We start from the raw sequence: 121,896 nt of genomic DNA, 5'->3' as shown, positions 1-121,896 counted from the left end.
CTTAGGATGACATCTGTCTACTTCTCCTAGCTGATCTACTTTATTCTCCTGCACACTGGATGCTTCAGCCACACTAAGTACCTCAGTTTACTCTAAGCACCTCAGTTTACTCTAAGCATAACTTTCTAGCTTTGTGCCATTTCTTCTGCTTGGAAATAGGATTCATTCCATTTTCCACATGGAAATTTCTGTTCACCCTTCAAAATCCAAGTCTGTAAATCCCTTCCTACCCACTCTACCAAGAATGTGTTACTCTTTTCTCTGTTTTCCTGAAGTATTTTGTTCCTACCTCTAATCTCTGGCCTATTGCAATGGACTTCAGTAACTTACTTACTTGCCTGCCTTATTGTTATGAATAGATTGACCTCTGTTGGGACTGAAGATATTTAGCCCATTTATTCCACATGCCCAGAACCTAGAGTCGCATTCCCAAAGAATCCTGCATACATGAGTAGTGCAAGGGGGAGAGGCCTGAAGATGGGGGGCAGAATTCTGGGTTCAAAGGCCAGCACAGCTACTGAGTGTCAGGCCTCAGCCACATCACTTGTGAAGCTGCTTCTTCATCTGTAAATAATTCAACATCCCAGAGTGGGATTGAGAACCAAATGAGACAATTGATATGAAAGTGCTCTTGCCTAAAAGCACTTTCATATCAATAGTTGTGAGGGTTTTTTCTTTTCTGGAAAATGACCTATTTTATTAGTCTCTATGTGGGGCTTCCCAGGTGGTTCAAGTGGTAAAGAATCTACCTGTCAATACAGGAGATGCAGGTTTGGTCCCTGGGTCGGGAAGATCCCCTGGAGGAGAAAATGTTAACCCACTCCAGTATTCTTGCTGGGATTAATCCCATGGACAGAGAAGCCTGGTGGCTTACAGTCTGTGAGGTCAAAGAGAGACGACTGAAGCCATTGAGTATGTGTGTGTTAGTCCTTGTGTACTGCCCATCCCAGATAAATGTGAAGTTCTACAGGATATTCCCAGTTTTGTGAATTATTTCTTTAAGAATAGATCACAAATAGTGGGGGTGGTGGGGTAACTTTAACATAAATGATTTATATGACGCTGTCACAAATTATGTGACATGTATGATGTAAATGGTGGAAATTCAGGGATGCAGTTTAGGCAGCAGAAGAAAGCACTTGCTTATCATTGCTGTCATCTGACGATGGTCGCTCTGTTTTTGGGGGAGTGGGGGGGTAGTCAGTTTCTCTTTATTGGGGGTGTGCAAGCAGATGCTAATGGCATCCCCAACTTGATGGACATGAGTTTGAGCAAGCTCCGGGATTTGCTGCTGGACAGGAAAGCCTGGCGTGCTGCAGTCCATGGGGTCGCAAAGAGTCAGACACAACTGAGCGGCTGAACTGACTGAAAGAACCAGATGCTGGCTAAACTTGCCTGTCAGGGAGGCTGTCTTGAGATTCACTGACCTTGACTGAAGAGGCTGGGAGGGCTAAGCTAGCTGACTCCTGAGGTTCCTTCCCATTCTGGACGTATATTATTCTAAATTTTACGTATGAACTATATTGAGAGATGGACCCAGGCTTTTGCATTCTATTCAGGGGAAGATATAATGGTGCTTTTCCTTTCCTCTTTAAGTGAAAGTTGTAAAATTTATATAAGATCACAGTAAAAAGTCTGATATTTCTACTTTGTGAGTCCTGGTGAAAGCTGAGATTTGATCTTGAAATATGAAAGTAAACTGTAATTACCTAAGTTTAAGCCTCTAGGATTTATATTTATCTGATAGACTTTAAAGTTCTCCCAACTTATCACCCTGGAGAAAAGGAGAAATTACAATCATCTTACTTAGGGCTGGAAGTCTAGAGAGACGCTCGCTCTAGGTTAATGGAAAACTGACACTGCTTTGCCTGGGCTTCTGGCAGTTCCCACCCAGGGACATAGTTAAGAGTTTCACATATTGAGTGCTTTTGGGATCTGAACTATATTGCAAATCACTCAAAGAATAGCTTCTTCGTGGTAATTTTTAGAACACCTACTTGTTTTTAAACATCTTCCTTTCACCACCCAAAGCTGCTTCTTAATGTTATTATTGCTCATGGCAATCACATTCCAGTTCTCTGAAAACTACTTGTCGGTTTTTCTCTTTGTGCTGTTTCTATTCAAGTGAAGGTACGTGACTTGCTTTCCCAGGATGCTCTCCACTACCGCTCACCCCTCCGCTCCCCGCCCCCGCCCTCCCCACCCCAGGAGACCACTGTGAAATCAAATTAGAAGCATACAGTGTCAGCATTAGAAGGCTCCCAAGATTTCATCTCAATGAATTCAAACCCTTGCATCTCCCTTATTAAAGATGAAAAAGCTGAGGTATGGAGCATCCCAAAGCAAGTAGCAAAATTAAGCCAGGGTGTGAGGACCTTCAAGTCCCTAAGACTCTCTTAGTTTGACCTCCTCAGAAAAAGAACAAAGCCAAGTGCAAGCAGTTCATTTAGGAGGTGATTCCGGGAAACAGAGCAGGCATGGTGGAATAAGACGGGAAAGGAAGGCAGCTCTTCAGGATGCTGTAATGAGCACCTTAACTCTGTGGGCAACCTGGGTTCAATCCCCCGAGAGCCTCAGGAGATGGTTTAGAACAAGCCTCTGAGCTGTCCCGCTGGAGGGGGTCGAGGAACCCGTGGTTCCACAGTGACCCACCAGCTCTTGTTGCTCATTGGCTGAAGGGTGGTTAACTCCCCAGCACTTCCAGCCTGTTCTATGGAGGGGGGCGAGTATTTTTCTGCAGCTGGAGGAAGTCCTCAGCAGAGTTTCAGTCTTTCAGTGCGAGTCACCCAGCAATCATGCGTAGGGGATTTGGGTGGGGCAGTGACATCCCCTGCTGCAGTGGCCAATAATCCCCTCCTGCCCTGGCCAATAAACTTTAACTGCCTTAGAGGTAAGAGGCTGAAACAAAACACATGACTTATAAGGGGAAATTAAATGTACAGGGTTGGTATTTGCAAATGAATAAGCATTATCCTTATTTTACAGAACCCACCATGCACTTTTCCACATTAGCAACTTTGCGCATACTATCCCTCTATCTTGTATGAACTGCTAGAAAACTCCTATTCATCCTACAAAGTCCAGTTCCAATAAGAACTGTCTATTATGTCCTTTGCTGATTCCTCAGGCAGAATTAACTGCTCTCTTGCTTTGCTCTAACAGCATGTCCTGCCTTCGTCGCACTTGCTACTAATGGTAGTGATAATAGCTACTGTTTACAGACTAATTTTGCTCCAGGCCCTGTTTTAAGTAATTTATGTGAATTAACTCATTTAAAACTTTCAAAAACTCAATGAAATAGCTGCAATTACCATCTGCATTTTGTAGACTGGAAATGAAGACAGAGATTAGCGACTATCCCAATATCTTACAGTTGGCAAGTGGCATAGCTAGGATTTGGTTCAGAAGGTCAGGCTTCCAAGTGCCTACTCTCTTTGGCTGGGGTAGAGAAAGGGGCCCAAGCACTGAACTCCGGGACTATTTCTGGCAGTTTTGGCAAGGCCTCATGCTAGGCTAGGAAACCCTGTCTGCAAAGAATCTTAAGCAGGTGAATGACTCAAGATTTGCATTTTACAAAGGTCACTCTCATCATCATGCACAGGGTGAATCGGAGGAGGAGAGACTGAGAAGAGATAACAGCATTCTGACTGGTGCAATAATCCAGGTATGATGAAGTCCCAAGTTCAGCAGAGCTCCTCCTCCCTGGACTAACCCCGCTTACCTCCCCAGCCACTCCCCAACATTGTGGGGCTACTACTCCTAGATGTGTGGGGGTCCTGCACAAATGCACCAGGCCAAGGGCCATGTGGGGGCAGAGATGATGCAGCTCGGGCTCTGGCCACACCTGTGAGCCCTGGTGAGGCGTCTCAGATACAGGAAGGAAAGGTGCCTTTTGCTTGCTTGAGCAGAGAAGCCACGTGGAGTAGCGGCGGTCCTGCCCAGTTTTCCCTCCAATCCAGACATTTTAAACTACTTTCCCTTCCTAACTCTGTCATGATGTTCCCCACCTCTATTTTGAATATTTGATTTCCTCTGGTAAGGATGCTCTTTCACTCATTCATTCATTCTTTTACTTAGATTTTTTTAGCACCCAACATGGACCAAGGAACTTCCTAGGTGATGGAGACTTGACAATCTAGGGGACGAGATACGTGTAAATGTAGTAATTATGCAAATATGTTACTCTGACACTTTCTTTAAAGGTAGAGTTGGAACCATGAGACTACATGCTGGATACTGGGGACTCACCTGCTCCGGGATGCGGGTGGCCAAGTTGAGATGGTGACTGGGATGACATAACTTCCCTTTGGAGGGACATGACTTTCATGTTGAGATGTGAGCAATGAGTAGGAATTAACCAGGCACAGAGGGTAGAGAAGGAAAATGAATCACCCTTCCTGCTGTCTGACCATGGGTAACGGTGTGCTCATCAATCTATGGGTTAAAGCACATAGATCTGGAGTTCAGATGAGACTCAGTATACCAAAGGCAGGGGGAGCTGTGGAAGAGGTCCTCAAAAGAGAAAAGAGGAGAGAGATATGTGAGAGAAGCTGCTGGGAGAGGGAGCTGGGGACCACAGCGAGTAGCAGGAGGCTGCACTTGGCGAGACCCATGGGAAGTTCTCAGAGCAGGCTGAAGAGCTCTGAGAAACAGAGATATTCAATATTTAATTTTAAATTGTGCTTCTGCAGCTTACAGCTCTTCCCCTCCCCAAACCTTCAGTATAATCGGTTGCACATAAGTGCCTTATGTAGATGGTTTGAGGGAAATTGGGGGAAACAGCTGAGTGCCAGAAAGGGTCCTGATGAACAGTAAGGATAGCATAGACATGGGAGGTGACACAGAGCGGGAAAAGGCTGATGGGCACAGAAATGGAGAGGCAGCCGCTACAAGAGGTATTCATATGCACAGATGTATTGAAGCCCTCAAAACAAGAATTGTATTTGTATTCAACTATGATGAGTGATTAACATAAAGTGATGATCGAAGTCAGCATTAAAATGGATCCCATGAGAGTCGGGACAGCCTAGACAGAAGACAAAAGAAGGAAGGGACATTCTCGTGGGTGTCTCTGGCAATGGAACAGGCCCGTGGTTTCATGCTAGACATCTGAGACTCAGTGTAAACTCCAACTGAAGTAGATTCTTCCCCACCCCCAGCTCCCCAGCTCCCCACCCAGCCAGGACTTTGTAGAATTACCACCCAACATTTACTGTTACTAATGGAACACCTGTTACTTTCTGGGTGCAAAGTCACTTGGTTCCCGCCCCTTGGAGTGCTGTCTGTTCTGCGAGGCAAATCTCACAGTACTGATCAGCACTGTCACAGAAGCAGGTCCAGAGGGTGTGGGAGCAGGAATGGAACTTTGATCCAGTTGTGGGCATCCGGCAGCTTCCTGGAGGAGGGACACCCAGGCAAGGTCGTGGTGTTTTCCAGGCTAGATGGATGCCTGGCGGGCAGAGGGAGAGGGCAGAGGCACAGCTGCAGGGGCTCCTGGGTGGTCTTCGCTGCCCCTCTGCCAGGCTTACTCATAGCACCAAGCAGCCGGTCTTCATCTCTCTTGTCTCCAACAAGCCCTGTTTCTCCAGCTGGCCTCCAGGTCCCTCAAGGTCTGGAGACTTGGTGCATGTTTGGCTGTGAGAGTAGGAAGCCGGGAGATCTGAGTGTACTAAGAAGAGCTCCCTGCCCCAATGCCAGCTGCTACCTTGCTTACCCTCCACCTGGTCCCTCACTCCTTCCAGTCTGACAGCCACCATGGCAGAGCTGCCAATGAGAATATGAGGCCCTCCTGGGGAGGTTCCGGCTGGAAATAGACGAGCGGGGATTGGGAGCCAGAGAGTAAAGCGGGGAGACAGTACACAAGGAAAGGATAAGGGTGAGCAAAGACACCGAGGATTTTTGCAACTTTCTTGCCACTCTTTATCTTCCACTTTTTTGACCTCATGACACATGTAGAGTAAAAGCTCCTGAACAGACTCACCAGAGGAGGGAAAACTGTTTTTGAGGTAGGAGTGAAAGGTTCTGTAGTGGAGAGAGCTGGAGCCCGAGACCCAGTGCAAGTCCTGCTGTGTGTCCTGAGCAGACCAAGTGCCCTCTCTGGGCCTCCTGGCTCCTCTCAGTGCGCAGCCTGGCCAGGTACTCGTCACAGCCTCCTGCAGTCTCAACCTCTGAGGGTTCCGTGTGGACAGCGAGGCAGGAGGAAAAGCCTGTCTGCAGCCGGCCAGGCCTGGCGGTGCTGAACCTCCCAAGGCTGAAGCCAGGCCTGCGGAGTCAGGCGAAGTAGCCCCAGAGGAAGACATTGACGGCCAGCAGCAGCACAGCGTTAATGTTGCAGACGCTCCTCCAGAGCGGCTCCTCCGCGATGCTGGTCAGTTTCTGCTCCAGGGCGGCCTTCTCGGCGGGGCTCAGCGCTTGCTCCGGGGCTCCTGAGATCCCGCAGAGCCAGCGCCAGAGCCACTGTCCCCAGGACCTGCGTGGGGCTGAGGAACAGGAGTCAGAGGGGAGGGAGGCAGGGGAGCGGCAGAGCACAGGTGGGAGAAAGGGGATGATGAGAGAGCAGGGCCGGGAGAGAGACGGTGAGAAACCCAGGAAAGGAGCGAGGTGCACAGAAGGGGCAGAGGCAGGTCAGCTTAGCCCTGGCGCAAGCCGCAGGCGGGGTGCTGAGCTAGGGCGTCACGCTGAAACCCCAAACTGTTGTAGAGCGGATTCATCTCCAGGGGCGGGGGTGTTGGGGGTGAGGGTAATGAAGCTCATCCCAGTTCAGAGCGCCCGAGGACCCAGTGGCTCAGCGTTAGGAAGTGCACTGCCCTGCGGTATAAACCAAATCCTACAGCTGCACTTTCTCAGTAATGAGGGCAATATTTTGGCTCCCATTTGCCTTACTCGTTTAATATCAGTAGTCATCTGGGAAGAGGAAGGGTGATATTTTGAGGATTCCCTTAGAGACCCTGTTCCCAGTGAATTCCCAAATGGGGTCTTTGGGGACCCATGACTTGGTGTCTGTCTCCATCACTCCCCTCCTCCCCGTACGCCCTCAGTCTACCTCCAGGCTGCTCCCGGCTGGGGTCTTCTGCTCCTCCGGGCCCTGTGGGGCCCTCCCCAGAGGCCATCTGCGCTGTTCCCGCTGTGCTCTCAGGGGGCTCCTTCTCCAGCTCAGAGCAGGGGCAGTGCCGCGTCCACCAGGTCAGGCGAGCCAGCTGGAGGGAAAGCAAACAGTCTCAGCTCAGGTGCCTTTGGAGGGCACTCAGGCTGTAAGAAGAGAGGACCCTGTTCCTGGGAGGCCGGCAGAGCCTCATGGAGAACAAGGAAGGAGCTCGCGGCTGGAGGCGGCCGGGCTCTGAGTACCGACTCACCCATCCTTTGAAAACCTGAACTCCTTGCACCTGCTCCACGCAAGCCTCCTGCCAGGGGCCAAAATCTCAGCAGATCGGGCTGGGCCCCTGACCTCCCAGAGCTCACAGACAGGGAGAAGCAAGACTGGGGACAGGCAGACAGGTGCCCTGTAGTGTAAGGGAGTTAGAGAAGACGAGGTTCGGAAATAGACTGGCGCTTTACAGGAACAGATAACCTTTAATGAGGCGAGAAGGGGCAGCAGTCAGATTAGTGAGCTGCTACACTAACCCAAGAAAAGAGTAAGTATATATAGGCATATACCTGGAAATCTACTGTCTTAAGGGGGCCTGTTCTTCTCCAAGGCTGTTCAGAGTAGTTCTCTCTTAAATGGCTGGGTCAAGGAATTCTGGAGATCCACCAGCGGCTGGACCAGCTGGGAGCTGGGCGTAAGCAACCTTAATGTCCTTTTATTTTTTTTTTTTTTCCTTCAGGTGAGAGAGTTCTTTGCTTTGCATAGAATGGTGGGGAGGACCCTGAGGGAGGTTTTAACTCCAGGCTGTTTTGAGCCTTGTAACTTTCCTTCATGCCCCACATAGCGACTTCTGTGGTCAGGTGGAGGAGCTGACCCTAAATGAAACTGGCCGGCAGTGGAGAGTCACAGAAGACAGAGGCAAAGGAAAGAGGTTGAGCTCTAGGCTTTAGAAAGATCTCCTGGAGTGAACTGATGGGATCCAGCCTAGCGCCGGGTGTGCAAGTGAAACAAGAAAAAAGGAGCAGCCCGAGGTCACGGGAGGGGGCAGTGTCAAGGTTAAGGAGTGAGCTCTGCAGGCTGTGACAACTGAACAAGCAGGCGGGGGAGAGAGGAAATGACAGCTCACACAAGGAACAACGGTATTTAAGGAGCAGGAAGAAAGCCCCATGACAATGGCAGAGGGGCAGTCAGCTGGCAGGAAAAAAATACAATGAGCAGAAAAGAGGTCTCCGGGATGCAGCATGTGGGCAGTGACATCTGGTTCTTCTCAGAATCCACTTAAGGTGAGGATGGGGAAGTGGCCATTGATTTTTAGTTACAAGGTTGTTGGGCATCTTAGCGTGAGTGACGCCAGAGGGCAGTGGGGCACCAGCCAGATGGCAGTGGGATGGGAAGTAGATGAGAGGGAAGCAGAGGCTGGGGATGGAGACCATTCTTCACAAAGTTTGCTGCTGAGGCTCAGAGAGCGAGACAACTGTATCTGGAGGAGACCAGGAGCCAGGGAGGAGGTTTTTCATTGGGAAGGATTTTGGTGCGGAATGAGACAGCAGACAGTGGGGAAGCTGCAGGATCAAGGAGTGGGCGGAGACCATTTCTGGAGTGAGTCCCCTGGGGAAGTTAGCCTCTTGGCTAATCTGTGAAGACGCTGCTTGTTTGTAGGCTTTCATTACGCCAAAGGTATACATTGTTTTGCCAACTCTAAAGGTAAGGAGTGTTATTTTACTTCCACCCAGTGTGTCAGGGACCAACTTTTGGCATGGGCTGTGTTACGGGCAGAATACTGTTCCCCCCATATTCACATGCTGAAGTCTTAATCACCCCGTTCTTCACAGTGTAACTGTATTTGGAGAGACGTTCTTTAAGGAGGTGTGTGTCAAGTCCTTTCAATTGTGTCTGACTCTTTGTGACCCCATGGACTGTAGTCCACCAGGCTCCTCTGTCCATGGGGTTCTCCAGGCAAGAATACTGGAGTGGGGTGCCATGGCCTCCTTTCGGGGAGTTTTCTGACCCAGGGGTTGAACCCACATCTCTTAGGTCTCTTGCACTGGCAGGTGGGTTCTTTATCACTAACACCGCCTGGGAAACTCCTCTTTAAAGAAGTGATTAAGGTTAAATGAGGTCTGATGAGTGAACTCCAATCCAATGTGACTGTTGTCCTTAGAAAGGAGATTAGGACGCAGGCAGACATAGGAAAAAGCCCACATGAAGACAGAGGGAAGATGGCCGTCTATGAGCCAAGGAGAGAGGCCTCGGAGGAAATAAGCCTGCTGACACCTTGACTTCTGGCCTGCAGACCTGCGTGAAAATAATTTCTATCCTTGAAGCCGCTCAGTATGTTGTACTTTGTTACAGCAGCCTGAGCGAACTAATGCCCTTTTACTCTAAAGAAAACAAAGTTTCAAAAGACAGAACATCCTCTGTCTCAGTTCAGTTCAGTGGCTCAGTGGTGTCTGACTCTTTGCAATCCCATGAGTCCCAGCACGCCAGGCCTCCCTGTCGTGTCTGGGGACTGGTAAATCCGTGAGCATGGGAGCTGTGAGGGTTTCAAGCTGAGCTCTTACTTTGCTAGATTGTTTATTTTTTCATAGACCAGTTTCTTCAAGGTCCAACTCAAAGTGGCCTTGTAGGACCGCCCTTCCCCTCCCCCAGGGGCGCCTGCCTCTCCTGCTCTCTTTGAGCGTGGTCCTTCTGTGCTTTCTCTTGGTAGAGTAACTGTTGGCGGTGTTGCGGTCTTCCTTTCCTCCTCCCCCTGCCCCCCACTTCCCATGGACAGTGGCTGGCAGGGACCGTTCATCTTTGTAAGCCCAGGACAGGCCTGGCCCAGAGTAGGTGCCCACTGAATAATTTTCCAATTGAATGAATTACTTTTCACTTGGGAATGAACAGCACTAGGAGCTCACCATCCCTGAGACATCTGTGACCACAGCGCAGTAGAGTGAAGGTCAGGGGTGGAATTCCAGGCACTGGGGAAGGGGAGCATGGGGGCCTCACTCCCAGCACTCCACTTGCCTTTTCCTCGGGGATGGGAGCTGTGCAGAGGCTGACAGTGATGATGACGATGGCCGTGAGCCCGCAGAGGAGGAGTGCGAAGTAGAGGTAGTGGAAATCCTTGAGCACGGCCGGCCTGCGGTCCTCCTCCCCGCAGGCTGGGGCTGGGTAGCAGAACTCCAGGATCATGCGTAGAAGCCCCACCACCAGGCCAAACAGGAGGCCCCAGAAGGCTCCCTGCGGAAAGAGGGCATACCAGCGGTGGGATCCAGGCGGGAGATCCCCAGAGGCTAAAAGCCACAGGTTGTCACAGTGTGTGCAAGCCTGCCTGAGTGAGTTCCCCGTGAATGCTGAGGTGCTGTCTTATCCTAAAGGCAAGCAGAGTGATATACTGGAGAGGACATGGGCTCCAGAACCAGACAGACCAGGCTCCACGGAAGAACAATGATCAAAGCAGTGACTCGACCTCACTCACGAGCAGCGATAAGCAGGTTACTAAGTACTAAGGATAGATGTTTAATGTTTAACTAGAATGGAATCTTTGTAATCCATGGGGAAAACCAGGATCTTCCTCCCCAGATTCCTGTCATAATAAATCAGAATTAGAGCACTTCCTTTTTTAAAGAAAAGCTCAATTTTCATATCTTCTCTGTAGCACTGTTAGGCCCTAACCTACACCTGTTTCCCAGGTATAAGGGTTAGAAGGCTTTTATTTTCAAAATATGAGATGCTGGCCCAGTTTCAAAATTCTGGAATGAATAGAAACCTCCAGAACTGAACAGATCCCAATGTGCATTCTGGTTATCAGCAGGGGGCCTTGAGCTCGGCAAACAGTAGACCCAGCAGAGGCCTGGCTTAGCTACCCCACTGAGGGGCGGGGGCGGGGGGCTCCATGGTCTCCTTCATGATGGCGCTGGGCTCTCACATGGTCCCTGTGCAGTCATGTCTGCAACGTTTCTTACCTCCCCCGAGGTGCAGCCAATCGATCTGGGGCTCTCTTTTCCAGGCTATCCCAGGGAGTGACCAAGGTTACCCTCCTGGTGCCTCCCAGGATCTGTTAGATTGCAGTGCAGCTTCATGAATGGTACATGTGCACCCCTGTAAGCTCACACTTTTTTCATCATCCTCTTTGCTGTAAATTTGCTGACATGTAGAACCTTACAGTTTTAGAGATCTTCCTGTCCCCACGGGCTTTTACACACACTGACCCTTCTGTCTGGAATACTCTTTCCTCTCCCATTAATCCTTCAGATCTCAGCTCAGATGTCACTTTGTGACCCCCCCTCCCAGGCATCCCATAGGTTAGGTGCTCCTGCTTTTTGCTCCCATAGGAGCCATTCTATTTGTGTATATTTTTTTATTGCTCACTTGTGTCCAACTCTTTGTGGCCCCATGGACTTTAGCCCGCAAGGCTCCTCTGTTCATGGAATTGTCCTGGCAAGAATACTGGATCAGGTTGCCATTTCCTACTTCAGAGAATCTTCCTGACCCAGGGACTGAATCCGCGTCTCTTTCATCTCCTGCACTGGCAGGCAGATTCCTTACTGCTCGCACCACCTGGGAAGCTATCCTACTTTGCTGATACCACATGTTGAATCATCTCTCCTCCCTCTGGCCCAGTGGTGGCAGATGTGAACTCTGCAAACCATTGCATCCCCAGAGCCTCCATAACGGGATTGATGTTTGTTGAGGGAATGAATAAATCTCAACCCGTTGATGTGGATGGGGAGCTGGAAGCCTGGAGAGGGCAGTCAGGTTCTGGACCGAGCAGCTATCCTGACCCTCTGACGTTCTGGGAGAGACAGGTGTGCTCTGTACTCACAGGCTCTGTGACCCTCTTGCAGAAGATGGCCAGCAGGAAGAGGGCAGTGATGGGTGGGGCCAGGTAGCTGGTGACAGACTGGATGTAGTCAAAGAGCTGCCCGCTGTTGGAGCTTTGGATGATGGGGATCCAGAGGATGCTGACGACGACCAGGACCACCACAAACACTCTGCAAGAGAGCACAGGGCGCTGTGAGGAGCGCTCAGGGCAGCACAGCAAGGGGTGAGTGGGAACCAGGAAGGGAGAAAGGAGAGGAACGCGTGGTCGCTGAATCAGAGACTGATAGAAGGCCAGGATCACAGATGCAAAGATTACAGAAATTTTTATTTGTAAGATCCCAGAACATTAGAATTATAGAATCCAAATAAAACCCTGGAATTTAAAAATTAGATCCCTTGAAGGGGGTGTGTGGACCACCTGCTTTCAGGAAGAAATCCATACCTTTCCCCTTTACCATACACCTCAGTAAACAGCCTCTGGTTGAAAAACTGTGTTTTGGGTGCAATAGTGAATATTGCCAGGAGATGGCGCCCAATCCCCACTGATTGCTGTAAAACTTGACAGGTGGGCAGAGATAAAGGGATTCTGTCCTCTCCTCACCTTTCTCTCCCATTCTCTCTCTTTCTGGCCCCAGTAGAGCAGTAGCTACCTAACGGCCTCCCTGCCATTCATTTCCCTCTCATCCTCCACCCATTTGTACAATCTGTCCTGCACTCAGATCCTTCAATGGTCAGTCCCTGGGCGTAGAGCTGGGGGTGCACAGATGAATGGGCATTAGGGGTCCCTTAGGCAGAAGGCATCGTGATGGAAGAAGGCATCGTGATGGAAGAAACAGGGCAAAGGTAAGGAGATGGACAAGAGTAAGTTATCTAAACTCAAGTACCATCTACCAGAAGGGAGAATGAACATCCAGAAACTTGAGTTATAGAACCTTAAATTATGAAGTAAAGATTTCAGAAAGGTCCTCTTAACTTTATGTAAGCTATAAATCCCCAACCTAGGGAGAAAAAGTAAAAATAGCCACCAAGTTATGTCTTGAAAAGCATAAAATGAATACCTATGAGATAAGGTTCAAAATTTTCAGCTGAGTGTTTAAAGCTCTGCATCCTTTGGAGACAAACTTTCTATGAACATCTCCATCCACCCACGTCCCTCACAGCATTACCTGTGTTTCTGCCTTTCTCTTAAACTGTGTGCGCCCTCGGGGCAGGACCGTATAAATCACCCCTGCGTCCCCAGCACAAAAGTATGATGCAAGATGCCTGCTGAGAGTGAGTCTGGTGGAGTGAATGAGTAGTCTTTCTGGTATCCTGGGGTGACAGCCAGGGCTGGTCTGGAAGACACTGGGGGTGAGCTGCTGGCTAACTCCTTCCCATCAATACAGTTCATCTTTCATTGGTTAAATGCTTTGTCAGCTTCTCTCATTTACCCTCTTGATCAGTTCCAAGATAAAGTTGAACAGGCAGGCAGGGAAGAGACTTTTTTTCTCCTTATCTGGAGGGAGGTAAATGGTCCAGGGTTGGGGCAGAACTTACCTGATGTCAGAGAGAAAGGTGGTACTAGGATCCAGGTGCTGTGGCTGCCGGGCAGCATCTAGACCCAGCCACATCTCCTTGGGGTAACCCAGGGCACAGAGCAGGGGGGAAAGATGTCTGCCTACAGGAAAAGGACCCAGGAAGGATGGGCCTGCGCACCTGCCCACCACCATCAGCTCCTGCTCTGTTGCGTTCCTGCGGAAGCGCTGCCACACGTCAATGGCGAACAGGGTGCTGCTGCTGTTGAAGATGGAGGTGAGTGAGCTCATGAGGGCGGCCATGATCACCGCAATCATCAGGCCCCGCAGACCTGGGGAGAGACGAGGTGACTGTGGACCGCCGGCCCGTGAAAGCTGATCTGCCGGGAGCTACAGAGGCTACCAGCGTCCAGCAGAGCCAGGAGCTCAGAGGAGGGGGAGGGATGGCAGAGGTGTTGAACGAGGTGCCCATCCAGGAACCCAGGAAACCCATAGAACTAGAGGCTGGTCCCAGCCACCCTCTGCCTCTGCCTTCATCTGCGGCCATGGCCTAGTCATCTCCCCTCCCTGAGCCTCAGTTTCCTCATCTGCACATTAAAGGATGTGGGACCAGGTGACCTTTAAGGTTCTCTTCAGCTTGGCCATCTCAATCTGGGTGTTAAACCTGTAGACACTTGGTTAGTGGGCCCTGGTTGGGAGAAGGGTGATGATTAATTATTGAGTTTTTTCAGTGTTTTGTACCTTTATCATGGACACTATGGTGCCAAACTAAAGCCCCAGCCTGGGCAGCAGAAAGCTCTGAGCTTTTGAAAAATTTTCATTTTATTTATTTTAATTTCTAATGCAGACTTTAAAGATTAGTTCCCATTTACAGTTACTAAAAAATATTGGTCATGTTCCCTGTGTTGTACACTGCATCTTTGCGCCTATCTTATACCCAGTAATTTGCATCTTTCAGTTCCCCACCCCAGGGTCCCCCGTCCTCAGGAACCACTAGTTCCTTATCTGTCTCTATGGATCTGCTTCTTTTTTGTTATGTTCACTAGTTTATTTTAGATTCCATATACAAGTGATAATATGCCATATTTGTCTTTCTCTCTCTGATTTATTTCACTGAGTATATGCCCTCCGAGGTCATCCATGGTGTTATAAATAGCAAAACTTTGTTCTTTTTATGGCTGAGTAGTATTCCATTTGTGTGTGCCTGTGTGTGTGCACACCATCTTTATCCATTCATTTGTTGATGGACATTTAGTTTACTTCCTTATCCTGGCAATTATAACTAGTGCCACTGTGAGCAATGGAGTGCCTGTATCTTTAAGAATTAGTAGTTTGGGTTTTTGGCGTATATACCCAGGAGTGGAACTGTGGGATCTTACAGTCATTCTACTTTTAGTTTTTTGAGAAACCTCCTTACTATTTGCCATGGTCAGAAGCCATGGGTTTGTTTCCTGATTTTGTGAGTAACTAGCTGTGTGATCTTTGGACCAGGCCTGATCCTTTCTGGGCCTGTTTTACACCTGTAACAAGGGAGGGTGGGGCCTGCTGATATCTGGTCTATATGATTCTGATGAGGAAGCATCTAGAAACATGACTATCTGGCCAGATCCACCTTAGTCCTCCTTCCCCTCAGTCCAAATATTTAACCACCCCCTGCATGCCTCCCTAGAAGGCTCAAGGTGGCCCAGATCTAGGATAGCATCTCCTCTGGGGCCCCTGCTTCTTCTGTTGGTTAATGATAAATTCTGGTCTCTAACCAAGTTATCCCAGACCTCTTCCTCTACCTCCTTCCCACCTCTCTCATCCAGTCCCTCTGCGTCTGCTCCATCATAGCTGGGCCTCCACCCCACCTCCACTATTTGTTTGCTTCATTTCACCTCCACTATTTCTACTGGAGGGAGGGAATAACTCAACTTTCCTCCATAAACCTGCCTTTTCTTCTATGTCTCCAGTCTCAATATCACTATATACTCAAGACCTGTGAGCCCTCTTTGGATCTCTCTGTCTTTCTTGTCTGTGAAATGCGATCAGTCGAGTCTTGCCAATCACATCAAGTCACCATCACAACCTGGACCACTGGAAATCCCTTAGTAATCATCTCCCTGCCTCCCCCTAAGCTGAACCCTCCATGTAGAGTGATCCTTCTAAAGCACACATCTGATCATATGTGTGTGTGCTAGTCACTCAGTCGTGTCCGACTCTCTGTGACCCCATGGACTGTAGCCCACCAGGCTTCTCTGTCCATGGGATTCTCCAGGCAAGAATACTGGAGTGGGTTGCCATTTCCTTCTCCAGGGGATCTTCCCAACCCAGGATCGAACCCGGGTCTCCCACATTGCAGACAGGAGCTTTACCATCTGAGCTACTAGGGAAGCCCCTAGTCGTGTATGCTGGCCTGAAACCCCCGTGACCCTCCACTGCCCCCAGAGTCAAGGCCATGCCACACAGTGGGGCATGGCTACCATGTCCTCCCCGCAAAGCTCATCTCATTCCTGCTGCATCTGCATCTGTTCAGACTCCTCTCCCTCTCAACCCTGGGCCTTCGCACAGGCAGCACCCCCCCGCCCCCAGAATGACATTTCCCACGCCCCTCCCCCTTTGTCTGCCTAAGATGTCCCCCGGTACTAAGCTCTATTTCCTCTCCTCTGGAAAACCTTCCTTCACATTCCCCAAAGTGGGTCAGGTGCTTCATATGGGTCCCTCATCCCCACTGGGTCATGCTGGTCACATTGCATTGTGCCTCTGCCCTGGAGACTGCAGAGTCCTGCCTCTTATCCCTGCCTCTCCAGAGCCAGGGCACAGAGCAGCGCCTCACAGATGCTGTGAAAACGCGTGTGTGTGTGTGTTAGGAAGTGGGGTGCGGAGGTAGATGTTCCCATTTTCTCTACCCATCCATGTGCATCCTTGATGCGATCGATCTGTCCTGGATAGTGGGTTCTGGATGTTGCTGGAAAGCTGGTGGGAAGCACGCTGCGAGGGAGACGGACTTACCCACGGGCATGAGAGCCATGACCAGCTTGGGGTAGGCAATGTTAGAACACCCCACGCGGGCCCCGCAGATCGCTTGGCAGACGTCGGGGTCCACACAGCCCACCTCATCTGCAGAAGTGGTGGCAGTTAGACCCAAATTATCCCATGCCTTCTCAGGTTGCCTCAATACGTGCTTTCTGACCCTATAGAAAAATGCTCACTGGTGACTCTGGCAGGGACCAGCATCTAGAGGGTCCAAGAACAGGCTGATATTGGGTCTTATTGGGTTTATTAGTATCTCATAAATTTCTCAACCACATACCACCCTGCAAAGCCTGACAGACTCCTTTAGATTTTCGGCCTTTTATTTTAACAAATAGTAAATATCATTACAAGGCACCATGAGAGCCTCAGTTTGTCTTTCCCTTATAAAGAGAAAGCTGGACTTTAAAATGACATTCAGATACAAGTTTCTTCTACTGAAATACATGCTGTATGTCAGACCTACGAAGCCTAACATATTTACTATGTGTTCTTAATAGAAACAGTGTGTGTGGCCCCTGCTCTGGTCCAGTATTGCTGGAGGTGGACTGGTTCTTACCTGGGTACAGGGTCCGGCTGATCATGCCGGGCATGACGATGAAGAACATGGGCAGGATCTTCAGGTAGCCCCCCAGCACGGAGCCCCCCTTGGCATGGGACAGACTTTTGGCGGAGAGAGACCTCTGCACAATGACCTGGAAAGGCGGCAGGGCAGGCGTGCCACCTGGGCTGGCTCGGGCTCCGCTCAGCCCTGGTGAGCCCTGGCATGGCCGCTGACTGTGCCCCACACCCACCCCCCTGAGCCAGTCCCAGCCGTCTGTGCGCCGGCGCATGCGGTCTGCCCACAGGAGCCCTCCCAGTTGGTGGCGAGCTGGCCAAGCTTGGCAAGGGCGTCACCTGGTCAGTGCACCAGCACCAGGTGGCCAGCACTGTGAGCCCGAAGATGAGGCCTGGCCAGGGCAGGTCCCCACGCACAGGGTCCCGGAGCATGTGGAAGGCGTCGGGCCGGGGGAGGTGACAGCTGGTGTTGGGGACTGTGACGTTAGGGAGGGCCTGGCTGTACCGCTCCTCCAGGCCCGGGTACCAGCCCACCTCCTGAAAGCCTGCAGGGAGAGACCTCAGTGAATGAAACAGCCCTGGGCTTGTCACCTACTCCCACCCCCAAATCCCAGTCCTGTGTGGGATCCCTGAGCTTGGAACCCACATGGGACTTGGGGATGAGAGAGGGAAGCGGGGCTCAGGCTCAAGAGCCCCGGTTTGGTGTAGAGAGAATCCTGTTCTTTGGGGGCCCCGCCTGGAGTGGGGAATGGCTCTGTGCTCTGCAGACCGTGGAGGTGACATCCAGAGCCGGATCAGAGAGGAATTTGGAGGGGCAGGGATGTACTCGGGCCTCTTCCTTACCCAGAAACATGAGGACCAGGGCTCCCCCGACCATGATCACCGTCTGCAGAGTGTCTGTGTAGATCACGGCCGTGAGGCCCCCTGGGGACCCAAGGAGAGGGCTCGTCAGCACCCGCAGGGCCTTCCTCTCGGGGTGCCCGCCCTGTGCTCGGCCACACTGGAGAGACCAGAGAACACGCGGAGCCCTCAGCCAGTGGACTCTGGCCTCTGACTTCCCCGCCCCTCGTGTTCTCCAGTCCGCCCAGCAGGTGAGGCTGGTCATGGTCCCAGGCCCTCAGGTCCTGCTCTTTCTGTCCTCCGGCTGTGCTTTTGTGATATACCAAGTCCCGTCCTTGGCTGCACTATCAGCTCCTCCAGGAAGCCTCCCTCCTTCCTCCCCACCCTAGCACCTCCCTCCTTCCTCCCCCACACCTTAGCCAGCAGGAAGTCTGCCTGAGCCCACGTCTTGGGCATTCAGGCCTGCGTGAGGGGCTCTGGAGGAGACAGGAGAAGGCAGGCTTGTGGCTGTTGTCTGGAGCAGCCTGTGGTGACTCTGGCCCGGGTGACAGTCCCCCATTCATCACCCAGGTCCCTGCTGTCCATCTTTCTCTGTGTCTCCTAGTGTCTCTCCTTCCCTGGCTCTCTCTGGCTGGCTCTGCTTCCTCCTGTTTCTTCCCTTTCTGACTCCCCTTTGCTCTGATGCCCTGTCTTTCCATCAGATGCACTGTGTCTTTCCATCTTTTCCTCTGATTCTGCATCTTTGCCTGCCTCTCTCTTTCCCCCTTCTGCTTCTCTTTCTCACTCTCCCGGTCAGATTTCACTGTGTCCCTCCCAGGACCTCTGTGCCCCTGCTGTCCGGAGCTTCCCACCCCACCTCTCCCTGTCTCTGTTCCCAGCCCCTGCACCTGACGTGACCTCCCCTTGGCCCTACCTGTGATGGTGTAGACGGCCGTCACCACCAGCAGGGTCACTGTGGAGAGGTAAAGGTTCCAGCCCAAGGCCATCTGGATGAACAGGGCTCCAGAGAAGATGTCAGTCTGCAGGGACAGGGACCCAGGAGTCCAGGTCACCCGAGGCCCTCTGTGTGGCCACTGGGGAATGTCTCCTTCCTGCTCAGTGATGCCAGGTGCTGTTGGCCCTCAGAGCACAATGAGGGTGAGCCTTAAGTGACGTGCTCGGGAGGATGGGCTTGGCCTGTGGACACTGAGGAGCTGTGGGGATTGCAGCGCAGAGAAGCACACAGTTCTGAGCCTGAGAGCCCTGTGATCTGGCTGCGCTCCCAGGGGCGTGTGCTGGTGGTGAGAGGACGGAGCCGCACACTGAGGAAATGAAGCAGGAGGGGGTCAGGAGGAAGAGGCCACTGGGGGAGAGGGTGGGAACCCAGAGGGCCTCCAACTGCTCCCTGAAAGAGCACCAGCCCACTCGGACCTGATGGGGGCCCCAGATGACCTGATAGAGCAGGAGCCCCAGTGCAGATGACGCAGATCCTGGATACCCACGCGCTGGGCTTTATTGGAAGACTTGGGGTCACAGCCTTGGCCTGCGCTGATTTAGGGTTGCTTACAAGCATTGGTGGAAAAGAGGCTGTAGTTTTTCCAGCCCTGAACTCAGGGCATGCTTGCTGGTCCCTTTCCCTGAGTGTTTTGTGATCCATGACAGGGGTTACAACGTGGCAGAGCCGCAGGAGGCCTGGAATGGGCCACAGGGCCCCAACATCAGTTCCAGCCCCAGAGCTAGTGCTCTGTGTGGACCTTTGCAAGTCGTTTGACCTGAGTTTGTCTTCCAAGTTTGCATCAATAGAGGAGGAATATGTCCTTTTTAATGGTAACATTCTCAGTGCTGAATGAAGACTAATTTAATGGGAAGATAAATGAATGAATAAACTTGAAATTGTGAGTTCTTTGGATAGAGGGACGGTTATTCACTCAACAAACATTTATCATCCATCTCTAATTACCCTGTTGTTGAGGTTGGGGGGCGCAGAGCATGTGATGAAGGGGTGTGAATTCATCCTCCATTTCTATTGTCCTTCCTCTAGCCATCTAGCCATCCATCCGTCCACCTATTCACTTATCCATCCATCCATTCACTTATCCATCCATCCATCTATCCAGCTATCAATTTATCCATCCATACATGCGAATGGCAACAACGTGCTGTGCCCTCTACTAAGCATTTTCAGAGCGACATGATATGGCCACATGGGAAGGTACTCACTGAAATCTTGGTGAAGATGTAGAGGATGAGAGAAAGGACAGACATGTACACCTGGATCCTCTGGCCCCCGAATCGCTTCTTCAGGTACTGCGGCATTGTGACCACGCCGGCTGCAATGTACACGGGGACGAAGATCCAGCCAAGGGCCAGAAGCAGCCAGGTTGCCTGGGAGAATGGGGAGAAAGAGGGATCCATGTTCTTAATGCAGATGGAGGAGGGGCGGTCCATGCAGAGAAGAGCCCTGGGCGGGGAAGTAAGAGACCGGAGGCCTGATTTCAGTCCTGTGTGACCTCTGATGAGGTCCATCAGGACTTGGTTTCCTTATCTATAAAATGGGTTCTCCATTTACTGTGCAGCCTCCCCAAGCACCTTTGAGGTTTCTCTCAGCACTAAGGTCAGGGACAAGGTAGGGTAGAGTGGGTTAAGACCCCCTCTATCCCCGAGAATCTTCCAGGCCAGCTTCCTTACATTCCACTCAAAGCCACCCACAGCAAGACCTCCAGCAGCCCCCGTCCCAGCCAGGCCGATGAACAAGCCGCTGCCCACATTGCTGGACATCAGAGATGCTCCGATCTGCAAAGCACAAGTGGGGTCAAGGGTCAGTTTTCATCTGAATCAATTTGGAGTCAGGATTATGAGCTTCAGGATCTGGGATGGAGGCAGAGAGAGCAGAACCTGAACTCATAAATGTGAGATCAGAGGGAGGAGAGGAAATTGGGGAGCAATGAGGAGGCTGAACAGAACAGGCATTAGGCACTTACTGTTTGTTGGGCACTGTGCTGGGCATTTTATATGCACTAATACACTTAATCTTCAAAATTATTTGGAGGCATGGATACTAATCTTTCCACTTTACAGAGGAAGGAGTTAATGTTAGGAGAAATGAAGTCACTGCCTCCAGGACCCCCAGGGATTTGAGAGGCAAAGTGGGAAAGAAGAAAAGACTTGGAAAGCAAGGTCCATTAAGGAGCATGAAGCTCTGTTCTGGGGCCATGGGTCTAAGGGCCTCTGGAGAGAAGGCTAAAGGGAGAAGGGGAGTCCCCCTTGAGAGGATGGGGGAGGCCTTCTGCCACCCCTTTCCTGCAGACTCCAGGGGAGGAGCCACGGGGGCTAAGCACAGGGCGGGCCAGCCTCTGAGTTAATTTTTCTCCTGGAGGCAGCCGACTACTCCGAGGCAATGCTGTTAGGCAGATAATGATGACAGTTACAGCGGTCTGCACAGAAGCAGCATTGCCAAGTGCCAGGTTCTGTTCTAAATACAGCAACTCACTGACTCCTCATGACAACCTCAGCAGGGAGGTTCTGTTATCATCCCCATTGTTCTTAGGGAGACTGCGGCACAGGTAAATAACTTGCTCAAGTTCCCGAACTAATCAGCGACAGAATGAGGATTTCGACCCTGGCTATCTGCTCCAGTAACCACTGCTTGACGGGTGCTAGGTAGTTAGTAAGCATTCGTTAGTGTTATCTTTTATTATTAGACAGGATCATTATTGGTAAGAGGAGGGGCTGAGGGCTGGAGGGGCAGAGCCAGTCTTGGACCCTGGGTCACCTTAATAAAATTGTGGCGCTGGGCAGCAGAAAGTGAGAAGGGAAAGCACTGAGCCATTCGGAGAAGAGGCAGGCGTGCAAAGGCACAGAGATAATGAGCCGTCTGACCGAGCTGAGGACTCTGAGCCACCCTGCTGCCCGCGCATACTCCCTCCCTGTCTGGTGGTCCTGGGATGCTGCAGCTGGGCTGGACCCCTGGCCAGAGCACAGAGCACTTGGCCTTCCAGTTTGGAGGAAGAGGCTCCCCAGGCTGTTCTCGGGGCAGCGAGGTGCCTTCACCTCCACCCTGCCCAGGGCTCCTAACTCGTCACTCAAGGAGCCACCCACAAAGTCATCAGGGGACCCGCATGGCTCCTCTGAGACAAGGATGCTGCTGCTCCCTCTGCTCTTGAGTCCCAGCCACACTGCTCTCAGGACACGGGGAGGGGAACCAGGCACTTCTCGGGACTGGCTGAGTAGGGAAGCAGGGAGCTGTTGGACAATCATCACCAGAAGCACACATTCCAGTGGGGCAGAGGGACGGAGAGTCCTCATCCGTGGCTGGTTCCGCCCCAGCTCAGACTGAAGCTGCTCTCACTGCAGGTGGCTCAGCTCCAGCCCTGTCCCCCAAGGAGGGCACCCCACATCCTCTTTCCCACAGGGTGCACATTCCCAGGCCTGGCTCCACCTCCATCTCTGGGAAACCCCGTCCTGCTCCAAAGCCCTGACTTGCCTCACACCCCAGAGCTCTGTCCCCTGCAGGACTGCGCATCCAGGCCAGCCCCTGCTCACCCTCCTGGACGGACCAGAGAAGCCGTGCCAGTCCTCTTCTGTCCTTCTCACAGACTCACTTCCAGGGCTGCAGTTTAGGGCTGGGGTGGGGCACAAGCTGAGCAGAACAGCCTCCAAGGGGTTCTCATTATTCTGGTGAGGGGGTGCTGGCAGCACCGGTGACCCTGCCCCTGTCCCTGTGAGCTGCCAGGCCCACAGCCCCCACATCCCTGGGGATTCTGTCATACTCCTGCCTGCACCTCTCCTTGTCTCAGACACCGAACCTTCCAGAGAGCCCTGTGGGCCTTCTGGGCTCCTCCACTCTTTGGGTGGGGAGGCTGGTGAGAATCAAGACAGGGGTGTGAGTGTGTGTGTGAGTGTGTGTGCGTGCACACACGTGCCATGCGTCAGGCATGCCCGGGCACATGCCCAGCCTCAGTGGCCCCTGGGGCAGACTTCTGCACTGTTAGTTTTGAGGCAGGGCTCACCTCCCTCCTTATTTCAGGAAGAGGAAGCTAGCCTGGATGACCAAGAGGAGCAAGTGGGGAGGCCTGCTGGGAGGGCCTGGGCTTCACAAAGGCCTCAGGGTGGTGGAATTTTACCCCTAGGATTTCCTTCCCTGAACTGCAGTATTTATGTGTCACTTTCCCAAGAATATCTTTCCTAAGCCCACTTCCACTGTCCAGAGGATAGAGGCCTCCTCCATGCACTCACAGGCCCCTATGCTCCCCTCCGGCTGAGCAACCATCAAGTTTTTTACAAGTCTGTCTTCCAGGTTCAGCTCTGAGCCCCTCTAGAATGGGAACACTCTGGGTGGGCTCTGTAGGTCCAGCGTCCTGCCCGGGACCCACACGTAGGAGGTGCCCAGTTGACGCGGGTCCACCTGTGTGTTTGCAACATCTCTCAGGTTGCCAGGTGTCTCTGGACCTGAGGGAAGGAGTCCAGAGCCAGGAAACCCCTCAGAGGCTGTAGCCTTGGTCCAGGTTGGAGAAGATGAGGTGGGACTGGGAGGTGGGGAAGGAGAAGGAGGAAGGTGAACTCACCGGCCACCAGCTCATGGACCTCCCCGCCAGGAAGTAGCCACCGATGGTCCCTCGGCTCGCACGAATGGATGACTGGAAAGGAAACGGCAAGAGTGAGGAAGTCCCGAGTCTCCCCAGGCTCTGCCCTCGGCCCCAGATTCCCTGCCCTTTGGTTGCTGGCACTGTGGGGACATGGGGTGGGAACCGAGGCTGGAGTTTTCACCATCTTTAAGCTATGGGGCTTTGGTGGGGTCAGCTGCTCTCTCTGGGCCCCCCTGCTCATCACCTCGCCCACCAGGACAGGTGCGAAGAACAAAGGAGCTAATGGGGGAGGGGGCGCTGGGTTGGAGGTGGGGTGGGGTGTGTGAAATGCCCTACTGAATGCATGGCACTGTGCATGTGCCCAGATTATTGGCATGTCCTTTTGTGCCCTATCCTGCCCTCCACCCCATCCAAATATTCCTTCAGGAAGTGAGTTGGGATCTCATCCTCAGGCTACCATGGTGAGGAGACCACCCTGCTCCCTCCACCCAGCCAGACTCCCATCCTGGGGGCTGGGAGGACACAAAGCATTTGGTCCCCAGACAGAGGCAGGGCTCTGCCAGGGGTGGGAATGGGGGGCGGTCTCCTGCCCCTGCCTCAAGTCAGATTACATCACTGAGGCCCACCCAGGGCCCTGGAGCAAACCCTGTCCTGCACTGGGAGGGGGTCAGTGGCTGCCTTTTTGAAGAATTACTCTGAGGGCTGAAAGGGAGTGAGGAATGAAAGAACTTTCTCTCAGAATGCAGAAAGTGAGACAGGGTAGAGGGTAGGGGGGATAAATTTAAAGCCTTTGTTAAGATGCGAGAGTTGGACTGTAAAGAAGGCTAAGTGCCAAAGAGTTGATACTTTTGAACTGTGGTGTTGGAGAAGACTCTTGAGAGTCCCTTGGATTACAAGGAGATCAAACCAGTCAATCCTAAAGGAAATCAACCCTGAATATTCATTGGCAGAACTGATGCTGAAACTCCAATACTTTGGCCACCTGATGGGAAGAGCCGACTCATTAGAAAAGACCCTGATGCCGGGAAGGATTGAAGGCAGGAGGAGAAGGGGATGACAGAGGATGAGATGATTAGATAGCATCACTGACTCAACGGACATGAGTTCGAGCAAACTCCAGGAGATAGTTAAGGACAGGGAAGACCGGCATACTGAAGTCCATGGGGTCACAAAGAGTCAGACATGACTTAGTGACTAAACAAATTTAGATGCTGAAGACAGTAAGTGTCTGGTTGGGTCTACAGACATCAGAAATGCCTGAAGGACTGAAAGAAAGAAGGGGAATTGAAAGAAGCATCTCTTCCCCTAAGAGAAAGGCATATATTACTCAGTAGGGCAGGACTGCTGTACAGGGCCTGAGGCTTGTCAAGCCTTTGCTTGGACTTTCTGTGTCAACCCTGGTCCTCGGGAAGATAGATGAACAGGAAGAATTTACATTACAGATGAGGAAACTGGGGTCCCCGAATGGGAAGCAATTTGTCCAAAGTCATGAAGGAAAGAAGCTGGTGCGTCTCATGACCATGGTCTCCTGGGAGCCAGTGAGCCTGTTTTCTTACTCACACACCTTGGGAAGCAAGGACTGCTTGTCCCACTTTACAGATGAGGAGACTGAGGCCCAGAGAGGGTTCTTGGCCTTGCCACAGCCTTGTAAGTGACCAGCTGGGACTCAGATCCCTCTCTGCCTCACAGCAGAGTCTAAAGGTGCTGGCATTTCCGTCCTTTGCTGCGGAGACAATAGGGGTCATTTATTGCTGCAGGCTGTGTGTTGGGCATTGTACCAGATCCTTAAATGTGTCATGTTTCTAAAGCAAGTATTCCTCTTCATTCTCATTGGGTGAGAAAACTAAGGCTCTGTAGTATATTCCCAGGACCACACTGCCCTAACTGATAGATTTGGCATCTGAACTCAGGGCTCCATGGCCTCCAAGCCTGGCCCCCATACATGGCACCGAGGCTCCGGTGAACGCTGGAGACCAGAACCCATTGGGAGCCACCCGGCTCTCTTCCCATGAGCACACTTGCCCCAGCTCTTTTAGAAAGCTCAGCTCCATGCCAAGATGCTGCCCACTGGAGGGTGTGGTAGGGTCAGGAGTCAAGCACTCACAGAGTTGGGGATCCTGGCATGAAGAAGATGGCAGGAATGGGACTCAGGGGCCAAGGGTGCATGGGGTCAAAGGCATCAGATGCACGGAGACAGGGAGTCCAGAGACTGGGGTTCAGGCCTGGCCTGCCTCGGGCTCACTGTGTGAGCTCAGACAAGTCACAGCCTTCTCTGGGCCTCAGTTGCCCATCTCTAAATGGAAGGGTTGAGAGGGTGATCCCCCCTTAAAGTCCTTATACAGTGGTCCCTGTTCTTCCCAGACATACTTACCTTCTGCCCACCCCTGCCCCCAGCTCTATGATCGGCTGCAGAAGAGAGCCTGTCTCTGCCTCCCCTGCCAACCTCCAACCTCCAGGCTACTCACCCAGACCCCTACTCCAATGACGAAGACAAAGTAGACGACTAGGACGGCAATATCGTAGGCGTGCAGGCTGACTCCGGGACCCGGCGCTGAGCGTGGAACTGTCGTAGTGCTGACCCCGTTTCCCGAAGCTCCAGGCCCCATTGCTGCCAGCTCCGCGCTCATCTGCCAGTCAGTCACAACCAAACTGGACTTTGAGGTGCTCCTGGCTTCATTCCTTTCCTGTAATGATTAAACAGGCCTGAGCCCCATTGGCCGCTGAGCCATCCCTGAGCCCCACTGGCACATAAAGTCCTGATACTCCCGCCCCTTTCCCCTAACTGCCAGCCCCAAGCCTCTCCCTTTTCCTGCAAACACACACACACACACACACACACACACGCACACACGCACACACACACACGTACACACTCCCACCCCGGAGAGGAGCAGGAGTAGGAGTAGGAGGAAAAGCGCAGGGTCCTGGCGACCTGGCCTGGGCAGGGGGTGGGAGGGAGACTTCAGAATCAAGATGCTTAAGGTCATGCTTATGTGGAGAGGGAACTGAGGCCCAGGAAGGGAAAGGGGCCCCGGAAGTAAAGGTGAAGCTGGGCCTGGAGTGGAGGCGTCTCAGTGGTCGGATCCATGCACAGGGAGAAGGGGGGTCCGCTGTGGTCCTTGCAAGGGGTCCACCACGTCACGTGCTCCTGCCTCCAGCGCACCCAGGTGTCATTTTCCTTTTTTCCTTTTTTCAAGAAACAGGCCTGGGCAGAGACATGGTTTCCTCCAAGCTACAGAGCAAGGCTACAGTTCACAGGCTGCTCGCTTCCGTTGCTTGAGACAGTTGCTTTTCGATTCTCACTCCCTGCATCCTGTTTATCCCATGTGTTGTTTAGTCGCTAAGTCATGTCCGACTCTTCTGCAGCCCCATGAACTGTAGCCCACTAGGCTTATCTGTCTGTGGGATTTTCCAGGCAAGAATCCTGGAACAGGCTGCCCGTTCCTTCTCCAGGGGATCTTCCTGGCCCAGGGATCAAACCTGCGTCTCCTGCACTGGCAGGTGGATTCTTTGCCATTGAGTCACCAGGGAAGCCTCATGTGTAGTTCACAGTAAATGGAAGATCAGTCCCCTTACTGCTGGCACCTGCAGCCTGGGTCTCCCTTAGCCTTCAGGATGTGCCCTCATGGAAGATTCTGGAGCCCAAAGTTCCGCTCGAACTCCAGGCCAGCTATTCCTACTAGCCTCATGAACTTGTTCTCTGAGGTCACTACCCAAAATTTCAATCCAGTGGGACAGCTCACCTCTCCTGTCTCCCTATCCCCACGTGCTTGGATTTGCCCGGCTCCTTCCCAACCTTCTGCTCCTCTGCTCGCCTCCAGCGTCCACAGGGCCCATGGTGAGCAAACACATTTCTATCCTCAAGCTTGTCACCGCTAACCTGCCATCCTCTGTCACAGTGACCAGTTTGTCCCCCGGCACCTTCATCCTTGGTCACCTGCTCATGCGGAAGCTCTTCCTTCTCCCGAGCCCCTGGAGCTGGGGTCAGAACTCAGCGTGCGCTTCCTCATTCCTGCACTGCACGCGTGCCACTCCCAGCAGGGCCGTGCCGACCAGGTCTCCGTCTGTTCTGTGACCTCCATCATCACCGTTTCTTGGAAGTCCTCTCTGACTCCCAGTCTGGGGAACGTCCACAGTCCCAGCCTGCAGCCCTGTTTCTCTCCCTGAAGGTACTTGTCAGTTTAGAGCGTGTCTCTCTTAGATGTGGACCCTGTGTATCTCATTCACATGTGTGTCCCCAGTGATGGGCAGGATCAATGCACTGAGAGTGGAAACTGTCTAACACACAGTGTTGGGGCGAGGAGGTGGGCCAGGGGCAGGGGCAGGGGGAGGAGTGAACAGCAGTGATGCTTTCAGGGGAGGGCTTGCAGTGTGCCTGGCGCAGGGTCTGCAGGGAGACTGGGGGATGCCAGAGGAGACATGGTGTTGAGACTGGCAGTTTAGAGAACCCCCTGGGGCCAGCATAGGGGTGGATGGGGCTGAGGAAGCTGGCACAGAGGTTTAGGCAGAGAAGGGCACCTAGTTGAAAGGATGGAGAGCGCAGGGTTTGGGCTGTTCTTACTGAGCCGGAAGCATGCAGACCTTTGTGGCTTCCTCTCCCCTGGGGTCCCTGCCCCACCTGTGATGCCAAGGTCCAGAATCCTCCATGTCAGGGCCCCCAGCCCTTGGCAGACGTTCCACTCAGCTCCCAGCACCTGCAAATACTTATCCCTGCAATGGAGCTCTGGGTAAGAAGCAGCCCTCGGTTTGTTCAAATCCTAAAAGGACTGACTAACCAATGACACCTTTGACTGAGGGAGTGAAGCTCTAAAGGTGAGATCCTGAGCTTGGGAATGAAAAGCTGATGCAAAGGGAGCTCTCAGAGCCCAGAGCCCAGTCCACACTGTGGAAGCTGTTTCCCATGTGGAAGGAAACCCCCTTTCATAATGCTGCCTGGACATTCCCATCTCCTTGGGGTGCTCCCAGGCCCAGGAAGAAACCAGGGCACATGGTGTTATTCTTCCAGCTGGCGCCACCCTGGTTGCTTGCAAGATCTTCCTGAAAAACCACTCTCAGCAGCCAACCTTTCTGCTGAGAACTTCCTCTTCCAGAACAACAGGAGGTAAGGACTAATATCTACCAGCATGTGGCAGAAGATTTGTGTAGCTCACAACCCCAGTACAATCACAATTTTGTATTAACTGAATGAGCTGGTTTTCTCATCACTGTTTTACAGGTGAGAGGCTGAGTTTCATTGGTGACGTCCTGTAACTGTGGCTTGTTTGGATTCTGAATTCAGGCCTGACTGACTCCAAAAGCTGGGCTGCATCACACGACCGTTTTTGTCCTAGTCCTGTGTCTACAGGGAGAGAGATGGAGGTTTATCCCTTCTCAGGGTGGGTAGGAAACTGCTTCATTGTTTCCCTTCCTGTAGGGTCTCTGAGAGGAGACAGGAGCCCCCCTGGGTCTGGGTCCTGATTCCAGAGACCTGTCAGGCCCCTTCCTGCCACTCTAGCCCTCAGCCACCCTTCTTTCCCTGGCCACCTCTGCCCCCTTCCTGCCACTGTCCTAGCCCTCAGCCCACGTGGTCTGGTGAGGCTGTTGTTTTTTCACATGCTCCTCTAAATTCAAATTCAATCGCAGTTCCGTTTAGCTGGTCCCAGTCACTCACTGAGCACACTCTGGGCCAGGCCCTCTGTCAGGGCTGTCCCATCACACACCTCCAGGGGGCACCATTCCCAAGGATGCAATGTCAGTGGTACCTGGGGCAGAGGCCATGCTTTGCACTGGGCAGCGAGAGGAGAGCAGGCCTGATCCTGGAGGAGGGGCTGTGATGCAGGAGAAAACTACGCCATCTGTGCAGGCCAGGGGAGGCACTAACCTCTTCACGGGGCCTCCCGCTCCAGCCACCAAAGGGCCAAGTCATTTGGACTGCGCCCAGGTCCAGATCACACCTACTCCCAGGCCCCAGGTAGGATGAGGGCTCATGTGGACAGACCAGAGACTTAATTCCAAGAAGAAAGAATTGCCATCTATATGGGGGGTGGGAGGTAAGATTGAGAAAGATGATGACAGAGACCCAGGGATGGAGAAAGGAGAGGAAAGAAAAAGAAGGAAATGAAAACACTCATCACTAAATGATCCCCGTCAGACACCTACCTGCACAGCGTGGCCTGGAACCTCCAGAGCTCAGTGTCTCGGCCTCGGCTCTGGGCAGAAGCTCCCAAAACCTAATGTGACTCTGACCTGGCTTCTGGCAACTCAAGTCCAGGGCGTAGACCAGCCTGGCTCCTCCCCGTGGTGATGAAATCTCACTCCCGCCCACTGGGCCCAGGGTTCTGAGGGACAGTGCCTGTCCTTACTTCCTGATGTTGAACTTGAGAAAGAGATCTTGTCCTGGACTTGGGGCTCTCCCTGCACCCAGGGTCAGATTTGAAGCTTACAGCTCAGAGTTAGCTGCTGCGGCTGCCATTGTCCCCCCGTGCCTGGTAAACAGGTTTCTGAAGAGGAGGGGTGGGGCCGACACTTGGCAACTGGGGCTCTGCCTGGAGCGTGGAAGAAGGTCTTGGCGTGGGGCCACAGCCCACGCACAGGTGTGACGGGCACACGCTTGTGCTGCTCCCTGAGCCCCGGGGGGGTCCCGCATCCCTGAAGTAGCGGAGCCAAGACTTGGAGTCAGAGTATGAGTCCCGGGTCTGCTGCTCACCAGCTTACCTGTGACGGGAGAATCATTTAACCCACCAAGGCCAAGACTTCGCATCTGCAAAGTGAGGCAATAATATGTACCTCTTAAAGAGCTGGGATTATTACGTGAGACAATGTGTATGCAATGAGATGTTGAAATGGGATTGTTTCTGTCTCAGTTTTGGCCGAGGTCCAATGAATGAGGACAGTATAATAGGGGCCGAGTATCCTCCCTGGAATTCCAAAAGTGAGTCAGGACACCCGGGGGGTCATGCCATGGAGAGCATGGCAACAGCTAAGCTCAGAGCACCTGCTGCCCCAGCGCCAGCCACTCCCTTGGCCCTGACACTCACCCTGAGGTCTCACTTGCCCTGGCGCTCTTGGCCCGTGACTGAGCCCAGATGACTGGCCCTTTCCTGCAGGAGGTGTGGCTCAGGTAACGGCATTTTTGGCTGGAGGACACTCCATGGGCCAGCTGAAATTTTGTTCAAACTGAGCTAGAATCCCATGGCAATTGCTTTGCAAAAAGTTGTTGGAGTGACCTGGTGACCCTTCCCGCTTCCCCTTTGGCAGGGGGTGGAGGGGGTCTCTTTCACCATCTAGTGAAAATGAGAGAAGAGTTTCGGAGGGTCTGTGCAGAACTGTATGTGTGTCCAAGATGGTCTCGACTCAGGGCATCGAGAAAGGAGAGACACCAGCAGGATAGGCCAGGGTCTGGAGCGCTAAAGCTGGACAGCTCCCACTGTCAGGAGACTGCAGAGGATTCCTGCTTGGGCACACGGGACTAGGGTGGGTGTTTAAGGCCTTGGCTGCACAGCCCTTGCCCTTCCTGCTCCTCCAGGGGGTCTGCTGACTGACAGATCATCCCCTTCCTCCCCTCCTCTCCTCAGGCTGCTCTTTGCTGCCTTTCTAGTGGCCAGGTTGGGAGGCCATGTACTCCGCATCAGAGCACTGCCCACTCTGGGCTTTTCCTGGCTATGTCCCCAGCTAGGGTGACAACAGCTCTGATGGGCCGCCGTGAGCTAGGACCCTGAACAGCCTGGGGGCTCCCCAAGGACTCGGTGAAAGGACCACAAGCAAGTTAGAGTCCTTGCTCAGAGAATTCCAGTCGCTGTCCAAGGTCAGGAGGCAAGCAAGTGGTGGAGCAAGGCTTGAGCACAGTATCCTGACGTCTAAGCTGGACTTGCTCCTGCACTGGACTCTGAGAGACTCTCCAGCCCATTCCCACTGCTCCAGTCCCCATCTAGGCCCCACGCCTGCCAGACTGGACCAGGCCCCTCACCTGGATTTTATTCCGCAGCTAGAAGCCTGATCACCTGTGAGGAGCTGTCAGAGTTCCGTGCCAGTAACTGGAAAGAAGGAGTCTCACCAAGGGAGAGATTCGCCCCTTGTAAGGCATCACCAGCTCAATGGACGTGAATCTGAGCAAACGTCAGGAGACAGTTAAATGACGGGGAAGCCTGTCATGCTGTAGTCCATGGGGTTGCGAGGAGTCGGATACAACTTAGCGACGGAACAACAACAAGAAGGCGTGTGATGCTTGCTCTGTTAGACTCCATAGTGTGAAGCTTAGACTCTGACACTCTGGTTGGTCTGCAGCATTTTCCCCTCCTCTCTTTTCCCTGCGGAACTTTTCTCTGGAAGTTTACCCTCTTCGGTAGGGCTCCTGGCTCCCCTGTGCTGATGCTGGCAAATGTGATGCAGGAAAAAAGTTGCCTTTGATTCCTGCAGCAAATGGAGGTGTACCATATCTCAGTGGTCTCACCAAGCCTGTTAGGTTTCAGGAAAGCCATCTATCCTGGGAGGGATATCTAAGCAGTCACTGATCCCAATCAGGCATTGATCAATAAGCGATCAGTCAGTCATCAATTAGTTTTAAATTATCATCATTCACCAAGTTTCTACTGTGTATCCATCCCTGTGCTTGGCCTGTGATTGGCAGAAATAAAGCAGATCTTAGATGCCTTCCTTTAAGGAAATTCAGCTGAAGAGCTCGGAGGTGGGGACAGAGAATAAGGATAAGGGATTTGAAGTAAGACAGGGGTAGGTCTTAATGACAGCACTTCAGCTTATTAACTCTGTGACTGTGGACAAGTGAATTCACTTCTTTTAGGCTCAGTGTTCAGGATCCCTGGCTTGCTTGTGAATACTAAAGAGAGAATAGAAAACACTTTGCCCAGTTCTGCATCCGTGGGAAATGCTCTGTTGGTGGTGTCGAATGCGGGATGAATGCGCACAACTATAACTATTTAAATTGAGATGGGGATTTAGAGAAGGGAGATAGTCATGTGTGAATTATAAGATCGAGGCTTTTAAAGCGGGTGATTCAGACTGGGATGAGTCTGGGCCTAGGCCCCTGAAACATACTTTTCAGAATGTGAATTTCAACAGATGACCACAAGGAGGAGACATAGGACAAATTTTAGCATCTTCCATTCCACCCTCCTGGGCAGAAAAACCCAGGATGTTGAACTGAACTGTTGTTCAGTTGCTCAGCTCAGCCATGTCTGACTCTTTGCCACCACATGGGCTGCAGCACATAAGGCCTCCCCATCCTTCACCATCTCCTAGAACCTTCTCAAATTCATGTCCATTGAGTCAGTGATGCCATTGAACCATCTCATCCTCTGTCGTCCCCTTCTCCTTCAATCTTGCCCAGCATCAAGGTCTTTTTCAGTGACTCAGCTGTTCGCATCTAGTGGCCAAAACATTGGACTTTCAGCTTCAGCACCAGTCCTTCCAAAGAATATTCAGAGTTGATTTCCTTTAGAATTGACTGGTTTGATCTCCTTGCAGTCCAAGGGAGTCTCAAGAGTCTTCTCCAGTACAAAAGCATCGATTCTTTGGCATTCAGCTTTCTTTATGGTCCAATTCTCGCATCCATACCTGACTACTGGACAAACCATAGCTTTGACTAGACAGACCTTTATTGGCAAAGTAACGTCTCTGCTTTTCAATATGCTGTCTAGGTTGGTCATAGCTTTTCCTCCAAGGAGCAAGCATCTTTTAATTTCATGGCTGTAGTCAGTCACTATCTGCAGTGATTTTGGAGCCCAAGAAAATAAAGTCTGTCACTGTTTTCATTGTTTTCCCATTTGGCATGAAGTGATGGGACCAGATACTATGATCTTAGTTTTTTGAATGTTGAGTTTTAAGCCAGCTTTTTCATTCTCTCAAGAGGCCCTTTAGTTCTAATAAATGAGGAACCAATAGGTGAGAATTCTTTCTTCACTCCCTCTCACACCCATGATCAAAGCTAAACTCCCACAGATAATATCTGTAGAGAGATGAGGGATTCACGGGGTTTTTCAATTGCCTCAAGATGTCAAAAGTTCTCTGAGACATTCCCGGCATATAAGAGTCAGTGCGTCAGGGAAGTATCTCAATCTTTCTCTGATTTTTTCACATTTTCTGATCAACTCTCTTAATATCTCTCTAAAATATGTAAATATCTAGAGTTTTCTGTATTTCTCTGAAACTTTTGGGACACCAACTATCTCCCTGAAATATTGTGAAACTCCTCAAAATGCTGACTGTCTGTAAGTCTCTAAAATTAAAAATCTCTATGTTGTTGTTCAGTTGTTAAGTCATGTCTAACTCTTTGGGACCCCATGAACTGCAGCACGTCAGTCTCAGGAGTTGGTGATGGACAGGGAAGCCTGGCATGCTGCAGTCCATGGGGTTGCAGAGAGTCAGATGTGACTGAGCGACTAAACTGAACTGAAGTAGGGGATGCCATCCAACCTTCACATCCTCTGTCATCTCTTTCTCTTCCTGCCCTCAATCTTTCTCAGCATCAAGGTCTTTTCCAATGAGTCAGCTCTTCTCATCAGGGGGGTCTCTTTCTGACCATCTCTACCCTTTGTGGCAGCTGTCTACCACAGCTTGTTATCACTTCATAAATGGATATGGGGCAAAAAACAGGTGCTATCTGGGACAAACTTTAGGAATTTGCACTTTCTAGTTCTGTGCTACAACTGTCTTGGTTTAGAAGAAGGTGGAAATCAGATCCCTTCCCACAGGGAAATTTCAGTTAGAACTGGAACCAGAGAAAAGAGCCGGGCATTTGGAGTCTGACTCTTTGCGACCCCATGAATCGCAGCATGCCAGGCCTCCCTGTCCATCACCAACTCCTGGAGTTTACCCAAACTCATGTCCATCGAGTCGGTGATGCCATCCAGCCATCTCATCCAATGTCATCCCCTTCTCCTCCTGCCCCCAATCCAACCCATCGTCAGGGTCTTTTCCAATGAGTCAACTCTTCCCATGAGGTGGCCAAAGTATTGGAGTTTCAGCCTCAGCATCAGTCCTTCCAATGAACACCCAGGACTAATCTCTTTTAAGATGGACTGGTTGGATCTCCTTGCAGTCCAAGGAACTCACAAGAGTCTTCTCCAACACCACAGTTCAAAAGCATCAATTCTTCGGTGCTCAGCTTTCTTCACAGTCCAACTCTCACATCTATACATGACCACTGGAAAAACCATAGCCTTGACTAGATGGACCTTTGTTGGCAAAATAATGTCTCTGCTTTTCAATATGCTTTCTAGGTTGGTCATAACTTTCCTTCCAAGGAGTAAGCCTCTTTTAATTTCATGGCTGCAATCACCATCTGCAGTGATTTTGGAGCCCAGAAAAATAAAGTCTGACACTGTTTCCACTGTTTCCCCATCTATTTGCCATGAAGTGATGGGACCAGATACCATGATCTTCATTTTCTGAATGTTGAGCTTTAAGCCAACTTTTTCACTCTCTTCTTTCACTTTCATCAGGAGGTTTAGTTCCTCTTCACTTTCTGCCATAAGGGTGGTGTCATCTGCATATCTGAGGTTATTGATATTTCTCCCAGCAATCTTGATTCCAGCTTGTGTTTCTTCCAGTCCAGCGTTTCTCATGATGTACTCTGCATATAAGTTAAATAAGCAGAGTGACAATATACAGCCTTGACGTACTCCTTTTCCTATTTGGAACCAGTCTGTTGTTCCATGTCCAGTTCTAACTGTTGCTTCCTGACCTGCATATAGGTTTCTCAAGAGGCAGGTCAGGTGGCCTGGTATTCCCATCTCTTGAAGAATTTTCCACAGTTTATTGTGATCCAGCCAGTCAAAGGCTTTGGCATAGTCGCTAAAGCAGAAATAGATGTTTTTCTGGAACTCTCTTGCTTTTTCGATGATCCAGTGGATGTTGGCAATTTGATCTCTGGTTCCGAAGGAGGAAACAGACAGAGCTGGACTCCATCTTAGGCCAGGCTGTGAACATTAGGCTACGTGCATAGTCACCCTCCCAATGGACTCTGAACTTTGTGCCCGGTGTCTATAGAAATGGCATACCAATGGAAAACCAGACCCCCCAATAAAAGATCCTCAGGACTCATACTTGGACTCTCCGTTGCCTAAAAGAATATGCTAAATGTCTCTGTAACAGAACAAAGTGGTAAATACTATTATGTTTATCAGGATATAACCACAGGCCTATTTAAGATATCCACTGTTTATCTAGTCTTGTGTGACACATGAATCATCGGTTAACTTTGATCATATCTCTCTTTTACCTTGTCCAGACTAGTTTCAAAGAATTTGGGGAGCTGGGTTTCAGCAAGTACATTTCGGATATATAAGGTTTTCACAAAAACTGGTCAGGGTCTTTGGCTAAGAGGAGACCCTGTCTTGGGCCCGCTGGTGTAATACACTGCACTCCTCTATCTGCATTGTCCTTCTGAGTGAGTTTGTTTCCCGGAATGCGTGGCTACAACAGTTCCTCTGCCTTTTCTAAAACCAGCTTGAACATCTGGAAGTTCACGGTTCATGTACTGCTGAAGCCTGGCTTGGAGAATTTTGAGGATTACCTTACTAGCGTGTGAGATGAGTGCAATTGTTTGAGCATTCTTTGGCATTGCCTTTCTTTGGGATTGGAATGAAAACTGACCTTTTCCAGTCCTGTGGCTACTGCTGAGTTTTCCAAATTTGCTGGCATATTGAGTGCAGCACTTTCACAGCATCATCTTTCAGGATTTGAAATAGCTCAACTGGAATGCCATCACCTCCACTAGCTTTGTTCGTAGTGATGCTTCCTAAGGCCCACTTGACTTCACATGCCAAGATGTCTGGCTCTAGATGAGTGATCACACCATCGTGATTATCTGGGTCGTGAAGCACTTTTTTGTACAGTTCTTCTGTGTATTCTTGCCACCTCTTCTTAATATCTTCTGCTTCTGTTAGGTCCAGACCATTTCTGTCCTTTATCAAGCCCATTTTTGCATGAAATATTCCCTTGGTATCTCTAATTTTCTTAAAGAGATCTCTAGTCTTTCCCATTCTGTTGTTTTCCTCTATTTCTTTGCATTGATCGCTGAAGAAGGCTTTCTTATCTCTCCTTGCTATTCTTTGGAACTCTGCATTCAGATGCTTATATCTTTCCTTTTCTCCTTTGCTTTTCACTTCCCTTCTTTTCACAGCTATTTGTAAGGCCTCCTCAGACAGCCATTTTGCTTTTTTGCGTTTCTTTTCCATGGGGATGGTCTTGATCCTTGTCTCCTGTTCAGTTCAGTTCAGTTCAGTCGCTCAGTCGTGTCCAACTCTTTGCGACCCCATGAATCACAGCATGCCAGGCCTCCCTGTCCATCACCATCTCCCAGAGTTCACTCAGACTCACGTCCATCGAGTCTGTGATGCCATCCAGCCATCTCATCCTGTCGTCCCCTTCTCCTCCTGCCCCCAATCCCTCCCAGCATCAGAGTCTTTTCCAATGAGTCAACTCTTCGCATGAGGTGGCCAAAGTACTGGAGCTTCAGCTTCAGCATCATTCTTTGCATAGAAATCCCAATGTCACAAACCTTCGTCCATAGTTCATCAGACACTCTGTTTATCAGATCTAGTCCCTTAAATCTATTTCTCACTTCCACTGTATAATCATAAGGGATTTGATTTAGGTCATACCTGAATGGTCTAGCAGTTTTCCCTACTTTCTTCAATTTAAGGCTGAATTTGGTAATAAGGAGTTCAAGATCTGAGCCGCAGTCAGCTCCCAGTGTTGCTTTTGCTGACTGTATAGAGCTTCTCCATCTTTGGCTACAATGAATATAATCAATCTGATTTCGGTGCTGACCATCTGGTGATGTCCATGTGTAGAGTCTTCTCTTGTGTTGTTAGAAGACAGTGTTTGCTATGACCAGTGTGTTCTCTTGGCAAAACTCTTTGCCCTGCTTCATTCCATACTCCAATGCCAAATTTGTTACTCCAGGTGCTTCTTGACTTCCTACTTTTGCATTTCCAGTGCCCTATAATGAAAAGGATATCTTTTTGGGGTGTTAGTTCTAAAAGGTCTTGTAGGTCTTCATAGAACCATTCAACTTCAGCTTCTTCAGCATTACTGGTTGGGGCATAGACTTGGATTACTGTGATACTGAATGGTTTGCCTTGGAGATGAACAGAGATCATTCTGTCATTTTTGAGATTGCACCCAAGTACTATATTTTGGACTCTTCTGTTGACTATGATGGCTACTCCATTGCTTCTAAGGGATTCCTGCCCACAGTAGTAGATATAATGGTCATCTGAGTTAAATTCACCCATTCCAGTCCATTTTAGTTCACTGATTCCTAGAATGTCAACGTTCACTCTTGCCATCTCCTGGTTGACCACTTCCAATTTGCCTTGATTCATGGACCTGACATTTCAGGTTCCTATGCAATATTGCTCTTTACAGCATCGGACCTTGCTTCTGTCTCTAGTCACATCCACAACTGGGTATTGTTTTTGCTTTGGCTCCATCCCTTCATTCTTTCTGGAGTTATTTCTCCACTGATCTCCAGTAGCATATTGGGCACTTACTGACCTGGGGATTCCCTCTTGCAGTATCCCATCATTTTGCCTTTTCATACTGTTCATGGGGTTCTCGAGGGAAGAATGCTGAAGTAGTTTGTCATTCCCTTCTCCACTGGACCACATGTGTTCTCAGTGGAGGTAAATTTAGCAGTTGTCTGACTCTATGTCATATGCCTAAAGGCTAGAGTCATGAAGCACCCACCCACTGATATATGCTAACTTTATGTTATACCAATGATCTATAAGGGCTTTCCTGGTAGTTCAGATGGTAAAGAATTTGCCTGCAATGCACGAGACCTGGGTTTGATCCCTGGGTTGGGAAGATCCCCTGAAGAAGGGAATGGCAACCCACTCCAGTATTCTTTCCTGGAGAACTCCATGGACTGAGGAGCCTGGCAGGCTACAGTCCATGGGATCACAAAGAGTCAGACATGACTGAGTAATTAAAACGTTGCAATGACATTTTAATTCACAATCTGCCTTCATCTTTGTATTATTTCTCAATTAGTTTAGTTTTATTTTGGAAAATACAATTATGGTGTTTATCAGTCATTCTAAAGTTGTGATCTCAATATCCATAGATATTATCGCCACTACCTGAAACTTCTTGGACTCCACCTGCCTATTATCTACAGAATCAGAAACTCCACCTACTCTCTGGGTGGAACCCAGTGATATGTGTTTTAACAAGTTCTCTAGGTGATTCCCATGCATGCTGAAGTTTTGTAAGCACTCATGAAAATATGCCAAAATATTATGTAATCGTATCCAACTCTTCGCAACCCCATGGACTGTAGCTCACCAGGCTCTGCTGTTCATGGAATTCTCCGGGCAAGAATAATGGAGTGGATTGCCATTTCCTTCCCAGGGGATCTTCCTGACCCAGAGATCAAACCCAGGTCTCCTGCATTGCAGGCAGATTCTTTACCACCTGCACCACCAGGGAAACACTTACTAAAATGTTCAGTTCAGTTCAGTTCAGTTGCTCAGTCCTGTCCGACTCTTTGCAACCCCATGAATTGCAGCACGCCAGGCCTCCCTGTCCATCACCAGCTCCCGGAGTTCACTCAGACTCATGTCCATCAAGTCAGTGATGCCATCCAGCCATCTCATCCTGTCGTCCCCTTCTCCTCCTGCCCCCAGTCCCTCCCAGCATCAAAGTCTTTTCCAATGAGTCAACTCTTCGCATGAGGTGGCCAAAGTACTAGAGTTTCAGCTTTAGCATCATTCCTTCCAAAGAAATCCCAGGGCTGATCTCCTTCAGAATGGACTGGTTGGATCTCCTTGCAGGACTCTCAAGAGTCTTCTCCAATACCACAGTTCAAAAGCATCAGTTCTTCAGCACTCAGGCTTCTTCACAGTCCAACTCTCGCATCCATACATGACCACTGGAAAAACCACAGCCTTGACTAGACGGACCTTAGTCGGCAAAGTAATGTCTCTGTTTTTGAATATACTATCTAAGTTGGTCATCACGTTTCTTCCAAGGAGTAAGTGTCTTTTAATTTCATGGCTGCAGTCACCATCTGCAGTGATTTTGGAGCCCAAAAAGATAAAGTCTGACACTGTTTCCACTGTTTGCCCATCTATTTGCCATGAAGTGATGGGACCAGATGCCATGATCTTCGTTTCCTGAATGATGAGCTTTAAGCCGACTTTTTCACTCTCTTCTTTCACTTTCATGAAGAGGTTTTTAAGTTCCTCTTCACTTTCTGCCATAAGGGTGGTGTCATCTGCATATCTGAGGTTATTGATATTTCTCCCAGCAATCTTGATTCCAGCTTGTGTTTCTTCCAGTCCAGCGTTTCTCATGATGTACTCTGCATAGAAGTTAAATAAGCAGGGTGACAATATACAGCCTTGACGTACTCCTTTTCCTATTTGGAACCAGTCTGTTGTTCCATGTCCAGTTCTAACTGTTGCTTCCTGACCTGCATACAGATTTCTCAAGAAGTAGGTCAGGTGGTCTGGGATTCCCATCTCGTTCAGAATTTTCCGCAATTTATTGTGATCCACATAGTCAAAGGCTTTGGCATAGTCACTAAAGCAGAAAGAGATGTTTTTCTGGAACTCTGTTACTTCTTTTGATGATCCAGTGGATGTTGGCAATTTGATCTCTGGTTCCTCTGCCTTTTCTAAAACCAGCTTGAACATCAGGAAGTTCACTCATACCATATTAGGACTGGCTGCTTGCTGCTGGAAAATCAATACCTGAGAAGCAGTTGTTGGTGGAAAGGAAAGCTGCTTTTAGTCAGAATGCCAGCAATCTGGGGAGATGATGGACTCAGTGTCCCCCAAAAAACTACTTCTGAAGATTCTGCTTTGTCATGGAAGTTTTTTAAAGGGAAAAAGGAAAGCAATCTGCTTATTGTTCAGTCCCTCAGCCACATCCAACTCTTTGCAACCTCATGAACTGCAGCATGCCAGGCTTCCCAGTCCTTCACCATCTCGTGGAATTTTCTCAAACTCATGTCCATTGATTCGGTAAGAAGCCAATTCTGACTCCATGTTGGAAGCTGTTTCTTTGATTTGCTTTTCGTTGTTTTGTTATTGCAATCATACATAATAACTTGCCTCAGAAGACCCTGCCCCTCTGCCTGATTGTGAACTGAAGTGCCTTGGTTCAGAAAGATAATCTGACCCTGCCCAGCTGTGAATAGAAGAGATTAACACACCCCCTTCCAAAGGCTAGCCCTTCCCTGAGATGTTTTGCAAGACTGAGGACTCTTTTGACTTTAGTTCCTCACTGCCCCTCTCTTTCTATTCTGCCTTTTTACTTAAGTTGCTCATTGCCTCTCTCTCTGACCCATAAAAGAACCTGGCATCTGGACTCCGACAAACTGTCTGCCATCTCCTAGGCCAGCCGACTTTCCAAATAGCCATATTCTTTGCCTCAGTACCTCGTCCCTCAGATTTATTGGCCTCTCATGTGGCTAGCAGAGCAAGCTCGAATTCAGTGATAGTCTCAGTTAATCACTGAGATAGGAGTCAACCCAGACTCCATCCCCCATCTGTGCAGGCCTGTCAACTTCTTGTGATTTTTCTTTAGATTCTGTCTTGTTCACACGGTTCGTTGCCAAAATTACTGAAGGGGATGCTAGAGAAAAGATCTAGTCATCTATTGATTATTTATTCTTCATTTCTACTTTGATCTATGGAAAGAACCAATAGATTAGTCAAGGCATTGTATGATCAAAATATTTGAAAGTTGCACTTAGGGTGGAGATGAGTAGAGCCAGAGGTGCCTGGTTTAAGGTTAGTGACAAGACAAAGGGGCCTTCTGTAAAGAGCTCTTTCCTGCAAAGAACTACATCCTGCCAAAAGCTGCTTACATTACTAGTAATTTTCTTTGAGAGATAGGGCTACAGATGTGCATGTGTTTCAGTATAAGATGACTTTAAAATAAATTACCTCATTTTTCAGATATTTTTGTGGGTTTCTTGGCTTATGTCCCATCAATAAATCTCATAGGGTGGAGCAGCAATTTTTGATGTCATTTGATGGATTATCAGCATTCCAGTTATAAAAGTAGGCAAGATTACAGATATTTGTAGTTTATGAGAGTAGATAAAATTTCCCACTTTAGAATCTTAATTTTTAGATAATTACATATTCCCAAGGAATGGCAAAGATAGAATCAAAAGCAGTTGATTTCTGGATATTAACCATGTATCCTACAACCTTGCTATCACTGCTTATCAGTTCCAGGAGTTTTTTGTTTTGTTTCATGTTTGCAATTCCTTGAGATTTTCTTTATAGTGAATCTTTTCATGTATGAACAACTTACCATGTTTTACTATTGCTTTTGGCCAATATTCAGAAATGAAATTTTCTAAGATTTCCCCGGCTCAGTATTTTCCTCTTTATCCTTTGTCTTTCCCACTCATACCTTAGGAATGAGCTCTGTTAAATGTCAAGGAGATTTTAACATGTAGAGACAGGTAAACGTCCTCAGGGAAGGAAAAAATTAGGGGAAGTTAGAAAAATTCCCATCCCAGGTCAACTGATTATCAATTAATTTATCTTTCCCCACCCTCAACAATCAGGATAACCAATAGAATCATTCTCTTGTTTATAATCAAGGTTTAACACTATAGTGCAACAAATAAATCATGTGTGCAGTTCAAAGAATTTTGAAAAATGCATATGCTTGTTCATTGTGCCCTACAGCACATTTCCTTTATCCATACACCACAGTTTATCTGTTTGCTTTTTGATGGGCACTTGGACTATTTCTGGTTTTTGACAGGACTACAAGGGCTGTGCTTACCCACCTTCAAGACTGAAGAAAGAGCCCAGAGTCAGCAACAGAGACATCACTGGTTTAATGAATGGGGGAGCTTACATGTCTGAAGGAAGGTCCTAGAGCCACACTCCACCAGGTACTGTGGATGGCAAGGCAAGATGTGGTGACAGGCTTCACTCCTGGTGGCAGGGGAAAGTGAAAATGTTAGTCGCTCAGCTGTGCCTGACTCTTTCGGACCCCGTGGACAGTAGCCCAGCAGGCTCCTTTGTCCGTGGAATTCTCCAGGCAACAGTACTGAAGTGGGTAGCCATTCCCTTCTCCAGGGGCTCTTCCTGACCCAAGTCTCCAGGAGATCTTCCTGACCCAAGTCTCCAGGGGCTCTTCCTGACCCAAGTCTCCAGGGGATCTTCCTGACCCAAGTCTCCAGGGGATCTTCCTGACCCAAGTCTCCAGGGGCTCTTCCTGACCCAGGGATTGAAACTGGATCTCCTGCATGGCAAGCAGATTCTCTACCAGCTGAGCCACAAGGGAAGTCTGATGGCAGGGGGAGGCTACCAGTTACAGTGGCAGCTAATATCTAGTGGGCTCACTGTTTACCAGGGAAAGCAGCAGAGGGGCATGCCCCTAACCATCCTTTTGAGAAGCATAGGGGAGTGTCTGATCTAAAGCTGGAACAGTCATTACCTGGGACCTGGGGCAAGTAAGAAGGTCAGTCATGTAACTAAGGAATAGCTAAAGCAAACACTGGAGGAGCAGAGGAGAGGTGCAGAGGGCAAGAGAACAGCCATTCTGAGTGGCCTGACCATGCAACTGCTATGAACATTCTTATACAAAGAGACCTATAGATGTGTTTTCACTTCTCTTGGATTAATGCCTTGGGGTAGAAATTTTTGAGTTATTGGGTAGATACATACTCTATTAGAAACTGCCAGTCTTGGACACAACAGCAGTATATAGAAGTTCCAGTTATCACATCCTTGGCAACGTGTTGTGTTGTCAGTGTTTTTATTTTAGCTATTTCAGTGACTCTGAGGTGAAATCTCAATGTAGTTTACTTTGCAATTCCCTAATACCTAGTAATATTACACACATTTTTGCATGCTTATTGGCCATTCATATATCTTCTTTTCTGAAGTGTTTGTTTAAATCTTTTTCAATTGGGTTGTTTTAAATTTTTTTATTGAGTTGTAAAAGTTATTTATATATTCTGGATGCAAACCCTTTGTCAGATGTATATATTGCAAATATTTTCTTCTGACTGAAGTCTTTTCCATTAGTTTCTTAATGGTATTGTTGATAAGAAGTTTTTTATTTTGATGAAATCCAGTTCATCAATTTTGTTTTTTTCTAGGATTAGGTTTAGATGCAGGTTACTGAAAACTCCAGGTAGTCATGGCTTAAACAGGATGGCAATGTCTTTTTTTCTCTCTCTCACTAAGGCAGGAAGTCCATTCCACAATCACCAGTTATCTCTTCAATTGTATTGTTTTTCCATGTAGTTCATAAAAGTACCTGAACCAAAGTAAAGAGAACACATCCTCTTTCTGCGGATATTTCTTTGGAGTAGGACCATCATTAACCCTTATATTTAATTGTCTCATCTGTCTACAGGACTACAAAGGATGCTGAATAATGTGGTTTATATTTCATTGGGCTATGTACTCACTTAAAAAAAAATGTCCTAATGAGATAGAAGGACAAGATAACAAACATTGTAGGAAAAATGGTAATCTCTGCCATAATCTGTTGATTGTTTCCTGTGAATTTTCTCATTTCATCTATTTTCAAATGTTAGTATACAATCATTGTTTCAATCTTATTACATTTATTTTTTCTTGACTTTGCAATTACATTGTGATTTCCATTCTTAATATTGTTTATTCATATTTACTTTTCCCCCATGATTAGTATTGTCAAAGATTCATCAGTTGTATCTCTCTGAAGAAATAGCTTCTGGCTTAGCGTCTCTTCTCCAACAGAGTTTTAGAAATGGAGGGATATTGCTTGTTTCTTGGAAACTTTTATCAGCACTTATACCTGTAAAAATATAATAAAAGATATCAAACTCAGGTCTCCAAATGACTAATGGAGAGAGAAACTGCTAATTTAGCAAATGAAGCAAGGTTATTTTTAGGATTTTAGCTTTGGGCTCAGCGATTTTAAGGAATTCTATCATTTGGGTCAGGGAGAAGTAATTATATTAATTTCCATTTTTGATAGGATGAGATGGCTGGATGGCATCACCGACTCGATGGACGTGCGTTTGAGTGAACTCCAAGAGTTGGTGATGGACGGGAAGGCCTGGCATGCTGCGATTCATGGGGTCGCAAAGAGTCGGACACACTGAGCGACTGAACTGAACTGAACTGAATTAGTCTATCATATATATAATACACATATATATGAATATCTGTGTATAAATATATATACTAGAGGAACTGAATCAGGAGATTGTTGTGGAGACTGGCAAGTTCAAAATCTGTGAGGCAAACCAGCAGGCTGGAGATCTGAGGAAGAGGTGACATTGCTGTCTTTAGCCCAAAATCTGCTGGATAGTTCTGCAAACTGGAAACAGAAGCAGGGTTTCTAGATTACAGCGATGGGTCAGATTTTTTCTTCTTTGGGAAATCTTAGTTTTAGCTTTTAAGGTCTTCGACTGATTCAATAAGGCCTACCCACACTGTGGAGGGTAGTCTACTTTTCTTTAAGCTTACTGATTTAAATGTTAATCATATCTTAAAAATACTTTTACAGCAACATCTAAACTGGTTAGATCATCTGCTGCCTTTGCCAAAGAACCGGCAGGCCGATCCTTTACTGCTGAACCACCTAGGACGCTCTCAAGGGATTACAGAGTTACTTAAATTCTTTTAGAGGATATGTGAACAAAATATTGAAGACCACTAGGATTAAGTCCCAAACTCTCTCTCCAAGGGAGCCACCATGGTACCAAAAATATTTAATGATACTTGTTAAAGATGGTAATACATTCTTTATGCAGGACCATCAAGTAGGATGGAATGGAATTTTACAGTGGAGGAGAAAGATTGGGCTCAACTCCAAATTCAGCAGGGGCAAATGGGAATTTATTGCCAAGCAGCAGGGTGGAAATCAGAGAACAAAAGCACTAAGAGGAAACATCAGGAGTAAGGGGAAATCTGACAAGGGATTTTTGCTGAACGAAGACAGGTCAAGGTGATCAGGCATGATACAGGTAATGGTGGAGGATGAGGAATATGGTCAGACATTGAGGCTACTGGATAGTGAGAGAGGTGTGGGGATTCTGGTTAAACTGATTTAGCAAGGTTCCTGGTAAAATGAAATTTTATAAGGAAGTGCACAGATGGGCCTAGGAAAGCCTCATGACCCTGACTAATGTTAGATTAAGCAAAGAATATTTGTCAGTATTGAGAGGCAACATTTCTGTCAATAGCTTAGGAGAAAGAGCACTTGTACTTTAATCATTAACTCTTTTTCTTTTTTAAAAGAGCTTTAATGAAGTATAATTGACATACAAAGAACTAAACATATTTAATGAGTACAATTTGATGAGTTCAAACAAACCCCAACCCCTGTGATTCCATCACCACAATCAAGGTAACAGACGTATCCAGTACTTCCCAAAGCTTCCCTGTGTCCCTTTGTTTTATGTTTAATTTTGTGTGAGTGTGTTTGTGGTCAGACAACTTAACATGAGGTCTATCCTTTCAACAAAATTTGAAGAGCACAATATTACATTGTGAACTCGGCGCTTTGCTGAAGATTTGGAAACAATCCAAGTATCCATCAACAGACAAAAGATGTAAGTGGTATATACACGGGCTTCCCAGATGGCACACTGGTAAAGAGTGCATCCGCCAATACAGAAGCGCACCAAGCTCCTCCGCCTATGTGACTTCGCAGGCAAGAACACTGGAGTGGGGTTGCCACTTCCTTCTCCAGGGGAACTTCCCAACCCAGAGACTGAATACATGTCTCCCGAACTGGCAAGCAGATTATTTTACTGCTGATCTACCATTTTACAGAAGTTCCAAAGACATCCTTACCTTGTTCCTGATGTTAGAGGAAAGGTTTTCCATCTTTTACCACTGAATATGAAACTCCAGTGCTTTGGCCACCCCATGTGAAGAGATGACTCATTGGAAAAGACTCTGATGCTGGGAGGGATTGGGGGCAGGAGGAGAAGGGGACAACAGAGGATGAGATGGCTGGATGGCATCACTGACTCAACGGACATGAGTCTGAGTGAACTCCAGGAGTTGGTGATGGATAGGGAAGGCCTGGCGTGCTGCGATTCATGGGGTCGCAAAGAGTCGGACATGACTGAGCGACTGAACTGAACTGAACTGAACTGAGTGATGTTCACTGTGGGTTTTCATATATTTTATGTTGAGACAGTTTTCTTCTATTTCTAGTTGTTTTTTTATGTCATGTGAGGATTTTGAATTTTGTTGTATATTTCTTCTGCAGCAATTGAGATGATCGTGTGGTTTTTCTCCTTTCATTTTGTTAATATGGTATATTGTTTAGATCAATTATTTTTGTATTGAACCATCCCTTTAATCTAAGAATAAATCCTACTTGATCATGTTGTGTAATCCTTTTAATATGCTATTGGCTTCTATTTACTAGTATCATGTTTAGGATTTTTGAATCAGTTTTCACAGGGGATTTTGGTCTGCAATTTTCTTATAGTGCCTTTGGTGTTGGTAGTAAGGCAATATTAATCATCTTTTGCCCAGTTTTGTGGCATTTTACTTTATACATGCACTATTTAATAATCAGAAAATTTCAAGGTGCTTTAACTGAAGATTTCGGTAGCTCTTTTCCTTCATGGATCCCTTCTTCCTGGAATTCATCCTTACTTTTTCCTTCCACCTTACCTTCCTGAAATCTATTATATCTTCTCAACTCAGCCAGGCCTTTTGTTTCTTTTCTCTGTCCCTCTAACTGTAATCAAATCTTGCCTCCCAGAAGCCTAGATGATTTAGAACTTGCCTCATTGATTTTATTGTATCTGTTTCTACAATTTAAAAAAATCCATTTCTTAAAATTTATTTCATGTATTTTATTTATTTTTCATGTTTAATCGTTGTTTATTAATGTTAGGTCCTATTTTTGTTACTTCATCATAGCCAGAATCAGAAGTTCCACCCAATGTTTGGGTTTCTCAGGCCAAGTAAATAGCAGGTGAGGAAAGTTGCCACTATCTTGACAGGGGCAATTTATGCTTATCATCAGGAAGAGGTATACAAAGGAGGGAGGGAAGACTATGTTTGTTTACAGCATCAGTTAATCTCAGCTGGTCTGGATTGACTGAATACTTATCTCTAGAGCTATTGACCCTTGGTAAATAATGTAAAATCTATCAACTAAAGATAAATGGTGTTCTGAAACGATGGGTCCGTAAGTTGTTACAAAGCAAGAGGCATCAGTCTGTCTTCATTGCTTAGGAATGATAATCTTATTTAAGATTAGCACCAGATTTTGGTGGGGGCAGGGAGTAGGTAATGTCAGGGTTCAAAGCCCAAGTCTAGTCACATAGCTGGAATAGATTTATGTGAACAGTTCAATATGAGACTCCCACCATGGTAGATTTGGGGCTCTCTAGCCCTGGAATGCTTCACCAGACCCAGTGGTGAGCTGAGATCTGGAGGCAGTGCATGTTCTGTGTGAGGCTGCCCTACAGGTAGACCAAGAAGCCCACTTCCGGGAATTCCAGACTCTTTTCAGTGCACGTCCTTCTGTTGTTACTGGATTATGTCCTTTGTAATAAAGCCGTTTTTAATAAACTAAGTCTTCTGAGTCATTTCAACAAACACTTAAGGTTCTTAGTATATAATTTACATAGTCTGGCAGCCAGATAATCCATTAGAGCTTCGTTTGTTACTCCATTTCTCAATTAAAAAAATTTTATTGAAATACCATTTATATACAGTAAAATGCACCTTTTAAAAATACTGTGTGAGGCATTTTTAGAAATCTCTATCTTGTAGTCATGACCACATTCAAGGTATAGAACCTTTCCATGACCTCCAAAAGTTCCTTCTTGCTGCTTGACAGCTAACTTGTCAAATATTGATAGCAAATGGTAAAATGTAACATTCATCACTTGGGAAGGTTGTGGTAATAAAGGTCTTACATATCTCAGGGATCAGAAGCCCAGTCATCACATTAGTTGGGCTACATAGGCTCACAGAGATGCTGTGAGAAGAATAGCTGAAAGGTTGAGGAATATAGATTAAGTAGCAGAAGAAGAAGATGGTGTTAGTTGTGGCCCTAAGATCAGCTGTAAGCTCACTAGGAAAAGACAGCATGCAGACTTCTAGATTAATTTACTACTGAATGCACATGGATGAAGCAGTGCATGGGGTGGTATATAGCAGATGCTCTGGTAGCCCCTCCAGATCTCCCTTCAAGACTGAGTCAACAATTCCCAAGTTGCTGGTGACTACAATTTCCACCCCTGGTCAGGGAACTAAGATTCCACATGCTATGGGGCAAATAAAACCCATGAGCCACAGTGAAGATTCAGGGCAGCTAAAAAAAAAAAAAAAAAAAAGGAAGATCTGCTTTCATATTTCATTTTTTGACTGCTGACAATTAGAGACCAGTCCTATCTTACCTGGGTCCCAGAAATGGAACCCCTTCCCTAGCCTCTGTTTTTAAAGACATCAAAAAAGCTTACAGTGATGCCAATGCTTTAGATGCTATGGTAGGTATCCCCAGTGACCAAAATCCTTTCCTTAAGTATATGTGGTATATACCACATATGGGTATATACCTCATATGGGTAAGTACCCCATAAAAGAGTATTACTAGTGTTTTAATTCTAATTTTTAAAGTAGATTAAAAAATTTAATGAGGAATAATTGAAATATAATAAACTGAATACTTTTTAAATGAATAATGTATATAATTTTCTGTCTGGTTTGTTTAACTCAGCATTGTCCTTTCAAAATTCAAACACGTGTAAAAATGATTCATCCCTTTATATTACTGAGTTAATTACATCATATGGACATATCACAACTTGCTTATCCATTTACCTGTATGTAAAATTTTGAGCTACTTTCAGCTATTGAGTATTACAAATAAAAATACCATGAACATTTGTTATAAGTCTGAACATGTGCCTTTATTTCTTTTGTAGCTTGCTTTTAAAAATGACTATTTATCTTTCATAAATTCAAAATTTAAGTTAATGATTCTAAATAGGAATGAGAGGTAGTGGAGAGAGACACCAAAATAACTATGAGTCATTTAGAGATTACATTCCTTTGGAAATTGTAATCTGTTTTTCTGGGTGTTATGCCAACCAATTGCCTCCTTTTGTCCATTGATGTGAATTGTTTAAAGACTAGCATTGCTGATAATCATTTGTCATATCTATCAGATATGTACAATAATAAAATTTAAAGCACAATTACTTTAAATATTTTCACATGGGCTTTATAAAGGCCAAATAAGACTTTCTTATTTTTTTTTCAATAGTAGATAAATTTTATTTAGTTTCAATAGTAGACAGATTTTGTTTCCCATGACCAGAGGAACTTTTTCCTTTAGCTCTTAACTCAATTTTTTAGCACACAGCTATGATGTGAATACAGTCTTACATTTCCCTTAAAGATATATAAATATTTGAACCCCCTTTTTTTTTCTTGTTATCATCTCATGTTTGTTTGTTTTTTACTTACTGACTTCATAATCCAACTACATGTTTCTGACTATGAGTTACAGGAGGGTTGCCAGATAAAATACAAGATACCTAGCTAATATTTCAGCACTTTCTTTTTTATAATTAATATATAAAATTGTTGACAAGCTATTTTAGTTCCACCATAATTTGATCTCATCTTAATTGTTCAAGGACATGAATCCAAAAAACTCTCCTTATTTTATCATGTATATTTAAGCAATTCATGCTTTTGTGTTTGCTATTTTTTATTCCCTGCACTGATTTATTCACTTAGGATATTTTTTTCTGCTCCATTTGTTACACATGCCATAGGAAATGCTCATTTAGTCAGTTAGGTCATAAAGTGAAAGAGAGAAAAAGCAGAGTGTGAATTCATGGGAAAGAGGGATTAAGAAGGCCCCTCCTGATAAGAACCAAGTGGGGAGACATGGTAAAATTCAGACATTTTACTGAATACTGAGGGGGTTATACTCTGAAAGGAGAGTCCCAAGTTGTACGTGTTGATGATCTTGATTTAATTTTGAGTATCCTGACATTTCCTGCCTCATATCTCAGTCTATGACTTTCTACTTGTCTCTTTTTCCAGGCATGATGAAGCTTAAATCCTCTTCTTTTTCTGGGTCCTGTGTGAGCTTTCTTCTTCTACAAGCGATGACATCAACTTCAGGTAAGAGCATCCACTCTCTTCTTACTGAGTCACAACTGTGGAAAGAACCTAGAGCAGGTATACAGTGTCCATTCTAATGTAAGGAGCTTGGAAGGCATTACTATGGCCTACAATCAAGTAAAAAACTGAAAAAACTGAAAGTCAACAGCTCTTCCTAGATCCAACAGAGAATTGGGGTAATAGGACACGTTGCTCCTTCCCAAATTAGAGAAACACATAAGCGGATACTGAAGTGAAAGTCACTCGTCGTGTCCACCTCTTTGCAGCCTCGTGGACTATACAGTCTATGGAGTTCTCCAGGCCAGAATACTGGAGTGGGTAGCCTTTCCCTTCTCCAGGGGATCTTCCCAACCCAGGGATCAAACCCAGGTCTCCCACATTGCAGGTGGATTCTCTACCAGTTGAGCCACAAAAGAAGCCCAGGAATACTGGAGTGGGTAACCTATCCCTTCTCCAGGGGATCTTCCTGGCCCAGGAATCAAAACAGGATCTCCTGCAATGCAGGTAGATGTTTTTACTAACTGAGCCATCAGGGAAGCCTGGTGGCTCAGACGGTAAAAGCATCTGCCTGCAATGCTGGAGACCCAGGTTCGATCCCTGGGTCAGGAAGATCCCCTGGAGAGGGAAATGGCAACCCACTCTGGTACTCTTGCCTGGAAAATTCCATGGACTGGAGCCTAGTGGGCTCCAGTCCATGGGGCCGCAGAGTCGGACACGACTGAGCGACTTCACTTTCACTTTATCAGGGAAGCCTTAAGTGGAGAGAGAGACTCACAGCTTTCCAGGCCATAAATCTTTCTGGAAACCAGTACAAGAGTAGGGAAATCTAAACTGTAATAATTGAATTGTTGTAGACCAGACTTCCCTGGTGGCTCAGACCATAAAGCGTCTGCCTATAATGCGGGAGACCCGGGTTCAATCCCTGGGTCTAGAAGATCTCCTGGAGAAGGAAATGGCAATCCATTCCAGTATTCTTGCCTGGAAAATCCCATGGACAGAGGAGCCTGGTGGGCTACAAGTCCAAAGGGTAGCAAAGAGTTGGACACAACTGAGCGACTTCACTTTCACCTTCAGGCCCAGTGTGGACAAGTCTGAAAGTTAAAAACTCCAAGAGGACCCAATCATGAGAAAGCTCACTTTTGTGAGTTTTACCCCCATGGTTTTTACTAGGCTTTCACAGGGAATACTGGGGGAAATGCCCTTGTGTTTTTAGCAGGAGGAGGGGAAGAGCAACTACTATGAAATACGCTCTTCTTAGCAAGGCCTGCCCTCAGGAGACAATATTTTACCAGAACCTAACCTATTGATATTTTCTCAGAGTCAAACTTACCTGGGGGCAGGAAAACATCCAACTCCCATCCGCTGCATCCTTTGTGTCCCATTAAGGAGGGATATGGTTTCCCTGGCGGCTCATGAGTAAAAAAATCTGCCTGCAATGCAGGAGACACAGGAGAAATTAGTTTGATCCACCCCACCCTGGTGGGGGCCATGGCAACCCTCTTCAGCATTCTTGCTGGGACAATACTATGGACAGAGGAGCCTAGCAGGCTGCGGTCCAAGGTGTTGCAACGAGTCAGACAGGACTGAAGGGACTGAGCACACACGCAGCAAGGAGGGATGCAACTAAGAAGCACTTACGAAATTCATAGTCAAGGACACAGGCTCACTAAAAGACTGAAATCTAATCACAGAGCTAAAGGCTATCTCCCCTCCTGCACCTTACCACTAACTCACTAACTGCCTTTAATCAGAGTTTTGTTTTTTTCCTGGTACATCATGTGTGTGGCTTCCAACAAAAAAACTACAAATCATACTAAAAGGCAAAACATCAGGTGGAAGGGGTAGAACAAAGTATCAAAATCAGAAATTGATATGGCGGGATTGTTAGAATTGTCAGACTAGAAATCGAAGATAACTGTGGCTAATATGCTAAACGTTCTAATGGAGAAGTAGATGACATGCAGGAACAGATAAGCAATGCAAGCAAAGAGATGTAAATTCTAAGAAAGAATCAGAAAGAAGTCATAGAGATTAAAAACACTGTAACAGAAATGAAGAATTCCTTTCGTGGGCTCATTAGTAGCCTGGACATGGCCGAGGAAAGGATCTTTGAGCTTGAGGATTATCAGCAGAAACTTTCAAAATTGAAAACCAGAGAAAGAGTTTTAAAAAAAAATGGAAGAGAAAAATCTAAAAAATGTGGGACAACTAAAAAAATAAAATGGAATGATAGTATGAAAAGAAAAAGAAATAGAAGAAATATTTGAAACAATAATGGCTGAGAACTATACACTTTAAATATACAATTTTTGTTAGTTCAGTTCAGTCACTCAGTCATGTCCAACACTTTGCGACCCCATGGACTGCAGCATGCCAGGCCTCCTTGTCCATCACCAACTTCTGGAGCTTGCTCAAACTCATGTCCATCAAGTTGGTGATGCCATCCAACCATCTCATCCTCTGTTGTCCCCTTCTCCTCCTGCCTCCAATCTTTCCCAGCATCAGGGTCTTTTCTAGTGAGTTGACTCTTTGCATCAGGTGGGCAGCGTATTGGAACTTCAGCTCTGGCATTAGTCCTTCCAATGAATATTTAGGACTGATTTTTGTCAATTATTCTTCAATAAAGCTGGAGAGAAAGCCTATTTTACATGATATTACTATAGCAAGTCATGTTCTGTTTTGGTTACTATTTACATTGAATAACTTTTTCTATCCCTTTACTTTCAACTTATTCAAGTCTTTGGATTTAAAGTGAGTCTTTTGCAGACAATACCTAGTTGTATCATGTGTTTTCATCCCTTCTCCCAACTCTGTCTGATGATTGGAGAGTTTAGTCCATTTACATTTAAAGTAACGAATTTTTATTCTTGTATATTTCATAGCATTTTGCCTCTCATTTCCTTCATTACATACTTTTTCTGTGTCTAGTTGATTTTTTTGTGGTGAGATGTTTAGAAAGGGATATAGTCATAGCTGGACATTTAGAATGGCCAAGTTGGATGATAAGAACTCAGTGTATCCTACAATATATAGCAACAAAGAAGTTGTTGGCCTCACATGTATCCTGGTTTTCTATCTTCTTCCACAGAAAACTGGACAGTAACCATTCCCACGAGACACTTGGTGGCTACAGCAGGAGGACACGCTGAGCTCAGCTGCGAGTTGTCCCCACCAAGAAGTGCAGAGCACATGGAGGTGCGCTGGTTCAGAGGGGACAATTCCAAACTTGTTCACCTGTACAGGGATGGCCATGAAGTGAATGGAGACGCTGCCCCAGCATATGTAAACCGCACAGAGTTTGTAAAAGAGGCCATCAGACAGGGCAAGGTGACTCTCAGACTTCGTAATATCAGTGTTTCTGATGATGGATCATATCAGTGTTCATTTAAAGGTAATGGCATCAGTGATGTGGCCAGGATGAATCTGAGCATAGCAGGTAAGTTTCATGGCGGAATGTTGTATACCAATGCCCTGGTGACTCTTTAAGCTGAAATATATGAAAATAAATCAATGTTTCTTTTTATTTTTTCACATTCTCAAACATGTTTCAAATACTATAATAAGAAAAATATATTTATCTAATGCAAGAATATACTATATAGTGGACAGACAATGCAGAGTGATCAGAATTTGCCTAATTTGTAATTTGGATGTGACTTTGAGTACTGCCTCTTCTGTTGAAGATCACAATGTTAATGGGACTCTTTTCAGATTTCCAATACAACCTCAAAGCAACTCACTATCTAACTCACTATCTTGATCTTTCTGTCCCATTTTTGCCAGCATTAGGCTTGGAAACACAAATCCATGTTCAAGCTCCTGGCACTGAGGGACTCATGGTGGACTGTAACTCAGGAGGGTGGTTCCCAAAGCCCCAGATGGAGTGCAGAAACAGCAGAGGAGAGATAGTTCCACATTCATCAAAATCCTATTCACAGGATGGAGCCAGATTGTTTCACATGAAGATGACTCTTGTCCTTAGAAACCAGTCATGGGGCAACATGACTTGCTACATTTGCAATCCTCTAACAGGGGAAGAGAAATGAATAAATATCATCCTGGCTGGTGAGTGTTTGTTAGAGTTTTGTTGTCAATATATCAACATAAAGAAAAATTAATAGGATAATTTGAGTCATGAAAAAATGTTTTCATCTCCTGAGATGGGGAAGTTTGTGAAATGAGCCTATCTTAGAGATAAGACTTGCAAGGGAAATATCAACTGGGAGTTAGATAGTGAGTTTAAAGTTCTATGGAGGAGACCAGGCTTGAGACATATGTGAATGTCTTTAAGAAGAATATTTAAACCAGTGGAATTGGACAGGCACAAAGTGAATAAGGATAGAAAAAATTAAAGACCAGGTTCCTAGAACTGAATTGTGGAGCATTCACCTTTTAGATGTCCTTTAGATGACTATGAGAAATCTGCAAACTATCTGAGTAGGAATAGGGAGAGAGGCAGGAGGAAGACACATAAGCACAGCAGGCAAAAATGAATATTTAGAAGCATTTGTTTTGATCTATTTTATCAATGGTAAAGAAGAATTTTCTTCAGAACCTGTTCTAAATCTTTCAAGTGTTTCTTATTGTTTCACTAAAGATAGTTGTTTCTTATTCAAACTAGTAAGCATTATATAGACATATTTGGGCTTCCCAGGTGGCACCATGGTAAAGAATCCACCTGCCAAAGCAGGAAACGCAGGAGATGTGTGACCCCTGGGTCAGGAAGATTCCTTGGAGTAGGAAATGGCAACTCACTCAAGTATTCTTGCCTGGGAAATCCCAAGGACAGAGGAGCCTGGTGGGCTACAGTTCCTGGGGCAGCAAAGAGTCAGACACGACTGAGCACGCATGCATGTATGCATATATATTCAATTATTAGCTTCAGATAAGATTCAAATTGGAATAGGCTATAACATAAACATAATATTTGAGAAAAAAACTGTATCACAAGCAATTAAATTAATATTTAAAGTTGAATCATGTAATAATAATTTTGAAAAAAATGGCTTTCATAGGCTGTGTGAACAATATTGTTACAACTTTTCACATCCCATATAATAAATACAGCTCTCAGACTTTTATCCAATTCACACATATTCATACAGATTAAAATTTAACATAAAATAAATATAAAATCTACAAAAACACTGCAAGGTAAGCTTTATTTTCCCTGAAAAACTAGCCCCCCAAATGCTGTTGCTAATATTAAAAAATATCAAATATGTGGTAAATATGCAACCAAAAGTCATATATTTATGGGTGTTAATTGGGAACTAGAACAAGGACTAATAATAATAAGCTCAATCCCAAGGAAAATCTGGAAAAAGTAACATGTGCTTAACATTAGCCACAAAATTTCATCACAAGATAAATGCAGAACTATGAAATATAGCACATATTCTGCCTAAAAGACCTCAAAAAGAGATAAATATTTGTGGAGGAATAGTCAGTTTTTAACAGGAATATTCACCTCCTTGAAGACAAAAATAAACCAAAATTATTACAATATTTATTTAAAGACATTCCAGATAGAAATCCCTTGGAAGTCTTTAAAAATATGTTGGATAAGGTAAGTTTGAAGTTAGTATGGAAAAATGAATATATGTAAATGGCAATACTAATTTTAAAAATGAAGAATTTCCTTTATCAGATTAAAAACTGACTATAAAAAAGTAATTGTGAATAAATGTTAAACAGTTTGTGGTGATTTCCAACCATAGAATATTATGTACCATCACAGGAGTAGGCCATTGTATCAATGCTAAAAACTAAGAAGGGCAGAAAGAGATTCAAATCATAAAAAAACAGTATAACAAATTATGAAGTATAAAGTTCAGTGCATTGAAAAAAATGAAAAAGTTCCTGTAAGATGTTGGAATAATTGTCTATATTTCTAGAAGAAAAAGACTCATACATATAATTATATACAGAAATAAATTACATATAGGTTAGAAGTCAAAGGTTAAAAGTGAAACAATAAACATTTTTAAGGGATATACCATATAACCCTAGTATTAAAAGAGACCTTATCAAGAAGTGCAGATCATAAAAGTAAAGAAATATCTGTTTGTCTCCATTATCTTTACACCCTAAGAACTCACTAGAGACAGTTTTGAGGCTGTCTTATAGCCACTGAGCTTCTCAACCACAAGCAGAGTGTACAGGATTCTGCTTGATTGTTTCCTTTATAATTAGGAAGCATTTGCACTGGAATTGTTAATAAGAAACGAGAGTGAGAGCGAGGGAGGGGGAGAAACAGAGAGAGAGACTTCCTTCTATCAACTATAGCCTCAAGTTACATTCTATTCCCCAAACAAACTCAAATCCAGGCTCTGCATTTGCCACTAAAACAGCTCCACTGAACTTTAGCCCCCACCCACATACAAAAAAGTAAAGAAAAAACAAGACCTGAAAGAGAATCTTGCTTTATTAGCAGTAAAATTCCTAATCCAGTGGTGCTCCATGTTGTGGGTTTATTGATCTTCAAATGTCTCTGCCCTTTCCTTTCAGACGACCTGTTTTACCCAAATCACATTTGGATGACATTCTCTGTATTGCTTCTGTTTGTGATATTGTTTTTGGCTATTGTGCTCCTTTGTTGTCAATGTTTCACAAAAGGAGATAACTGCTGCAACCAGTGCGGAGTCATTAAGAGAATCTCTCCTAAAGTGATATGTAAGTCACATGGGGGTGTTTAGGCAGAGCTGTACAACACTTGTCAATGAATGCCAATCATAGGAAGATTTAGAGCTTGTTTCTGCTCACTTTAGAAATGTTGAGCTTCACATCTCCTAATTAGGAACTTCCCAGGACAATGCTCTTTTAGGAACAAGGTCAGTATAGATGTTTCCTGAGTTGTTCAGACCCACAGTTAGTTCTATGCCCTCAAGGGAAGTGCTTTCTCTCTTAAGTAAATATTCAGTCAACATGAAGTGAATCCAGCGTCTGCCTCGTGCAAAATCACGTTGTGATGGATGAATCCTACGAGTCTTGCTCTAGAATACACTTAATTTGATGATAGTCTTTTTGCGTATATAGATTCTCACTAGCTTTCAAGATACCACCCCCTTTTAGAACTTAAATAATGTCAACATGAAAAAGAGATGGGTCTCTAAACCAACAAGTCCTTTACAACCAGACTCTCCCGTCTGGTTTTGTGGTTAAACTGAATGAATGTATCGTCCTTCTGAGTAAGCATGTCACTGAATGATAGTGATCTATTAGGTAAAAAGACATAGAACAATTTTAAAGACAATTCTTTTCCCAACTTATGTCCAGGCAAAATAGATTTCATATAGTTGTGTAAGCTGCTAGATGGGGGATGTGAATCTAGCGATTGACTCTAGATAATGTTAAAGGAGATGAGTCAAAGAGGAAGATATAATCTATTGGACCCATTTCCCTACCTAATCCATAAAACCCTGTACCACATTTATTCGGTGCCTACCTTATGTTAGGCATTGTATCAATAATATTCATTTTACCAAAGTCACCTAAATTAATCCTAAAGGCTTGCTTTTATTGTCACCATTTTATAGATGAAAATGTCACAAATCACGGCTCATAAGTGATAGAGCCAAGACTGGAAGGCAGATGTCTCTGGTTCCAATCCTCATGCTCTAGTTATTATGCTTATTTGCAGTAACTGGTTACAAGTTTCTGCTTGCACACCTTAATGACTAAGGAGGTTACAAACTCAGGAAACATGCCTATTCCATAGTTACCATGGGAATTTTCTTCACTTTGGAAATACAATCTATTGATCCATGATTTCTACCAATTACATCACAATGAGTGGCTCTTCTCTGTCTTCCCCTGGGAAAGTCTTTTAAAGGCTTGAGGTCATAATTTTACTTCAACTGAGCTTCTTTGAGGAGTATCTCATTATTTCTGGTTATTTCCTTCTGGAAGTTGATAGAGATCAAAGAATAAATGCATACATATTTTAGTCATATATGGTAAAACATTTTAATTATCTCTGTTAAACTTGTAGAAATAAGCCCCTTGACAGGGAAATTAAAGCTGAGGGGTTTAAAGCGTGTTTTCTTCTTTCTGTCACCTCAGTGTCTCGCTGCTCCATCTGTCTAATCTCACCATCCTCAGAACTCCAGAAATCTAATGAAGATCCCAGGGCATCTGTCTGGTTCCCTGAGACTAACTCAGTGCTAGATTAGGTGGTGAGAATTAGGGAAAAAAACTTCTCTTAGTTCTTCTGTGTCCGTAAGTCCAGTTTTACTAGGATCAGCCACCACCCACAAAGTAAACTCACATCCTAGCCCTACCTAGGTTGAGTGGGCATGAAGCAATGACTATGCTTTTTCTGATAATGGTTCTGGGGTCAATGGTAACCCGTACTCCTGCGTTCCTCTTTCATTAATACGAACTCTCTCTCTTCTAGTGTTCCTATACGACTTCACTGGTTGGTTGAGCTCAAGCGTCATTCAATTACCATGTCTTTTAGTCTTTCCTGGAATGCTCATTACATATCTGCAGTTCCGGAGATAAGGTAAATGGGGTTAATCGTGGTGACTACTACTGAGAGCTTAACAGATCTCCTTTCCCTGGATATCTGTTTAGAGCTAAACAACACGAGCTTTCCTCGTAACCAGGAAGATCAACAGTTTAGGTGACATCTCAGAGGACCAAATTCTGACACTGATTCCCGTGGGTGTCAAAGACTAAAGCTGCTTTGACTGCCACCAGTGTTTCCAGCTGCCCTTAAGGACATATCTCCTTCTGCTGTAAGGAATAAGAAGCCCTCTGGCTTCAGAAAACATGACTGGGTCCAGTCACTGATTTACTATGCCACTGTTGGTGTACATTCATGACTCTGGGTCAATGCTTCTTATCTCTTTGAGGCTTAGAGTCTACTTTGAAAATATAATGTTAGCATGAATCCAATCGCCGTGCTTGCATATACCTCTTAAATCTACATGCAGGTTCAGGAAGCTGATGATTCTTTCCTAGGGCTTCTCTGGTGGCTCAGCTGGTAAAGAATCCACCTGCAATGCAGGAGACCCCAGTTTGATTTCTGGGTTGGGAAGATCCCCTGGATAAGGGAAAGGCTACCCACTCCAGCATTCTGGCCTGGAGATCCATGGACTGTATAGTCCGTGGGGTCGCAAAGAGTCAGACACAACTGAGCGACTTTCACTTTCTTTCCTTGGACTATTATGAAATATGGTCATCATTTAGAGGTGAAATTGATAAATTGATAAAATGGTATTCAAAAAAATGATTTTAGCACTTAGCAGTTCATAATTTAGAGATGTCTAAGGAATATGTTTGTACGAGATAATAACCATCTAATCAAGGCAAAGAAACCTTTTATTGTACTTGAGGCATTCCTGTCAAACCACAGAAGAGAATTTTAGAGAATTAGGGTGGTCACTAGTAGAACTTTCTCGGTTCCCTCTCCTCCCTTCCTCATGCTAGGCAGCCTTGAACCACAACATGTACAGTCCTATATTTCTAATCTGTCCACTGAAAATTGCTAACCTTGCCTCAGAAGTTACCAAATCAATGGATGGAAAGACCCTACTTTCTATTACCAAGAGGAAAATTAATGTTCATACAAACAAACCAAGCACTTGAATATGATGTTTGAGAAAAATAGTCGACCTAAGCCAAAATTCCTCTAGACTTCTTAATTTTAACTAAGTCAGAACACTTACTCCTGAGGATTCTGTAGAAATAGACATGAGGAGCCAACAGACCAAGGTATAGACCAACTGAGTCTTTACAAGAGCTGCCCGAGGAAGTATAAATTATTTCTGATTGTAAAGGTCCCCCGCCCCCTCAGGTTTAATGATCACCTAGCTGTGGTCAGCAATTTCTTTTAAATAAAGACTCAGCAATTAAACTAGATCACATGTTGTTGTTTAGTCACTAAGTCATGTCCTACTCTTTTGTGACTCCATGGACTCTATCTAGCCCAGCAGGCTCCTCTCTCAGTGGGATTTTCCAGGCAAAACTACTGGAGTGGGTTGCCATCTCTTCCCCACCCAGGGATTGAACCCTTGTCTGCTGCTATGGCAGGTGGATTCTTTACTACTGAGCAACACAGAATCATGTGTTAGGTGAATTTTTTAACTTTATGAAACTGAAGTTGCTCAGTCATGTCCAACTCTTTGTGACCCATGGACTGTAGCCCACCAAGCTCCTCTGTCCATGGGATTCTCCAGGCAAGAATAATGGAGTGGGTTGCCATTTTCTTCTCCAACTTTTAATTTTTCCTTCCTTTTAACTTCATAAGAAACCACTAAACTATGTGTACTATTTTACACATCACCTGCAATGGATAAGAGAACATTTATTCCTCATGTTTTCTGCTTTGGGTTTCCCTCAATCTTTCTAATTTTAGCTAGTGTGTTCAGTGGTATCTCATCTCGGTTTTAATTTGCTCTTCCTGAGCACTTCATATAAGTGGAATCAAATGATATGTACTCGTTTTTGACTGACTCCTTTCACTTAGCATTTATTTTAAAGGTCTATTCATGTTTTAATATGTATTAATTCTTCATTCCTTTCTTTTAGTGAATAATATTCCATCATATAAATATAGACTATTTTGTTCATTCACTCATCAGTTAATAATGCTTCTTGGTTTGTTTCCAATTTTGATTATTATTAATACTTCCATTATGAGTATTCAAGTATAATATTTTGAGTGGATATATGTCTTCATTTCTCTTAGATATACACCTAGGAATGCAATTGCTGGATCACATTAACTCTATGTTTCACATTTTTTTATACCTGCTAAAATATTTTCCAAATTGGCTTTACTATTTAAAATTCTCACCAGCACTGTGTGAGGGTTCCACTTCTACATATTCTCACCAACACTTATTATTGTATATCTTTCACTATTAGCCATATGGTATGTATATTCTTTTGTTGAGCTCAAGCATTGCTCTATATGATTTTTGATTTTCAATTCTCTGATAAGCAAAGATGTTGAAGAGATTTCTTGTACTTATTAGCTATTTGCATATTTTCTTTGTATAAATGTCTAAATCGTTTGCCAATTTTTAAATTATGTTACTTGTCTTTCAACTGTTGAGTTGTATTTCTTTATATATTCTGGATACACAGTCTTTATCATATATATGACTTGCCTCTGCTTTCCACATTCTGTAGGTTATCCTTTTGCTTCCCAAAAGTCTTCTTTTCCCTTTTTTCTTTTCTTTTTTTTTTTTTTTTGTGTGTGTGTGGTCATACTACACAGCTTGTGGTGTCTTATTTCCCTGAAAAGGGATTGAACCTGGGCCCACAGCAGAGAAAGCGCCAAGTCCTAACCACTAGACCACCAGGGAATTCCCCTGATGATGTTATTTGAGGTATAAAAGTTTTTCCTATGGCCACTGTACCGATTTACCACAGATTTAGTATCTTAAAACAACGTATATTTATTATCTTAAATTCTGAAGGTCAGAAGTCTGCAATGGATTTCACTGGGCTAAATCCAATATGTCACAAAACCTGCAATTCCTTCAGAAGGTCTAAGGAGAATCCATTTTCTTGCCTTTTACAGTTTCTAGAGTTGCACTCCTTGCATTTCTCGGTTAATGGAATATTTCCTACATTTTTAAAAGACGGTAGAAACACATTTAAACCTCTCTCAGCTGTGTCTTCTCATTGTCTTCTCTGTGTATACAGTCAACTTCTGCCTACCTCTAAGAGTACTTGTGATTGAATTGGGCCCACCCAGATAATCCAGGATCCTTGAGATTTGTAACTTAATGACATCTCTAAATACTCTTTTATCACATAAGGTACCATGCATGAGTTCCATGGGTTATTGTTGCTCAGTCACTAAGTCGTGTCCAACTCTTTGTGACCCCATGGACTGCAGCATGCCAGACTTCCCTGCCCTTCACTAACTTCCAGAGTTTGCTCAAACACATGTCCATTGAGTTGGTGATGCCATCCAACCATCTCATCCTCTGTTGTTCCCTTCTCCACTTGCCCTCAATATTTTTCACCATCAGGGTCTTTTCCAATGAGTTGGCTCTTCCCATCAGGTGGCCAAAGGACTGGAGCTTCACCTTCAGCATCAGTCCTTCAGTGGATATTCAGGACTGATTTCCTTTAGGATCGACTGGTTTGATATCCTTGTCCATGGGACTCTCAAGAGTCTTCTCCAAAACCACAGTTCAACAGCATCAATTCTTTGGCACTCAGCCTTCTTTATGGTCCAACTCTCACATCCATACATGACTACTGGAAAAACCATAAGCTTTGACTTATGACTTATGGACCTTTGTCTGCAAAGTGATGTCTCTGCTTTTTAATATGTTGTCTAGGTTGGTCATAGCTTTTCTTCCAAGGAGCAAACATCTTTTAATTTTGTGGCTGCAGATACCATCTGAGTGATTTTGGAATGCAAGAAAAAAATCTGTCATTGTTTCCACTGTTTCCCCATTTGTTTGCCATGAAATGATGGGACCAGATGCCATGATCTGAATATCTTTGGGATCCATTTTTCAGTGTAGAGAATCCCATGGACAGAGGAGCCTGGCAAGCTATAGTCCATGGGGTCGCCAGAGTCGGACATGATTTAGCGACTAAACCACCTCCATACATGTGCTACCCTTCATGAAGGAAGAATGTCTCCAAAAAACAAAGCTGTAAGCCTAGAGGCTAGAGTCATGAGTCATATGCGTTTATCCTCAAGACTTGAAACCTAATGGAGTTTTCCCAGTTGACCTTTGAAATTACTTGGGAACAGTGACTACTTTTTCCTTCTCATTTTCTTCACAGTTCAATGAGAATGGCTAAAATATTCTCCTATACCTGTTGCACCATTATATTTTAGGAGTAAACAATTGGTTTTCTAGTTCCATGGTCCCAAGGATGGAAGGCTTCCCTTGTGGCTCAGCTGGTAAAGAATCTGCCCGCAATGCGGGAGACCTGGGTTTGATCCCTGGGTTGGGAAGATCCCCTGGAGGAAGGAAAGGCTACCCACTCCAGTATTCTGGCCTGGAGAATTCCATGGGCTATACAGTCCATGGGGTCTCAAAGAGTCAGACATGACAGACTGACTTGCACTTTCACTTTTCAAAGATGAAGAGGAATTTTGCCATAGTATGGGTTATACTTATAGAGCCTCACTCCCGAATTTATTTAGATTTTGGCCAATTTTTGTTCCTTAAAGTTGTGGGACTGAGGTCCCATTTCCTTATCAACTTTCAACCCGAGAACTGCAGCCTGCCTAGATTTCTTCACATGCTTTCCATGTGGCTCTTCCAGCAATGGTGGGTCAAGTCCATTTCATCCATTCTGAAGGAGATCAGCCCTGGGATTTCTTTGGAGGGAATGATGCTAAAGCTGAAACTCCAGTACTTTGGCCACCTCATGCGAAGAGTTGACTCATTGGAAAAGACTCTGATGCTGGGAGGGATTGGGGGCAGGAGGAGAAGGGGACGACAGAGGACGAGATGGCTGGATGGCATCACGGACTCGATGGACGTGAGTCTGAGTGAACTCCGGGAGTTGGTGATGGACAGGGAGGCCTGGCATGCTGCGATTCATGGGGTCGCAAAGAGTCAGACACGACAGAGCGACTGAACTGAACTGAACCTTGCATTCTGCCACATCTCTCTGACTTCAGTCTTAAAAAGTCTCTGATTTAAGGACTCATATAACTATATTGGATCTGCATGAATAAACTTGAATAATCTCCCTATGTTAAGGTTCATAACCTTAATTACCTCTGCAATGTCTCTATTTCCATGGAATGTAACATATTCACAAGTCCAGGTATTGGGAAACAGATACTTTTAGGGGCCCATTCTGTCTACAGTAGTCTAGCTCCCAAAGATTCACATTCCTCCCAAACACAAAAGCCATTCTGTTCATCCAAAGGTTTCATCTTATAAACTCAACTCAAAGTTGATAAGAAAGATTATAACAAAAGAGCGTTAATGAATCTATTTTATATATTTATTGTAAGGATTAACTGAATAATCCATTTTAAGTGGTAGGACAATGACTTCTAAAGAATAAATTCTCAGTATAAGTAATATTAAATGTTATTTCATGAATATTCTCTCCCCCTAATTCACAATTCAACTAATTTTTTTTCAGTCTCTATTTCAGATCCTTTGGTTCCCTTGTACAATGACTGGATGTGGGATATGGCAGTAGTTACAGCTTTTCCAATGACATTTTTCAGTCTATTAATCATTGTTTTAGGCATGACGCTGAGAGGTAAGTGGGTGGGGAGAGTCTTGACTCTGAGGCTATCATTTTTCCAGCACTTATTTATTTTCCATTCCCTGAAAAGGCCCACTTCCCACCTGGTTATCAGCCCAAGGTTCATCCTGTTTCCAGAGAAAAGACAAAGGCCCAAATCTATGTTTTGTCAAGTTATACATTAACATACTATGGTTACCTAATAACTAAGGTTAAGTTATAGCCCTTCAAGTGTGCAAGCAAAGAGTGACTCAAGCTTCTTTTGTCCTTTCTTTTGGCAAGTAACACACGGAATCATAGCTATGCTCCTCAGACTTATTACCTTTCTCCTGTAATATGTGGGCAATTTTTTGGTTGACATCTCTATTTCCAGCAGCCCCCGAAAAACAAAATACATGCCTCTCCAAGCACATCTTGTGACACTGCTTTCCACATAGATCAATTTAACCTGCTCTTATATATTATTACGCTCACTGAAAGTTACTAAGACTTGATACTACTTGAACGTTAACTCTATTCACCCTGTTTTCTTGAACAAATCTCACCATTTCTCCATCTTTGTTCACCCAAAGAATCCCAAGTAACACATATTAAGCTAGAGATGTATCTGATTTTGTTGCCAAAATTTTGTTTCTGTTATAAATGAAGGCCAAGAAACCTCAGATAATGATCTTCCTTTCAAAATTTCCCGTAATCAGATTGCAATTCAAAAGCCATGAGTAATCATCATTGCTTTCTTAGTATAATTTCTTTCATAATGTTAAATGAACATTGACCCTCAATCTGTATCACTAGATGTCAGAAGAAACAATAATGTATATAGAATTCTGAGGGCAAAATGAGCTTTGAGCCTACAATTTTGTCCATTTCAAATAATTTCTCATAAGTAAAAATGAAAGCTAGTCTATCTAACAAAAAATTTCCCCAAATGGAAATGATGAAGTCTAAAATATTAGATGAATAATAAATAAGAAATATGAAAAACAATTTTATCAATAAAATATTAATTTAACAATAAATAGTTATATTATGGTGGCAAAATAATGACTACTTAAATAAAGTAATTTGAAAATATATTAATAACCTAGTTGCTGAACATCAGTGGTTGCTAATATCACAGAAAGAGAAACCACCAGAGATTATATTATTCTGCATGTTAAGAACAAAATACTACCTATGATGCATGTTCTTGGCAAAAAAAAAAAAAAGGAAGCAAAAGAAACCTGAATCAGATTAAACCTCCCTTTTAACCTCCAATTTACAGGACATAAAGAACAAGATAAATACACTATACAAAGTGACAGAGATGCAATCCACCAACTGTAGAAATGAGAAACACGACAGAACAAATGAGAAAAATTCTTCAATAATTATGTTGCAAGCATATACAACTTCAGTGTAATCCCTGCCAATGTCTCCATGAAAGTTTCTATAGAAATAAAAAATCTGTCAATGCTTCTACCTTTCCCCCTTGTATTTGCCATGAAGTGATGGAGCCAGATGCCATGAGCTTAGTGTTTTTTTTTTCTTTTTTTAAATATTTAGCTTTAAGTCAGCATTTCCACTCTCTTCCTTCACCCTCATCAAGAGGTTCTTTAGTTCCAGTTCACTTTCTGCCATTAGAGTGATATCATCTACATATTTAAGGTTGTTGATATTTCTCCTGGCAATCTTGATTCCAGCTTGTAATTCATCCAACCCAGCATTTCTCATGATGTGTTCCACATATAAATTAAATAAACATGGTGACTATAAACAGCCTTGTCAAACTCCTTTCTCAATCCTGAACCAGTCAGTTTTTCCATACATGGTTCTGTTACTTCTCGATTGGCATACATATACTAGAAGATACTGAGCATCATAAATTATGAGGGAATTGTAAGTGAAAACAATAAGATAACGCTATGCACTATTAAGAGGGGATAATATCCAGAACTGGCTTTTCAAAACTGGCTCAGTGGTAAACAATCAGCCTGCCAACACAGGAGATTCAGGAGGCATGGGCTCGATCCCTGGGTTGGGAAAATCCCCTGGAGAAGAAAATAGTAACCCATTCCAGTATTCTTGGCTGCAAAATTCCATGGACAGAGGAGTCCAGTGGGCTATAATCCATGGGATCATAAAGAGTTGGACATGACTGAGTGACTGAGCATGTGATATCTGAAACACTAACAACACCAAATGTGCTGAGCATGGGGAACAAAAGGAATCCTCATTTACTGCTGGAGAGAAATGCAAAAAGGTACAGCCACTTTGGACAGTTGAGTGGTTCTGTACATAATAGAATACTCTCACTATATAATATAGTCAAGTCTATGGTTTTTCCAGTAGTTATGTACGGATGTGAGAATTGGACCATAAAAAAGGCTGAGTACTGAAGAACTGACGCTTTTGAACTGTGGTATTGGAGAGGACTCTTGAGAATCCCTTGGACTGCAAGGAGACCAAGCCAGTAAATCCTAAGGGAAATCAATCCTGAATATTCATTGGAGGGACTGATGCTGAAGCTGAAGCTCCAATACTTTGGTCACCTGATGGGAAGAGCCACCTCATTGGAAAAAGACCTTGATGCTGGGAAAGTTGAAGGCAGGAGGCGAAGGGGATGACAGAGAACGAGATGGTTAGATGATATCACTGACTCAATGGACATGAGCTCCACCCTCTAACTCCTAACAAATGATCAGTTCTCCATCATGATAACTTTGTCTTTTTGAGAAAGTCACAGAATGAAACCATGAAGTATGTAATCTTTTAAGACTAACTTCCTCCACTCAATATAAAGTTTTTGAGATTCATCAATATTGTGTATAACATTGGTATGTTTCTTTAACGTATGACACTGAAAGATGAACTTCCCAAGTCAGTAGGTGCCCAATATGCTACTGGAGAAGAGTGGAGAAATAGCTCCAGAAAGAATGAAGAGATGGAGCCAAAGTGAAAACAACGCCCAGCTTGGGGTGTGACTAGTGATGCAAGTAAAGCCCGATGCTGTAAAGAACAGTATTGCATAGGAACATGGAATGTTAGGTCCACGAATCAGGGTAAACTGGAAGTGGTCAAACAGGAGATGGCAAGAGTGAACATCTACATTTTAGGAATCAGTGAATTAAAATGGGCCAGAATTAGTGAATTTAATTCAGATGACCATTGTATCTACTACTGTGGGCAAGAATCCCTTTAGAAGAAATAAAGTCATAGTTAATAAAAGAGTCTGAAATGCAGTACTTGGGTGCAATTTAAAAAATGACAGAATGATTTCTCTGCATTTCCAAAGCAGATCATTCAATATCACAGTAATCCAAGTCTATGCCCCAATCACTAATGCTGAAGAAGTTGAAGCTGAACGGTTCTATGAAGACCTACAAGACCTTCCAGAACTAACATCAAAAAAAAAAAAAGATGTCCTTTCATCATAGCGGACTGGAATGCGAAAGTAGGAAATCAAGAGATGCTTGGAGTAACAGGTAAGTTTTAGATGGGGAAACAGTGGAAACAGTGTCAGACATTATTTTTGGGGGCTCCAAAATCACTGCAGATGGTGACTGCAGCCATGAAATTAAAAGACGCTTACTCCTTGGAAGAAAAGTTATGACCAACTTAGATAGTATATTCAAAAGCAGAGACATTACTTTGCTGACTAAGGTCCGCCTAGTCAAGGCTATGGTTTTTCCTGTGGTCACATATGGATGTGAGAGTTGGACTGTGAAGAAGACTGAGCGCCAAAGAATTGATGCTTTTGAACTGTGGTGTTGGAGAAGACTCTTGAGAGTCCCTTGGACTACAAGGAGATCCAACCAGTCCATTCTGAAGGAGATCAGCCCTGGGATTTCTTTGGAAGGAATGATGCTGAAGCTGAAAATCCAGTTCTTTGGCCACCTCATGTGACGGGTTGACTCATTGGAAAAGACTCTGATGCTGGGAGGGATTGGGGGCAGGAGGAGAAGGGGACAACAGAGGATGAGATGGTTGGATGGCATCACTGATTTGATGGACTTGAGTTTGAGTGAACTCCAGGAGTTGGTGATGGACAGGGAGGCCTGGCGTGCTGTGATTCATGGGGTCACAAAGAATTGGACATGACTAAGTGACTGAACTGAACTGAACTGAACTTGGCCTTGGAGTACAAAATGAAGCAGGGCAAAGGCTAACAAAGTTTTGCCAAGAGAGCGCACAAGTCATAGCAAACACCTTCTTCCAACCACACAAGAGACAACTCTACATATGGCGATCACCATATGGTCAATATAATATATTCACATTGATTATATTCTTGGCAGCCAAAAAAAGATAAGCTCTACATAGTCAGCAAAAAAGACCAGGAGCTAACTGTGGCTCAGATCATGAACTCCATATTGCCAAATTCAGACTTAAATTGAAGAAAGTAGGGAAAACCACTAGACCATTCAGGTATGACCTAAATCAAATCCCTTGAAGTGACAAATAGATTCAAGAGATTAGATCTGATAGAGAGAGTGCCTGAAAACTATGGACGGAGGTTTGTAACATTGTACAGGAGGCAGTGATCAAAACCATACCCAAGAAGAAACGCAAAAAGGCAAAATGGTTGTCTGAGGCAGCCTTACAAATAGCTGAGAAAAGAAGAGAAGCTAAAGGCAAAGGAGAAAAGGAAAGATATATCCATGTGGATACAAAGTTCCAAAGAATAGCAAGGAGAGATAAGAAAGCCTTCCTCGGTGTTCATGCAAAGAAATAGAGGAAAACAATAAAAAGGGAAGGACTAGAGATCTCTTCAAGAAAATTAGAGATACCAACAGAACATTTCATGCAAATTTGGGCACAATAAAGAACAGAAATGGTATGGACCTAACAGAAGCAGAAGATATTAAGAAGAGGTGACAAGAATACACAGAAGAACTGTACAAAGAAGATCTTAATGATCCAGATAACCACAATGGTGTGATCACTCACCTAGAGCCAGACATCCTGGAATGTGAAGTCAAGCGGGCCTTAGGAAGCATCACTGTGAACAAAGCTAGTGGAGGTGATGGAGTTCGAGTTGAGCTCTTTCAAATCCTAGGGATGATGTTGTTAAAATGCTGTGCTCAGTGTGCTTGCAAATTTGGAAAACTTAACAGTGGCCACAGGACTGGAAAAGATCAGTTTTCACTCTAACCCCAAAGAAAGGCAATGCCAAAGAATGTTCATACTACCACACAATTTCACTCATCTCACACACTAGCTAAGTAGTGCTCAAGATTTTCCAAGCTAGGCTTCAACAGTACCTGGACCAAGAACTTCCAGATGTTCAGGCTGGTTTTAGAAAAAGCAGAGGAAGCAGAGACCGAATTGCCAACATTGGTCAGATCATAGAAAACACAAGAGAGTTCTAGAAAAAAATCTACTTCTGCTTCATTGACTACGCTAAAGCCTTTAACTGTGTGGATCACGACAAACTGGAAAATTCTCCAAGAGATGGGAATACCAGACCACCTTCCTTGCCTCCTGAGAAATTTGTATGCAAGTCAAGAAGCAACAGTTAGAATTGGACATAGAACAATGGACTGGTTTCAAATTGGGAAAGGAGTGCATTAAGGCTGTACATTGTCACCCTGCTTATTTAACGTATATGCAGAATGAAAGTCAAAGTGAACTTGCTCAGTCAAGTCCAACTCTTCGCAACCCCATGGACTGTAGCCGACCAGGCTTCTCTGTTCATGGGACTTTCCAGGCAAGGATTCTGCAGTGGGTTGCCATTCCCTTCTCCAGGGAATCTTTCCAACCCAGGGATCGAACCTGGGTCTCCCCAGTTGCAGGCAGACGCTTTACCATCTGAGCCACCGTCATGTTAAATGCCAGGCTGGATGAAGAACAGGCTGGAATCAGGATTGCCGGGAGAAATATCAGTAACCTGAGATATGCAGACGACGCCACCTTTGTGGCAGAAAGCAAAGAGGAACTAAAGAGCCTTTTGATGAAGGTGAAAGAAGAGAGTGAAAAAGCCTGCTTAAAACTCAACATTTAAAAAACAAAGATTATGACATCAAGTCTCATCACTTTATGGCAAATAGATGGGGAAACAGTGGAAACTGTGACAGGCTTAATTTTCTTGGACTCCAAAATCACTGCAGATCGTGACTGCAGCCATGAAATTAAAAGACACTTGCTCCTTGGAAGAAAAGCTATGACCAACGTAGACAGCATATTTAAAAGCAGAGATATTACTTTACTGACAATGGTCCATCTAGTCAAAGTTAGGGTTTTTCAAATAGTCATGTATGGATGCAAGAATTGGACCATAAAGAAAGCTGAGTGCCAAAGAACTGATGCTTTTGAACTGTAGTGTTGCAGAAGACTTTTGAGAGTCCTTTGGACTGCAAGAAGATCAACCAGTCAATTGTAAAGGAAATCAGTCCTGAATATTCTTTGGAAGGACAGATGCTGAAGCTGAAACTCCAGTACTTTGGCCACCCAATGAGAAGAATTGACTCATTTGAAAAGATCCTGATTATGGGAAAGACTGGAGACAGAAAGAGAAGGGGATGACAGAGGATGAGATGGTTGGATGGCATCACCAACTCAATGGACATGAATTAGACAAAGCTCCAGGAGTTGGTAATGGACAGGGAAGCCTGGTGTGCTGCAGTCCATTGGGTCACAAAGAGTTGGACATGACTGAGAGTTTGAACTGACTGAAGGATTGTGAAATGATTACCACAATCAAGCTAATTAACATATCCATTACTTCAGGTATTTACAATTGCGTTGACAACACTTAGATCTGATCAGGTGGTGGCTTAGATGGTAAAGCGTCTGCCTACAATGCTGGTGACCCGGGGTTCAATCCCTAGGTCAGGAAGATCTCCTGCAGAAGGAAATGGCAACCCACTCCAGTATTCTTGCCTGGAGAATCCCATGGACAGAGGAGCCTGGTAGGCTACAGTCCATGGGGTCGCAAAGAGTCAGACACAACTGAGCGACTTCCCTTCCCTTCCCTGACAACACTTAAGATCAACTCTCTTGGAAAATGTCAAATATACAATACAATATCATTAAGTTCTCTCAAGGCTCAGAGGTAAAGAATCTGCCAACAATGCAGGAGACAATGGGTTTGATCCCTGGGGCAAGAAGATCCCCTGGAGAAGGAAATAGCAACCCACTCCAGTATTCTTACCTGGGAAATTCCATGGACAGAGGAGGCTGGCAGGCTGCAGTGCAGTCCATGGGGTTGAAAAGAGTCAGAGATAACTTAGCGACTAAACAGCAACAACAATCATTAACTGTACTCAGCATTCTGTGCATTAGGGCTCTAGGATTTTTTTATCCTGCATTTCTGAACCTTTGTACCCTTTAACTGACATCGCTCCACTTTCCCCGCACTGCTGGCCCCTAGCAACAACCATTCTACTCTCTACTTTTATGAGTCTGACCTTTTTTTTGATTCCACATAAATGTGAGATAATACAGTTTTTATCTTTTTGTATCTGATTTATTTCATTTAGCGTAATGTCCCCCAGGTTACCCATGCTGTAAATTTTAGGATTTTGCTGGTAGTATTGTTTGTGTAAATTGCTAGAATTTGAAAAGCTACGACCCCATGGACTAGTAGCCTACCAGGCTCCTCCCTCCGTGGGATTCTTCAGGCAAGGGTACTGGAGTGGATTGCCATTTCCTTCTCCAGGGGATCTTCCTGACCCCGGGATTGAACTCAGTCTCCTGCATTCCAGGCAGATGCTTTAACCTCTGAGCCACCGGGGAAGCCCCATTCAAAGTGAATATATGTATACCATATGAGCCAGTAATTTATTTCTAGGTCCTTGAACAGCAAAGAGATCAGTCAATCCTAAAGGCAATCAACCCTAAATACTCATTGGAAGGACTGATGCTGAAGCTAAAGCTCCAATACTTTGGCCACCTGATGCGAAGGGCCGACTCCTTGGAAAAGACCCTGATGCTGGGCAAGATTGAGTGCAAGAGGAGAAGGGGATAACAGAAGACGAGATGGTTGATGGTATCACTGATTCACTGGACATGAGTTTGAGCAAACTCAGGGAGATGTTGAATGACAGGGAAGCCTGACATGCTGCAATCCTTGGGGTCACAAAGAGTCGGACATGGCTTAGTGATTGAATAACAACAGGTATTAGCGATCTTTTCTACCGAAAGACACATACAAGAATAAGAATATATAGATATATCAGATGTATCATATATTGGGATATATGATAATGTGTGCCTGCATGTTCAGTTGTGTCTGACTCTTTGCGACCCCATGGACCACGGAGTTTTCCAGGTGAGAATCCTGGATTGGGTTGCCATTTCCTACTCTGGGGGATCTTCCCAAGCCAGGGATAGAATCCGTGTTTCATGCATTGGCAGGCAGATTCTTTACCACAGCGCCACCCAGGAAGCCCATGACAATGTATACATATATTTACATATGTATGTTATGTAAGATATGTATATATGTATGTAGGTGTATATGTATATATTCAATTTCATGGACAGAAAGTCTTGGCGAGCTACAGTCCACAGGGGTGCAAAGAATCAGACACCACTGAGGAACTAAGCATAGTCAGATATATATATTAGATTATATCATCTTAACTTTTCTTTGTCATTCTTGATCTTGATGTACTTTTACTTGGGAGTGGCGGGGCTGGTTTGTTAGACGTGTTTTCTCAACGTTATTGTCCTACCCCAAGTGTTAGTCACTCAGCTGTGTCTGATTATTTGTGATCCCATGTTCTGTCTATGGGATTCTCCAGGCAAGAATACTGGAGTGGGTTGCCATTTCCTTCTCCAGGGGAATCTTTCTGACCCAGGCATTGAACCCAGGTCTCCTGGATTGCAGGCATATTCTTTACCATCTGAGCTACCACAGAAGCCAGCAGTAGGCTTTCCTTGTGAGCCTGTGTATCAGAAGTCTGTGCTCCCGTCCTTCCCTTAATAGGAATCTACTAATGCGTGCCACTCCGTGCTTGCTACCCTTGTGTAGGGCTTTGGGGGTGTGTTCTCTGTTGTCCTAGTTTAGCTCTAATTTAGGCAGGTCTCACGTGCCTGGGTCTTGGATAGGAGGCTTTCTCAGTCATCCTGGTTTCCTCCATTGGGAGTTGTCTCAATAGTCTAATTACAGTAAAGTTTCTTGCCCCTCCTTCAAGGCTAGAGAAATTTTTCTGTTTTATTTTGATATAACAACAGGTCTGTACCTATGCCCTGCAGGTGATAGAGTTTGCTGTCCTTCTGCCAACATCTTTTTTTCTTTTTAGCAAAAGAGACACAGGTGTATAGAACAGGCTTTTGGACTCTGTGGGAGAGGGAGAGGGTGGGATGATTTGGGAGAATGGCATTGAAACATGTATAATATCATATATGAAACGAATCACCAGTCCAGGTTCAATGCATGATACTGGATGCTGGGGGCTGGTGCACTGGGACCACCCAGAGGGATGGTACGGGGAGGGAGGAGGGAGGGCGGTTCAGGATGGGGAACACGTGTATACTGTGGCGGATTCATGTTGATGTATGGCAAAACCAATACAATATTGTAAAGCAATTAACCTCCAATTAAAATGAATTTTTAAAACAATTTTTTATGTAGATCATCTTAAAATTCGTTATTGAATTTGTTACAATATTGCTTCTGCTTTATGTTTGATTTTTTGGCCGTGAGGCATGAGATCTTAGCTCCTCAGCCAAGGATTGAACCCATACCCCCCTCACTGGAAGGAAAAGTCTTAACCACTGGACTTCTAGGGAAATCCCTCTGGTTGCACTTAATGCTATTGTTCCAGTGAAGGTGATCTGGGTGTAGCCTCTTCCTTTCCCAGAGTAGGCGGCTGCCCTCTCCTGTTTTGCATCATAGGACGGCTTTCTCTAGTCTCTAAACCTGCCTCCAGGAACATTCTCAGGAACACCCAGGCAGGTGCAAACTTTTTTCATGTTTGCCTCTCCTAGGGATTTGTACTCTCATAAAAGCCCTCACTTGGCGTTTATCTATTTACTACCATTTTAGTCAAGTTTAGGTGAGTCTGAGTGAACTTCAGGGGTTGGTGATGGACAGGGAGGCCTGGCATGCTGCAATTCATGGGGTCGCAAAGAGTCAGAGACGACTAAGCGACTGAACTGAACTGAACTGAACTAGTCAAATTTTCACACCAGTTTCTACAGTGGTTCGTCTGTTTTCCATGCTCTGCTCAGCCAAGTCAGTGCTTGTGTCTCTTCCATTCATGGAAATTTCAGGTTCACTCTAAATTCCATTGAGGTTTTCCCTGCAAATTCAGCAGAAATCAAGAAAATTTTATGATTTTGCTGATTATCCAGCCTTTCTTTGTTGTTAGGATTCCAGCTTTGTGACTAACAAGTAGAAGTCAGAAATTCTTCATGTTGTATTTGTCTGTGAGAAAATTTTAAATTTTGATGAGATTTTACTCCTTGTTTTCTTCTTTTATGACGATTACCTGTGTGACCAATGGAAGACAAAATTTAAGATCATATAAACCGTCCTCCTTGGTTTAGAGCAGAGTTTTCCCATCAACCACCTTGAAACTTGAACTTGATAAACACAGTCAAAACAAGCGTTCTTATTATGTTATACAATAGATGGAAAAAGAGTGAAATCTCTTCCCAGTTACAAGTAATCCCACCCTCAGCAAAGAGAATAAAAATAGTCACGCAACATCAGAACTAATAGGACTTGGGATTCACTTCCAATACCTTTGACTGAGAAAACTCCATTATCCTACCTCTCAGAAAGGTCTTTTTGTCACAGCCGTCCAAAATTTTAAAGCCAAGTCAGAAATCTCCTTTAGCTGTAGAGGCATAGTTTTCAACCTGGGTAGCATACTGTAATCATCTGGGGAACTTAAAAATGCCAACGACATCTAAAAACCCAAACGTAGAAACAGAGAGAAGAATGGTGGTTACTAGGGGCTGGGGGTTGGGGAAATTGGGGAGAGGTTGTTTAATGGTACAAACTTGCCATCAGTAGATAAGTAAGTTCTGAAGATCAAATGCATTTCATAGCGATTATAGGCAACATTACTGTGTCATAAATTTCAAAGCTTATAAGAGATTATCTGAATTGTTCTCACCGCAAAAAAAGAAACGATAAAATTATTTGACATGTTAAACGTGTTAGCTAATGCTATGGTGATAATCACATTTCACCATATCAAATCAATACATCATATACCTTAAACTTAAATGTTAATTATATGTTGGTTTTTAGAAAAGTAGTTTACTATCATGACGAAGGCAGAGCTAAAGAAAATAAAAATGATTAAAACTGAATAGCCTATAAATTAGTTTTCCTTGGTTATGAAAAAAGTGTATATCCGTAATTAAAGTACTATCAACCCATGAAAAGGAATATCTGCTACAATATGGATGAACTTGAAAGTGTTTTGCTGAGTGAAAAAACAGCCAGTCGCAAAAGGACCCATATCATGTAATTCCACTTATGTGAATTGACCAGAATAATAAAATCCATAGAGACAGATAGTAGATCAGTGATTGCCAAGGGATTAAGGGAGGGGAAATTGGGAGGCACAGAGGTCCTTTTTGTTGTGATGAAAATATTCTGGAATTTGATAATGATAATGGTTATACAACATTGTGAATAAACTGAAAATCATTGAATTGTATACTTCTATATGGGGTAAATTTTATGTTATGTGAATTAATTTTCAATTAAAATAAACAAAATCATAGTTAATTGAATAATTAAACCAATGCGATTCCCCACCACAAAGTAGTTCTAAAATATTCCCCAGATGATTCAAATGTGTAGGCTGGCTGGATGGGTGGAATCTGATAAAGAGGGCTATTGATAGTGTGGGGTGGATGCTTGGGTGAGGCAGGGAAAGAGTTACAGGGCAGAAGAATTTCACAAGAAAAATAATCTTGTTAATGCCAACACATGTTTTTATTGGGGTTAATTTCACTCCAGGAATTATATCACCTGAACAACAGAAAACTTTGGAATTCTGTCTCCAGATATTTCACTGCATCTTTGTTAGAATCACAGATGATGGAGTTTCACATTGTTTGCGCTTCACAATCTCTCTTCAGATTCTCTTCACATGTCTTAGCACCCGTTCTGCTCAGCTCTGTGTTGGAAGCTAGCTTAGATACAATCACAGGCCCAGGGCTTCACCAAAAGGATCTGGAGAAGGGAACACCAGATCCGGGCACATGAGCGAGTGGTCAGATTTAACGGTTTGCCTTGGCTAGAACCCCATCCTATAGCACGGTCACCAGGAGAGGGGGCCAAGGAGGGGTCCTGGGAGAGTGTGTATAGCTTTCCTTGGGGTTTTTCTCAGGTCTCTCTTTCCTATTCAAGTATCTAGTCCTATGAGGCTCTCAGACTGATTTCTGAGAGGTCCCAACATAGGTTATAATCACCTAGGTAGATACTTCTGCTTTGCAAACAGAGGATAACCATAGAGGAAGGGACCAGGAAAAAGGAGGCTAATGTTGTTCTGCTCACCCCATGTGTAAAGATGAAATGGCAGAGTTCCACCATGGACCCCATACTCTTCTTGCAGTATATCAAGCTATATAGGCCAGGGATCTGGTTTTCAAGCATCTTTTAATATTTTAGAATTATTTGCATCTACATGTCAGTCCTACATTACTTCATTAACCTTCTAAGTTTTCTAAACGGATGATACCACTCTAATGGCAGGAAGCAAAGAGGAACTAAAGAGCCTCTTGATGAAGGTGAAAAAGGAGAGTGAATATGCTGACTTTAAATATTAAAGAAACTAAAATCCAGCCCCATTACTTCATGGCAAATAGAGTGGGAAACTGTGGAAGCAGTGACAGATTTCCTCTTCTTGGGCTCTAAAAACACTGCAGCTGGTGACTGCAGCCGTGAAATCAGATGATTCCCTCTTGGCAGGAAAGCGATGGCAAATTTAAACAGTGTTGACAAGCAGAGACATCACCCTGCTGACAAAAGTCCATACAGTCGAGGCCATGGTTTTCCCAGTGGTCATGTATGGTTGCGAGAGCCAGTCCATAAAGAAGGCAGAGCACCAAAGAATGATGCCTTTAAACTGTGGTGCTGGAGAAGACTCCCAAAAGTCCTTTGGACAGCAAACAGATCAAACTAGTCAATCCTAAAGGAAATCAGTCCTGAAGTATTCATTGTAAGGACTGATGCTGAAGCAGAAGCGGCAGCAATTTGGTCACCTGATGTGAACAGCCATCTCACTGGAAAAGTCCCTGACGCTGGAAAGATTGAGGGCAGAAGGAGAAGAGGGCGTCAGAGGATGAGACGGCTGGATTGCATCATCGATGCAATGGACATGGACCTGGGAAATTCCGGGAAATGGTAAGAGACAGGGAGGTCTGGCGTGCTGCAGTCCTTGGGGTCACAAAGAGTCAGACATAACTGGGCGACTGAACAACAACAAAAGTTGCTCTTAAAGAACTGACAGCAACATGCTTAAAAGAAAGAGGTCAGTCGCCTTATTTGGAGTGCATCAAGGAGGAAGGGCTCTGAGGGTCGGACAGCAATGCAGAGTGTGGACGGGGACAGCCAAAGGGAGCAGCAGGGCAGCCTTCGGCCTTGGGGCCTGCAGGAAAGCAGAAGGCCTTGAGGAGGCTTCCTGAGGACTTTACAGTGAAAAGGCCAGTAGCTCCTATCACTGCAGCTCTCAAAGAGGAGAACAAAGACAAATCATGAGCTCTAGACCCCAAAAAACCAAGTGCTTCTTGAACATAACCTTAAGACTCCAGAAGTGGAGTGAAAGTCTCTCAGCCGTGTCCAGCTCTTTGCGACCCTATGGAGTACACAGTCCGTGGAATTCTCCAGGCCAAAACACTGGAGTGGGTAGCCTATCCTTTCTCCAGTGGATCTTCCTGACCCAGGGGTCAAACCGGGGTCTCCTGAATTGCAGGCAGATTCCTTACCAACTGAGCTAAAAGGGACATTAAAATCCATCTATCCCAAATCAAACTCACTCATCCCAATCACCATATTTTGCCCTCTTGTGTTAAAAATGTTCTTTCCCTCAGCTACACCTCAAATAATATTCTCTCCATTCATCTGGTCAGTGGAATGCTGAAATCTGGGAGACATCCTGAAAGTCTTCAATTTTCCCAGTTTCAATCAATTCACCCCATCAATTCTACATGCTAAATAGATCTCAAATGTTCCTAATTATGCATTGTCTCCTCAGATACTACTTTAAGGTCTCATTGCCCTCTTCCTGACTTCATGTACACATCATTTATATTTTTATATTAATATATATATACAGAAGTCTATGTGTTTGTGCATAAATATAGTCACATAGACTTACTCATATGTGCATATATCATCACTCATACATACACGTGTACAGATATGCATCATTAGGATATGCATGCATGTGTAAGTGTATTTATATGTCTATAAGCATATATTCCCAAATATGTGTAATAAAGAATAAATATATCCATATTTTTGTGCACAAATGTATGTAAGTCATTTTTTGGTCATGTCTGACTTTTTGTGACCCCATGGACTGTAGCCCACCAGGCTCCTCTGTCCATAGGATTCTCCAGGCAAGAATACTGGAGTGGGTAGCCATTTCCTTCTCCAGGGTATCTTTCCAGTCCAGGGATTGAACCTATGTCTCCCACATTTCAGGCAGAGTCTTTACCATCTGAGTCACTAGGGAAGCACACATGTATATGTTTATGTATATAGTATGCATTATAATACCTAAATCGGAGAAGGCAATGGCACCCCACTCCAGTACTCTTGCCTGGAGAGTCCCATGGACAGAGGAGCCTGGTAGGCTGCAGTCCATGGGGTCGCTGAGAGTCGGACACGACTGAGTGACTTCACTTTCACTTTTTATTTTCATGCATTGGAGAAGGAAATGGCAACCCACTCCAGTGTTCTTGCCTGGAGAATCCCAGGGATGGGGGAGCCTAGTGGGCTGCCGTCTATGGGGTCGCACAGAGTCGGACACAACTGAAGTGACTTAGCAGTAGCAGCAGCGTAATACCTAAATATGTGTGTTTCCTATATTACAAGATTTAATTATATATATGTGTGTGTGTATGCACTTAAGTATGTATTACAGATATTTCTTAAAATGACAAACTTTATAATTTTACCTTTGTTTCTCTCTACAGTTCATTTCCCGTCATTTTCACATCATATCTCCCATTATGGCCGCAGCAAACCACTGCAAGTTTTCTGAATTTACCATTTCTGCCGCTCCCTCAGCCTGGAAAGCCTGCTCTGCTCCTTTTTTTCACATGTCCAACTGTGCGTTTTGTTTCAAGAATCTTCTCTGAACCTTTGTCAGCTCGTTGAAGCTTCCTCGATGCCTAATCTGAATTTAGTGTCTCTTACATACTCTTCCTCAGCTCCTTTCCTTTCCCCTCTGGGTGCAGGCACAGCATTCAGAATAAATGTCTTTATCATGGCCATTTTACTCAGCACGAGTTACTGGGAATGTCTAAATCAGAGCAGGTGTTGCCTCCTTTCAGAGCGAGGCAGGTCATGTTAGTACTTGCAATGCTCGCACAGCGATGCCAAATGCAGTCACGGACTGTGAACAAAGACTTCTTCCCACAGAGGCAGGCAGCCAGGCTCCTTGGAATTTCCCCTGGAAAGGAACGTGAGGGTCAGGCTGACAGCATCAGGTGCTGGGAGCGGGAGGGCACAGCGAGAGGGGACTTCGGTCGGCGGTTCGCCTGGTGCCCATCAGCCTCCACACTGGGGGAAGCCCAGGTGACCCGGCAGGAGCTTTCTCTAAGAACAACGAAAGGCTGACTCAGGATCTCCAGGCTCAAGTAAGTGGAAGATTCAGGGACAAGGTCCTCTCTTCACAGAGGGTTATCACTTCTTCCATCTCTTCTTCTTCCTTGTGCTTTTTGGGAAGTCTCCAGTCCCTGCATTTCTAGAGTCTTGACAGACCCATGTTTGAAGACTATGAGATTTGGGAGTTCTAAGGCATGAGGTGAACTGAGAAGTCTCAGTCACTTCTAGGGAAAATCTTTTTTCAGTTTTTAAAAGTCATCATAAATATTCCACAGTGAGGTATTTTTGTTTGTCTCTATTTTCCCTTAGTTGTGTGTGTGTGTGTGTGTGTGTGTGTGTGCACGCGCGCACGCGCCATAACAAATGCTGGGCTCAACTGCTAGAGTCTGTTTTGATCAGGACCAAAAATATTATTCTTATGCATGTCATTTCTTAGTCATACAGTAGTAGTGTGAGCAATCCCTATTGCATAGTAGTCTCTGCAACTAGAATTCCTCTTCTCTAATGTTACTAGTTAGGATGAAGAAAAATAAAGATAAACAGAAATACCTCAGTGTGGAATATCTATGGTGACTTTAGAAAAGTTATATCTGCAGAATTATTGGCTTACAAAATGTAACATGAATGACCTTCATAAAAATATTTTCACTCAGTCACCCTAAACAGGTAAGGAACATATATCTGAAACACTTGATTTAGCTTAAAAAAATTCAGCAGAACAGGGGTGGATTTAACTGTTTCTATATTATAGGAAATTTTCCTATGATTCCCCCTGACTTAAAGATCTCTTTTTCTGTGATCTGATTCACTTTCCTGGTAGGTTAAACATGATTTGTGTTGGATTTTATAGTCTTCTTTTGGCCTATTTGCTTTTTGTTTGAACATTTAAAAATACTTTTATGTTAGTAAACTATTACATAACATAAAATTTACCATTTTAGTCATTTTTCAGTGCACATTCAGTGTGCATTTAAAGAACTGATTATCTTGGCAAGGTATCTCCAGTCTGGCAGATGGAGCAACAAGCTCTCCCAGTTGACCATTCAAATGTATTAAAGCCTGAGACAGTACTTTAGTGCACGTGGCTGATGTGGTTTTACCTGCTAGACGTTTAATCTGTTACTCTAATATTCCATTTTTCCTTCTCACTAGCCCTACTGTTTGTGGGGTTTCGGGCAGGTGGAGTCTCTATTCAGTGCTATGGACTTTTGCCTAGTCTTGCACATCATGACATTTGAAAAATGACCCCTGATCACCGTTTGTTCACTTTGTTCACTGTGTTCATAATGCCCTAATGGTGACAGCCTGGCTGGCACGGGGACAGAGGGAAGCTTGGGTTAGGCCAAATACAGTAGCTGCACATACCAGGGCAAACTTAGAACCCTCATCTGGAGGGTGGGAGCCCATATAATCAATTTAAGTCTGCTGGAAAACCCCAGACTCCTTTGGCAGTTGCGTTGGATATTATTTAGAACATACAGGATATAAAATTACTACATTAACAATGTCTCTGTATTTCAAGGGAAATCCACCATTTTTGGCAATGTGCCATCCCACCTGACCACTCCTTCTGTGCACACAATCTGCTATATCTGCTGAAAGATCAGTTGCCAGGTCACATACCCAAGCTAGGGCATCAGCTGCTTGTTGTCAAGGGGGGTCAGCATATTATAGGCAGGGACATGGAAGATAGCGAGGACTACCTCAGGCTCTGGAAAGTAAATCCAAATATCTTTCTACCAATCCTGACCCCACGAGGGCTTATTCATGACCATCAACTCCTTGGCTTCTCGTTTTCCAAGCCAAGGGGTTCATCCCTTCAGAGCAGTCCAGCTGTCAGTGCAAAGGGTGAACAGCCCAGGGTCATCATGAGTGATCACCAACCAAACTGCTCTGAATTCAGCCTACTGGCTTCTGTGGCTCATTGCTATTTCCAGGCACATAGCATGGCATTTTCACATTATTATAGCACTTAACAAACCTTTTTTTTAAATTTGAGGGCATAAAAGATGACTATCACATTTGTGTGCTGAGTCAAAAGCCAAGTCATTATAGAACTGGCAAAAAGCTTTCATGATTGGCTAAGGAAGACCATTTCATTCTTCCCTTGCTTCTACTGGCCGTATAGGTCCACAAATCTGTCTCTAATTGTGAGTCCTCCAGGAGCAGAAAATTCAGAGGGATTGTGCCAACTAAAGGGAAGAAAGTCAGATTCCCTTCTAAAATGGCCACTTGGTTCATCCCTCCTGCTGCTGCTGCTGCTAAGTCACTTCAGTCGTGTCCGACTCTGTGTGACCCCATAGACGGCAGCCCACCAGGCTCCCCTGTTCCTGGGATTCTCCAGGCAAGAGCACTGGAGGGGGTTGCCATGTCCTTCTCCAATGCATGAAAGTGAAAAGTGAAAGGGAAGTTGCTCAGTCTTGTCCGACTCTTCACGACCCCACGGGCCCCTCCGTCCATGGGATTTTCCAGGTAGGAGTACTGGAGTGGGGTGCCATCACATTCTCTGGTTCATCCCTCCAGATAGGCTAAATCTCTGTCTTTAGAGTTTCCCTTGTAACTAAATGCAACTGACTGTGTCTATGTTTAGAACACTGGGACCTTCAAGATTAGGACCTATTCCCTAAACAGGCAGCCACTTTCCCTGCTTCCTTGGTGGCTCAGACAGTAAAGAATCCACTTGCATTTCAGGAGACCTGGGTTCGATCCCTGGGTCAGGAAGATCCTCCGGAGAAGGGAATGGCTACCCATTCCAGTATTCTTTCCTGGAAAATCCCATGGACAGAGAAGGCTTGTGGGCTACAGTCCATGGGGTCACAAAGAGTCAGTCATGACTGAGGGGAAGTAGTTCACCAAATGGGGTTTACACACCAGAAGACAAATGGCATCTAACCTGAGTGGAAGCAATCTTTTAATGGGAAAGGAGCCAGTGGCTAGACTTGGTGATTACAATGGCCATTCTTAAGAGCAAGGTTGCCAGATTTAGAACATAAAAATTACAGGATGCAAAATGTACTGAAAGTATGTATACTAAAAAGCTGTCACTGTTTTATTTGATATTAAAATATAACTGGAAGTCTTACGTTTTATCTGGCAACACTATTTGGCAGTCCATTACTGCAGAAAAAAAGATGTGGAGATATGTGATTTCTGCAAAGTCTTGCTTCTGTTAACACTGTCTCTAAACTGGCCTCATTTCTTATCACAGGCTAATGGAAAAGACAGGACAGTCTTTCTCTAGATACTTTGTTGCCATGCTCCTCCTGCAGATGCTAACACCAAGTTCAGGTATGAAGCTTTCTCCTACTCGTCTGAGCCACACCAATATCAAGTAGGTCAGGAAAAACAAGAACCAAACAAAAGGGACCATTGTTTTTAGATTTAACATGTAGTTATGTTATGATGATGTGTACTATAAGATCCAGTTTATGGTTAGAAAAACTAAATATTTCTAATCAGCGAGTCTTCTTTTTCATGTACCCAGATTTTTGTTAGGTTCCGTGGAGAAGAGGCAAATAAAGACCTAATACTTGCCCTTGAGAACCAATATTCATATTTAGGAGACAGATTTAAATACTATTTATACCGCGAGGAAGTGGTTTAAGTCACAGATCCATACTGGAATCCATGTGAATTATTAGTAAAATAAGGATGGGATAGGCTGGTGGAAAGTTGACAGGTGATGAAAATTCACATTTGGTAAAGGGATCTATGCAAAGCAGAAATAATAGTATATTTAGATGTAGGTAATCAAAAGCCTATCTATTCTTTGGCAGAATGCCACAGAATTGATGCCTTTGAACTGTGGTGCTGAGAAGACTCCTGAAAGTCCCCTGGACATCAAGGAGGTCAAACCTGCCAATCATAAGGGAAATCAGCCCTGAATATTCACTGGAAGGACTGATTCTGAAGCTGAAGCTCCAGAATTTTGGTCATCTGATGCAAACAGATGACTCATTGAAAGTCTCTGATGCTGGAAAAGATGGAGGGCAGAAGGAGAAGAGGGTGTCAGAGGATGAGATGGCTGGGCGGCATCACCAATGCCATGAGCATGAACTTGGGCAAACTCCGGGAGATGGTGAGGGACAGGGAGGCCTGGCCTGCTGCAGTCAGTGGAGTCACAAACAGCTGGACACAACTGGGTGACTGAACAACAACAATAATAGAAAGCCTGAGACATCAAATGGAGTATAAGATTTAAGCATTTCTAGCAAAGAGCTGCTGATTAAATGACAGAAATCTAAGTGATGTACATTTAGGTGGGATCCAGCCTTTGGCTAATAAAATAGTGCTGCTACCAATGTCTTTATACATATGTTTTTGAGCATACCTATGAGTACAAAGGTAGCAAATATTCCAGTGAATAGACCTGCTGGTCAAAGGTTATGTGTTTTTTTATTATGGTATTGAATATGTCATTCTGATATCGTTCCGTTCAGTTCAGTTACTCAGTCATGGCCGACTCTTTGCAACCCCATGAATCACAGCACGCCAGGCCTCCCTGTCCATCACCAACTCCCGGAGTTCACTCAAACTCACGTCCACTGAGTCGGTGATGCCATCCAGCCATCTCATCCTCTGTCGTCCCCTTCTCCTCCTGTCCCCAATCCCTCTCAGCATCAGAATCTTTTCCAATGAGTCAACTCTTCGCATGAGGTGGCCAAAGTATTGGAGTTTCTGCTTCAGCATCAGTCCTTCCAATGAACACCCAGGACTGATCTCCTTTAGGATGGACTGGTTGAATCTCCTTGCAGTCCAAGGGATTCGCAAGAGTCTTCTCCAACACCACAGTACAAAAGCATCAATTCTTTGGCGCTCAGCTTTCTTCACAGTCCAATTTTCACATCCATACATGACCACTGGAAAACCATAGCCTTGACTAGATGGACCTTAGTCGGCAAAGTAATGTCTCTGCTTTCCAATATGCTATCTAGGTTGGTCATAACTTTCTGTCCAAGGAGTAAGCGTCTTTTAATTTCATGGCTGCAATCACCATCTGCAGTGATTTTGGAGCCCCCAAAAATAAAGTCTGACACTGTTTCCCCATCTATTTTCCATGAAGTGATGAGACCAGATGCCATGACCTTAGTTTTCTGAATGTTGAACTTTAAGCCAACTTTTTCACTCTCCTCTTTCACTTTCATCAAGAGGCTTTTTAGTTCCTCTTCACTTTCTGCCATAAGGCTGGTGTCATCTGCATATCTGAGGTTATTGATATTTCTCCTGGCAATCTTGATTCCAGCTTGTGCTTCATCCATCCCAGTGTTTCTCATGATGTACTCTGCATAGAAGTTAAATAAGCAGGGTGACAATATACAGCCTTGATGTACTCCTTTTCCTATTTGGAACCAGTCTGTTGTTCCATGTCCAGTTCTAACTGTTGCTTCCTGACCTGCATATAAGTTTCTCAAGAGGCAGGTCAGGTGGTCTGGTATTCCCATCTCTTTCAGAATTTTCTACAGTTCATTGTGATCCACACAGTCAAAGGCTTTGGCATAGTCAATAAAGCAGAAATAGATGTTTTTCTGGAACTCTCTTGCTTTTTTTTTTTAAATTTAATTTAATTTTTTTTAATTTTTTAAAATATAAATTTATTTATTTTAATTGGAGGTTAGTTGCTTTACAATATTGTATTGGTTTTGATCCAGTGGATGTTGGCAATTTGATCTCTGGTTCTTCTACCTTTTCTAAAACCAGCTTGAACATCTGGAAGTTCATGGTTCACATATTGCTGAAGCCTGGCTTGGAGAATTTTGAGCATTACTTTACTAGTGTGTGAGATGAGTGCAATTGTGCGGTAGTTTGAGCATTCTTTGGCATTGCCTTTCTTTGGGATTGGAATGAAAACTGAACCTTTTCCAGTCCTGTGGCCACTGCTGAGTTTTCCAAATTTGCTGGCATATTGAGTGCGGCACTTTCACAACATCATCTTTTAAGATTTGAAATAGCTCAACTGGAATTCCATCACCTCCACTAGCTTTGTTCAGAGTGATGCTTTCTAAGGCCTACTTGACTTCACATTCCAGGATGTCTGGCTCTAGGTGAGTGATCACACCATCATGATTATCTGGGTCGTGAAGCTCTTTTTTGTACAGTTCTTCTGTGTATTCTTGTCACCTCTTCTTAATATCTTCTGCTTCTGTTAGGTCCATACCATTTCTGTCCTTCATCGAGCCCAAATTTGTATGAAATGTTCCCTTGGTATCTCTAATTTTCTTAAAGAGATCTCTAGTCTTTCCCATTCTGTTGTTTTCCTCTATTTCTTTGCATTGATCACTGAGGAAGCCTGTCTTATCTCTCCTTGCTATTCTTTGGAACTCTGCATTCAGATGCTTATATCTTTCCTTTTCTCCTTTGCTTTTCACTTCTCTTCTTTTCACAGCTATTTGTAAGGCCTCCTCAGGCAGCCATTTTTCTTTTTTGCATTTCTTTTCCATGGGGATGGTCTTGATCCCTGTCTCCTGAACAATGTCACAAACCTCCGTCCATAGTTCATCAGGCACTCTGTCTATCAGATCTAGTCCTTTAAATCTATTTCTCACTTACACTGTATAATCATAAGGAATTTGATTTAGGTCATACCTGAATGGTCTAGTGGTTTTCCCCACTTTCTTCACTTTAAGTCTGAATTTGGCAATGAGTTCATGATCTGAGCCACAGTCAGCTCCTGGTCTTGTTTTTGCTGACTGTATAGAGCTTCTCCATCTTTGGCTGCAAAGAATATAATCAATCTGATTTTGGTGTTGACAAAGAGAGTGTCTGTTATGACCAGTGCGTTCTCTTTAGAACCCCATGAACAGTATGAAAAGGCAAAATGGCAGGACACTGAAATCGTTACTAGTCTGCATTTCCACCAACAGGTAATATCGCTATTTCAGATATTGCAGATACCAAAGCTTTTTATCTTTTCCAAACTTACAGATGAAAAATAAATTCTCATAGTGATTGTATTTTACCTTTTTGTTAATGAGTGAGACTTAATATCTTTCAGACAAAAATCGTATTTTTTCTTCTCTGAACTGCCTGCATAGGTCTTTACTCCACATCTTCTTTGTACTGTTAGTTTTTCCCTCATTGCTGTTTAAAAACTCTTAAATATTGAGAATTTTTTATCTGTTGTACCTATCCCACTTATTTCTTACCAGTTTATAGTTGTCTATTGACTTATTAATTATATTTTGAATATGCAGAGGGGTTTTTTGCTTTGGACTTTTATTTTATTTTGTAAATTATGATGTTTCTGCAGTCTCCCTTTATCGTGTCCTACTTTTTATCCTCATTGACTTTTTAAATTTTACTACTTTTTTTCTAAAGCAGTTTTATCTTTACAGAAAAATTGTGTAGGAATCACACAGAGGGATTTTCCTGGTGGTCCAGTGGCTAGGACTCTATGCTCCCAATGAAGGAGACCCAGGTTTGATCCCTGATCAGGGAATTAGAACCCATATGCTGCAACTAAGAGCGTGCATGCTGCAACTAAGACCTGGCACAGTCAAATGAACAAATGTTTGTTAAAAAGAAATTGCATCACGTTTCCATAAAACCCCATTCTCCCTTCCTCTCCCTGCCCTTCCAAAGTTTCCTGTACTACGAACATCTTCTATAGTGCAGTATCAATTCGTTTACTACAATTGATGCACCAATATTGATAATTATTAATATTATTAAATCAAATTCACATTAGGGTTTGTACTTCGTGTTATAAAATTCTCTGGGTGTTAACAAATTATTATATAAATGAATGCAACTGGCCTCTGCATACTGGCCCTACATTGCTTACTTCTTTAAGGCTGAGACCCTCTCACTCAAAAGCTTGCCATTGTCAAACTCAAATTTTTACATATCCGGTTGTTTAAAATATATTAAAAATGAGCATACTTTTAACTACATAATGCCTTTCTGCTTTGTATGTCCCTTGGAACTGCACCCAACATCTGCTAGCCACAGGTAAAATAAGCCCTGTAGCTAGAGAGACCCCAAGCCACTATTGTCCTGCAGAGCGCTTGACTCTTCACTGTGCTGTGGGGTGACATTGCTAGACACGTAAAACTTCTCCCTGACTTTTCTCTCCCCTGTGAGTTCCCTTGCTCCTCGCCCCTTTTGCATGGTGTTCCCTGTGCCTCTAAATGGTCTCTCATACTGTGGGGCCTGTGACCTATGCAAGTCTGTCAAACTGCTTCTCAAATACCGGTGCTACTGCCACCTTGTGGTCATATCTTTTTCGCTGCGCAGCTCTTAATTCCTCAAATGTACTATATTAATATAGGCATAATGCCATGTGTCTACCATTACAGTATCATACAGAACCATTGTACCCCATATTAAAAATATCCTATGCTCCTTGTGTTCATCACTCCCTCCTGCTGAAGTCCTAGTAACCACTGCTGTTTCCACTGTTCCCCTAGTTGTGCCTTTATCAGAATGTCATGTACTTGGGATCATACAATACATACATAGCCTTTCATAATGACCCCCTTACTTAGCAATATGCATTTAAGTTTCCTCCATGTGTCTTCATGATTTGATGGCTCAGTTCTTTTACCACTGAATAATATTACATTGTCTGGATGTACCAGAGTTTGTTTATTCATTCACTTATTGAAAGTTATATTGTTTGCTTCTAATTTGATGGCAGTTATGAATAAAAATTCTAGGAACATTGAAGTGAAAGTTCTTGTGTGGATGTAGTTTTGTGTGGAGGCAGCCCCATTTGGATTGCATATCTAGAAGGCTGACAGCTAGAACATATAGTGATTACATATTGAGCTTTGTAAGGAATTGCCAAACTCTTCTGTTAAGTGGCTATAACATTTTGCATTCCTACCAACAATGAATGAGTTTCATTTACTCCACATTTTGTCGGCATTTGATGTTGTCAGTGTTTGAATTTCAGCCATTTTAATAGGTTTTTGGTAGTATCTGATTGCTTTAATTTATAGTTACTAACAACACATGATATTAAGCTTCTTTTCATGTTTCTTTCAGTTCAGTTCAGTTCAGTTGCTCAGTCGTGTCCGACTCTTTGCAACTCCACTGCAGCATGCCAGGCCTCCTTGTCCATCACCAACTCGCGGAGTTTACCAAACTCATGTCCATTGAGTCGGTGATGCCGTCCAACCATCTCATCCTCTGTCATCCCCTTCTCCTCCTGCCTTTGATCTTTTCCAGTATCAGGGTCTTTTCAGATGAATCAGTTCTTCACATCAGGTGGCCCAAGTGTTGGAGTTTCAGCTTCAGTATCAGTCCTTCCAATGAATATTCAGGACTGATTTCCTTTAGGATGGACTGGTTGGATCTACTTGCCATCCAAGGGACTCTCAGGAGTCTTCTCCAACACCACAGTTCAAAAGCATCAATTCTTTGGCCCTCAGCTCTCTTTATAGTCCAACTCTCACATCCATACATGACTACTGGAAAAACCATAGCTTTGACTAGACAGACCTTTGTTGGCAAAGCAATGTCTCTGCTTTTTAATATACTGTCTAGGTTGGTTGTAACTTTTCTTCAAAGGACTAAGCATCTTTTAATTACATGGCTGCAGTCATCATCTGCAGTCATTTTGGAGTCCAAAGAAATAAAGCCTGTCACTGTTTCCACTGTTTCCCTATCTATTTGCCATGAAGTGATGGGACCAGATGCCATGATCTTAATTTTCTGAATGTTGAGTTTTAAGCCAACTTTTTCACTCTCCTCTTTCACTTTCATCAAGAGGCTCTTTAGTTTTTCTTCACTTTCTGCGATAAGGGTGGTGTCATCTGCATATCTGAGGGTGAAGGTGAAGTCACTCAGTTGTGTCTGACTCTTTGCGACCCCGTGGACTGTAACCTACAAGACTTCTTCGTCCGTGGGATTCTCCAGGCAAGAATACTGGAGTGGATTGCCATTTCCTTCTCCAGGGGATCTTCCTGACCCAGGGATCGAACCCAGGTCTCCCTCATTGGAGGCAGACGCTTTAACCTCTGAGCCACCAGGGTTATTGATATTTCTCCCAGCCATCTTGATTCCAACTTGTACTTCATCCAGCCCAGCATTTCTCATGATGTACTCTGCATAAAAGTTAAATAAGCAGGGTGACAATATACAGCCTTGATGTACTCTTTTCCTTATTTGGAAACAGTCTGTTTTTCCATGTCTGGTTCTAACTGTTGCTTCCTGACCTGTATAGAGATTTCTCAAAAGGCAGGTCAGATGGTCTAGTATTCCTATCTCTTTCAGAATTTTCCACAGTTTGTGGTGATCCACACAGTCAAAGGCTTTGGCATAGTCAGTAAAGCAGAAATAGATGTTTTTCTGGAACTCTCTTGCTTTTTCAATGATCCAACGGATATTGGCAATTTGATCTCTAGTTTTTCTGCCTTTTCTAAATCCAGCTTGAAGATCTGAAAGTTCACAGTTCATGTACTTTTGAAGCCTGGCTTGAAGAATTTTGAGCATTACTTTGGTAACGTGTGAGATGAGTGCAGTTGTGTGGTAGTCTGAGCATTCTTTGGCCTGCCTTTCTTTGGGATTGAAATGAAAACTGATGTTTTCCAGTCCTGTGGCCACTGCTGAGATTTCCAAATTTGCTGACATATTGAGTGCAGCACTTTCACAGCATCATCTTTAGGATTTGAAATAACTCCTTGGAAGGGAAGTTATGACCAACCTAGACAGCATATTAAAAAGCAGAGACATTATTTGTCAGCAAAGGTCTGTCTAGTCAAAGCTATTGTTTTTCTAGTAGTTATATATGGATGTGAGAGTTGGACTATAAAGAAAGCTGAGCACAAAAGAATTGATGCTTTTGAACTGTGGTGTTGGAGAAGACTCTTGAGAGTCCCTTGGACTACAAGGAGATCCAACCAGTCCATCCTAAAGGAGATCAGTCCTGGGTGTTCATTGAAAGGACTGATACTGAAGCTGAAACTCCAACATTTTGGTCACCTGATGTGAAGAGCTGACCCATTTGAAAAGACCTTCATGCTGGGAAAGATTGAGGGCAGGAAGAGAAAGGGATTACAGAGGATGAGATGGTTGGATGGCATCACTGACTCAATGGACATGAGTTTGCGTGAACTCCGGGAGTTGGTGATGGACAGGGAGGCCTGGTGTGCTGCAGCTTATGGGGTCACATAGAGTCGGACACGACTGAGTGACTGAACTGAATGGAACTGAATTGGAATTTCATCACCTCCATTAGCTTTGTTCGTAGTGATGCTGACTAAGGCCAACTTGACTTCACATTCCAGATGTCTAGCTCTAGGTGATTATCTGGGTTGTGAAGATCTTTTTTGTACAGTTCTTCCATGTATTCTTGTCACCTCTTCTTAATATCTTCTGTTTCTGTTAGGTCCATATCATTTCTATCATTTATTGAACCCATCTTTGCATGAAATGTTCCCTTGGTATCTCTAATTTTCTTGAAGAGATCTCTAGTCATTCCCATTCTATTGCTTTCCTCTATTTCTGTGCAGTAATCACTGAGGAAGGCTGTCTTATCTCTCATTCCTATTCTTTGGAACTCTACATTCAAATGGGTGTATCTTTCCTTTCCTCCTTTGCTTTTTGCTTCTCCTTTTTTCACAGCTATTTGTAAGGCCTCCTCAGACAGCCATTTTTCTTTTTTGCGTTTCTTTTTCTTGGGGTTGGCTTTGATCTCTGTCTCCTGTACAATGTCATGAACCTCCATCCATAGTTCATCAGGCACTCTATCTATCAGATCTAGTCCCTTGAATCTATTTCTTACTTACACTGTATAATTGTAAGGGATTTGATTTAGGTCATACCTGAATGGTCTGGTGGTTTCCCTACTTTCTTCAATTTAAGTCTGAATTTGGCAATGAGGAGTTCATGATCTGAGCCACAGTCAGCTCCCGGTCTTGTTTTTGATGACTGCATAAAGCTTCTCCTTCTTTGGCTGCAAAGAATATGATCAATCTGATTTCGATATTGACCATCTGGTGATGTCCATGTGTAGTGTCTTCACTTGTGTTGTTGGAAATGGGTGTTTGCTATGACCTGTGCGTTCTCTTGGCAAAACTCTGTTAGCCTTTGCCCTACTTCATTCTGTACTCCAAAGCCAAATTTTCCTGTTACTCCAGGTGCTTCTTGACATCCTGCTTTTGCATTCCAGTCCTCTATAATGAAAAGGATATCTTTTTGGGGTGTTAGTTCTAGAAGGTCTTGTAGGTTTTCATAGAACCGTTCAACTTCAGCTTCTTCAGCATTACTGGTTGAGGCATAGACTTGGATTACTGTGATACTGAATGGTTTTCCTTGGAAATGAACAGAGATCATTCTATTGTTTTTGAGATTACATCCAAGTACTGCGTTTCAGACTCTACTGCTGACTATGATGGCTACTCCATTTCTTCTAAGGAATTCTTGCCCACGGTAGTAGATATAATGGTCATCTGAGTTAAATTCACCCATTCTAGTCCATTTTAGTTCACTGATTCCTAAAATGTCAATATTCATTCTTGCCGTCTCCTGTTTGATCACGTCTAATTTGCCTTGATTCACGGACCTAACATTCCAGGTTCCTATACAATATTGATCTTTACAGCATCAGACTTTACTTCCATCACCAGTCACATCCACAACTGGGTATTGTTTTTGCTTTGGCTCCGTCTCTTCATTCTTTCTGGAGTTATTTTTCCACTTTTCTCCAGTAGCATATTGGGCACCTACCAACCTAAAGATAGGGAGTGTATCTTTCAGTGTCCTATCTTTTTGCCTTTTCATAGTGTTTATGGGGTTCTCAAGGCAAGAATAATGAAGTGTTTTGCCATTCCCTTCTCCAGTGGACCACATTTTGTCAGAACTCTCCACAATGACCTGTCCGTCTTGGGTGGCCCTACACGGCATGGTTCATAGTTTCATTGAGTTAGACAAGGCTGTGGTCCATGTGATGATATTGGTTAGTTTTCTGTGACTGTGGTTTTCAGTCTGTTTGCCCTCTGACAGAGAAGGATAAGAGGCTTATGGAAGCTTCCTGATGGGATAGAACTAACATATGTTCCGGCAATCCCACTCCTGGATACATATCCAGAGAAACCATTATTCAAAAAAATACATTCACCCAATGTTCATTGCAGCACTACTTACAATAGTCGAGACATGGAAACAAACTAAATAGCCATTGACAATGAATGGATAAAGAAGATATGGTACATAAATACAAGGGACTATTACTCAGCCATAAAAGTTGAAATAATGCCATTTGCACCAACATAAAAGTACCTGGAGATTGTTGTACTGAGTAAAGTAAGTCAGGCATAAAGACAAATATCAAATGATGTTGCTTATTGTGGACTCTAAAAAATGGTAAAACTTATTTTTTAATCTAAAACTTATTTACAAAACAGTCACAGATGTAGAAAACAAGCTTATGGTTACCAGGGAGGAGAGGATGTGGGGGATAAACTGGAAGATTAGGATTGACATATACACACTGCTGCTGCTGCTGCTGCTAAGTCGCTTCAGTCACGTCCGACTCTGTGCAACCCCATAGACAGCAGCCCACCAGGCTCCTCTGTCCCTGGGATTCTCCAGGCAAGAATACTGGAGTGGGTTGCCATTTCCTTCTCCAGTGCATGAAAGTGAAAAGTGAAAGTGAAGTTGCTCAGTTGTGCCCAACTCTTAGCGACCCCATGGACTGCAGCCTACCAGGCTCCTCTGTCCATGGGATTTTCCAGGCAAGAGTACTGGAGTGGGTGGCCATTGCCTTCTCCATATACACACTACTATATATGAAATAGGGGCTTCTCTGCTGGTTCAGGTGGTAAAGAATCCACCTGCAATTCAGGAGACTCAGGTTCGATTTCTGGGTCAGAAAGATGCCTTGCAGAATGAAATGGCAACCCATTCCAGTATGCTTGTTTCAGAAATCCCATGGACAGAGGCTACAGTCCATGGGGTCACAAGTGTCTGACATGACTAGTGACTAAACCACCACCACATGTATGAAATAGATCAATAGTAAGGACCTGTTGTATAGCACAGGGAACTCTTCTCAACACTGTACCATTATTAAGTACCTAGCCTGGTGGACTTTTAGCTGGTCTCTGCTTTTCTATTTCCATGAAATTTATGTCTTGATCCTATTCAAAGGGAAAATTTGGGAGTATCTAGAAAGATACTAAAACAGTAAGGCGGTCCTATAGGTGGTATTTAGACAGAATGTTAGAAGCCCACTGACACCTAGAAAACTAGGAACTCAGCAGGTACAAACATGAATGAAGTACATGGCGTGTCCTGGCTCATACTCTCACCTTTTGGTTGCTATCTCCCTTCCCAGAGCAGTTCACAGTGAATGGCATAGAGGGGCCAGTCTTGGCTCCACTGGGTGGAAAAGTTGAGCTCAGCTGCCAGCTGTCCCCACCACAGAGTGCAGAGCACACGGAGATACGCTGGTTCCGGAACCACTACAAAAAACCTGTTCACCTGTACAAGGATGGTAAAGACTTGTATGGAGAAACCATCTCTAATTACGTGGAGCGGACAGAGCTCCTCACAGACGCCATTGGAGAGGGTAAGGTGACCCTCAGAATCTTTAGTGTGAATGCTGATGATGACGGGACATACCACCGTTTCTTCAAAGATGGTGATTCTATGAGGAGGCCATCACAGAGGTAAAGGTCACATGTAAGGATGGATCCCTCTGAGACGTCTATGCATCCATGATTCTCAGTCCACCTGAGGCTGAGTATTAAGAATATCCTCAATATTTCTGACCATTTCATAGTCAGGGTTTAGTTAGCAAGTTCAGATTCATATATTTAGTCATTAAATGGGGGAAAGTGGAGGATTAAGATTGCAAATTTTGTCTCTGCACACATTACCTTTATCAGCAAGAACTGTCAGTTTTTCCATGTTCATATGCACTGTTAGATCTGTAAAGTATCAACAGAATCCTTTCAAGATTTATTACTATTTTTTTTCAATTATTTTTTGGCAACACTTTAGTAAAACCTGACTATAGAAGTGACTTAAATCTTTACAATTGTCTTTTTAATAATCATTCTTATTCCCATTTCTCCTTGACTCAATTTACTGACTACTTAGTTCTAAATCACACAAAGGAAAAGGAAAGACAAAAAGGAAAGATATATCCATCTGAATGCAGAGTTCCAAAGAATAGCAAGGAGAGATGAGAAAGCCTCCCTCAGTGATCAGTGCAAAGAAATAGAGGAAAACAACAGAATGGGAAAGACTAGAGATCTCTGCAAGGAAATTAGAGATACCAAGGGAACATTTCATGCAAAGATGGGCTCAATAATGGACAGAAATGGTATGGACCTAACAGAAGCAGAAGATATGAAGAAGAGGTGGCAAGAATACACAGAAGAACTGTACGAAAAAGATCTTCATGACCCAGATAATCACAATGGTGTGATCACTCACCTAGAGCCAGACATCTTGGAATGTGAAGTCAAGTGGGCCTTAGAAAGCATCATATGAACAAAGCTAGTGGAGGTGACGGAATTCCAGTTGAGCTACTTCAAATCCTAAAACATGACGCTGTAAAAGTGCTACACTCAATATGTCAGCAAATTTGGAAAACTTAGCAGTGGCCACAGGACTGGAAGAGGTCAGTTTTCATTCCAATCCCAAAGGAAGGCAATGCCAAAGAATGTTCAAACTACCACACAATTGCACTTATCTCACATGCTAGTAAAGTAATGCTCAAAATCCTGCAAGCCAGCCTTCAGCAATATGTGAACCATGAACTTCCAGATGTTCAAGCTGGATTTAGAAAAGGCAGAAAAACCAGAGATCAAGTTGCCAATATCCACTGGATCATCAATCCAAGAGAGTTCAGAAAAGCATCTATTTCTGCTTTATTGACTACGCCAAAGCCTTTGACTGTGTGGATCAGTATAAACTGTGGAAAATTCTGAAAGAGATGGGAATACCAGACCACCTGACCTGCCTCTTGAGAAATCTATATGCAGGTCAGGAAGCAACAGTTAGAACTGGACATGAAACAACAGACTGGTTCCAGATAGGAAAAGGAGCGCGTCAAGGCTGTATATTGTCACCCTGCTTTTTTAACTTATATGCAGAGTACATCATGAGAAACACTGGCCTGGATGAAGCACAAACTGGAATCAAGATTTCTCGGAGATATATCAATAACCTCAGATACGCAGATGACACCACCGTTATGGCAGACAGTGAAGACAAACTAAAGAGCCTCTTGATGAAAGTGAAAGAGGAGAGTGAAAAAGTTGGCTTAAAGCTCAACATTCAGAAAACGAAGATCATGGCATCTGGTCCCATCACTTCATGGGAAATACATGGGGAAACAGTGGAAACAGTGGCTGACTTTACCTTGGGGGGCTCCAAAATCACTGAAGATGGTGACTGCAGCCATGAAATTAAAAGATGCTTACTCCTTGGAAGGAAAGTTATGACCAGCCTAGACAGCATATTAAAAAGCAGAGATATTATTTTGTCAACAAAGGTCCATCTAGTCAAGGCTATGGTTTTTCCAGTGGTCATGTATGGATGTGAGAGTTGGACCATAAAGAAAGCTGAGTGCTGAAGAATGGATGCTTTTGAACTGTCGTGTTGGAGAAGACTCTTGAGAGTCCCTTGGACTGCAAAGAGATCCAATCAGTCCATCCTAAAGAAAATCAGTCCTGAGTATTCATTGGAAGGACTAATACTGAAGCTGAAACTCCAACACTTTGGCCACCTTATGTGAAAAACTGACTCATTGGAAAAGACCCTGATGCTGGGAAAGATTGAAGGCAGGAGGAGAAGGGGACGACAGAGTATGAGATGGTTGGATGGCATCGCTGACTCAATGGAGATGAGTTTCAGTAGACTCTGGGAGTTGGTGATTGACAGGGAGGCCTGGTGTGCTGTGATCCATGGGGTCACAAAGAGTCGGACACGACTGAGCAACTGAACTGAACTGAACTGAACTAGTTCTAAATCTAGTTCAAAAAGCCTTATCCACAATCTTCCATGTCCTCCAAAATTGCCTCAGTCTTCAAGTTTTCTGAATAGCACAGAAATGGTGGGAAAATGGAAGACTCAAAGTTAATTGAAGGGCTTCCCAAATATGAGGGCATAAGTGTAGGATCCAAGGCCCATTCACACATAACATTTTCATTGGCTATTGTGACACTCATCTGTATGGCCTAGAACTAACCTATCCAATGTGATAGCCACTAGCCACATGTGGCTACTTCAATTTTTATTTAATAAAATTAAAAGTAAAAATTAAACAAAATTGAAAATTTAGTTCTTTAATCTCATTGATTACATTTTAGGTGCTGAAGTCTCATGTAGCAAACACTACAAATTGGATCACAGATATATGGAATATTTCCATCACTGTAGAAGTTTTCACAGACATTAATTTAAAGTAACTTTAATGTAAAGTAAAATGGAGTAATTTTTTGAATCTCTGCTCATTCTTTATTCACAGTTTAGGCAAGTCTTACATCCCCAGCAACATAAGGAAATTTTTCAAAAACTTGTTTATTTTCTCTAAACCAATACCTAGTAATTTTTTTTTATAATATTGGGTTAGCCAAAAAGTTTATTCTGGTTGGCCAAAGGAACTTTCTGGCCAACCCAATAGTAATATGTTACCTATTTTATGCAAAGAGCACATAAATTAAAGTTTCAATTAAAGCTGCAAATTAGACTTTATGCTATTTACTATTTAATAATAAATTATAGTAACCTCATGCAAAGAGTTGACTCATTGGAAAAAACCCTAATGCTGGGAAGGATTGGGGGCAGGAGGAAAAGGGGATGACAAAAGATGAGATGGCTGGATGGCATCACCGACTCGATGGACGTGAATTTGAGTGAACTCCGAGAGATGGTGATGGACAGGAAGGGTCGGACATGACTGAGCGACTGAACTGAACCGAACTGATGAGACTAATGATGAAAATATAAGAAAAATGTTAACTATAAATTCTATGAGGACTGAGATCTTAATTGTTTCTCTTCATCCATGACCTAACTCAGTCTCCTAGGTTTAGAAAATAATCAGTAAATATTTTTGACTGACTAAAAGAATAGATCAAACAAATGCGCTGTCCTGATTTTTCAGGACTGGGGTGTTAAGTTTGTATAGCACAACACTTCAGTCTGGCTTAGCCTGTTTCCCTTTTGATTAGCTCGTAGAAACAATCAGAACCTCACAGTGCTTAGCTGTCCATATATCTACAGGCATAAGATTTATAGCGGAAAGGGGCTTTTCCTACTCTATTTCTCCAACCCATCACCTGAATCTTGTTTTTCCTTTTCTTTCCAACAGCTACAAGCCTAGAAATGCAGATGCTGGTGCATCATCCTAATGCCAAAGGTCTTTTAGTGGAATGTAATTCAGGAGGTTGGTTTCCACAGCCTCAAATGGAATGGAGAGACAGCAGAGAAGAGATCATCTCACCTTCCTCAAAATCCCATTCACAGGATACAGACAAATTATTCAACATGGAGATGACCCTTCTAATACAAAGCACCCATGGAAATGTCACCTGCTACCTTCAAAACCCTGTAACATCAAGAGGAGAAGACAAGCATTGTCCTATCAAGTGAGATCTGTGTGTTTGTTCTCTAGATGATGGCCATTGTCATCAAATTTATAAACTAAAGAGAAAAATAAATATACTCTCTTCACTTGGTTTTTAGGGTACTATGTTCTCTTGGCTTTGTTCACCGACTTACTTGTTTTCTTCCTTATTCTCTTCTGCTACATCATCTTTTTCACTCTGACTTCTTGATAATACAAGTTTCCCAAGGCATAGTCTTTGAGCCTTTTTTTTTTTTTCCTCTACTGTGGACTTCCCTGATAGCTCAGTTGGTAACGAATCTGCCTGCAATGCAGGAGCTGCTGCTGCTGCTGCTAAGTCGCTTCAGTCATGTCCGACTCTGTGCGACCCCATGGACTGCAGCCCACCAGGCTCCGCCGTCCCTGGGATTCTCCAGGCAAGAACACTGGAGTGGGTTGCCATTTCCTTCTCCAATGCATGAAAGTGAAAAGTGAAAGTGAAGTTGCTCAGTCGTGTCCGACTGTCAGCGACCCCATGGATTGCAGCCTACCAGGCTTCTCCATCCATGGGATTTTCCAGGCAAGAGTACTGGAGTGGGGTGCCATTGCCTTCTCCCACAATACAAGAGACACCAGTTCAACTCCTGGGTCGGGAAGATCTGCTGGAGAAGGGATAGGCTACCCACTCCAATATTCTTGGGCTTCCTTTGTGGCTCAGCTGGTAAATAATCCACCTGTAACACAGGAGATCTGGGCCCAATCCCTGGGTTGGGAAGATCCCCTGGAGAAAGGAAAGTCTACCCACTCCAGTATTCTGGCCTGGAGAATTCCATGGACTATATAGACCATGGGGTCACAAAGAGTCAGACATGACTGAGCGACTTTCACTTTTCTCTAGTGTGACTTAATTCTATCTCATAGTTTAACATGAAATCATAATAACTCCTCAAATGATATCTTTTATCCAGACCTCTCTCCCAAACCCTAGTTTCATCTTTAAACCTAACATCTCAATACTGACATCTAGCAAATATTGCAAATGAAACAGATCTATAATTAAACTCTTAATTACCTGTTAACTTGTGTGATTTATTGCCTTCCCAGTCACACTTCATATTTTTAGTTTCTTAGAAAAAAATCCTGAAGTCATCCTTGACTCCCATTTTTCTCTTATATTCGATATCACATGTGTCAAGAGATAATACTAGTTTTACTTATAAACTATACCCAGAGTCTCACCATTTCTTACCACTTTGCTGCCGTCCAAGTCAAAGACACTATTGTCCATGGTCTGAATACTGGCAACAGCATCTATAAAGTGCTCCCTACTTCTTCTCCTGTCCACAATAGTGTAGTCTCATCACATGGATATCAGGACCCATTTAAAACGTGAAACATATGTCACCCTTTGTTTGAAACCCTGCAATGATCCCCCATTTTATTCTGAGTAGAATGACCCACGGGGGCCTGCACTACCTGTGCTCCTGATCCCTGCCTGGCCTACCCCTTAATGTCCTCTCGTGTCTCCTCTAGTCCAATCATGCAGGCCTCCTTGCTGTTCCCCAACTAAGCCAGAACTGCTCCTGCTTTGGGGTCTTTGCTCCAGTTGCTCCCTCTTGCCAGAATGCTCTAATTCCAATAAATTACCTATCTCCTTCAAGTCTATACTCGTCTCACCTTTGAAATAAAGACCACTTTGACAAACTAATTTTTCAAAAAAACACAACTTGTACCCCTCTCTCTACCTGGGATTTCCTATCACCTTACCCTCTTTTCATTTTTCTTTTTTATATAGTAGTATCACCTTTTAACCTACTATATAGATTATTTATTATGGTTTTTTTTGGTCACTTATCTATCTCCTTTTCTAAAACAGAGGTAGAGATCTTGGTTGTATTTGATATACCCCAGCCTCTTCAAATATTTCATGGCACGTAGTTGATAAGCAAAAAATAATAGATACTTGAAAGATTGAAATAAAACAAAATGAGTGCCTTGGAAATTTCTAAGTAACTGTATATGTATTAGTATTTGTATATGTCTGTGAAACTAATATTGGAGCCACATACTGAGAGGGATAATCTCAATTCAAGAGAATTGAGATTGAATAATTGAATAATCCCAATTCAAGATTATTATAATAGGAATAAGTTCCCAACAGGTTTAGCAATTTACTACTTTTAGAATACTTTTGTGTTTATTTCTCTGGGGAGAAAAATATCAGATTCCCAGTGAAATGACAGGTATCTATGTACAGTATGTGCAAATCAGCAAACAAAAGCAGATGTTTGTTCATGTGAATAGGAGAGAAGGAAAGTTTACATAATCTCGAAATGTATTCAAGAAGAATAATGCCAGACCCAGGAACACATTGGAGAACTCAGGACTACATATATACTGATTGCTTAAACAAAAGGACTAAAGAACTGAGTTGGTCTGAGGCTTAGTGGGAAGAAACCAGCCCTACTTCAAGGGGAACATGAGATAGAATGGATGGGAAGAATTGGAATGAGCAGTCTTCACTTCCCTTTGCTCCAGTCTCAAACTACATCACATTTGGCTTAGTCCCACTTCAGACTCTTGGTCGCTTTTCACTCACCCAATTATAACTGGCTCCCCAAACTAGCTTAGGTCTAATATCTCAGCATTGTGGGGTCTTGAATGGTTTGGATGAATCTATTGCAGATAAACTGTTTCTATGGAATACAGTTTGGAAGTTGATCCTGGGCTTAATTCTGGCTCTACTGCTGACCTTTACCCTGGTATCCAGTGTTGCTCTACATCGTAGATTGCAAAGTAAGTGGGTTTGAAGGGTGGGAGATGTAAAGGGGGAAGGGGGAGCTAAAGCTGCATGATCCTTGATTTTCAAGCCTGTGTGCCTCAGAAAGTTCTGAATGCTTAGGTCATTACTAGATGCTCTTCACCATTCCTTGGCCTCCTGACAAGGCTGTGTGTCTGAAAGCCTGGGCTTTCTTGTACCTCAATCAAATTCAAATTATTATTTTTTTCCTATGGTGATAGCTTTCCCAACAAACTGGGAGAATTTTTAAACATTTAGCATTTAACACTTAACACAGTTTACACATATCTCTCACTTGACTGCTTAAATAGTACAATGACTTTGTCAGGGCAGGAAATAAAGTCCTGACTGCACAGGACAGAAACAGCTGCATAGAGGTCACTTAAATAGTACAGAGCATCAGAAAAATAGAGCATACAGGGAGAGTTAATCCAGGTAGCTTACCTTTCCCAAGGGGAAAGTTTTCATCCATCTCAACTAAGTTGCTTCGGGGGAAATGGACTTGGGGGATTTAGGGGGAAATTTTAAGACACACACAAAAATAGCTGTTCGTGACTCGAAGGTGTACTCAGTTTTAAAACCTTCAAATTCAACATATCCATTATCATACGTAAAATAGATGACCAGTGCAAGTTTGATGCATGAAGCTGGGCACCCAAAGCCAGTGCTCTGGGACAACCCAGTGGGATAGGCTGGGAAGGGAGGTGGGCAGGGGGTTCAGGATGTGAGGGACACATGTATACCTGTGGCCCATTCATGCTGATGTATGGCAAAAACCATCACACTATTGTAATTAACCTCCAATTAAAATAAATAAATTAATAACCCTTCAAATTCACAGATCCTTTCTGGTATAGCTCTATCTTTCAAGATTATACTCTTCTGAGGTCTCTTTCTAGCTGAAAACTTGGACGTCCACAAAGCCTCTCTCTTTAGTAGATCAGTGTTCTGCATGTTCTCCAGGAGCACAGATAAGAAGAGCCAGAAATAATTTACAATCTCCACTACGTTTGAGAGCCTGTACTGGATAATGTCTTCCTATTACCCGACACACAGGTGAGCAGAACTCTTCCCAGGTCCCTTGGTGTATGATTCTGTGTCCTATAGAGGTACTCCTCTTTATGGATAGGTGCCACATTTTTGATGTTGATGGGGAGACAAAAATGAGAGCCATCTATGCCACCATGGTGCTCATGAATCTTTGTATCCCAGATTTTAAACATTAAGTTAGACTGCATGTGTGTCTGCTAAGCTGCTTCAGTCATGTCCAGCGCTTTGTGACCCTATGGACTGTCTTCACCGGTCTTATCTATCCATGGGATTCTCCAGGCAAGAACACTGGAGTGGGTTGCCTTGCCCTCCTCCAGGGGACCTTCCCAACCCAGGGATCAAACCTGCATCTCCTGCAGTGGCAGGCAGGTTCTTTACCCAGTGAGCTATCTGGGAAACCCTGGACTATGCATAATACCCCACAATGGAGGGATGGGCATCACTTGTGTTGTTGAGCCCCTATGTAATAGAATATTTTCATGGGAAGACTAGGTAGCCAAATGACACCACAGTGATGTGTGCTGAATAAGATTTTAAGCAGTATGTTGTCTAACAACCCTTTCATGAGATTCTTACTTTCAGAGCTCTTATGATCTCTTAGGCAGTTCAGAAGTCTCCAGACCTGTCCTACTCTGGCCTATTTTGAATCTAGATAGCTCTGTCCCACTCTCCCTAATGCAGCACGCTGATTGATGGGCTAGAGGAAGAAAAAGAAAAATGAGTTACTTTCCTCTGGGTCTGTTTAGCCTGAGCCCCAAACCACTCCCATCCTAGAAACAGCTCTGCTTTTGTCCCAGTGACCAACATCTTTAGACCTGAGCCTTCAGATACTTGGGATCCACTAGTCCTAAACCTTAGCCCTTTATTTCCTCTCCCCACCTCCCCCCGACCTGCCCCTGATCGACTGAACTCTGAACTCCTCACCCTTAGTTCTGTTCTAAATACATACAAAGGGATGGCATTAAACTATAAGTCTTGTTTTTCTGGTGCATTTCCCCCAATCTGAAGTATCTCCACACCAATAACTCATGGTGATCTCTCTCTATTTTTTTTTTCAGGTTGCTCCTGCAATACAGTATCTCCTTGGTTAGTGGGCATACTAATAGTCTTGACTTCATTCAGTATGATTGTCTCCTTCATTTTCTATTTGCATCACAAAAAAAGAGGTATGTGGGACCAAAAAGATGAAAACTTTGTGAAAATATCTCTAAGTGCTCAGTATCTGGTAAAACATTTAGCCAAAGAAGAGTAACAATGCTGTTTATCTGAAAGCTTGGGTTTCTTCTTGTACCTCAAATATTTGTTTGAATTCCATGAACGATAAATTTTTGGCCCTCATATCACTGGATTTGGATTCCAGCCTTCAGAATTTTGTGAGTTTAATGATACAAACTGCTGATACCTCTTCTCCCTAGCAAAAGAAAATATTTTCTTCAGTAAAATAGCTATATTCTGCCAAAAATCCAGCCAATTCTTCCTGTACTTTTAGCTTAGCTTAGACGAGATAATAATTCAGTATATCTTAAACGTTAGGCGCTATAGATTACTTTAAGAGACTGATACAAAGAAAAAAGTCTTCTTCTCAAAATGATTTATATGTCCACAGATATTTTGCTTAAGTTTATGACCTGTTCTCAGGCTTCCCTGGTGGCTCATGTGGTAAAGAATCTGCCTGCAATGCAGGAAACATGGGTTTGATCCCTGGGTCAGGAAAATCCCCTGGAGAAAGGAATGGCTACCCATTCCAGTATTCTTCCCTGGTGAATTCCATGGACAAAGGAGCCTGGCAGGCTACAGTCCACTGGGTCGCCAAGAGCCAGATTAACACTACTACTACTCATGGTCTGTATGGACAACTGAAACTGATCCTTCCCTTTGACTGTCTTTGAAGGTGAAGTGGAAAGGGCAATTGTAAAAGTCTGGGGATAGCTAAACCCAGCATGTTTTAAAATGGGTCCTCAGCTCTATCTTTGAGGTCCCCAGGCACAAAATGGGGCTGAACTATTCAGAGGATTTTATTTATTAATTTTCTCCTATGCAATAAAGACCAAATAGTCTTAAATAATACTAGACTGGAAACTGCTTATATATTTCACTTTAAGAAAAGCCATACCTGAATCTTGCTTTGCATGTTAGCAAACTAAATACTCTCTCTATTTGTGCTAGAGGAAAGGAGCAAGATACTATGGTAAGAGCTGCTGCTGCTGCTAAGTCGCATCAGTCATGTTCGACTCTGTGCGCCGCCATAGATGGCAGCCCACCAGGCTCCCCTGTCCCTGGGATTCTCCTGGCAAGAACACTGGAGTGGGTTGCCATTTCCTTCTCCAATGCATGAAAGTGAAAAGTGAAAGGGAAGTCGCTCAGTCATGTCCAACTCCTCGCGACCCCATGGACTGCAGCCCACCAGGCTCCTCTGCCCATGGGATTTTCCAGGCAAGAGTACTGGAGTGGGGTGCGGAGCTAGTACATATTAAACATTTATTATGTGCTGTATGGATTTTATAATATTAATACATTTACTCTTCAGTGAACTAGATTTTATATGTGATAAAATCTGGAATACAAAGAAGTTGAATAGCTATTCACACAGCTAAGTAATGGCAATGCCCGGACCCCAACCAGGCACTTAGGCCTCTGTTTCAATAACTGTAGTGTACTGTTCCTCTATGGAAAGACTAAAAATAAAATTAAAAAGAAAGAGATATTTAGTCAGCAGTCTTGTGAAAAGGAATTGATCATTACAGGGAAATATTGCCTGGGTACTTGATTTATGAGGCTTCCGTTGGATATAACAGAAAACCCCAAGAATAGGTTGCAGCTCACTGTCGTTGTCAAAGCAGACTTGGAATCCTTAACAGTGAATCTGGGAATTAAAATTTTATTTTTGCTTACTCTAACTTGAAGACCTAAAACTAAGTCATTGATCACAGAGGCCTCTACCCACAGTGCTCACAACTCCTGGTAATTAGGCAAGGAACACCCATCCACTAATCTCTTTTCTAATTGCTACTGAACTTTCTTCTCCTTACTTAAAATGGACTTTCCTCCATGGATATTGCTTCCTCTATAACTATCTCATTTAGCAACCTCATTCCTTATTTAGGCAACTTTCTGTTAGTTGTGACTTTCTGGACTGATTTTCCTTCTTGATGTTTATCAATTCAGAAAGCACTTGTCAATTCATTTAACAAATATGAATTTCCAGGAAATTCCACAAACATTGTAGATTTTAATTCTTAACATCTTTATGCAGTGTTTATTATTATCTTCACTTTGGAGCTGCAGATACAGAAGAATGTAAAATTTGATCAACTTACATCAGTTGACCCAGCAAATAATAAAGTTATTACTGGGGTTTGAATCATGCGTCCCTTATTCTGAATATTTTACAATAAATCAGATTGCCTTGAGTCTCCAACAGACATATTCTGCTCTTCCTGCTTTGTGTGGAGGTCATGCACAGAGAAACCTGCAAGACATGTATACTATTTATTTCCAAGAATCATTGCCAGACTAGAGTCAGGCTTTCTGGGCTATACTTCTAACTGTGTGAACTTGAGGAACTTATTTAAAGTCTCTGAACTGTAGTTTCTTCATCCTTAAAATATCAATGATAATGCTTGTTTCATAAGGTTATTTTAGGTTAAATTAGTCAATATATTGAAGTCATTTAGTCTGGGTTCACGCATAGTGCAAACCACACTAATGTTTGATACTGTTATTACTATCATTATTATTAGCATTATCTATGGATTCCGTCACAATTCCCTGTCTGGTGTCTCAGCTGGTGGGAAGATTGGGTTACATGCGTTTGCATCATCCTTCCTCCCTCTTCTCCTAAGCTCATGGCATGTCTTTCTTCACTCGCACCTCACCATGACCTTAACTTTCCTTCTAAGCACGGACATCCTTAGCCATGTAGAAAGGAAAAAAAACTAAGAAGTCAGCATAGATTTACACACACACACACACACACACACACAATCTTCCGGCACTCTTAGCATCCTAGAGCTATTTTATTTCCGAGCTTTTCCTTCGATTTTATTTTAAATTTTGTTCTACCCCTTAGGAGAAGAGCTTTGAAGTTCCCCTTAATGTTAACCTGAGAAAAATAGAGGTGTGTGACCAAGAGGAACACATGTAGACTCTTCACTCTTTGATCATTTTGCACAAGCTCCCAGAGCAATTTTTCTATTAAAAAAAATTCACGCTATCACTCTTATAAAAGGGGCCTCCGATCTAGTCAAGGGCTGAGAATTTATATCAAATTACAGGGTAAAGTACATATTTATTAGGGAAACAGTTTACCCCCCATTTGTGCAGTCTATGACCATATGGAATATATTGTGAGGGCAACGATTTTGGTGACTTTTGAGTTTTCTCTTCTCCAAGAAGAATATTGTCAGTTATTTCAACCATTATTTAAGAACATGGATTTAAGACTCCTGACTCCTGTTTCCCCATCCTTACTGTCTTGGTTGTCCTTCTCTATAAGATAGTATGAATCAGTGAACAGTCACGTCAGTGAAACAAACTAGAGTTAGTATAGGAAAGTTATTTTGAATAGGCATAGCTGACCAGTAATGAAACAGATACCCTAACTGTTGGTAATGGTGCTCCCATCACAAGACATATTAATCAGTATTATGAGGTGGGGATATTCTCCACTTTTAGAATCACCCAGAAAACATACTTTGCAGAGGATGTCTGCTATAGATAAGAGGATAACTTTCGAGAATTATAATATCTTTTTCATCTCAGAGATTCTGCTCATTCCAGATTGTTCTATTTCACCATATTTCTCAAGAGGTCTACAGTTCTTGAGGGCCTGCAGCACCTCATGAAGTAGACAAAGGTATCATGTGTCTATCCATCCTTCAGACTCTGGCCAACCAGAGCAAGTGTCGTGATGCTTGGGTGGAAGAAACAATATCTGCCTCTTCACAGCCTTCTTCCACACTTAGCCCAAATGTGCTCGTCTCCAGGATCGTCTACGCAACCCAGCCTGCCTTTCCTTCACCCTCATACAAGGTGAAGTTTGGAGAAGTATGGAGCAATAGGAATGTGAAAAGCGAACCTATTGTTAGTCTGTAATCCAGTCCTCCTTTCCCTACTGTGACTCTTCTAATGCTTGCATCTCTCTACAGTCCATGTTTCAGATCCACATTTCGAGTTGGATGCCATGTGGCTGGAGGATATGACTGATCCTGTGTGTTCTGATGGTCTTCATCACTGTGATCAGTTCCTCTGCTCACTTTAGACTCAGAGGTAAATGGAATGGGAACGGTGGTAACTCAAAAGGCAGCATTCTTCTAACTGATCTCCAGATACAGTCTCTGATTGTAGCTTCTTGAGTCTCCTGGGGTTTCTACAAAAGTGACCTTTCCAGTCCTTGAGCATTAATAGCTGGGGGGTTGCGGGGGGGGACAAAGACCTGTGCATTTTCTTTTGATCTGTTAGTGTATGAAGCTCTCAGTGTATTTGATGTAAGAATAATACTTTAGAGATTTTCTTGCCAGAATTTATACTTTTCTAACATGATGTGTTTGGTACATGTAGTGAAACTACACGTGCAATGAAGCTGCCCAAGCAAGATAATAATAGTCTCAGGATAACTCTAAATTCAGCTAGATAGAATTTGGAATAAAGAAAAAAGAGGTGAGAGGAGAACCCTGTTTAATAAACAAAAGTGGCGGGGAGGGGGGCAGAAAGAAGGTAATTTTGAGACAAGGTTATACTCACGCTAGAGAAGGATGGTTGCTTAATGAAAAGAACACAGTTTTTGAATCCAATAAGCTTGGGTTTTATCCTGGCTTAATCATGCTGAGTGACCTTGGGTAAATGGCTTTTCTCTTGTGATCTAATTTTATTTCCTCCACAAAATGGGGAAGATAGTCATGCCTTATGAGATTATTCAGCTGGGGAATTTTCATGTAAGGATCTAACATTGTGTGCTCAAATAAATATCACATGCACACACATGGGCATATACCTGCTCATACACACACATCAGAGAGGCAACCAGGAGGGAGGAAGACCAGAAGCGGTCAGATTCCACCCCAGTGAAGTCTGTCTTCTCCTCTCTGCTTCTACATCTCTTGAAACATCCACCTCTACTACCTCTCACTGTCTCTGCCTGTTCGCTCAAATTCTTGCTGAAGTATCAGCTGATATCACTAAAAAGAAATGAACACAATATAGTCTCTTCACAGAAAAAGGGAAGAAAGAAAGAAAAGGAGGAAAGAAGGAAGAGAGGAAAGCAGGAAGGAAGGAAGGTCAGAGGGAAAGGAGGAAGACTTATGTCCTTTCTGCTCTCTGATTGTAGCCATCCTGAGGTTCCCCGGGGTTCCTACAAGGGCAATGCTAGAGCCTCAGATTCCAATGACAGTCTCAGTTCTGACTTCACACTTGTGATAATTCTAGTAGAACTGGAAGGTCCAAGTGTTTCATCCAGAAACATTCAATGCTGTGCATTTTCTTCTATTTTGATCTCAAAGACAGAATTAAAAATTTAATATTATAGTTGATAATTGAACATTATAGAAACTTGTAGCCATCTACAAAGGCTGAACCAGGAACATTTCTGAAGCTATGTTCACAGCAGAGTATATATTTTTGAAATTCCCTAACACCCAACATTGAAAGTCCTGGCTTTATGTGCAAAATACAATCTGCTTATGAAATCAATGGAAGGAAATATAAAACTAGACATGAGAGAAGAAACATTTTAATACTTGTTTCTTGTGTCCCACCAGTAACCTACAATCCTAAAATGTTCCATTAAAAAATGTATGCAGGGTTATGAAAATATATACTCTTAATTACTAGTAGGCTCTTTCCCCCTAAATACAGTGCAAATCTATGATGAGTTATTATGGACAATACATACAAGCTTTTTACTTAAGCTTAAAAAGGCCTAGAACCACAAAGAATGGGTACTTTGCTCTCTCATCTTTGCATCCATTGGCTCTTGGGTCTCTCTGGACTACCTGTCAAGAGCAGCTAGGTACTGAGGTGGCCAGTTAGGATGACAAGAGAAACTAAAGGCAACAGTCATGCATTTATCCCCTTATTGTGGGTGTGTAAGAGGCCAAAAAGGAAAATAGTGCTGGCTCCTTATAGTTCCAGCACTGGACAAGGGTCAGGTGACCTGCAGCACAGGTTGGGGAAATAGTGTCTCACTATAAAGAGCACTAGGGCTTCCCTTGTAGCTCTGGAGGTAAAGAAACCGCCTGCAATGCAGGAGATCCCAGTTTAATTCTTGGGTCAGGAAGATGCCCTGGAGAAGGGGTAGGCTACCCATCCAGTATTCTTGGGCTTCCCTTGTGGCTCAATCAGTAAAGAACACACCTCCAATGCAGAAGGCCTGGCTTGGAAATAGTGTCTCACTATAAAGAACACTGCACAAAAGACTCCTGCCATTTTACAAACTCAGGGGGAGAATGGATGGGAAGGAGAAACAGAGAACTAGAATGGAACAATCCTGAGTCAAAATGGAGAAGAATAATTTAATCAAGATGCCCTCCCCCAGTAAAAGGTCTCAGCAGAGGGTACTAAAAATTAAAAAAAAAAAGCATTTTAGCTGAGTAAGGAAGCCTCCAAAAAGAGGTACCTGGGCTAGGAATGCAGGTATGCATACGAACATGGCTGCTGGGAGTGAAGGACCTAGTCCTGGACTGCACCTCCGTCCAGAAACTGCAAGGTGCTGACTGTGCACCAAGTCTGGTGTGAGGAGCCTGCTAGGCAAATCCTTCTGTCATTTCCTATGGTCGGACATAAGGAATCACATATAGTAACCTGGACTGGAGTCAGACCCTTCATTACCTCTCCAGTGCTGAGAAACATTCCACCCTTTGAGATTAAACAATTGCCAGGACAAATATGTGCTTCCCACACATTCATGCTTCGCAGGCCTAGTTTCTACCACTAAGGAAAACAACTCAGTCACTATCCTTGCATCCTATGAGGCACAGATTAGTGATAGCGGAGAGCTGGAAGGAGCCTGTAGCCAATATTCATCCACTCAAAAGCCAGGCTTACCTGCTGACTGAGTGTGGTTAAAAGAAGAGTTAGAATCAAGGAGAGGTTTTGTTGTCTTTCACACTGGAGACCAGAGCTATTAGAAAATGAATCCTGTTTTCAAACATGTGGTATCATAAGGCCATTTCTCAGCACTGCTCTTCTTTGTCCCATGGAGACCAGTGAAGGAGTTGCTTTAGCCACTCAAAGATTTTGTCAGTTACCTTTTTTGCTTCCCCAGATGTTTACGAATGAATCAAGAAAATATAGTAATTGATTTGAAAGAAAGATTGTGCAATGTAGTCGACTGAAAAGACCCAATTCACTCTACTTATCACCGTTTACAGTCTATTAATACTAATATATCTCACATTGCTAACATTATAGAAGCTATAGCAGCAACCTCACAATCGGCCTCACAATCGGCCAAAATTGGAAAAGATCAAACTTGACCATAAATTGAAATGCTCTACATCAGCTACCAGATTTTTAAATTTTTTAAAATTGGGAATTCTAGTGGTTAGGATTCCATACTTCCACTGCAGGGTGGCTGAAGTTTGATCCCTGCTCTGAGGAATTAAGATCCTGCATCCCATGGGGTGTGGCCAAAAAAAAGAAAAGAAAATCAGCCATTTCTCATAATCAAGTCAATTTTGTTTTACAAAGAAAAAATAATTGCCCCAAATACTTTTTCAGCAATTTTTCTTAATGTTTTCTCCAGTTCTACCAAGTTTGTATTAGGGTTTAGGATGAATCTCATTGCTTTTACAGTAACAACTTTCTCTGCACCCTTTCACTGAATGAGTTAGCTCTTCTCTTATTTGAAAAGTTAATTATTCCAATTCTGTCTCTTATGTTTCACAACTTTTCGAGTTCCAGAAGGTTAAAGGGATACATAAAAAATATTTAGAATAATTTTAAAAGCAAGTCCACAGATTCACTGTAGTTTCTGATGTGCCTTGTGATATTAAGCATCAGATAACATTATGCAATGATAGCCTTTTCCAAGCAAATGCCCACAACATAGAGTGATTTACTGTTGTTTGAGTTATGAGAGTGAAGCAGAAAAGAGAAAAAGAGAAAAAAGACAGGAAGAGATAATGTATGTGTGTGAATATATATTATTGATTATAGTTTCACCAGGGCGTCCATTTACCTCAGTTGCAAAGAGATACTGTGCAAATTAAATCAGACTCCTTTCTAGAATACCTTTATTCCTTACAGACATCCTCCCAGCAGAGATTTTCCTCTCATTGATTTAAGCCAGAGAAGTCAAGTTAATGACTTCTAAATAAAAGTTGTTTCCTCATGGCTTTTCCAAAGATGACTTTGGCATCTTGGAAGAGACCAATATGTTCTCAAACGAGTTTTTATTTCAACTAGTTGCCTTTAGTAAAATGTGAATTTACAATAGCTTGAGTACATTTTATTTCCTCAACAGGTTTCCTACAAAATTAAGGGATTAAGCAAGCACTGAATGTTTCATCTGGGACAATGGATAGACTACAGAGGATCAGTAGGCTAAGATCTCCAAGAAAAGTAGCTATGCCCTCACGATTTAATTTTTCCCTTACAATTTTATATAAAGTCAAATAATTGCCAGGTGGAGAGCAAATAAAATATACACTCAAATTTGCACTTCATTTGTAGCTCTTGTACAAACTATGATAAAGTTAAAATGGATAGAAAAGTAATCAGAAGACAGAAGATAACAAATTAGGGTAATGACTGAAATAAAGTCAATAATCTACATGGGAAAATGAAAGTAACTCTGAAAGAAGAAATAAATCTATACTTATCAGAATTAAGTGTCATATCTATCAGCAATTAAACGTATCTGGGATATCAATCAGGGAAATGCATCAGAAGGCTCTTAGCGTGAGAGTCCATAATAAAAATTAAATAAACAGATAACACATCTTCTATACATTGAGCTAAATGAATGATTTTGTACATTAAATTAAATGTAAGAGGGATAAAGTTTTCAAGTAAAGCCAGAATACTTACTCTGATAAGGGACACAAGGAAAATTTTAGTATATAAGTTTATTTCAGGATTGGCTTTCATCATGACTGAAGTAACAAAGGCCATGGGGTAGAAACAAGTTCAAGTTGTAATCTAGAAGAAACTTGAAACAAATTTCCATTCAGTGGGTAACCCGCATGGTAGTCACTTCAGTCATGTCCAGCACTTTGTGACCCTATGGACTGCAGCCCACCAGGGTCCTCTGTCCATGGGACTCTCCAGGCAAAGTAGTGGAGTAGGAACCTGTGTCTAACCTCTCCTGCATTGGTAGGTGGGTTCTTTACCACCAGTGCGATCTGGGGAGCTCATCAGTGTAATAACCTTTCTGAAAAACTAGAAACCTTCAAGTAAAGATACTGCCTTACAGAAATGCAGGCACTGACTGTGGTTTTATGACAGGATATAATGCTTTCCTGGTGGCTCAGTGGTAAAGAATTCACCTGCCAAAGCAGGAGACTCAGATTTGATCCCTGGGTCAGGAAGATCCCCTGAAGAAGGAAATGGCAACCCACTTCAGTTTTCTTACCTGGGAAATCCCATGGATAGAGGAACCTGGCGGGCTATGGTCCACGTGGTTGCACAGAATGGGACATGACTGAGCAACTAAACAACAAAAAAAATAGACATATGATCTTGTTTAATTTGATTTAAGAACCAAGAGATTTGGTTGCTGTAAATTTCTCCTTAAAAAGGTAGAATAATTCTCCAAGGCCTCTATGGAATCATATTTAACCTACATTTTTAAAGGCTAGTGTCATCTGGAACAAAACCCTGGTTGAAACTTATTTCCTTCCAACGTGTCAAGGAGATTATTCCATTATTTTCTGCCTTTTGTATTACCTGTTGAAAAGTCAACTATTTGTCTTATTGTTGCTTCTTTGAAGACAATATGTCTTTTCTTCTCAGATTGCTTTAAACAGATTTGCCTCAATTTGGTTTTCATAACTTGACTACAATGTGTTTGATATGGTTTTATTTATATTGATACTGCTTGAGGTTAATGTACCTCCATTAATACATGGGTTTAAAAATAACATTCCAAAAAAATGATAATGTTGCAGTCGTTGTTTCTTCAAATACATCTTCTGCTTTTGGGGTGTCTAGTTATATGCCTGTTAGATCCTTCACTGTGTCTCTCATCTCCCTATGCTCTTTTCTTTATTTTATATTCTTTTCCCTCTCTGTTCCTCAGCTTGGATATTTACAATTACATAGTCTCCCAATTCACTAATCCCATGTTATTTCAGCTGAATAAGCTGCTAAACTCCTTTTAATGAGTTTTTATTTCAGAGGTTATATTTCTCCTTCTGGGAAGCCCAGGGATTTTTCTACTATAGATTCCACTTCTGTGGTAATGCTATCTATTAAATATCTTCTCCTCGACATGCCAGGACAAATCAATTAAAGTTATTTTAAACTTATCAGCTAATTTCACCGTCTCAGTCAGCTTTGGTCTATTAGGTCTGTTTCCACTGTCCATTTCTCCCATTGGTTTATGTTCAGATGATTCTGTCCTTTCTCATATGTAAAAATAAATATTGATTTAAGGACATTGTGATGGTATCATTAAATGTGTGTCAACTTGACTATACTTTTCAGAAAGTCCTTTCTTTTGTGTTTCCAGTTAGGGTAGGCCATAAGGAAAATTCTTGGGGGATGGAGACTGAAAAGGAAGAAGCAGCCATTTTGCACCTTGTATTATATATGTTGCTGCTGATCTGCTGATTCCTTTCATTGGCATGATGCAGAAGCTAGATCTGAAACCTCTTTCAGTTCAGTTCAGTTCAGTCGCTCAGTTGTGTCCGACTCTTTGCAACCCCATGAATCGCAGCATGCCAGGCCTCCCTGTCCATCACCATCTCCCGGAGTTTACGCAAACTCACATCCATCGAGTCAGTGATGCCATCCAGCCATCTCATCCTCTGTCGCCCCCTTCTCCTCCTGCCCTCAATCCCTCCCAGCATCAGAGTCTTTTCCAATGAGTCAACTCTTTGCGTGAGGTGACCAAAGTACTGGAGTTTCAGCTTTAGCATTAGTCCTTCCAAAGAACACCCAGGACTGATCTCCTTTAGAATAGACTGGTGGGATCTCTTGCAGTCCAAGGGACTCTCAAGAGTCTTCTCCACCACCACAGTTCAAAAGCATCAATTCTTCGGTGCTCAGCTTTCTTCAGAGTCCAACTCTCACATCCATACATGACCACAGGAAAAACCATAGCCTTGACTAGACGGACGTTTGTTGGCAAAGTAATGTCTCTGCTTTTCAATATGCTATCTAGGTTGGTCATAATTTTTCTTTCAAAGAGTAAGCATCTTTTAATTTCATGGCTGCAAGTCACCATCTGCAGTGATTTGGGAGCCCCCCCAAAAAAAGTCTGACACTGTTTCCACTGTTTCCACTGTTTCCCCGTCTATTTCCTTTCCCATGAATCCTCCTTTAACTTCTCTGAGTCCTAAGTCAAACGTGTATGTCAACTCTGATGAAGGGCTCTAGCTTCTGCAATTTATTTTCTTCAACAAGTTGTTGTTGTTCAGTTGCTAAGTCGTGTCTGACTCTTTGTGACCCCACGAACTGCAGCACACCAGACTCCCTTGTCCTTCAGTATCTCTTGGAGTTTGCTCAAATTCATGCCCATTGAGTCAATGATGCTATCTATCTCAACCTCTGCCACCCCCTTCTCCTTTGGCCTTCAATCCTTCCTAGCATCAGGGTCATTTCAAAGGAGTCAGCTCTGTATCACCTGGCCAAAATAGTCTGTCTATGGGATTCTCCAAGCAAGAATACTGGAGTAGGTTGCCCTTTCCTCCTCCAGGGGACCTTCCTGACTCAGAGATCAACCCATGTCTCCTGAATCTCCTGCATTGGCAGACAGATTCTTTAACACTGAGCTACCTGGGGGGCCCTCTTCAACAAGATCAGAAATAATACACATTTCTGCTTCACTGACTATGCTAAAGCCTTTTACTATGTGTATCACAACAAACTGTAAAAAATTCTTAAGAGATGGAAATATCAGACCACCTTACCTGCCTCCTAAGAAACATGTTTGCTGGTCAAGAAGCAACAGTTAGAACCAGACATGGAACAATGGACTGGTTTAAAATTGGGAAAGGAGAACAGCAAGGCTGTATTTTGTCATCCTGCTTATCTAACTTCTATGCAGAGTACATCATGTGAAATGCCAGGCTGGGTGAATCACAAGCTGGAATCAAGATGTCAAGAGAAATATCAATAATCTCAGACATGCAGATGACACCACCCTTATGGAAGAAAGTGAAGAAAAACTAAATAGTCTCTTGGTGAAGATGAAAGAGGAGAGTGGAAAAGCTGGCTTAAAATACAAGGTTCGAGGAGGACAAGACAGCAGAGGAGTGGGCGGATGTGGAACGCATCTCTCCAAGTGCATGAAGAAGACCAGCTGAGAGCAGACAGGAGTACCTGACCAGCAGAAAAGAATATATAGAGCCACACAAAACTTGGTAGAACAAAGGAACTAGAGGGAAAAACAGGAGTGTTAGTAGGACTGCACCTGCCCTTGGCGGGTGGAGGAACTGAAGCAGGGGTCTTTCTGATCCCCACACTGGGGCAAGCGTCTGAGTCAGAGGAGATGTATTTAAGGCTGAGAGTGAAACAGCTGGTCTGTGGCAGCCTAAATGGAATAAGAATCAGACGGTCCTTGCCACAGCCATACATACCCTGGACAGTGATGCAGGTTCCCTAGAAGGCCCAGCAGCTGGGAGCTGTTTAGTGATTGTGGAGCAATCCCAGGTCAAGGGCTGCTGTTGACTGCAAAGAGATGGATCTAGGGATGTGAAGGAGGAGACTGTGGTGGGAAATGCTTGTGGAGGAAAGCCAGGCAGCCATGGAAGCAAGGCGATACTGCTGAGTCACGTGCAGAGGGTGGAGCCATCACCACAGCCCCTCTCTCCTCACATGCCAGCATCGGCAGCTGAACCGTAGAGAAGCTGGCGCATCAAACGCCTGACGCACTGAGCTACAGAGTAAGACCTCACCCAGCATGCCCCTTTTAAGTGCCTGACATGCTGATCTACAGAGAAAGACCCCAGCCGGGGGCCCCTCTGTGTGCCTGATGCACCAAACAACAGAGAACGGCCCCAGGCAAGGGAGCCCTCTAAGTGCCTGAATGGGTGGAGCTACAGAGAAAGACTGGCCAAAGAGGCCTTCTGATCACCAGCTGTAAAAGGCTCAAAAAAAGACTCTGATAGGGCCATAACGCCTGTGGCAGAGGCAGTCGGTGTCCCTGCACACTTGGCACTTCCAAGGTCCCTGCAAGCCAAGCAGCTGCACCACCTTTATGCTCAAACCTCACTGGGGCAGAGCTGCCACAGGAAAAAAAAGTCTTCAGTTGTGTCCAGCACTTTGCGATCCTGTGGACTGTGGCCTGCCAAGCTTCTCTGTCAAGCAGGGTTCTCCAGGCAAGATACTGGAATGTATTGGCCAATACTAGTTGCCATACACTTCTCAGTTTAGTTTAGTTCAGTCGCTCAGTCATGTCCAACTCTTTGCCATGTCCAACTCTTTGGGACCCCATGATACCACAGCACGCGAGGCCTCCCTGTCCATCACCGACTCCCGGAGTTTACCCAAACTCATATCCATCGAGTTGGTGATGCCATCTAACCATCTCATCCTCTGTCGTCCCCTTCTCCTCCTGCCCTCAATCTTTCCCAGCATCAGGATCCTTTCAAATGAGTCAGCTCTTCTTATCAGGTGGCCAAAATATTGGAGTCTCAGCATCAGCATCAGTTCTTCCAGTTAATACCCAGGACTGATCTCCTTTAGGATGGACTGGTTGGATCTTCCTGCAGTCCAAGGGACTCTCAAGAGTCTTCTCCAACACCACAGTTCAAAAGCATCAATTCTTCTGTGCTCAGCTTTCTTTATAGTCCAACTCTCACATCAGTACATGACTACTTGAAAAACATAGCCTTGACTAGACAGACCTTTGTTGGCAAAGTAATGTCTCTGCTTTTTAATATGCTGTCTAGGTTGGTCATAAATTTCCTTCCAAGGAGCAAGCGTCTTTTAATTTCATGGCTGCAGTCACCATCCACAGTGATTTTGGAGCCCAGAAAAATAAGGTCAGCCATTGTTTCCACTGTTTCCCCATCTGTTTGCCATGAAGTGATAGCACTAGAGAAATGCAAATCAAAACTACAATGAGATATCACCTCACACCTGTCAGAATGGGCATCATCAAAAAATCTACAAACAACTGATGGAGAGGGTGTGGAGAAAAGTCCCACCCTTGTACTGTTGATGGGAATGTAAATTGATACAACCACTATGGAAGATGGTATGGAGATTCCTTTAAAAACTAAGAATAAAACCACCACGTGACCCAGCAACCCCACTCCTAGGCATATACCCTGAGGAAACCAAAATTGAAAAAGAAACATGTATCCCATTGTTCATTGCAGCACTATTGACAATAGCTAGAACATGGAAGCAACCTAGATGTCCATCAACAGATGAATGGATAAAGAAGTTGTGGTACATATACACAATGGAATATTACTCAGCCATAGAAAGGAATGCATCTGAATCACTTCTAATGAGGTGGATGAACCTAGAGCCTATTATACAGAGTGAAGTAAGTCAGAAAGAGAAAGATAAATATAGTATTCTAATGCATACATACAAAATCTAGAAAAATGGTTCTGAAGAATTTATTTAGAGGGCAGCAATGGAGAAACAGACAGAGAGAATAGACTTATGGACATGGGGAGAGGAGAGGAGAGGGTGAGATGTATGGAGAGAGTAACATGGAAACTTACCATATGTAAAATAGCCGACAGGAATTTGCTGTATGGCTCAGAAAATGCAACCAGGGGTTCTGAATCAACCCAGAGGGGTGGGATGGGGAGGGAGACGGGAGGGAGGTTCAAAAGGAAGGGTGTATATGTATACCTATGGCTGATTCATGTTGAGTTTTGACTGAAAACAACAAAATTTTGTAATGCAATTATCCTTCAATTAAAAAATAAATAAATTTTTAAAAACTCAAGATTCAAAACACTAAGATTATGGTATCCAGTCCCATCACTTCATGACAGATAGATGGGGAAAATATGGAAAGTGAGAGACTTTATTTTCTTGAGTTCCAAAATCACTGTGGACAGTGACTGCAGCCATGAAATTAAAAGACACTTGCTCCTAGGAAGAAAAGCTATGACCAACCTAGACAGCATATTAAAAGTCAGAGACATCACTTTGCCAACAAAGGTCCATACAGTCAAAGCTATGGTTTTTCCAGTAGTTATATACTGATGTGAGAGTTGGGCCATAAAGAAGGTTGAGCACCAAAGAGTGGATGCTTTTGAACTGTGGTGCTGGAGAAGACTCCTGAGAGTCCCTTGAACAGCAATTAGATCAAATCAGTCAATCCCAAAGGAAATCAACCCTGAATATTCATTGGAAGGACTGATGCTGAAGCTGAAGCTCCAATACTTTGAACATCTGATGCAAAGAGCCTCCTTATTGGAAAATACCCTGATACTGGGAAAGATTAAGTGCAACAGGAGAAGGGGGCGACGAAAGATGAGATGGTTTGATGGTGTCATCAATTCAGTGGGCATGAGTTTGAGCAAACTCAGGGAGATAGTGAAGGACAGGGAAGACTGGTGCGCTACAGTCCATGGGCTCTCAAAGAATCAGACAAGCCCAAGGGACTGAATAACAGCAACAAATGAGGGTCTAGTCCATGCATGTGGGTTCCATCCTGTTCGTATCTTTGCTACTGAACTCCATTCTACCACCTCTTCCAATACTAGTAGGTGAATTAAGGCTATTCTTTGCAAGGTGACCACTGAGATGGGAAGCAGGTGATAAGAACACGTTAAGTTAGAATGCCACAAAGCTCACTATTTTTAGTGAAATTCAGCTATTTTTTCTAATTGTTCCCCTGACTGCAAATTTGTGGTTACTTTCTAGAATTCTGAAAAAAGTTGATTTCTGGCATTTATTTTTCCTAGTGTACTTACTGTCTCATAAAGGAAAATCATCAACCTGCTCAAGCAACCATAACAAAATACCATAAACTGGGTGGCTGAAACAATAGATGTGTATTTTCTCCTAGTCCTGGGGACTTACAGTCCAAGATCAGGGCGCCAGTCTCATGTCTGGTGAGGCTTCTCTCCCTGACTTGTAGGTGACCACCTCCTTGCTGTGTGTTCACGTGACCTCTTTGTGTACAAGTGGAGAGAGAGAGCGCACACTAGTTCTCATGTTCCTTCTTACACAGAAACTAATCCTATTGGGTCATGGCCCTATCTTTATGACCTCATTTAACCTTAATTATTTCTGTAAAGGTCCTATCTCCAAGTAAATTAGGTTAGGGTGTGAACCCATGAATTTTGGGTGTGAGGGTGGACCACAAACAGTCTGTATCAGAGGAGGATTTTTGAAGTTTCTTACTTCACCATCCTCACTGACATACTCAAGCACTTTATAAACACATGTTTTACTCATCTTTTTAAACAGTTCACAAAGAAGAGTTTAGGAACATCTTGTTTCATCATGGCTTGAGGCAGAACTATCTACTCCTTCTTGTTATAGTTTTACATATGACCTGTCCCTTTTTTTCATAAAAAAATTTAACAGTAGTATATGTCTATTTTACTAGAAGAAAAATCAAGGGTTTTTTGTTGGTAATCTGAACATTTTTTAATTTATGCTTTTATGTTATTTGATTCTATGTTTTACTTTCTGAAATTTATTTTCTAGCTTTTTGGTTTATATCTAACTTCTTGATTTGGTAAAGGTTTACTTTCAAATGAAACATGGCCCCGTCAGGGGTGTAGAGAATCCAAGCTCTTCATTTCAGGCTGCACTAGAAGTGTAGCACCAGTTAAGCCACAGGATACTCAGATCTTCCAAAATTTTTACCAGTGGTATAAACAACACCTCAAAAATACAGGGACTTTTAACTCTTTGATCTTGAGCTAATTTTAAAACTCTGTATCTCAGCCCATCACCTAAATAAGTTAATGCAAGCTACAAGGAGCATTCTCTCCAGCTTTTGTTGTTTTCAGTTGCTAAGTTGTGTCTGACTCTTTGTGAACTCACGGACTGCAGCACACCAAGCCTCCTTGTCCCTCACCATCTCCTGGAGTTTGCCCAAGTTCATATCCAACTACTTAATAATAATACTTGATATTTCCAATACTCTGTTTTTGAAGGTTAATATATACTAGAGATCTCTTCAACAAAATTAGAGATACCAAGGGAACATTTCATGCAAAGATGGGCTCGATAAAGGACAGAAATGGTATGGACCTAACAGAAGCAGAAGATATTAAGAAGAGGTGGCAAGAATACACAGAAGAACTGTACAAAAAAGAGCTTCACGACCCAGATAATCACGATGGTGTGATCGTCTAGAGCCAGACATCCTGGAATGTGAAGCATCACTATGAACAAAGCTAGTGGAGGTGATGGAATTCCAGTTGAGCTATTTAAAATCCTAAAAGATGATGCTGTGAAAGTGCTGCACTCAATATGCCAGAAAATTTGGAAAACTCAGCAGTGGCCACAGGACTGGAAAAAGTCATTCCAATCCCAAAAAAAGGCAATGCCAAAGAATGCTCAGACTACCGTACAGTTGCACTCATCTCACATGCTAGTAAAGTCATGCTCAAAAGTCTCCAAGCCAGGCTTCAGCAATATGTGAACCATGAACTTCCTGGTGTTCAAGCTGGTTTTAGAAAAGGCAGAGGAACCAGAGATCAAATTGCCAACATCTGCTGGATCATGGAAAAAGCAAGAGAGTTCCAGAAAAACATCTATTTCTGCTTTATTGACTATGCCAAAGCCTTTGACTGTGTGGATCACAATAAACTTTGGAAAATTCTGAGAGATGGGAATACCAGACCACCTGGCTTGCCTCCTGAGAAAACTATATGCAGGTCAGGAAGCAACAGTTAGAACTGGACATGGAACAACAGACTGGTTCCAAATAGGAAAAGGAGTACGTCAAGGCTGTATATTGTCACTCTGCTTATTTAACTTATATGCAGAGTACATCATGAGAAATGCTGGACTGGAAGAAACACAAGCTGGAATCAAGATTGCTG

General features: G+C 43.8%; 2 protein-coding genes and 1 long non-coding RNA gene across 6 annotated transcripts; 1 reads left to right on the top strand and 2 right to left on the bottom strand.

The window, feature by feature from the left end:
* Positions 1–5,895: 5,895 nt before the first annotated feature.
* SLC5A9 (solute carrier family 5 member 9) lies at positions 5,896–29,629 on the bottom strand. 4 transcript variants are annotated; one of them, XM_069590912.1, is made up of 15 exons: positions 29,520–29,629; positions 25,847–26,065; positions 23,361–23,432; positions 20,485–20,589; positions 20,017–20,181; positions 18,731–18,836; positions 17,821–17,901; positions 17,317–17,522; positions 16,979–17,114; positions 16,399–16,506; positions 13,589–13,739; positions 11,895–12,063; positions 10,094–10,309; positions 7,043–7,196; positions 5,896–6,479 (listed from the first exon to the last, which is right to left on the bottom strand). In XM_069590912.1, the coding sequence occupies exons 2-15, from the start codon at positions 26,006–26,008 to the stop codon at positions 6,271–6,273; spliced, it is 2,040 nt and encodes a 679-aa protein (XP_069447013.1). In that variant the 5' UTR covers positions 26,009–26,065; positions 29,520–29,629; the 3' UTR covers positions 5,896–6,270. The 4 variants fall into 4 exon arrangements, with proteins under 4 accessions (XP_069447013.1, XP_069447021.1, XP_069447032.1 ...); XM_069590920.1 differs by lacking the exon at positions 20,485–20,589 and having other exon boundaries at positions 29,520–29,618; XM_069590931.1 differs by lacking the exon at positions 16,399–16,506 and having other exon boundaries at positions 29,520–29,608.
* Positions 29,630–43,101: 13,472 nt separating this feature from the next.
* LOC138440859 (uncharacterized) lies at positions 43,102–71,914 on the bottom strand. Its single transcript, XR_011257164.1, has 3 exons — positions 71,811–71,914; positions 51,810–51,909; positions 43,102–44,150 (listed from the first exon to the last, which is right to left on the bottom strand). It is a non-coding gene; the product is annotated as an uncharacterized lncRNA (long non-coding RNA).
* Positions 71,915–83,617: 11,703 nt separating this feature from the next.
* Positions 83,618–108,111, top strand: LOC138433310 (putative selection and upkeep of intraepithelial T-cells protein 1 homolog). Its single transcript, XM_069575727.1, is given in 9 exon segments — positions 83,618–83,693; positions 94,684–94,989; positions 94,992–95,030; positions 98,674–98,917; positions 98,919–98,950; positions 101,593–101,703; positions 103,816–103,923; positions 107,905–107,959; positions 107,961–108,111. Coding segments are annotated over 9 exon segments (1,122 nt in total).
* Positions 108,112–121,896: the final 13,785 nt, after the last annotated feature.

The sequence above is a fragment of the Ovis canadensis genome, chromosome 1, assembly GCF_042477335.2.
Source record: "Ovis canadensis isolate MfBH-ARS-UI-01 breed Bighorn chromosome 1, ARS-UI_OviCan_v2, whole genome shotgun sequence".
Classification (NCBI taxonomy): Eukaryota; Metazoa; Chordata; class Mammalia; order Artiodactyla; family Bovidae; genus Ovis; species Ovis canadensis.
This window is presented reverse-complemented; position numbering and strand designations above follow the sequence as displayed.

Coding starts and splice junctions, on each gene's coding strand:
- SLC5A9 (XM_069590912.1), bottom strand. CDS start 26,008: ATGAGCGCGGAGCTGGCAGCAATGGGGCCTGGAGCTTCGGGAAACGGG. Junction 20,590..23,360: donor GGTCCATGAGCTGGTGGCCG/GTGAGTTCACCT, acceptor TGTGCTTTGCAG/ATCGGAGCATCTCTGATGTC. Junction 13,740..16,398: donor CATGGCTCTCATGCCCGTGG/GTAAGTCCGTCT, acceptor GTCTCTCCCCAG/GTCTGCGGGGCCTGATGATT.